The sequence below is a fragment of the Alexandromys fortis genome, unplaced genomic scaffold (genome assembly GCF_014885135.2).
Source record: "Alexandromys fortis isolate MF-2015 unplaced genomic scaffold, M_Fortis_MF-2015_v1.1 scaffold_9, whole genome shotgun sequence".
NCBI lineage: Eukaryota > Metazoa > Chordata > Mammalia > Rodentia > Cricetidae > Alexandromys > Alexandromys fortis.
This window is the reverse complement of record NW_026067892.1, coordinates 146,010-279,234: the sequence shown is the minus strand read 5'-3', so window position 1 is coordinate 279,234 and position 133,225 is coordinate 146,010. Positions and strand designations below refer to the sequence as shown.

Below are 133,225 nucleotides of genomic sequence, written 5' to 3'. Positions count from 1 at the left end.
CAGACAGCTAGAGGGGACGTAGAGAGTATAGTGCCAGAGGAGATGTACTGCACAACTAAAGAACTTAATACATTTGCTAATTCATTTAGAAGTCTGGAGAATATGTGTGGGAATGGAGTAAGGATGTGGAATAATGGTGGAAGGAACATTAAAATTGGGTCAGATTGGATTCTAGATTCAATATGGAAGCTCTCTCACAGTTTAAAAAGGTCAAAAGTTTGTTTGGATGGTTGTCTGAAGCATTTGTCAAAGATGGCTTACTGATAAGGACTTGGAGCTGCCTGGCATCCCTTGGCTCAGGGTTGATGAAGAGATTTTAAGGCTCATGGAAATTGCAGTGCTGGAGTGAGTGTGCTGTGTAAAACCTAACCCTCCACAATGGGAAGTCCAGAAGACACACCCTTCACAGATCCTGTAAGACACAGAGTGATGAGGGGCACCAGCAGGGTTCAAGAGTTTTGTTGTTGGGGCTGGAGAGATGGCTCAGTGGTTAAGAGCACTGTCTGCTCTTCCAGAGGTCCTGAGTTCAATTCCCAGCAACCACATGGTGACTCCAAACCATCTGTAAAGAGATCTGGTGCCCTCTGGCGTGTGGAGGCAGAAAGAAAGGCATTATAGATGGCTCACAACCATCTATAATGAGATAAGTAAATAAATAAATCTCATCTATAGATAAATAATAAAAAAAAGACAATGGGATTCATTGGGTCCCATGGTATCAGGGACACATGGCAGCATGAAATTGCTAAAGGCAATGTGATCACAGTTATAACGGTCAGCACAGGCAAAGGCAATTTAATTGTGGCATGAGTCACATGGACCTGGTGTTTCCAGGCAAGAAATAAAGCTGTTGTAGTCAGTGTTCTATTGCTGTGAAGAGACAGCATGAACATGGAAAATCTTATAAAAGAAAGCATTTAACTGGGATTTGCTTACAGCTGCAGAGGTTTAGTCCTAAAAAACAACGACTCATGAAATCTGCAGGCAAATGAAGGGAACTAGGAAAAACCATCCTGAGTGAGGCAACCCAGACTCAGAAAGACAAACATGGTGTGTACTCACTCATGAGTGGATATTAGATGTAAAGCAAAGGATAACCAGGCTACAATCCACAGCCCCACAGAATCTACGTAACATGGAGACTCTAAGATGGATGCATGGATCACTTGGGAAAGAGGAAACAGATGAGATCTCCTGGGGAAACTGCATGGGGCGGGGGGTTGAGGGGTGGGAATTGGAGGAGCAATGAAAGAGATATCTTGATAGAGGGAGACTTTATGGGGTTAGGGAGAAACCTGGTTCCAGGGAAACTCCCAGGAATCCACAAGGACCACCCCAGCTAAGACTCCTAGCAATAACAGAGAGGGTGCCTGAACTGGCCTGCCCTTGTAATCAGATTAGTGACTACCCTAATTGTCATCAAAGCACCTACATCCAGTAACTGAAGGAAGCAGATGCAGAGATCCACAGTTAGGCACTGGGCCTAGCTCCAGAAGGAGGGATTACATACACAAAGGGAGGTCAAAATCATGATGGGGAAACCACAGAGACAAATCACCCGAGCTCAGAGGAGTTCACGGACTCTAGACTAACAGCTAGGGAGCCTGCAAGGGACAACCTGTGCCCTCTGCATGTGAGTGACAGTTGTGTACCTTGGTCTGTTTGTGGGGCCCCTAGCAGTAGGACCAGTACCCGTCCCTGGTGCATGAGCTGGCTTTGGGAACCATTCCCTATGGTGCGATGCCTCGCTCAGCCTTGAAGCAGGGGGAGGAGCTTGGTCCTTCCTCAACTTGGTGTGCCCTGTTTTGCTTTGTCGACTCCCACAGAGGCCTTTCCCTTTCTGATGGAGATAGAGGAGGAGTGGATGGTGGGAGGAGAAGGAAGGTGGGGGTGGGGACAGGAGGAGAGGAGAGAGGGGAAATTGGAGTGTGTATTCTAATTGTTCTTAATAATAAAAACCTGGAGTCAGATATTAGGGGTAAAAACTGGGAGACCAGAGAAGCAGAGCAGCCAGCTGCAAGAGAGACCTTTTACCTCTGTCAAATCCTCAGACCAAAGGGGCAGTCCCGTCCCTATGATTCCTCAGATCGAAGGGGTGATACTGTCTACAAATCTTCAGATTGAATGCTTTCTGTCTCTATGAAACCTCAGACTGCACCGAGCTCCTTCCCGTCTCCTCCTGCCTTATATTCTTCTCGCTGCCCAGCCAGATCACTCCTGTCTCCACCTCCATAGTGCTGGGATTAAATGTCTGAGCTCTGTTTCTCTTTTAGACTGATTCAATCTCAAGGTGGCCTGGATTTCCTGATCTTTCTGCTTCCTCCTCCCAAGTGCTGGGATTAAGGGTGTGTGCCACCACTGCCTGACCTCTACGGCTAACTAGTATCTTAGCTCTGAACTCTGATCTTCAGGCAAGCTTTATTTGTTAGATCTCAAACAAAATATCACCACAGGAAAACTGTGGTTAGTATGTAAAATACATTTTAAACATTTAATTAAAAAAAAAAAACAAACCTTTTGACTCTATTAACTTAGTAGACCACTGGCACCCACTAACCCGAAAAATAGCATCTGAGGCCTATGGGAGGGGATCCCCCATCTTCTCCGTCTCTCTCATGTTTCTGCCAATGTATTCGTGATGTGGAGGTGATGCATGTTGTGAATATGTTTTAGTGCCGTTGGTTAATACAGAAGCTGCTTTTGGCCAATGGCTTTTGGCCAATGGCGCGCGCGAGAGAGAGAGAGAGAGAGAGAGAGAGAGAGAGAGAGAAGGCAGAGTCAGGGAGAAGCCATGTAGCCACCACCTGGGACAGACGCCTCCGCTGGAGCCCACTGAAACTTTGCCAGTAGGCCACAACCTCATAGTGACGTCCAGATTAATGGAGATGGGTTAGTTTAGGATGTAAGAGTTAGCCAATAAGAAGCTAGAGCTAATAGACAAAGCAGTGATTTAATTAATACAGTTCTTGAGTAGTAATTTCGAGTTTGGGAAGCCTCCCCCAACATGTTCGAAGTGTCTTTGGTCATAGCTTTCTTTGTTCTGCTCCTATGAAAACTTCATGAAATGGTTACCATATTGGAATATGGAATTGGGGTGACCTAAACCCATGGTCTGATGTTTTTCTGTTGGCTTAGTGACTGTACATGAACCTACTGATATTTTAGTACTGTCTGTGGCCCCAAGGCCTCCCAGTCAGCACCCCACTGGCCACTCAGGTCCTGGCCTGGAGGGACTTCTGATCCCACAGCTGTGGCAGAGATGTAGGCTTAAACCACATGTATATAGCATGCATACATACATGTAGCAATATGTGTATAGTATGTATACATATATATATACTATGTATATAGATCTGCAGCTTGAAACTGATTCTCTATCATTCTATTTACCAACAAAGACTTGGAAGTCAGATGTGGTGAGAAAACCTGCTACATCAAAGAGGCTAAGAAGTGACCAGCTGACCTGGCTTTTTGGCCAGAGACCCAGCAAGAGACATGTCTCTCCACTTGTGCCAAACCAAAAAGAAGTGCAAAATTCCAAGCCCATCCTACTTATTTCTGTGTGTCTGTCCATCCATTTTCCTCCTCCTCCAGACTCTCTATGGCTAGTTCCAATCAAATAGTTGTTGGCCCCGCCCCCTGAATCATGGTTGATTTTATTTAATTAATGCAAATGCAAACTTGGAGTTCACAATATGATTGACTATCCTGAAACAATGGTCACTGGAATCTGACTCTATGATAAACCATCTGCAATTCCCTTTGAAGAGAGAGCTGTGTGTTTTGAGTGACACAGGCCAGCCAGGGCTACCCTGTGAGACTCTGTGGAAAGACAACAGAATGGGTGACGCTGGGGTGGCCTCTCCAGCGCCCTTTCACCTCTGAAAGTGTTTAATTCCCTTTAGCTTCTGTCAGTTGTCACTGCTGATGCATCACAGGGAACAGTGTTGCCAACTTCGAAGAGTAAACTGTGTGTCAAGTTAACACAAGGACTGAGGTCCTACTTGGCCCGAGACAGGAACAAAGTGGCAGCTGTTGTTGAAGCCAGAGACTTTCCTACGGGAACCCCTACCAGACTGATCATGGCAGCTCCCTCTTTGGTGCCAGGCTGGGTGGAGGGCGCTGCTAACTGTTAAGACTTTGTTCAGGGGCTTCTGTGGGAGTGGCAGTCCCCGGATGGTGGGGACTTGAGCTCTGGCTTTGTTGGAATCCACGATATAGATAAGACTGGACTCAACTCCCATAGATCCGCCTGCATCTGTCTCCGGAGTGCTGGGATGAAAAGTGCCTGCCTCCATCTCCCGCAGTAACTGTTTCTTAGCATCAGGGAAGGTAGAACCGAAGAAAAAGTGGGCAAGCCCCATCCCACCATGTTTCTTCCAAAAATTTTTGTTGTTGTTTTTGTTTTGTTTTTTCGAGACAGGGTTTCTCTGCAGCATTGGAGCTTGTCCTGGAACTAGTTCTTGTAGACCAGACTGGTCTCGAACTCACAGAGATCCACCTGCCTCTGCCTCCTGAGTGCTGGGATTAAAGGCGTGCGCCACCACCGCCCGGCCCCCCAAATTTTCTAATCCTGATAATTTTCTTTGTGACACAGTGCTTCATGTACCTGGAAATCAGTATGTAGCCAGGATGACCCTGAGCCTCTGATCCTCCTGCATCCACCTCTGCAGTGGGAGGATCACAGGGCTGTACCTCCACGCCTGCGGCAGTGGGCCTTGCTCAGCCCTGCTTTCCCTTCTCCACTTTCTCCTCCATCCTCTCCTCTTCCATCGCTGCCTCTACTCCCCCTTTTTTCTGGGACACCTGCTCTGCTGTTCTTTCCCCTTAGAAGCCTCTAAAACAGCTGGAGGCGCCTCTTTCTGGGCTTCGTTTCTGGTCGCGTGTAATAGGATTTTGGGAAGTCCAGGAAAAGGCGAGGTAGGGTGGAGGGGCAAAGGTGATGGAGCGATTAGCGGAGGAGCTGGTGTGCACTTAGCTTCTGGGTGGATCGGTAGGGGACGGGGAGTCTGACCGCGGTTTGAGAATGGCCGGTAGGGGACGGTGTTTGACCACGGTCTGAGAATGTTTGGTAGGGGATGGGAGTCTGACCGCGGTCTGAGAATGGCCGGTAGGGGACGGTGTTTGACCACGGTCTGAGAATGTTTGGTAGGGGATGGGAGTCTGACCGCGGTCTGAGAATGGCCGGTAGGGGACGGTGTTTGACCACGGTCTGAGAATGGTTCACACTTCCCTCAGGTGATGCTTCTTAACCCTCACAGTATAAACTGAGTGAAGGTGGCTGCGGCCCCACCTATTGTCCCCATTTGGCAGGCCAGGACACCACAGAAAGATCCGGTGGCTTGTGCAGGTGAAGGTCCTGTCCATGGCTGCCTCTGCCTTCATCCTTCCTACCTCCATCCTCCACAAAGGTCCAACTGCTCTTGTGTATGTGTGTGTGTGTGTGTATGTATTTATATGTATATACATATTATGTCTCATCTTGCTGAGTCAGTAATGCTGCCTTGAGAATGTGGGGCGCAAACACCCCATCTGGGGTTGGTGCGTGAACTAGTGCCACACATGTAAGCTGCCTTCTCCCTGCACTGGGGAGAACTGTTGGCAGAGGTGGGGACACTTACCCCAGGTGACCTGTGACAGGCCCACACGTGGTGTCTCCAAAGTAGGGAGCCGCGTCTATGAAGGTCTTAGTCACACAGGCAGGGGACATGGGAAGAGGCTGAAAAGCTGAGAATTACTGAAAGGAAGCCAGGCAGCAACTCAGAAGCCGCTAGGGATGAGTGAGCACTGATTGCCTACTGGAAGGTGGGCTTCCTCCTCAGTGTCTCCCTGGCTCCTCCCTACGTCTCTACCTCGCTGGCCTGCTGCATGGCTGGGCATTGTTGGATTAAGGGGATGCAGCTGGGCATGGTGATGCAAGCCTTTGATACCAGCACTCAGGAGGCAGAGGCAGGCAGGTCTCTGAGTTCAAAGCTAGCCTGATCAGGCAGCCAGGGTGGCATAAGTGAGGCCCTATCTAAAAAACAAAACAAAGGGGTGGGACTCCCAGATGGACACTGAGGAATGGTGCTGCACTGGGGGGGGGGGGAAGTGAGCATCTTGAACCTCTGTGGGACAATGGTGGCACATTGACAGGTCAGCGGTACTCAAAGGTGCTAGAGAAAGGGTGGGCCGTAATTGGCGGTGCCAGGGATCACACAAGAAAATCCAAGGGATCCAAGGGAGCCCACCCAGTCCTGCCTGCAGCATCGTGAGGCCCTGAGGGAGACGGGGCAGAGGGTACATTCATTCTGCTGCAGAAAGCCTGTTCCTGAAACCCTAGACTCCTCTGGGACTCCAGACCCCAATGCCACAACTGGTTCTCACAGCCCTCTCTTTTCTTTTCAGACATCAGCAGTGACGGAATGTTCTCTTCAGTCTTCATGGCTGTCTTCTTGGTGGCCAGAGCGACTTTACCGTGGAGACCTGGCTTTGTACCTCCCGCTGGTTAACTGGATTTCACTGGGCTGATGGAGTTGTGCAGAATGTTTGGAAAGTCTGCCCCTTCATCTTCTCCTCCAGCTTCTCAGATTGTCCCTAGTTCCCTTGTCTTCAGGTGTTTGGAGCTCAGTGTAACTAGCCCAGGCTGGCCCAGAACTCATCATGTAGACCAGGCTGGTTTCAAGGTTGTGGCGATTCTTCTGGCTCTGCCAACCAGATCCTAGGACTGCAGGAATTCGAGACTATGGCTGGCTTCTCCCTCTTTTCATTTCTATTGTATGGGGGGAAGCTATAGGGGGCTAAGCTCTGCCATCACCTCCTATTTCCATCACTCATTTCCTGTGAGTTTTAAGCTTTCCCAAATAAAACACTAGGTAGCCTTGGCTGGCCTGGAACTCACTCTGTAGACCAGGCTGCCCTCAAACTCAGAGATCCACCTGCCTCTGTCACCTGAGTGCTGGAGTTAAAGGCGTGCCCCACTACGCCCTGTTAATTTTTACGTGTGGGTGTTTCGCCTGCACAAGTCAGTGCATCACATGTTCCTGGTGACTGCAGAGGCCAGAAAAGGGCTTCAGACCCCCTGAAACCAGAGTTACAGATGGTGGTGCACCACCATGTGGGTGCTGGGAATCAAACTCAGGTCCTCTGCGAGAGTAGCCTGAGCTCTTAACCGCTGAGCCACTTCTCCAGCTCCCCCCACCTGTTTATTATACACCCTTGATAGACACACACAGAGGACTGCAGCTTTCAAAGAAGTAAGCAAATTTGTTGTTGGTAGGAGGGTGGGGAGGGGGCCGCGTTCACCTCCCCGTCACCTGCAGGATGGGCAGTTAGGGTCAATAGAAAAGGCAGTAGTGGGCACAGGTCCGTGCTGTACAATATAGAAGAATCTGATATAGATACTTTGTATAAAAGCCATTTGTCCTTGCTTGTGTACTCTTGCTGTCTGGCTGGGAGGCATTGGGAGATGAAGCTGGCAGGGTGAGCCGGGACACAGGGACACCCTGTGGTCCCCATCTTCTGGCTGTGCCCTTGTGAAGTCATTTTGGGTCCTTAGTGGGGGCATAGCAGAGCTCTAAGGGCCTGGACACCTTCCAGAACTTTTCATTCACAAGCTCCAAGGTCAGCGAGCCATTCAGCGTCTAGAGAGGAGAGAGGCAGGGGGAGGAAAGTTGGAAAAGGAAATGGACGAGACAAGGGAAGAGGAAAGAAAGGGGGGGGGAAGGGGAGTGTGCAGAACCAGAGCCCACAGAGAGGGACAGGACATGCTCACCGTGAACGCTCCACCCCCAGGCGCTATGTAGATGGTGTACTGCTTCTCGCTGACACCTTCCAGGCTGGGCAGGGTGGGCTCCTCAGGACCTTCGCCTCCTCCGGCAACCCCACTCTCCCCACCACCCCCATCAGGTCCGCCTGTGTCCGAGGCACCCCCACCAGGCCCTCCAGGCTCTATGGTTTCCTGTTGCTGCCTCCGCTCCAGGGCAATACGCAGAGCCAAGTACTTGGAGAGATGATCCACAGTGGCGTTCCCAGTGGTCTTCACGTACCTGGGGGACAGAGCGGGATGTGAGGGCAGCAGAGTCCTCTAATGGACAACTTCCTCAAAAGGCCTGGCTAGAGACACAGGTACCCCAGGCTGGCTTCTAGCTTGCTATGTAGCTGAAGGTGACCTTAAGCTTCTCATCCCCCTGCCTCTGGGATTACGGGTGCACACCACTACCCTTGTTTATGTGGTGCTGCAGGAGAAAGTCGGGGTCTCATGGCTGTTTGAAAAGCACGCTACCAACTGAACTACACCCCAGGCCTGAAGCCCCCTTCTGATGCAGAATCCTTAACTCAGGTAGGGCTCCTCACCTAGTCTGGCAGTACTCTCCCTTCTCCACAAGCAGGGGGTGGGGCCGGAACACAAGCTCGATCTCGCCGCCTGGCTCTGGAGGACTGGGAGCCCCAGGAGGGCTGGGGGGGCCCAGAGTTCCCCCTCCCAGAGTGCCACCCCGATCACCAGAGTCTTCAGAACCAGCACCCCCGCAAACCCCCCCAGCAGCACCGCCTCCTGTCCCTACAGTGCTGCCCCCTGCACCCCCTCCACGGGGTCGCTTGGGAGCAGGGCCTGGAGTGGAGTCAGGAGCGGAGTCAGAGCTTACATCCTCTCCATCCCCTTCTCCCTCCCCAGGTTCTCCTTCCCCCCCACTCATGGTGGTGGTCTGATCCGATCCGGGCATCGGCCGCCTTACACGCTGGGCCCTGTAGAAATAAACAGTCCGGGTTAGAGAGAGCAGAACTCAGGCCTCTAAGTGTTAAACTTCAGACAACTGTGAGCCATGGAAATCCTAACGGTGATGTTGCTTGTTTACCAGTCGCTAACGATGTATCAAGCATAGTAAGTGTTTTTACTTCTATCTGTTGACTGAAGAAACAGGACTAGACCCGTCTGAGAACACAGGCACCTGCCTGGTCAACACCTGGCAGCTGGAAGAGGGTAGTCTACGAGACCCCTACTCCAGACCTCCTCACAGCTCACACCCGAGTCTCCAGACCTCCACACCTGTGCATGGCCTGCATCCGAAGCCCCTCCTCGATACTGGAGCTCAGCGCCTGCTGGTTGTGCAGGCGGCTGAGGCGGATGAGCACTCGGTCCTGATGGGCCTCGTATTCTTCCCGGCTAGGGTAGATTTTGGAGATCAGGGCATCAAAGTTGGGGTCTGGCCGTAGGGACCGCTTGGATACCAGCTTTTTCCGGCAGGTAGGGCACTCCTTGTTCCTAGGTTGGGAGAGAAGAAGCTCTGTGGGCTCAGTTGCCATCACTGATCCCCCCCCCCACACACACACTGCAAACGGTCCCTCCTGTTACCCGCTCCGCAGGGCAGTGACGATGCAGTCAGAGCAGAATCTGTGGAGGCACTCCTTGGTGGTCATTGTGTTCTTCAGCATGTCCAGGCAGATGGGACACATGAGCTCCGAATGCAGCGACCGAGGCGAGACCGCTATCTCTGTCCCGTCCATGATGGCTTCCTGGGCCATTAGCAGGTGGCAGAGGGTTGGGGAAAGGGATTTCAGAACCCGGACAGCCATGCTGGCCAACTGAGGAAGATGGGAATTCTGGGATGGAGGAGACCAATGACTTGGAAATTACCCAGAAGGGATGAGGACTCATTCACAAGGAATTTTGAAACAGAAGGAACAGACGCTTGGTGAGATGCTAGGGTTAGTTGGGGACAGCACAGGCTTGGCGAATATTTATTCAACAAACTTCTTTTTGTTTGCTTTTTGGGGGTCTCACTATGTGTGTGACCCTAGCTGGCCTGGATTCACTATGGAAAACCAGGCTGACCTCAAACTCAAGAGATCCACCTGCCCCTGCTTCTGCAGTGCGCCACCACACCCCGCCTCAACAGGCTTTCTTAGAACTCTAAGAGCGAGACTACTAGAATTTCAGTGGGCCTGTTAAAACAGATTTTCAGTCAGAACACTGGAGAGTTCGCTTAAACTCGTAGGACGAGTCTGTGTACACGGACATGTGGGACAAGTGCGAGCCAGGAGGAGAGAGAAAAGGTAACTTCTGGCGTCTGTTTACCGTGCTCCAATTAACGCAGCACTATCTGCCATACCTCTCTGACACGGCTGTTTGGAGAGGTTAAATCGGATTAAAAGAGGTAAGTGTAGAAGTGCTTTGAAAAGATGAAAGGTGATTCAAACGCAGAATCGGGCAAAGAATAGTGTGAAGGGGAAGGGGGAGAGCTGGCGGGAGGGGGTGAGTCGGGGCTGGAAGATCCCTGTCACCTGCGGGGTCCGGTGCAGCTCGTAGAGACTCAGTTCCCACGTTTTGCTGGCATTCTGGGCATTCGCCGGCGTCGTCATGGTGACGGGGCGCGGACCCCCTCCAAGCAGGGCTCCGCCGAGAGAAGTCTGCGGAGTGGGGGGGGAGGGGACGCTGTCGGGGCCGCCCCTCTGCAGACCCCGCCCCCGGAGCCCTGTGCGCGCACCCCGCGGCCCCTCACCCGGCTCCGGCCGTCGCGCTGCCCCGCAGCGGGCCTCTCCCCGGGGATGCCCGGGCTGCGCCGCCCTGGTCCGCTCGGTCCGCAGCTGCCACTCACGCCGCGGCTCTCGCTGCCACCGCCGCCGCCGCCGCCGCCATGGCCCGGGCGCTGAGGCCCGACGTCACTTCCGCCCTCCTTGCATCCCACCCCCGCGGCGGAGACGTCACCGCCCTCGAGGCGCGCGTGGAGGGTGCCGTGGAACCGGGTTCCCCCTCCCCCGCGGGGCGCGCACGGAGCCGGCCTGGGGGTGGGGGTGCTGGTGCGTGCACGTGGGGAACCCGAGGGCGGAGCTCCCCTCCGCGGCGCGGACGATGATCTCCAGCTTCCCCCAAGCCGGGGCCCGGGATCCCCGGAAAGCCGGCCGCAACTGCACCTCTGCTGCTGGGCGCGCGCCCTGCGCCCCTAGGGCTGCGGCGGGGTCCCGGGTGTCCGGGGGACCGGCCCGCGCTCCGCCCGGCCTCTCCCCCTCGAGGTTTGGGGGCGGCGGCTCGGGACGTCCAGACGTAACTCTCGGCCGGAGCCAGAGACTCGAGAATTGCGTTTGGACAATCAGGAGCCGCGGCCCGGGGCGGGGAGGGAGGCGCACCGGAGGCGTCGGGGATGGAGACGCCACGCGGAAGCGGGGAAACCAGATGGGACCCCCGTGGGGGAGTCGGGGAACACACGAGTGAAATGTGTGGCGGGAAAGTGGGCACAGCCTCTCTGGGACGGAGAGGAGCGCGAAGAGGAAGGAGCAGGGCCATCCCGGTTGAGTGCAGGGAATGAGGAGGAAGAGACCGTGACGGGCGTTCTGTCCCCCGCCAGCCTGCGCTGCGGCTGCCAGGGGGTGGCCTGTCTCTGGGACAAGTTAGCAGTGGGTCCCCTCGCCCCCAACCCCAGTTACCCCCTACTTCCCTGTTCTCTCCTTCAGTCCGTGGCCAGTCCTTATGTGGGCGCCAGAGTCGATTAGCGCGGACCCCCTCCCCTTCCTCCTCCTCCCAGCCCCCTCCCTTCTGCTCTCCTCCAGCCCCTTTCATCGGCTAGTCCATTCCCCTAATCCTGGCCCCCTCCCCTAATCCCCCCCCATCCGACCCCAGGCCGGCTGCGGCTATTGTAAGGTGGAGAGAAGGGAGGGGAGCAGAGAAAGGAGGGGTGGGGGTGGGCCACCTGTTCCAAGACCCCCTTCCAAGGCCAGACTGGACACCAGGATGGGGCCAAGAACAAATCACCCTTGGGGGCCATAAGGACCCGGGGATTGGTGGGGGGGCATGACTGGTGCTGCAGGACCAATGAAAGAGGGTGGGGACAGAATCCCCTCTCTCTGAAAGACCCCGAGTGTCACGCACACACAGTGACATACACTCTTTCCTCTCACACCCGGCGGCGGGGGTTGCCCTGGGAGACCAGGCAGTGAAAGGGAGCAATCCTTCGGAAAGGGGAGAGAGGGGGAGGTGGGGAAGGGTCTGAGGGCTTGGACACAAGAAAAACCGGAGGTGGCAGGGAAGAGGATTTGGAATTTATTAGGGTCACAAGCACCCCTGCCTTCCATATTCAGCATGCCTGAGCCACACACTGCCACCCCCTTTGTAGCCTGGGAAATTAGCGTCCTCGTCAGCAGGAGGCCAGGCAGTGGTGGGGGAGCGGCGAGCAGCGTCCAGCTTCCACGAGGCAGTTACAAGAAAAGACCTCCTGAGAGGGGCAGAAACATGGGAACAGGTGCATGGGTCACCGGTGAGGTACACGGATAGGCACCCACTCTGCCCTTCGGGCTGCACGGTCCCCTCACTTTCTCATTCGAGGTTGTGCTTTTCCGTCCCGTCCGCCCTCCCCCACGAAGGCCTCATACCAGAGACTTCCACTGAGGCCCCTGTGATATATCCACTGTCTTCAGATGCCAAGAAGGCAACCACATCTGCCACATCTATGGGGACGGTGGGGGAAGGGCAGGCTCACTGCCTTAGATCCGGAGTGGCTGTACTCCCACATAACCCCAAGCCACACCAATCATTAATCCCTCTGCGACCTTCTCAAAAATATTACAGATTTAAAGATCTCTTCAAGTCCCCTCCTCACAGCCTTCTCCCAACGCATGCTTACCCTCAGGGTCCCCCAAGTGTCCCAACGGGATCATTGCAGTCACCTGTAAGGAAACACTCTTGTCGCTGAAAGTTTCTTTTATGGACTTTTTTTCCCCTCTTTTTTTTCATCCCTCACTAAATACATGTCTGGAATACTCACCGTTTGCACTGTGCCCAGTAATCTCCCTCACCGGCCTCCTCTGACTGCCCTCCACCCACAGCCTACCTTGTCCTTCACTTTCTCTGGCATTTTCTGGGTCATGGGTGTTGTAATGAACCCTGGGAGGACTGAGTTACATCGGATCCCATGTCTGTGGGAGGAAGAATGGATGCTGACCCTGGGAAAGACACTGACCCCTCCCTCAGTAGGGTGCCCCGTTCTGACCCACCGTCCAAGTTCGCGGGCTGCAGTCTGGGTGAGCCCAATCACTCCCGCTTTGGAGGACGCATAGTTTGCTTGGCCAATATTCCCCACCTATGGTGAGTCAGAGACCCAGGGTGAGTCAGGAGTCTCCAAGGGAGTCTTCCCAGAGCCCACGCGGCTAGCTGCCCTGGTCCAGCTCAGCCTGACCTTTCCAATGATGCTACTGATGTTGATGATGGAGCCACGAGAGCCACTGGACACCAAAGCCTGGGCTGCAGCCTGAGTGACTAGGAAGGTGCCCTGGCACGAGAGGGTAATGAGCTGGCAAGATCAGCTGGGGTGGCAGCCCTCCTCCAAGTCCTTCCCCAGGCTGGGGGCGGGCACAAGTCACGGGTTCAGAGGTCACCACCTTGAGATTGACAGCTATAACTCTGTCCCAGTCTTCTTCCGACATGTGGAGCAGAAACTTATCGCGTGTGATGCCCGCACAGGACACAACGACAGATGGCGGGCGAGAAAAGCAGGCCTATGGGAGGGAGGGGGAGGCTGACACCAAAGACCACAAAGGGCCCGGCCGAGGGCTGTGGGAAGCGGTGACTGGTTCACCTGCACTTGCTCCAGCAGGCGCCTGGCAGCGGGGGCCTGCGACACGTCCGCCTGGAAGGCGGCGTGCTTCCCGCTCGGCGCCCCGGCCTCGCTCCCCGAGCCGCCCAGCAGCTGCACGGTGTCCTGTGCCGCTGCCCCGTCCAGGTCGCAGGCGGCCACGACGGCGCCCTCTTTCGCCAGGCGCACGCTGATCGCGCGGCCTATGCCGCTGCCCGCACCTGAGATGGGGGGGGGAGTCCGCGGTAGTGGGGAAGACGGGCGGAGGTCAAAGGTCACGGGGCGCCAAGTTACTGAAACTCGGACAAAAGCGCCAGGGACCCCAGGGATGGCGCTCGCTGGCATGGCCCCGGCACCTCAACCCACCCTGGGAGGGAACCCCTGAACCTGTGACCAGAGCCAGCGCGGAGCGGAGCCGGAGCTGAGACGCCATGGTGGCTGGGGCGGGCGAGCCTCGTAGCCCAAGCCAATCCAAGCACATGGGGGCGTGGCGAGGGCCGAACCGGGCCCAATGGAAACCCCGTCAGCCATAGGCCACTGTGGGGGCGTGGCCACCCACCACTCTTGGGGACTTGGGGAGTATGGGGAGACAAGGGGCCCCCACTACCTCCAAAAACAGACTGCATGCGGGGCAGAAGATCCAAGTACTTTATTTCTGATCATCGTGCCTCCTACCCATTCAAACAGTGATATAAAAGGAATAGAAACAAAAATAAATCAGGCCGTGAGATTTTACCAAGGAACATTCTCCCATCCTTCTACTTCCAAATCAGGACACACGATTGATGTCTACCCACTCCTGTCTTCCTGAAGCCACCACTAACCAGTTCAGAAGGGGTCGACCTTGGAGGTCCCCGTGTGGCATGTTGGTGCTGGGAAAACAAGCAGGGTAGGGACCACCAGGTAGGCTCCAGTCATCCTAGTCTTCTTTATGGTCCCTTTATTTCTCACCAACAACATTGTTGGGCAGTGTCCAACACTTTGGTCCCCCTGACCTGTCATTCTCCAAGGCTAAAACTCCTTCCTCTGGCGAGTTAACACTGGCCAGGGCTCCCGACTGTCTTTATTTGGGAGGCAGGGGTGGCAGATTCCCCCGCCCTCACTCGAGGTGGGCAATCAGTACCATCATGACGACTCCCCCCAGCAGGCCCAGCACCTCCAACAGAGACTGTAATGGGGACGCCTCTCTCAACAGCTCAGGCAACACAGACACTGTTGCTACATAGATAAAACCACCAGCAGTGAACGGCAGAACCCAGCCAGGCCCGGCACCACCTGCCATCTCGCTGCCTACTGCCCCTCCTTCGGTGAGAAGGGCACACGCTGTGCCTGCCAGCGCTCCTACTGCGGTCAGGAGTTGCAGACGCATCGCCTGGTGGGCAGAAAAGAGAAAGGTCATCGACAGCTGTACAGGTGTGCACGCTTTCAGAAAGGTGGAGACGGTAAGGGGCTGGGGCAATGGCTCCATCGAGAGTGTTTGCTGCACAGCGTGAGGACAGGAATCTGGACCCCAGGCACCTGCACGGAAAGGCAAGTGCGGTGGGGGTGTTTGCAATCCCAGCACCGAGAAGCAGAGGCTCCCTGGCCAGCAGACAGTCACCCAAGACCCCCAGCCCCAAAAGGCTGAAAAGCACTAGAAAAGCGGTGGTGGCGCATGCATTTAATCCCAACACTCGGGAGCTCGAGATCAGCCTGGTCTACAGAGCTAGTTCCAGCTCCAAGGCTACAGAGAAACCCTGACTTGAAAAACAAAAAATAATAAAATAAAAAATTTAAAAAAGGAAGAAAGGAAGTGAAGCACTAGAAAAGACATCTGAAAAATCGTCCACCCCTCCCCCGCGGCCCTTCCAGGCTGTGCACCAGGCAGCACACGAGGGTCACAGCGAAAGCACAGAGCAGAGGTAAAGGAAATAACTTGCCCCTTTCTAAAAGACTTGTCCATGGTAGGACAGCTTGTTAGGAACAAATGACAGGCAGTCGGCACCAACCTGTTTTTTGCTGCAGCCAGACTGTACCAAGATGGCAAAGTCCCCAACCTCATGAGGCACTTCATGTAGCAGGACTGTCATTGTGGTCAGGATCCCTAGCCCTCGGCCCCCACGAAAGGAAGCTCCAATGGCCAAACCATCTGTGAAGTTGTGGGCCAAGTCAGCAGCCAGGTTCAGGTATCCAGACACACGCAGGTCTTTTGTAAAGAAACAAGACAAAAAGACTGAAGGCCATACATACCCCTTGGAACTGTCTAGATGCTACATCACCTCCAGCACACATTCTGTCCACCCACCCGTCCCTCACCTGAACCTGGTTTTTCTTCCTCTTCAGGGTTCTGAGGTTTCACTGGCCCATCCTTCGGCCCGTTCCCTCCTCTCCTTTTCCGCAATGTCCCTGCTCCCTTTTCTTCCTCCTCTGAGCTGGGCTTCTCCTTGGAAGGACACTCTGAGGGAGAACAGGAGTCGATCAGATGGGGACAGTGCCTTCGACATGTCCTGCATAAGAAGCCTGCTCCACCGTAAGAGCCTACAGCTCTGTGGCAGGCTAGGTAGGCTCACCCTGTCTGCCATGGCCATGGCTACCATGTGTGTGGCTGTCTCCGTGTCCGTGACTGTGTCCGTGTCCTCCTTTCACATGTCTCACAAATTTCTCCACCACGAGGAAGGCGACAATCCCACTGAGAACCCACAGCCCCACAGACAGAATGGGGCCCTGTCCTGGGAGCAGAGGCATCGAAGCATGAGGAGATGCGGTTGCCGGATTCCTCCTCCAGGGCAAGAGGTGAAGAACTGGCAGAGGCAGACACTCCCCACATCCCGATCCCCATTCCCATCTCTTTCTCACCACTGTGGGAGTGTCCATGTCCAGGCTGCTCCACAGCGTGGTGAGAATGAGGTTCTGCAGGAAGTAGAAAAAAGGGGAATGCTTGGCACAACGCATGTGCAGTTGAGGGCGATTGGAAAATCCGGGGTCACAAAAGAGAAAGAACCCCATTTCCTTCTAGAGAATAAATCATCTTAAGTTTCTGAGGTAGCGCCGAGGTTACTTACCCAGAGCATGAGGGATGAGGTGCAGGAAGGCATCACCCAGGAGCCCCCCAGAGGCAAAACTGAGCAGGATCTGGAGCAGGGAGCGATGCCTGGGAGAGTTAGACTCCACCGGGATGAGGAAGAGCACAAAGAACGGAGCCGCAGAGATTAGCACTGTGGCCCCCAGGGCCTGGGGAAGGGGAGTCACAAGTCACATATGGAGTTTTCCAATGACTAAGAACCAGTCCCTCTTCCCCACGTCCCCAGCGGACTCACATAGGCCCAAAGAGAGACAGTGTCCAGGTGGTGTTTGGCGCCTGGAGCCCCCGTCTCCCGAGAGGCTCCGTGGCTATGTTCATGGGCAAGTCCATGTCCTCTGTGGATGCTATCATGGGAGTGACCATGGCTATGGCCATGGTGCAAATCCTCATGTAAATGTTCATGGTCGTGGCTGTGGGCATGCCCATGCCAGATGCTCTCATGAGTGTGGCCATGACCATGGGCATGGCTGTGTCCATGGTGGAAATCCTCAGGTGAGTGCCCGTGCCCGTGGCCATGGAAGTCCTCTTCCACGTCTTGGTGTGGGTCACTATGACCCCCGTGTCCGGCCACCAGCAGCCCCACAGCCGCCCAGGTCAGCAGTCCCACAGTCACCCAGCGGGGGACCCGGAGGCCCTCGGCCATCGCGCTGACCGGAGGGACAGACGACGACTCTACCTGACGCTGTCCCTAGGCGGGGTCCGCTTCCCTGCACTCGTGCCCTTCCGCCACCCCTGGATGGCTCGCTCCCCTCTCACATTGTCCCCAAGGCGGGTTCTCTCGCTCCCCGACACCCCACCCGGATGCAGACCCCTCCCCACACCTACACCGCTCTAGCCTGCTATCCGCAACTCCACGGTCTCTCTGGGCCCTCGTCTCTATGACCCACGGTTGGGGCGAGGGGGAAAAAGGCCCGCAAAGCGCCGCTTGGCAGCGGCGGGGAGTCCTCACCGGCTCCGGGATCCTCTCGGTTCTCCGTGTGCTGGGACGTGGCAGTCACGCCTCGAGCTCCCGCGAGATCAGGAAGTTCCTGTCGGCCCGCACCCCGCTACCTTTACCAACATGGCGGCGCCCCGCAGACGGCGCGGCCGCGCCCCCAGAGCGCATGCGCACGGCAGGGGTCATCCGAGGGGACGGCGGGCGCGGGAGCTGACGGGCGGGCGGAGACCGCCTCCTCCGTTCCCACCTCGGCGAGGGGGCGGGAGCTTGCGACGAGACTTCCCGTCCGCACCAAGATGGCGGCCGCCCCGGTGCCGTCACCCCGGTGCCGAGCCGAGCGCGGCGCCTGAGCCCGCTGTCCCCGGCGGCGCTCCCCGAGTCCCCCCGCTCAGCCCCCCGTGCGTCCCGGGCACCCGTCGGGCTCCCCCCACCCTCGGGCCCGGCGTCATGTCTTGGGCGGCTCGTCCGCCCTTCCTCCCGCCGCGACATGCCGCGGGGCAGTGTGGGCCGGTGGGGGTGAGGAAAGAGATGCATTGTGGGGTCGCGTCCCGGTGGCGGCGGCGGCGGCCCTGGCTGGATCCCGCGGCGGCGGCCGGAGAGCAGCAGACCCCGGAGCCGGAGCCGGGGGAGGCTGGCCGGGACGGGATGGGCGACAGCGGGCGGGGTGAGTGTCCCGTGGGTCCCGGCCGGCGCCCCCCGCGCCCCCTCCCCGCGTGCCCGCCCCCTTGTTTGTAAACACGCGCCCTCGCCCTCCCGAGGCCCAGCGCCCTTCCCCGGGGCGGGGCGCGGCGGGGGAGCTTCCGCCCTGCAGGTGCGGTCGGGCCGGGCCTGCGGCAGGTATCGGGCGTGGGAAGGACACCGTTCCCCTTGGGCTGGAGGACTCCGGGCGTCCGAAGGCTGAGCTTGCGCCCCGGGACCGGGGATCTCGTCCATGCTCTCCGTCCCGAATGTTCTGAGTTGGGAACGAGGGGGTCACTGGTCCACCGGCACGTGCTTTCCCACCCCACCCCCGAGGTCAGCCTGAGATGACCCGGGAGTCTCCGGCTGAACTGGCTCCCTCTGGTCAACCGCCTCCCCTCGCGATCGTGAGGAGTGAAATTGTTGTTTGACAGCTTGGTATTTCTGAACTCCGGGGTCGTGGGATGTGGTGGGTCAGGGAGAATTAAAGTGTCCATTTGGATGATGAAAAGACTCAACTTTCTCTTCTTGTCTCTCCTGTGTGTCTGCCTGTGTGTACCTCCCTCTCAGATTCCCGAAGCCCAGACAGCTCCTCTCCAAATCCCCTTTCCCAGGGGATCCCCCCCTCTTCTCCTCCTGGCCCACCTCTTACCCCTTCGGCACCCCCACCTCCAATGCCGCCCCCTCCACTGGGCTCTCCTTTCCCAGTCATCAGCTCTTCCATGGGGTCCCCTGGTCTGCCCCCTCCAGCTCCCCCAGGATTCTCCGGGCCGGTCAGCAGTCCTCAGGTGAGAGGTCGTGACCTACTTATTGCCTCTCTGCTTTCATTTCCCTGTTTCCACCTTCTAAGCCCCTCCCTGCCATCTTTCTGTGGACTTCCCCATGACCCCGTGACCTTTCTGGTTCTCCAATCCTAGCAGCCCTGTGGTCTCAGACCCCTTGCTCTTCCTGAAGTGAACAGTGTTTCTGTGCATGCTTCTTCCTAGCTCTATTTTGAAAACAAACAAAAACCCTGAGCCCAAAGGGAATATTTGTGATATCTTTTTCAGCTCACAGTGACTTTCTGCCCTTTTGGTTCTGTGCCCTTCCGGGCCTCTGGGCCGCACACTTACAGAAGGGTGCATATTTATTCTTGGGGTTATGCTTCAGGGAAGGCCCTTTACATTAAACCACAATGTTGCCAGTACCCTCTCAAGAGCCCTCTGTGACTTCCCTGTTCCCCCATCCCAGATTAACTCCACAGTGTCGCTCCCTGGGGGCGGTTCTGGCCCCCCTGAAGATGTGAAGCCACCGGTCTTAGGGGTCCGGGGCCTGCACTGTCCACCCCCTCCAGGTGGCCCTGGGGCTGGCAAACGGCTGTGTGCAATCTGCGGGGACCGAAGCTCAGGTATGAGGCTCAGCCCAGGTGCAGTGGAGGAAAGAACATGGAGACTTTACCACTGCCTGTGGGCGCCCATGGCTTCCTGAGGGTGGTCAGAGCAAGGACACCTGTGGGGCCTTTAGATTCCTATCAGATGCAGGTAGGGGCAGTCAGGGAAGGGGCTGAGGCTTATCTCGCCTTGTGAGCTGCTCTGTGTTTGGGAAGGATTCAGCCTTGGATCCCCTGTGGGCAGGTGTCTTCATAGTCTTCCCTGCCTGCCACACTTCTCCCCCGTAGGCAAGCACTATGGTGTGTACAGCTGCGAGGGCTGCAAGGGTTTCTTCAAACGCACCATCCGGAAGGACCTGACCTACTCCTGCCGTGATAACAAAGATTGCACGGTGGACAAGCGCCAGCGGAACCGCTGTCAGTACTGCCGCTATCAGAAGTGCCTGGCCACTGGCATGAAGAGGGAGGGTAAGGAGCTGCCCCAGCCAGCAGGAGAGCCTCCACGTCTCTCTCCTCCAGGGGGCGAAGTTTCCTTCCTCTTTCCTGTCCTCCATTGCTCCTCCAGGTTAAGCCTGCGATGCTGTGGGCTCTCCCAGCTTGCCTTGGACTACCCAGGCCTCTGCTCTTTCTTCTCCACTTCATACAGCCCCTGTCTCTCTTTGATCCTACGTTCTTTCTTTGGTCTCCCGGTCTTTCCTTGAATCCTCAAGACTTCTACTCTGTTAAGCTACAGAATCACTGAAGAGGTCAGGACTTGGCATCTCTCTTCTCTGAAACTAAGTAAACCTGATGCCTGAATTTTAAGAGACACTTTAGGGCTTATTTTGGTCTGGTCCTTGCTTTAAAGAAGATGAATCTTGGCTTTTCCAAGGTCACACGATGGCAGAGTGGCAGGACCAGAGTCAGAACACACCCTCCAAAGACCTGGACCCAGGTCACCAAGATGATGACATCGTCTGTAGTCAGAGGAGCATAGGGTTTGCCGTCAGCCGTGTCTGGAGTCAAGCGTGTAACTGGTCGTGTATTGCGTGAATTTAGGAGGCTATGTCTTTAGCCTCGGGTTCCTCATCCTTAAACCTTGGGGCAGGAACCCACGAGGCCATTAAGACGCTCCAGTACATGTTAAAGCACATTGGCACATTTTTAGCATATCACTAACCCTATTAAATGCAGATTCTTCTCTGATTCTTTCACCTGTCTATTGCCAGGTGGACCTCTTTATCTGCCTGTTTATGTACTTATTTATTTGTGGTGATGGGGAGAGCCTTGGGTCTCGTGTGTACTTGGCAGGTGCTCTCACCGAGAGCGCTTTGCTTCTGGATTCCCCGTCTTCCGTTTCTATTCTTCACCTCTGGCTGCCATACCCCCAGGGACATTGGACCCTCCTAGCTAGCTTCCAATTCTGCATTTTTCCCTCCCCACCCCACAGCGGTCCAGGAGGAGCGGCAACGGGGGAAAGACAAGGATGGGGATGGGGACGGGGCTGGAGGAGCCCCTGAGGAGATGCCTGTGGACAGGATCCTGGAGGCAGAGCTTGCCGTGGAGCAGAAGAGTGACCAAGGCGTTGAGGGTCCCGGGGGGACCGGGGGTAGCGGCAGCAGCGTTAGTGATGGGGTTGATCCCTTCTCCCTCAGGTTGGGGTTGGGCAAGGAGTTGAGGTGCGTGTGCTCCACCTCTCCTCTTCCTCCCTTCCTCCCCTCTGCACCTTGCCCTGGACTGGAAGTGAGCCAGGCATAGTGGCCCTTGCCTATAATCCCAGCACTTGGGAGACAGAGACAAGTGGCTCTCGGTGCGTTCAAGGCCAGCCGGGTGTACATAGCAAGTTCCAGGCCAGTCAGGAGCACATAGCGAGACCCTGTCTCAAGAAGTCGTCTGTCTCTGATGTGGGGTGAGAGCTCTCTCCCCTCTGCGTCCACTGGAACGTCCAGAGCAGCCGGGGCTTGCAGGGTTGAAGAGGAGTGCCACAGCCTCCAGCAGGGATGGTGACTCTGCTCTCCCATGCATCTTCCGGTCTCTGCAGCCCAATGACCCAGTGACTAACATCTGCCAGGCAGCTGACAAGCAGCTGTTCACACTTGTCGAGTGGGCAAAGAGGATCCCACACTTCTCCTCTCTACCTCTGGATGACCAGGTCATATTGCTACGGGCAGGTCAGTGACCTTGACTTTCTTTGACCTCTTGACATTTGACCCCTCTTTGTCCTCCTGACCTTCAGTGACCCTAGTAGCCTTCTCTTGCATATTCAGGGAGCTTGACTTGCTGACTTGCCCCCTATTTTCTTTGTGCTTTGGATCCTATGACCTGGTGTCTGCCTGCTGACCCTTGGTGCCCTCTGGCCCCTAGGCTGGAATGAGCTTCTCATTGCCTCCTTCTCCCATCGGTCCATTGATGTCCGAGATGGCATCCTTCTGGCCACGGGTCTTCATGTGCACAGAAACTCAGCCCATTCCGCAGGCGTGGGAGCCATCTTTGATCGGTCAGTGGCCCTTGGCCAGGCTGTCCTGTAGCTAGAAGGGGTGGGGCAATAGACTGGTCCGTGTCCAAGGCTGGCTGAGCTGTGACCTTTGAGTGACCTGCAGGTCCCTCTCCAGGGTGCTGACAGAGCTAGTGTCCAAAATGCGTGACATGAGGATGGACAAGACGGAGCTTGGCTGCCTGCGGGCAATCATTCTGTTTAATCCAGGTAAGAAGAGGCTACCTTGGAGCCTCCTCTTCTCCACACACCCAGCTGGTCTCAGTTCCCTGAGGGGCATCTTGAGGGCCCCTTCTGCACGTCTGTCCTGAGGACCCCCTTCTGCACGTGTCCATCCTGACTTGACTCACCTGCCTTCTTCCTCTTGCTCTTCCTCCTTTACCATCCCAGATGCCAAGGGCCTCTCCAACCCTGGCGAGGTCGAGGTCCTGCGGGAGAAGGTCTATGCATCACTGGAGACCTACTGCAAGCAGAAGTACCCTGAGCAGCAAGGCCGGTGAGAGGGGCTCCCGGGCTGCGGCCCCCCAGAGGGTGAGGCTGGAGTATGTCCAGGGCCTGGCTGGTGCTGGCGCTCACTCCCTTCTGTCCACCTCAGGTTCGCCAAGCTGCTGCTACGTCTTCCTGCCCTCCGCTCCATCGGCCTCAAGTGTCTGGAGCACCTGTTCTTCTTCAAGCTCATTGGCGACACCCCCATTGACACCTTCCTCATGGAGATGCTCGAGGCTCCCCACCAGCTAGCCTGAACCCAGGCGCACACGTGTGCTCCTCAGCTGGGAGCACTGTGGAAGAGGACTGCGCCTGGGCGGGTGGGAGGGCCCAGGGCCCCGCCAGAGCCATGGGCAAGTGGTGCAGAGCAGGAGGGCACTTCTGCAGCCTGCAAGGGGTCTGGCCCCTTAGCAGGGTGTGCCCGGTCCCAGAGTCAGACGGGACCCCAGATCCCTGTGACCACTACACGTCTACCTTCAGTGGCCTTGAGTCTCCCGTGATGTAGGTGATTGCTCACCCGGCTCCCCGAGCACAAAGCACTGGCCCTGGTCCTGGGACCCTGCTCCCTTCTCGAGAGCGGGATGGAGCTCCTCTAGAAAGGGTGTTGTGGGGCAAGCCCCCGAGCTGATGGTCTTCGGAGCAGGGCTCTGACAGCCCTTCATACCCCCAGCCTGACAGAGGGGGGCAGAGGAGGGCGCCTGCCTCCTGTAGCTCCCTTTGCGGCACACTGCAGTCAGACTGGAGAATAAAGGGTGGCGGTGAAGGGGCCGGCGGAGCTGGAGAACTGACTGCTATTTTAATCTCCTGTGAGGAGAGACTGGGAGTTAGACTCACAGAAGTACTGTACATCCCCAGGCTGGCCTAGATGCCAGGGCTGGAGGTGGCATGTAGGCAAGGAGGCCCTTCAGGTGGTCCGCCCCTGTGGCTTTCCGGGCACTGCCTTCTTCATCTCACTGGCTCGTTGAAGGGGTCTGGGCTGTGAGGGGGGCGCTGATTTGGGTGGCCTTTCCTTTTACAGCTGTCCCTACCTACTCCTCAGCCCACAGACTGGGGACAGAGAACTGATGGGGATGGCCAGCCTTCAGAGATGGGTGCTGGGCTGCATGGGTTTTACCCCGGGTCTCTTTTCGGGGGAGGCTTCCTCCTCCGCTTTCTCTTGCACATAAAATCGCTTTCCAGTTAAAATAGCTGTTTTCTGGACTGAGGTAACTGGGCGGTGGGCACCGTGGCATCGTCTAGGTGAAGGGATTTTTTGGTGAGAAACCCTGACTTGCTCCTTGGGTGCTGCAGTGGCCGACCCGAGGTTCCCTGGGGCTGCAGAGGCGGTGCAGGGTGGGAGACACAAGGCACGCTTTGTCGGGAGGGGGAGAGGGTGTGCCAGGTTGGGGGCGGGGCTGTCCACGGAGAAGGGAGACCGGCTGTTTCTCAAAGGCGCCTTGTTCGCCGGTGCCCTCCCAGCGCCAGCGGGCGGCGGCGTCTCGCTCGCTCCAGCTTTCTCCCCGGCTGCGCCGCAGGCTCCGGGCAGACCCGGCGCTGTGCCCACACGAAGGGGTGCGCTGGTCTCAGCGCTGCCCTCCTGGAGCGGACACGTCCCTGAGTGACCCTTTTGCCAGACCCTTCTGGCAGCATCGCCTGTCCCCTCGTCACGGTCCTGTGCCTCTTTTCACTGTTTTACCTAGTCCAATATTTCTATCTTCTCGGGCGATTAGCCCATTTGCCTATCTCTGACATCTGCTCCGCAAGGCGACCCCACACCCCCCCACGTTTGGGTCGCTATCTATAGCTGGGTCTATAAACACCCCGCCCAGGGCTGCTCTGTAATTACATGGGGCAGGACGAAGGAGATAATTATGGAGACCTGATTACGAGTGGACGTGGGGCGGTCACTGTAGGCCCGCCCCTTATGTCCCACTGTGCCCTGAGTCCCTCCCCGGACTCCGCAGAGGGGCCCTGGGCCCCCAAGGGCAGGGACCGTTGTGTGTGTGACTGGACCATTGGGTCCTAAAAAGAAAGGAGCTAGAGAAGGTATATTGTGTTCCCCTAAAGACATTGAGGGTGCACACAGACCACCTAATCCCTCCAGGAATAGGAGTGTACCCTTCCAGGGCCAGCGAGTGAGGAGCGGTTCTCGCCCCTACACTCCCCTGCCCAGGTGGAGATCGGGGGGTGGGGTTTCCCTTTGGTGGCTGTGGGCGGGCGGCTAGAGGCGGGGGCCGGACCTAGGGGCGGGGGCGTGCTGGGGTCTCTGAGCTGCCAGGGTGGCCAGGGGCACACAGTAGCAGCCACCGCGGAGCAAGCAGCAGTGACAAGCAAGCAGACGTCCCCTCAACAGCACCTTGCTGCATGGAGTTGACTGCTGAAAGCTGCTGACATCCCTGGGTCCTGGTTCCGAGGCTCAGCACGCTCTGCCTACTGTCCACACCAGAGCTGTCTGGGTCTGGGACCCGGCATTCTGAGCCATGGAGCGGGGCAGCGGCTGCCCCTGCCTCCTTCTGCTCCTACCTCTGGTGCTGGGGCTGAGTGCTGCCCCAGGATGGGCAGGTAAGAGGAGTCTTGTCTGGGTGTCAGTCAGCTGGAGGTCAGAGCATCTACCTACAGATGCCTTCGAGTAGGAGTGTCTGCGTCTTAAGAAAGGGATTTGGGGTTTAGGATGAAGGATGAACACTCGAGTTCCTTGTAGCCAGTATGGGACTGTCACCCTCCTTGAAATGACTGGTGGAAGGCAGGTGACCACAGACCAGAGCCTGAGCAGGCTGGGTTCGTGGTTTGGGTCCTTACATCCGAGGATGGCCAAAGCCAGTCTTGTCCAGGCTTTGCTGATGTCGGGGCGGTGAATGCCAGGGCTGATGGGTAAAGGAAGCAGGGTCAGAGCCAGGGAAGAAGGCTACCTCCACTGTCCCGTTCTCTTTGGGCCCCCCAACCCCTCCCTGTGCCCTGGATGCTGCCACGCGGCTGGCTCTAGGGAGCACCAGGGCTGGCTGCCAACAGGACGGCCGCTGGACAGGCCAGGATCAGGTGTCTGAGGCCAGAGCCAGCTCTTTGCATTCCTGCCCCTCCCCTCCCCCTCTGGCCAGCCGGACTCCTCTGGGACCCTGGTGTCCACAGGCCCAATCTTTCCCCCCTTTTTCCTCCAGAAGGGAAAGGCTCCTAGAAAAGAGGATTTGCTAGCAGAATAGAGTCTGGGAGTGCTGGGTCTAAGCAGGATGGAACCAGCTCCTCTCTCCCAGAACAGGGACAGGACTGATTTTGTATATATCTCCATTATTCATGTTTTCTCTTCTCTGGAGAGAAACCAGGCAGAATGGCAGTGTAGAGGATATAGGCTAGACCAAAGGTGTTTGCAGAGGCAGGGGACTGACTGAGATCACTGTCCCTTGTTTGGGAGCTGAGCCGGTGGAGGGGGGAGTCCAGGGAGATGGGTGACTAAGAATTCCCGAGAGTAAAGGACAGGGCGTTTGGGGGCTCAGGGCAATTGATGGGGTGCCAGTGTGTCTCAGACAGTGGGCTTAGTATGTGGCTTGAGGGGGGGGGCCGCCTGTGGGCAGTGAGCTTGGTGTGGAACTGTCCTCCACTGGGCTTTGGTGGAGGGTGGGGACCTCCGAGGTCTCCCTGGCCAGGGGTCTCTGTGAGTCTCTTGTCTCTCTGTCTCCCTCACCTTGGTCTCTCAAAGCTGCCTTGTGTGTCAGTGTTTGCAGAGCCGCCACACTTGGGGGCCAGGCTCCTCAGGGGCGGGGGAAGGTCGCGGTTTCCTCAGCTCCTGGACTCAAAAGGCCTTTTCTCTCCTGCCGGCTCCACCTCATCCACCCCACCCAACTCTGCTCTGCTGACTGCCCTGGCCTCTGCCCGCCCCCACTTCCACCAGCCTTTGCGAGCATCCTCTGTGGGAGCTCTCCACTGTGGGGCAGATGCTGTGCTTTGAGGGGCGAGCCTTCGCTTTCCAGGGAGTTTGGGCCCAGGAAGCTGAAATTTAAGGAGTCCTGGCTGATGGCCTGTGACTTGAATCTTTAGATTCAGATGGTGGGGGTGGCAGGGCAGGACTGAGGTTCCAGGTGTGAGGAGCTGGCCTGAGATTTGGGCAAGAACTCTGATGGCATCTACAGATGTGTGGCTTGCGGCCCTGGACCTGCTCCTGCCCTGCGTGGCAGCTTCAGTTTCCCCTTCCCCCTCTCCAAACCTGGGGGCATAGACATCTGGACCACCCGGTCCTGGTCCTGCTATCTCCTTCCTTAGCCCAGTCAGAGCTGCCCCGCCCCCACCTCAACCCAGTCTTAAGCAGCTGGAAGACCTCTCTTAGGCAGCCGCCTCTCTGCCTCCCTGTGCCCAGGATGATCGATCGCCCAGATGTTGTTTGTGCTAGAGACCAAGCAGATGCCAGGAAGCCAGAAACTGGGAGATACAGAAAGGGAGGGAGAGCAAGGGAGAGAGAAAAGGATGGATAGGGTGTGGGGGAGATGGGGGGGGAGAACAGAGGAGGGATGGGAGGGAGTGTCTGACAGGTGCACAGGCAGGAGGAGGGCAGAGAAGGAGGGAGGGAGGCAGGGAGGCAGGGAGAATCTTAGCAAAGATTCACAGCTTAGACAGATGTGTGGGGTGGGTGCGAAGGCCAGCCACAGCTAGCTGCACTTCCCCTCTGGGCCACTTTGCTTCCCATCCATATAGGTTCTTTCAGGGTAATGTAAAGGATCATGAGTTGGAAATCTGGGTGTTCCCTCTTTAGACCCTCCCTGGGACCTGTCCTGTCCCCTGACTCGAACCCTGACTCTCCCAGGTGCACCCTCTGTGGATGTACTGCGTGCCTTGAGGTTCCCCTCCCTTCCTGATGGTGTCCGGAAATCAAAAGGGGTCTGTCCGACTGATGGGGCCTACCGCGTGTCACGACCTGCCCAGCTCAGTGCACCCACCCGCCAGCTCTTCCCAGGTTTGGGCAGTGAGATGGGGACATGGGGAGGTGAGGTTGGGGATCGCCTCACCTCTCACTGCATCTGTGTGTCTCTTCCTCTGGGGTACCAGGAGGCTTTCCCAAAGACTTCTCCCTGCTGACTGTTGTGCGGACCCGCCCTGGCCTCCAGGCTCCCCTCTTGACTCTATACAGTGCCCAGGGAGTCCAGCAGCTGGGCCTTGAGCTTGGTCGCCCGGTGCGCTTTCTGTATGAGGACCAGAGGGGGCGGCCACAAGCCCCCTCTCAGCCTGTCTTCCGAGGCCTCAACCTAGCCGATGGCAAGTAAGTCAGTTTGTCCCTTTGGCCTGCCTGACCCAGATTGTCACGGAAAGTCACTCAGAAGCCCCAGTTTCTAAACTGAGGGCCTCTGCTGGTCTTTTGAGCACACTAGCCCGCTGCTCAATCTTCCTGATCAGGGTTTGGGTCTCAGAGTCTGGGGTGGGGAATGGGAACACAAAGGCTCAGAGTCTGGGGTGGGGAATGGGAACACAAAGGTGCCTGCTGGCTCTCTGGTAAAGTATTTAGTGTTTTGAGCCTTAGTTTCTAGCAGATAAATATGACACCCCAACTGGAAAATGACTGCAGGGTGCCCATGCTGTAAACACCGATTACATGGTAGCCCTTGCTTGGAATTCTTTTTAAAAAAATTTAATTAAAAAAATTTAATTAATTTATATATGTGGGTGTTTTGCCTGCACCTATATCTATACACCACGTGCACACCTGGTACCTGCAGATCCCAGAAGATGATGTCCAATCCCTGGGGCCTAGAGTTGCAGGTGGTTGTGAGCCACCGTATGCATGCTGGGAATTAACCCAGACCCTCTGGAAGAACAGCCACTGCTCTTGACCCTTGAGCCACCTCCCCAACGCTATTGTTGTAATTCTTAATCCCGTCATCACCGCTGTCTGTTCCACCCGTCAGTCACATGGACTTCTTACCCCACGGTTAGGTGGCACCGTGTGGCTGTGGCTGTGAAGGGCCAGTCTGTCACCCTCATTGTGGACTGTAAGAAGCGGGTCACCCGACCCCTTCCCCGAAGTGCGAATCCAGTGCTGGACACCCTTGGGGTGGTGATCTTCGGTGCCCACGTCCTAGATGACGAAGTCTTTGAGGTAAGCGCAGCGGCTATCTGCGGAGGGTCACACTTGTGGCTCCAGCCCTCTGTCTTCCTAGCCTGAAGCCTTTGGTTTTCTTCCCAGGATTTCCTATTGCCGTTTCCGGTCGTCAGGGCTGATCTTTTTCAGTGGGCAGCGAGAGGCCTGCTTATGTAAATACAGCTTATTGTCACCACTGTCACTTGTCACCCGTCCACCAGTGATCTATTCCTTCACCCAATTTACCTGTTAATTCACCTGCCCAGTCACCCACAGACAACCCCTCTTCCTGCGTCCACCCATGTGTCCATCGGGCCCATTGACACCACTGACCTGTCTCTTCCTGTGTCCACCCGGCCCGCTGACACCTCTGACCTGTCTCTTCCTGTGTCCACCCGGCCCACTGACACCAGTGACCTGTCTCTTTCTGTGTCCACGTGGCCCACTGACACCAGGGACCTGCCTCCAGACGCGTGCATGCCTTACCTCTTGGTCCACTTATTCACCTGACCATCTACCCAGGCCCCTCTCCGCTCATGCAGCTAGGCTCATATTGAGCCTAGGCTCATATTGAGCCGCTCACCTCTCCTCCCCTGCACTGCTACTCCCTCCTCAACCCCCCACCGTTCATCTACCCATCCCCTTTAACCTGTCCCCACATCTGTTCTCTCCTCCACTCACCCGCTCACTCCGTCCACCTGCACATACATGGACACATGCCTCGGTTCACTAGCCGCATAGCTGCTACAAACTCAGCCGCTGCTCCGCTCCACTGCGCCCCCTTGCCATCCAGCCGCTCAGGTACCATGCATTTGCCCCGTCCACACAGTTAGACCGCAGTGCATACCCTTCACCTGCCCCCTCATTTTCCTGCGAGTCCGTCCACCCACCCATCCATCCACTGTCATTCTTATTGCGCTCGAACCCCTGTTGACCCGTCTGCTCTTCCACTCCACCTACCCATCCTCCCATCGACCCGCCCGCCCACACCCACTTTTTCTGAACACAACATGAAAGTTCATGGTCTCTGTCACCCCAGGAGGGTCTTTGTTTTGCTTTGGGATGAGCCAGTGTGTGAGACTCAAGTCATTGCCACTGAGATTCAGAAGGAAATAAGTCCCTTGTTTCTAGAGGTCCATCCGGGAACTCCCATCATCACTGATGATGGAAGGTCAAGGTCCCAAGGCCGTCCCTGTCTCCAGAAGCCCTGTGGGAAGGCCTATGTGTGACCCTAGGAGCAGGGAGGAGCTGGCCTGTGTTGAATCTGCAGTTGGAAGGCCTGAGTTCACTCCTTCTACCTACACATACATGGACATCCTGACCGGTCGTTGAGATATGAAATAAGGGACGGCAGTCCTTGTCCCCCTGCCTGTTCCTGTCGTCCCTGTAGGAAGCTGCTCACCACCTTCCTCCGTGCTATAGCTTAGTCTGGGACTGTTGTGTGGATACAGCTCATAGCTGTTTATTCGGTCATTCGTCACCTGTCCAAATTTGCTTGTTTATCACCTGCCCAGTCTCCCAGTCACCCAGAGACAACCCCTCTTCATGTGTCCACCACCCATCCATCTCCCCAGCCAGCCGACCCTCTGACCTCCCTCCGGATGCATGCATGACGGCCTTACTTGTTCATCCGTTTCCTCGCCGGGACATCTACCCAGTCGCTTTGTCCCGGACCGTTCCTTTCGCCTCTCCGAGTCCCTCTGTCTATCTCTCCATCGCTTCTCCCTCCTCATATCTTTGCAGGGTGATGTTCAGGAGCTCCTCATCGTCCCAGGCGTCCAAGCTGCCTATCAGTCTTGTGGACAGAAGGATCTGGAATGTGAGCGGGAACAGAAGGATGCCCCTCAGATCCCGAAGCCTCACAGAGCCCAGAGATCGCCAAAAAAGCAGCCATCAAGACTTCATAAACCACAGAACCAGGAGCCCCAGCGACAGGTAAGGGAGTCGGGCAAACAGAAGCTGCGGCCTTGTGTTGCAGGGAGGACACTGGGGTTCTCCAGGGCAGCCCCCTCCCCCGCAGTGTTCCATGCTGCTCCTCCATCCTCTCCCTAGCTCCCAGCAGTATTTCTCTATTCCCATCATGCCCTCCTCCCAGTCCTCGGTCATCAACCTTTTTATTTTCACTTAAAAATAAAAAGAGTCATTATGAAGAATCCCCAGCGGGAGCTATGTGCCCTGCTTGTGTGGCATCTTCTTCCCGTCTGCCTTGGGTTTCCCATCCCTTTCTTGAATTAAGAGATTGGGGGACATTAGGGGACAGGTGAGCCCCGAGGAGGTGGGACAGGGAAATGAAGCTGAGATGTGATACCAAGGGGGTGTGGTGATGGGGAGGGACTAGGCGGAGAGGGAATCTCAGTGGGGGGCAGGGGTGGTGGTCTGTGGATGTGTGGAGACAGGAGCAGAGTTTCTGCTCACCAAGTACCTTGGGGTGTGATGGGAAGAGAAATGAATGTCTAGGTTGGGGGGATGACTGGGTGGTTGGGGTGACAGCTGTGTTCTGGGCACAGTGACTTGAAGACTGACCAATCTCTTAATCATGTCTGCTTCTGTCCACATGGGAAACCCATTTCCTCCTTCTCCCCTCTCCCATTATCTCCTCCACTGTCACCCTCACCTCTCACCCTCCAACTCCATATCATCTCCTCACCGCCCCTCTGGAATCTCTGCCCTGTCGATCCCCCTCCCTGCTCCTAGCCCACTGAGTCTCTCTACTATGACTACGAGCCCCCCTATTACGATGTGATGACTACAGGGACAGCCCCTGATTACCAGGTAAACTCGAGGGCCCCCTTCATCTCTCCCCTTTCTCCCAGCACCTCCTTACGCTAAGTCCCCATCAGCCCCAGCTTCTGAGAGAGACACTAGACTATGGAGGTTCACTTGCTCACTGCCCGCTCCCCATCTCTCCACTGCAGCGTCCTCAGAGCTCCAACCGCAGGGCTCCCCCTTCCCCTAGGGGGCGTCGGACCCCTTCCCGAAAGCCTAGCCTACCTGCTAAGAGGTCACCAGCCAGGCAGGCGCCCCCCTCCCGACGCCCAGCTCAGCTGGCAGCTTCCCCCGCTGCCCGAGCCCTCCCCAGGACCAGAGGCAGCGGTTATCGGCAGGTAGAACGGGCATCCAGATCTTTGCCCCCAACTTACAGACACTGGAGACTGACTCTCTTTAAATTGTCTTTCTCAAAGGGGCTGCAAGATCTGAGATTTCCCCCATCCCCCACCCCAGAGCCTGCCTGTGGTTGGGACAGGTGGCAGCTTCGCTTTCTTTCCTGCTAACCTCTCCCCCCCTCCCCTCCTTCCCTCCTCTCCTTGGGGCTAGTACCCCACCCCAGGTGAAGAGGAAGGAGTCCTGGAGTCCAGCCCCTTGCCATTCCTTGAAGAGGTAACTTTGTCCCCAACATCACCCAGCTGGACCCCCCCTCCCAGCATCCTCCCTGGCCGGAGGGCTCTTCATGTACCCACTTAAGACTTCTCTGGTCACTCCAGATCTGCCACCTGCTTGTCTGTGTGTGGCCATTTCTTTTGGGGTCACAGCCTTCTCCTCATATTTTTTGACTCTAAAGTAGACTCTCTATGTTGGTGTTAGGTGAACCCCTTCCTGTGTCATGGTGCCATTCCTGGGTCCATTTTTTGTCCAACATTCTCACTGTTTTTCTTCTCTCTGTCTTTCTGTCTTTCTATCTGTGGTCTTAGAGTCCTCATTTGTCATTATGTCCTGTGTCCAGCCCTCCGGCCACCCTTCTTGTTCTCCGCCATTTCCCCAATCACGTCCATTTCCAGACGTCCATTTGTGGTCAATAACTATTCCTCTTCTGTCTGGTCCCTCCCCTTGCTCACTGTGGGGGAGAAAACTCCAGTCCCAATGACCCTCAGGTTCTTTGAGGACAAGAGCCTCCTCTCAGGCCTAAAGCCTCCATCTATCTATCCCTTCTTACCCCGCCCCGCCCCGTCCTTGGGAAGGAGCAGACAGATCTCCAGGTCCCCCCAACAGCTGACAGTTTCCAGGCAGAGGAGTATGGGGAGGGTGGCACAGACGCCCCGGCAGGGCTCTACGATTACACCTATGGCTATGGGGACTATCATGAGGAGACGGAGCTTGGCCCTGCCCTCTCCGCCGAGACAGCCCACTCTGGAGCCGTAAGTGAAATCAGCTCCTAGCCCATCCTTGGCCATTGGGGGCGCTCCGTGGATGGCTTCCTGTTTGATCCTGGATGGCTGTGTGCTACTTCCTGTTGGCTTGTCATGTTGTCTTCACAGAGAAGTCTGTGCCGCTGGAGAAGATCACTTCCTGCTTTTTCTTGCCAAACGTCTTACCCCGTGCCTCCCTGTAGGTCCTCTGTCTTGCATGGGCACTTCCTTTCTCCTACGGCCACTCTTGTCTAAATTGAGACAGGTGTTAGAAAGCTTTCGTCAATGAGCAGCTGCCTTGTGTCCAGTTTCTGCCTGTCTCGTCCCTCTCCTCCTGCTCAAATCAACTTCTCGCCCATGTTGATGCTCAAGGTCCCCTATGACATTTTCTAACCTTGGGGGCCACTTCTGGTCTCTTTCCCTGTCTACTGTAGCCTTGATGTCCCTCCTGTGTGAAGCTGGGGTAAAAGGGATTGTTTGTTTGTGTTCTGATTTTTCATGCTGTCTTGTGGCAATTTTCTTTGACAATAAACTACTTCCTGGATACCTCAGATTATGGAAAATATTAGGCTAATTCATTGTGGACCTATATGTGTATTGTGGCTGCTTCCTGTGTGTCCTTCCCTGGTGTTGGTGTGTTTTCCTTGCCTTTCACTTTCTTAATTCTCTTGGCAAGAGTCGCTTTCTGTTTGTTTGTGATTTTCTTTTCTCTCTTGGTCATGGTAGCCATGTTGTTTTTGAAGGTCCACTTCCTGGATTCTTTTTTCTCGGAGGCTTCCTGTCTCTCGCCACTTCCTGTTTGTTCAGTGTGTTTTCCAGCCATCTTGGCTGTGTTTAATTTTCCTTGGCTCTGGTGTTGGTGTTGCTTCCAAGTGTGTGTCCCTTTGTTTTATCTCCTTAGTGGCGTCCCAGGTCTTCAGAGGGCCCTCTCTGTTGGACTGCTTCCCATTGGCTCCACCTTGTCCTTTGCTCGCTTGGCATCATGGCTGTCCCCTTGCTGCTGCTGCTGCTGCTGCTGCTTAACTCTGCACCCGCTTACCTGATTCTGCCACCCTTGCTGCTTGAGCTGTATGCTGCCTTCTGAGTATTTGGGGTTGGGCTGGGATTTGGGAACCGATCATGCCTAATTGGCCAAGATGGGGGTGGAGGGAGGAGTTCAGAAGGACTTTGATGGGAGAATGGGGGTAGTAGTAAATGATCTTTGTCCTCTCTGCCACTATCTTTGCTCTGGCCTAGAGCTTGGAGTGGGAATTGGGGCAGAAGAGTGGGAGGAACTGGTGGACTTGGAGTGTAAGTGGGGGTGGGGAGGGAACTAGGGGACTGTGAGGGTTGCTAACCTAAGAGCTGTATTTTCCCTAATCCACCTGAAAGGCCAGAATGTGGACTACCAGTGGCAACAGCTTTCTAAATCTCCTTCATGTGTATGTTTGCCTGTACACAGACACGCGCGCACCCAGACATGCATACACACACAGAGACACGCACAGGCATGCACACACGCACACACACGCATGCACGTGCACACACATGGGCGCGCGCACACATACACACACACACATACTTGTGTGTCTGTGTACCACAGGCGTGCCTGGTGCCTGCAGAGGTCAGATCAGGGCATCAGACCCTCCAGAACTGGAGTCACAGGTGTTGTAGGCCACCAGATGGGTGCTGGGGACCAAACCCAGATCCTCTGCAAGAGCAACAAGTGCTCTTAACTGTTGAGCCATTTGCCGAGCCCCTCCGGGGCATTTTTGACTTGTGAACCCCTTGAAGCTAGAAATTACAACTAGATATGGGCATGGTGGTAATGCCTATAATCCCAACACGAGTGAGGCTGAGGCAGGGGGACTGAGTTTGAGGGCAGCCTGCAGTGCTCTGAGTTCTTTTAAGAGTGTCTTGAAACAAGCAACACGAAAGCTATAGATAAACTTCTATACCTTAGGACACACGCTTTTCATTTTCTGGAGGAAAACACGTAGCTTTTAAAATCAAATTCTCATCTGGTTCTGCCAGAAATAAACCTACCTACTTACTCGGGAGGTGAGGTCGGGGTGAGGTAGCAGGCACCTCTTCAGGTCCTAAGGATTCCCGGGGTCAACTTTGGTGACAGGGTGGAGTCCCCCAGGAGAATTCTGGGGTTTGGAATCCCGGGAGGGAAGCTGCTTTCAGAGACACAGCATGCACTGGCTTTGGTGGGCTGGGGGACTGGCTTAGAGCTTGGAGGTGGTGTCCAGGAGGTCCTGCAAGGGAGGCTGGAGTTAGGATGGGGCAGATGTGGTGTCCTGGCAATTCACGGGCCCCACTGGGGGTTACATGTGTGTCTCCCTCAGGTTGCCCACGGACCCCGGGGGCTAAAGGGAGAGAAGGGAGAGCCTGCGGTGCTGGAGCCTGTGAGTCCTACTGGGCGCAGAACTGGGGGAGGTAATGGGGTAGGTGCTAGCCCCGTAGCCTTTAACTTTGGGTGTCTGACCCCACAGGGTATGTTCGTAGAGGGACCCCCTGGCCCAGAAGGCCCTGCGGTGAGTATATTATAGAGGCCGCCTTTCTTTTATTAGAGATGTTTCCTGCAGGTACTCCTGTGGCTTGCCTAAGTATGTCCAGGTCTCCACTCTGAAGAGTGCTTCCAAACCAGGCTCCAGATTCCCACACCTCTGCTATAGAGACCACCTCCCAGTCCATGCCCCTCGTCTGTCTGATGTACCCCCTAGTCTGTGCCCTCGTCTGTCTGATGTGCACCCCTCGGCCACATGCCTCTCTTGTGTCTGATGTGCACCCCCAAGTTCATGCCCCTCGTCTGTCTGATGTGCCCCCTAGTCTGTGCCCTCGTCTGTCTGATGTACCCCTTAGTCTGTGCCCTCGTCTGTCTGATGTGCACCCCTCGGCCACATGCCTCTCTTGTGTCTGATGTGCACCCCCAAGTTCATGCCCCTCTTCTGTTTGATGCGTACCCTTCGGCCACATGCTCCTCTTCTGTCTCGGCCGCGTACCCCTCTTGTGTCTTACGTCCACATCTGACTTTTCCTTCTTGTCTCTCAGGGATTGACTGGACCCCCTGGCATCCAGGGGAACCCAGGGCCAGTTGGAGACCCTGGCGAGAGGGTAAGTGATTGCTCTGGGTGTGGGGAGAGCTGCAGAGGAACCGCTCACACCCCGTGGGTGCTGCGTCTGGTATCCTCTATCAGCTGAAGACCAGACTGTGCTCCCCATAGCCTAGAGTGGGCTCACACTAGTGGGAGAGGGCAGTAAGCTGGTGCCTCCCTGCAGTTTTCTTCACAGGGTAGAGCATTCGGGGGGATCAAGAGATGTCTATGTTAGTCCTGTAGGGAAGGATTTCAAAATGATGTCACACCTCTGACCTCTGACCTGTGTCTGTCTCCCTTCCTTCTCATTCTTTCCCACTCAGGGTCCCCCTGGCCGGGCTGGGCTCCCCGGGTCAGATGGAGCCCCTGGTCCTCCTGGCACATCTCTGATGCTTCCAGTGAGTTGTCTCCTAGGCTTCAAAACAGGTTGGGGGCGGAGCTTGTATCACTAAGAACTAACCAAGAAGGCTGTGGAGGAGAAGCTGGGCATGACCGGGCTTGACGGGGCTTGCCAGAGCTCTCAGCCATGGACCATGACCTGGAGTTCATAGCATCAATGGAAGCCATTGATCTTTGGGGGTGGGAAGATTGTACCCTCCTTAGACCTCGACCAACGTGGGTCTTGAAGAACCAAACATGGATCATCTAAAAGAGGGCAGAGGCCGGGTGGTGGTGGCGCATGCCTTTAATTCCAGCACTCGGGAGGCAGAGGCAGGTGGATCTCTGTGAGTTCGAGGCACCTGGTCTACAAGAGTTAGTTCCAGGACAGGCACCAAAAACTTCAGAGAAACCCTGTCTCAAAAATCTAAATAAATAAATAAATAAAGAGGGCAGAGAATCTCATATGTTAGGAGGTGAAGAAGCAGAGGAGAGTGTTGTAACCACAGTGGAAGGCGGGTGGAAGGGTGGTACCTAGCCGGAGCCAGGGCACAGCTGAGACATCGGAGGAGGGCGCTTGGATTTCCTGAGGGGGAACTTGTGTCTTCTGTCTCCCCTCAGTTCCGGTTTGGCAGCAGTGGGGGTGACAAGGGCCCCGTGGTGGCAGCCCAGGAGGCTCAGGCCCAGGCCATTCTGCAGCAGGCACGGGTGAGCAGGGCCAGAGGAGGTCCTGGTAGAGGGAGGTCTGTGGTGGAAAGAGAAGGCGCTTGTGGGGGGCTGGTGTGAAAGGTTGGGGGGACAGCCTGGGTTTGCTCAGGAGAGATGGAGCCAACTAAGGGTGAGGCTCGGCTAGAGGAAGGACGAATGTGGGGTGTGCTGGGCTCTCAAGTTGCCTCCCTCTCACCTCTGCCATCTCTCTTGCTCCTCTAGCTGGCGCTCCGTGGGCCGCCTGGCCCCATGGGATACACAGGCCGCCCTGGACCCTTGGTGAGTGAGTTGGGAGTTAAAGTAGCGTTTCTTTATTTGTGTGTGTAGTTAGAGACAGTTCTGTCAAGGAACGAGGTCAAAAGTTGTTTTGCTTCTTTGGTGGGGGGGGGGGGATGCGGCTGGGTCAGAGGACCCTTTGAGATCACTGTTGGGTGTATCCTTCAGTATGGCCATTTTCTCTCACAGGGTCAGCCTGGGAGCCCGGGCTTGAAAGGAGAATCTGGAGACCTGGGCCCTCAGGTGACAACCCCCACATGTGATTTGTAGCTCAGTGTCACTCCTCCAGGCCTGTGCCCATTAACCATCCCTGTCTCTCCCTCACTAGGGCCCCAGAGGACCACAGGGCCTCACAGGCCCTCCTGGCAAGGCTGGGCGAAGGGTGAGTCCTCGAGGGATGGAAATGGAGCTTGGGGGATAGGGAACCATATCCCCACTTGTTCTCACATGTGCTTTGTGCCCCCAGGGCCGAGCCGGTGCCGATGGAGCCCGTGGGATGCCTGGAGAACCCGGTGTGAAGGTAACCTGTTTACCCTCCTCTGACACCTGTAGCCGCCTGCCCTGCCCCAGGGCTCACCAGCTCACCAGTGGGATATAGCCCCTCACTCGGGACAGAGTAGGAAGGGGGGATGGGAGGTGACTGGACCTCACTTGGCTTCTCTCTCTTCCTCCTAGGGTGACCGAGGCTTTGACGGACTTCCAGGACTGCCCGGCGAGAAGGGACACAGGGTGGGTGTGATGTGGGCGGGCTGCAGTCATGGGGACTGTTCTCTAGAGGGGAGGTAGGGACCTCAGAGTAAGTCAGAGAGGCCTGGGGCTCAGCAGTTCAGGGAAGGGGCCAGTGTCTGCCTGTGTGATGAATCTGAGGCCTCTCTTCACTGCTCCTTTCTTCTCCAGGGTGATACGGGCGCTCAGGGCCTTCCTGGGCCTCCTGGGGAGGATGGAGAGCGGGTAAGTGCCATGGTCAGGGTGGGAACTGGACTCAGACGTCTGGAAGGCAAGACTGATCCGATCAATACGCCCTCCTTCTCCAGGGTGACGATGGAGATATTGGGCCCCGAGGGCTGCCTGGAGAGTCGGTGAGTGTTCTGGGGTGCTCTGCGGGAGCCACAGGAAGTGATGGGAACAAAAGGGACACCTTTCCTATCACCCTCTCATGCTGTCTCCATCAACTCTGATGCAGGGACCCAGAGGACTTCTCGGCCCTAAAGGTCCACCTGGTATTCCTGGGCCTCCGGTAGGTGACACCCTGACTTCCAGCCTTGACCTTACCCCTGACCTCTCCTAACTACTTCCTTCCTCCCTTCCTCCCCTACCCATTTTTCCCTTATTTCTGCTCCTGCTTCCCCACAAGCAGCACTTGGTAGATCATACAGTACAGTGCACCAGGGCTCTGGCTGTAGCCCCAAACAACAAAAATCCTCAAGAAAAACAAACAGAAACCCTCCCAGCCCCAGGCCCACGCCCTGCAGGTCAGGCCACGCCAGCCTGGCTGTAGACGAATGTGCGGTCTGATGGGGCGTTTGCTGTCCACCCTCTGGGATGAGCAGGCCATGATTCTCAGAAACCACAGTGTTTCTGGCCTGGCCCCAGCTTCCATCCTGCTTACCCCATCTTGTGTTTCAGGGCATTCGAGGCATGGATGGTCCCCACGGCCCCAAAGGGAGCTTGGTGAGTGATGGGCATAGAGACCCCGCCCCTCATCCCTACAAGTCCCTTACCCAGTCTTGTCGGCTGCCATTTTGAACCCCTTCCTGTTTCCTGACCCTGTCCTCTTGGCTGCCCTTGAGATTTCTATCCTTTCTGTTCTGTCACTATCTTCTGACCCCTGCCTGACCCTGCCTGACCCCTGCCTGACCCCTGCCTGACCTTGGACTGGCCTTCTCTGACTGCTTGCTTCTAGGGACCTCAAGGAGAGCCAGGGCCTCCTGGACAACAGGGCACTCCTGGGACCCAGGTGAGTGGTCCTGCTCTCTTCCCAACCTTAGTGACTGCCACCTAGGCCTCACCATGGGGCACACTCTGGGTGGGGACAGGTCACTGGGCCCTTCTTGCTCTGGCACTTAGTGGGGATGTAGAGAATGACGCAGCCCCGTGGCTCACGTGACTTCTCCTTCTCCATATGCAGGGCCTCCCCGGACCTCAGGGTGCCATCGGTCCCCATGGAGAGAAGGTGGGTGACTGATTCCCAGGGCATCGCGTTCTAGCAATGGGCGAGGAGCGCGTCCCTCTCTCCTGAAATCCCAATTCCTCCTGCAGGGTCCTCGTGGGAAACCAGGGCTCCCTGGCATGCCGGGATCGGATGGACTCCCGGTTAGTGCCCCTCGTCTCTGCTCTCCCCAGGGTGTCCCCCGCAAGCCCCTCAGCGGCTACCTTTTCAGTGTGTGCCTTTACTGTAAGGTCACTCATGGGTTGCCTGTGGTATTGGCTTTGTCAGCGCACAGGGCAATCTGGGGACTCCTGGGAAGGTGATAGGGCTCGGCAGTGACGTTCTCTGTAACTCCTTCTCGCAGGGTCACCCAGGGAAGGAAGGTCCTCCTGGAACCAAAGGGAACCAGGTGAGACCCTTTACCCTCTGAGGTGTCTTCAGACTGTGGGGAGGGGGTCCTGTCATCCTTCACTTGGCTCTGATGATGTTCTGTGTCTAAGTCCCATGACCCCCTCCCCTGAACCTAATGTACCCCCAACCACAGTATACTTGCTGTGTCCTCCCGCCCCCTGAGTCCCTCACAGTGACATCCTGAGGGACTTCATAAATCCCTCTCTTTCTTTATCCAGGGTCCCTCTGGACCACAGGGTCCTTTAGGATACCCAGGCCCCTGAGGTGTCAAGGTAACTGAACACCAGGGAATGGGTTGGGGGCTCAGTACTCTAATTTAGCTGATCACTTGATCTCTGCCCTCTCTCTAATTCTAGGGTGTGGATGGAATTCGGGGTCTGAAGGGCCACAAGGGTGAAAAGGTAAACCTTGTGCATTTGCTTCTAAGTACTGGTGCACCTTCTCCTGCCCTCCTCTCCCCCAGTGCCCACCTGCCCTCCCCTCCCCCCTGCCCTCCTGTCCTCCCATATCTAAAATCCACCCCTTTTTGCCTGTGTTCCCTGAGCCCATGCCCGGCTCCCCCAACCTTTACCCTCTGTCTTTCCCAGGGCGAGGATGGCTTTCCCGGGTTCAAAGGTGACATCGGTGTGAAAGGAGACAGGGTGAGTTCCTGCCCGCCCAGTTCCCCACCCCATCCTGCTGTGCTTCCATTTGGAGCTGCCCTGTGCTTCCTTGAAAGGGAGACTTTTTCTCTCCACTGCTGTGTCCCCTTTAGAGCTGTGTCCCAGTGAGGTGGCCACCACATTGTTAGCTACACCGGCCCCTCTGCTCTCTCTCTGTCCCCAATACTCACCTCCCCACTCTCCTCTCAGGGTGAGGTTGGAGTCCCTGGTTCCAGGGGAGAAGATGGCCCTGAGGGGCCGAAAGGACGTACTGGGCCTACTGGAGACCCTGGACCCATTGGGCTCATGGGCGAGAAGGTGATGGGGATAAAGCAGATGGGGGATAGTAGCTCGGCCACGGGGCCAGGCTGGACATGGGGTACCAGCTGACTTGATCACTGCTGGTCTCAGTGGCTTGAGTGGGGGGCATGGAAGTCAAGGGAGAATCCTTGGTGTGGCAGGCACAGGGCGTACGAGCTGGGGTGAGAATGTGGAGAGGGGAGTCGGGGGGGGTGTCTGTGGCCTTGTCCTGCCACTCCTGCAGGTAGCCCCACGACAACCCTGCTTCACAGATGAAACTGTTGGCATAAGCAGGGGCATTAGGATGGTTGTGAGCCCAGCAGTGAAGGGCGGAGCCAGGCTGTGAGCTGCAGGGTCCTTTTTTTCCTACCCCAGCCCTGCAGCCCTCTGGTCAGGGTGATGTGAGGAACATTGGGAGGGAAGGACCAGAGGGAGGAGCTGGGCTGGTGCCTCCCAGGGAGGGGGGAGGCTGGGCAGCACAGCAGTGGGTGCTGGGGTGGGTGGCAATGGCTGTACCACAGACTCTGCAGGACTCCATCAGGACAGAGATGGGACTTCTGCAGCCAGTGTTGCTACTAGGTGTCTGTGGCTCCTGTCCTTCCTAATTGGGTTCTGTCCTTCCACAGGGCAAGCTAGGCGTTCCTGGTCTGCCTGGCTACCCTGGACGCCAGGGTCCCAAGGTGATGTGATGCCCCCTTTCTGTCCTCCTCATTGTCCTCTCCTTGACTTCTGACCCCAGGAGGCATAGCCTAGCAGAGTGTGGGGTTCCCTAGAGTGGAGTTAGCTGACTCCCATTTTATAGATGACAAATAGGGGCTCAAAGATCAGCAGGGGTCTTTCCAAGGCCACCTACTTGCTGGGAAGACCCAGTTGGCACCATGGCTGCCTTCATTGCTTTTCTTCACTCTCTTTGGCTCTTCCCAAGCCCCCTCCTCTCATCTTCCTTCTCCATCCTCACCAGGGGTCCCTGGGCTTTCCTGGTTTTCCTGGAGCCAGTGGAGAGAAGGGAGCTCGGGTAAGCAATGGGTAGGGAGGTGCAGAGGGAGGAACTGGGGGTGGGGGAGGCTGCTGTGGGACTCTTGCCTTGGCTAATGTTTGCTTGGCTTTATCCCCACCAGGGCTTGTCTGGAAAATTAGGACCTCGGGGAGAACGGGGCCCCACGGTGAGTGCTGTGGGCAGACACCCATTACCAAATGGCTCCAGATCCCAGAGGTGGGCTGGGCAGGTTGCTCAGTGGGTAGCTACTGCACTTGCACATAAAGCCATGGGTTCGAACCCCAGCACTGCCTCAGCTGAGCGTGGCTGTAGAATCAGGTAGAAGCGAGAAGATCAGATGCTTTCGGTCACCCTCAGTGACAAGGTGGGCTCCTCAAGACTAAAGGATTCCCCCTTCTGTCTCCCTAGGGCCCGAGGGGTCAGCGGGGACCTCGAGGTGCCACTGGGAAGTCTGGCGCTAAGGTGAGTGGACTCAGTACGGCTGTATCCATCCCCTGAAGCTGGGCCTTGAGCTTCCCACCCCGTCCACTGTCTTCCCTTGGGCAATGACGGATAAATGTCCACCTCACTCCCTGCCTGTTCACCCCCACAGGGAACATCAGGTGGTGATGGTCCCCACGGGCCACCCGGAGAGAGGGTGAGTGTGGCTTAGATGCTCTATCTCCCTTGTTCAGTTGTCCAGAGCCTGTGCTTCCTTCACTCATCCCGTCCCTGTCTCTAGGGTCTTCCTGGTCCCCAAGGCCCCAATGGATTTCCTGGCCCCAAAGGCCCTCCAGTAAGTTGACAGCTGACTTGTGACCCACCTCCCTTCCTTCTCCCCCGTTCCTCTTTCCCATCAAGAGTTCACCTGACCCCAAACTCTTTCCAGGGCCCAGCAGGGAAGGATGGGCTGCCGGGCCACCCAGGCCAGAGGGGAGAAGTGGTAAGTGGTTGCAGCGGTGCAGGGTGGGAAGGGGCTTGGATCCTGCTGCCCCAGCTGCCCCTGGAGCCAGGTACTTCCTGCCCCATGGCCACCCACCCTTGTCCATCCCTGCTCTGACTCCGCTATATCTTTTTCCTCTCAGGGATTCCAAGGGAAGACCGGCCCCCCAGGACCCCCTGGAGTGGTGGGACCTCAGGTAGGTTTCCCCCAGGAGAGGATGCACCCCAGACCTGGGGCTGAGGCCCTGAATTTCTGCTCCTTCCTGGGTGGGTCTCTCTTAGAGAACTTTCCCAGTTGTGACACAAGGTGGCGTGGTCACGCCACACTGGGGATGCTGAGCCCCCACAGCCAGGAGAGCATCAGCGTCCCAAAGGCTTTTGGGGAAGACTAAGGAAGTGGCGCTGGACTGGCACTTTCCGGGGTGCAGAGTGGAGTCGCAGGGTCACAGAGCTAAGCTTAGACTGTGCCTTCCCCAGGGAGCAGCTGGGGAAAGCGGTCCCATGGGGGAGAGAGGTCATCCTGGCCCCCCAGGACCTCCTGGAGAGCAAGGACTGCCTGGAACAGCTGGAAAGGAAGGCACCAAGGTCAGTGAGGGGCCGGCCACCAGGGAGGTGTTGGGGGTGGTGGGGAGGCTGCAAGAAGTGGACCAGTGTTGATCTGAGGGCTCAAAGACCTCTGCTTAAATTATGGTTGATTATGCCTCTTTTTGTTTCAGGGTGATCCTGGTCCCCCTGGGGCTCCAGGAAAGGATGGTCCTGCTGGTCTGAGAGGCTTCCCAGGAGAGCGAGGCCTCCCAGGCACTGCTGTGAGTGTACCCCCAAAGCCAAAGTCTATAGTTTCACTCTTGTCCTCCCTGCTTTCACCTCACTGAGCCTACACTTTCCGGCACATCTTTTTGGGGTCCCCTGCCTGTGAAGCCTCCCCTTCCCATCTCACCTGTTGCCCTAAATCTGGTTCATAGGGCGGACCTGGCTTGAAGGGAAATGAAGGTCCAGCTGGCCCTCCTGGCCCTGCAGTGAGTCTGGGGCCCCGGGAGACTGTGGGCACGAACCAGGAAAGATGGTTGGAGGAGGATGCTGGGCAGGATGTGGCATGAGCCACGGGCTGGGCAGAGGGGATTAGGGGTCGGCCAAGATGCATCTGATTTACTGTTTTTCTGAGATCCATGGTCGGGGGTCCTGGGGTCTCCTTCCTGGAGGGTCTGACACCATTTCTCTCTCAGGGCTCCCCTGGGGAGCGAGGTGCAGCAGGATCAGGGGGCCCCATTGGTCCCCCTGGGCGTCCAGGCCCACAAGGTCCCCCTGGAGCAGCGGGAGAGAAAGGCGTCCCGGTGAGCATGGGGCAGGGGGCTGTGAGCTGTGAACTGAGGGGTGATGGGTACCCAGGTGTTTTGTGGGGGTGCTTGAGGGTGAGGCTGCATCCTTCCCTTGTTCCTTGCAGGGTGAGAAGGGCCCTATTGGTCCCACTGGCCGTGATGGGGTGCAGGGTCCTGTGGGGCTTCCTGGTCCAGCGGGACCCCCAGGTGTGGCTGGAGAGGATGGAGACAAGGTGAGACCCTACAGTCTTCTCTCCACTGAGACTGCTGACCTCTGACCTCTATCTAATTTGCATATTCTCCTTTCCCTTGTATCTCATTACCTTCTCCTGCAGGGTGAGGTGGGAGACCCAGGACAGAAGGGGACCAAAGGGAATAAAGGCGAACACGTAAGCATCCGTGACCTTGACTTTTGACCTCCTGACTTTTGACCTCATCTCACCCTTGATATGGCCTATCCTGGCATCTCTGACTTCCTTTCTTCCCTAGGGCCCACCTGGACCGCCTGGTCCCATCGGTCCTGTGGGACAGCCCGGAGCTGCGGTGAGTGCTTCTGGGTCTCCACGGGCCCCCAGCAGACTCTAGCCTGCCTCAGTTTCCCCTTCGTCCTTGTGTCTGATGCTCAGGTCTGTGTGAGTTTATGGATGGTGGACACGTGACCCATGACCTATCGTTCTGTCCTTGTCCCTGCTCCAGGGAGCTGATGGGGAGCCTGGAGCTCGGGGGCCCCAGGGACACTTTGGAGCCAAAGGCGATGAGGGAACAAGAGGATTCAATGGGCCCCCAGGACCCATTGGCCTCCAGGTGAGCGGGGATGGGAACAGGGCCTGAGAGGTAGGCTCTGGGAGGGTCTGTGAGCCACCCTGCCAATCACCGGCTGATGCAGACAGGGGAGGTGGGGACAGAGAACTGGGGCCTCTTAGGGGCTGAGTGACAAGGGTTGGGTGTTGGATGGGCTGATCACTGGGTCTGTGCACAGGGCCTGCCAGGACCTTCTGGAGAGAAGGGAGAAACAGGAGACGTGGGACCTATGGTGAGTGTGACCCTCGCTGACTCGAATCCACCTGCCACCCAGCCTGTCCCCAGCCTGACACTCCACTGCCGACCGCATGGCTTGCATGTAGCCCCGCCATCTGCCCTGCCTGGACCTTTGCTCACACAGCCCTACCTCCTGCTCAGCCATAAGACTTCCTTCTCTCCCTTCCTTCCCCGTCCTGATGTATTCATACCCCACCCACCCAGGGACCACCTGGCCCTCCAGGACCTCGCGGCCCCGCTGGACCCAATGGTGCGGATGTAAGTCATCTCGTCCCGTCCCTTGTCCCTTGCCCCTTCAGACCCATGTAGCAGAATCCTTTGTCTCCTTTTCCCTACACCATAAACCCTAGTCCCATCTCAGGTACCAAGAGAAGCGTCACGGCCCTGCAATGCTGCCACCACCTCCCGCTGTGCTCAGCCAGGCCTCTGTTTCTCCTCATAACGGCTTCTCTTCCTCTTCCAGGGCCCACAAGGTCCCCCTGGAGGCGTTGGGAACCTGGGTCCCCCTGGAGAGAAGGTAGCTGAAGAGGGGTGAATGGACCAGTCTTGGCAGGGGGAATAGGGGTTAGATTTCTGCTTATTTCTGACAGAGATGTGGGGTTGTCAGGATGTGTGGGGGACTTTGATGCTCCTCTCTTTGTAGGGGGAGCCCGGAGAGTCTGGGTCTCCGGGCGTCCAGGGCGAGCCGGGTGTCAAGGTGAGTGGCAGTTCTGAGACCTTGTCCCTGATACCTTTTGCCCTTCACTACTCTCGCCTTTCTCTCTCTTGGCCTGGGACCTCCACCTGCTTGGTCTTTGGGCCTGAAGGAACCCAGCCACCATTTCCTTGAAGGGAGGAAGGGCCAGGACACTCCCCATAGGCCTGACCCTGACTGTCCGGTTGTCACCAAGTGGCTGAGGGGAGGCTGAGGCTGTCTTAAGAGTAGACTATTTCCCTGACTTTCACGACTCCCTTGAGACCCTCTGTTCCCTCCACTCGCGCTGCAGGGTCCGCGTGGTGAGCGTGGTGAAAAAGGAGAGGCTGGGCAGGCGGGAGAGGCTGGACCACCAGGGCCTAAAGGCCCTACAGGCGATGATGGCCCCAAGGGGAACCCTGTGAGTTTGGGGAGTGAAAGGAAGGTCTGGGAATGGGAGACCCCGGGATATCGGTGTGTGTGGGCATAGGCACCTTGGAGTGCAGGGAGCCCAAGGGTGGGCCTGTACCTGGGAGGGAGGCTGTGGGGATGGGTGCTTCTGTGGAATAGTGCAGAGGGGAGTGAGAGCTCTCCCATAGTTAGCTTGGGAGCATTGATGAGGCTAAAGTGATTGGTGCACAGGGAAGGGTACAGGGGACCCTCCTCCAAGGGTGACAGGTGTCCGTGGGGCTCTGTGTTGGCTCTGAATGGCCTTAGGGAGCTGTGATGTTAACCTTGCTCTTCCTTTGGATTAGGGTCCCGTTGGCTTTCCTGGGGACCCTGGGCCTCCTGGAGAAGCTGGCCCACGGGTGAGTCTTGTTGAGGGAGGAGGGAGGGGAAAAGGCCAAGATGGTGGGGCTTTACGGTTGGCCTCTCTGCAGCAGGTGGGCCTGGGTCTCGGGGTTTGTCAGGAGTGAGTCTGGACTGAGATGCCGGTCAGGTTGGGGACCCTCCTCTGACTCTTTTCACCCCTTCAGGGCCAGGATGGTGCTAAGGGTGACCGTGGAGAGGATGGCGAGCCAGGACAGCCTGTGAGTGACGGGTGCCGCTCTCTTCTCACTGACCCTTTGGGCCATACCTGTTCCCAGAGGTCTCCTGACCGGATCCTACTCACATTCCTCATATCCTTCCTCCGTAGGGATCCCCTGGTCCCACTGGGGAGAATGGGCCCCCTGGACCCCTTGGGAAGCGGGTAAGTGATGTTGATTCTGCTGCCTGTCCTTGGATAGGGTGGATGGAGGTGAGGCAATGGCAGGTGATGGGCAGGGAGAGGCTGTTAGCTGGTTATCTGTGGTACATGCAGCTGGCCATCTTTGGTGTGCTGGGTGCCTTGCTTGTTTTAGGTGGGTGTGGTTGCTCTTGTCCTCAGTATTTGTGCGTGGTCCTTTCTAAGAGTCCATGCGTGTGTGCATATGTATGTATGTTTTTGCGTGTGTGTGCGTGTGCGTGCGTGCAGTGGGAGGGGCTGAGTTGAGTCTGGCTATCGACTGTCATTTCTTCCCTGCTCTCGTCCTCAGGGACCCGCTGGCACTCCTGGTCCAGAGGGACGACAAGGAGAGAAGGGAGCCAAGGTGAGGGAGCGGCCACCCTGGGTGCTGGGGCTTGCCCTTCCTTCTTCCTCTGAGTTCTATACCCCCTCTTCTCTGCTGAGTCCCCCTGTTCCTCTGCCAGGGATCCTGAGGCGTCATCCTCTCCTCTCTGCCTCACCCTTTCCGCCTCAGACCCCCCTCTGCCCCCCTCTGCCCCCCTCTGCCCCCTTCTGCCTTGAGAACAGGTCCTTTCTGTGTGTTTCAGGGGGATCCTGGTGCTGTCGGGGCCCCAGGAAAGACAGGCTCCGTGGGTCCTGCAGGCCCGGCAGGAAAGCCTGGCCCTGATGGTCTACGGGGGCTCCCAGGCTCAGTGGTAGGTTGCAGTGTGAAGGAGTTGGGAGGGTGAAGGCCGTGGGCTGTGTATAATGTGGGGATAGCCTTCCTGACCCCGCGGTGTTCTCTAACCTTTAGGGTCAGCAAGGCCGCCCTGGAGCCACAGGTCAGGCTGGGCCCCCAGGTCCTGTGGTAAGTAACTGGGATATATGGTGGCTCGGGAGTGGCTAGAGCCAGGGAGGAAGTCGAAGGTTCTGGGGAGAGTGACTTCTTGTCTCCCCCAGGGACCTCCAGGGCTTCCTGGCCTCCGTGGTGATGCTGGAGCCAAGGGGGAGAAGGTGAGTGACAGACAGATCCAGGATCATGGTCTCAATCCCAGCTCCCATGGGAATGGTCAGTGTCCACTGCTCTGCTTCAGACCTCCAGCACCCAGTCCTCAGGGTTCTTCTTCATGTCTGCTGAAGCTTTCCCCAGATCCTGTCCATCTCCCTATCTTCCTGCCCTTCTCCGTCTGTGTAGGGTCTTTAAGAGTCCCTGTGACCTGTGACCACCTCCCCCTTATCCAGGGTCACCCGGGTCTCATCGGACTGATCGGGCCGACGGGAGAGCAAGGAGAGAAGGGTGACCGGGGCCTTCCTGGCCCTCAGGGCGCCCCCGGACAGAAGGGAGAGACGGTGGGTCCAGGAATGGCTCAGAGAGGTCTGGGGGGTAGGGTGGAATTCATGACGAAGGTGGGGGTGGGAACTGGGCTGTGGGGTGGAGGGAGTGAGGGACCCAGCCTCTCCCCATGCTGTTGTTCTAGGGCATCCCCGGAGCATCTGGCCCCATTGGTCCTGGAGGGCCTCCTGGCCTGCCCGTAAGTGCGCCATCTACCTCTCCTCCTAACCCCTTCACCCCACTGCACACGTCCCAGTACGGCTCTCAGCGCCCCACGGCTTTCTCTTTTGGTGTATCCATGTCCCTCGTGTGGAAACCCAGAGTCCATGGACTTGTGACTTTGTCTGCCTGTGTCCTTTCCTGTGCTGACCCCTTCTGTTTATTTACAGGGACCCGCTGGCCCCAAAGGAGCCAAAGGAGCCACAGTGAGTGACCTCTTAGCTTTGACTTTGCCCTCCCTGAGCTGGGCTTAACCCTGTCTCTGCAGGGCAAAGGCGCACATTCACCCCCTTCGCAGCGGGGAACCCCTCATTTCTGACAAGAGACCAGTTTGACCCTTTTGTGACCTTGAGCCCATGATTCACCTCTTGACCCCTCCTTGACCTCATTAATTCCTTTGTTAGGGCCCAGCCGGACCTAAGGGAGAGAAGGGCGTGCAGGGCCCCCCAGGACACCCGGTGAGTGAGGAGAGCAGGCAGTGCCTGGCAGCCTGACGCACCCGTCCTGCTCTACATTCCCCGCGACCTCACTGCACCTCTGTCCCCATCCAGGGGCCCCCGGGTGAGGTGATCCAGCCACTGCCCATCCAGATGCCCAAGAAGACCCGCCGCTCTGTGGACGGAAGCCAACTGATGCAGGACGACGAGGCTGAGCCCACGGGTGGTGCCCCGGGCACCCCTGCAGGGCTGGAGGAGATCTTTGGCTCACTGGACTCTCTGCGGGAGGAGATCGAGCAGATGAGGAAGCCCACAGGGACCCAGGACAGCCCTGCTCGCACTTGCCAGGACCTCAAGCTGTGTCACCCCGAGCTTCCTGATGGTCAGCACCGGCCTCAGGCTGGGGATGGCTGAGTGGCTGCTGGAGTGGGGGTCTTAGGGACGGCGCTGGAGTGGGGTTCTTAGGAACGGTGCTGGAGTGGGGGTCTTAGGGACGGCGCCGGAGTGGGGGTCTTAGGGACGGCGCTGGAGTGGGGTTCTTAGGAACGGTGCTGGAGTGGGGGGGAGTCTTAGGGACCACGCTGGAGTGGGGGGTCTTAGGGACCGTGCTGGAGTGGGGGGGGGGGTCTTAGGGATGGCGCTGGAGTGGGGCTAATATGGAGTGGTATCTAACAGGGACTGGTTACAGGTGTGTGACAGTCACAGGTGTTTGACAGTCACAGGTGTGTAATAGTCACAGGTGTGTAATAGTCACAGGTGTGTGACAGTCACAGGTGTGTAATAGTCACAGTTGTGTAATAGACAGTCACAGGTGACTGGGTGAGAAGTGCTTTGTGGTCTTAGCAGCTGACGTGGCTCCATCTGTAGGCAGTAGTGCCCACGAGAGTCGACACATACATGTGTGCACACACATTTGCATTCACACAGATCACATCTACCCATCACACTCCTCCCACAGGGGAGCCCAGAACCAATACTGGAGCTGCAGGCACCAACCAGAGACTGGGGTGGGATGCGGGGTGATAGGTAAACTGAGGCAGGGCTGGGGAGGTCACAGGGCTGTGAGTGGGAGCCTGGGCCGTGGCTCTGGCTGGGAGCCTTGGGCAGAGGAGGGAAGGGAACACAGAGATGGAGGAGCATCTGGGACCTGTGACCTGACCTCCCTGTGTTTCACCCGATAGGAGAGTACTGGGTTGACCCCAACCAGGGCTGCTCTCGGGATGCCTTCCGGGTGTTCTGCAACTTTACAGCAGGAGGGGAGACTTGTGTTACACCTAGGGATGACATCACACAGGTGCGAGCTGATTGGCCCTCAGTCTGCCAGCCCTTGCCCATCCTGACCCTTCGTTCCTTTTTGTGTGACCTTTGATGCTTTCTTTGTCTTCTTTCCTGGAATCCCAAGACTGAAGTTTGTTGTTCCTTACTCAGTCTGTGGCGGCTTCCCGGAACCCCTCAGTGTCTAGTGTCTCCCCTGACTCTTAACTCTGCCTATGGCTGCTCCCTGGAGCCCACAGAGTCTCCCCTGACCCTTACCCTATCTGTGGTTGCTCCCTGGAGCCCAGAGTCTCCCCTGACTCTTCTTTCTCCCCAGTTCTCCTATGTGGACTCTGAGGGCTCCCCAGTGGGCGTGGTCCAGCTCACCTTCCTGCGGCTGCTCAGCGTCTCTGCCCACCAGGATGTCTCCTACCCTTGCTCTGTAGTATCCCAGGATGGCCCCCTGAGACTCCGGGGGGCCAATGAGGATGAACTGAGCCCCGAGACCAGCCCCTATGTTAAGGAGTTCAGAGATGGCTGTCAGGTGGGAACCTGAGATGCTGGATCGGTGGCAGGTCCCCGATTTGGGCTACAGGAAGGAGATGGGGAGAACATTCGGTGGGGTGCCTAGGGACAGTAGAGAGGAGCCCAGCTTCGGGGTGTCAGCTGTGCCTGAGGGGTGGGAGCTTAAAGGGCTAAGGGGGGGAGTGGGAGTTGAACTTGTGTGAGCCATCTAGGTGGCCTCATGTGTGTACACACACCAGCGTTGATGCAGTTACACAAGCGCATGCATTTGTGGACCTTCAGATGCCCAGCAGAGGCACATGGAGGGCAACACATTGATGTACCTAGTCCATACATCCGGAACCATCCGGGTGTGGTCAGGATTCTCAGGAGAGGCGAGGCGAGCCTGGGGCTGGGTTGGGGTCCATTGCGGCTTCTCCCCCATGCTCATAGCTCTCCTTCCCTGTCTTTCTGTCTAGACCCAGCAAGGCCGGACAGTGTTGGAGGTGCGCACGCCGGTGCTGGAGCAGCTGCCCGTGCGGGATGCCTCCTTCTCAGACCTGGGGTCCCCCACAAGGCGGGGAGGCGTGCTTCTGGGGCCTGTCTGCTTCATGGGCTAGGCCCTCGCTGACCCTGTCAACCAAAAGCAGACCCGCCTGGAGTCACACAGCATGAACTTCATGCCACCTCCCATGAAACCCCTCGTCATCTAGGGGACCTTGGGCCAGGGCACCTCAAGCCTCAAGTCAGGGCCAGCAGCCAGGGGTGGGGTGAACCAGGGGGTGCTGGGACAGCCCAGTGGAAGGGTGACACCTGGGCCTCCGGCTCCCCCACTTGTGACCCATTAGAGAGCTGAGACCTTTATTTAAAGCAGTTCCCTGTCCCTCCAAACAAGTGGAAGAGAAAGGACACTGTGTATTTTGTATTTAAAAAAAGGAATTATATTAATTATTTAAAGAGAGAGAAAAAAGTAACAAAGATAAAGAGAGAAATGCCTGAAACTCCAGCAGATACTGGGGACAGGTGCTGCAAGGGTGGGCCAGCACCCCACTCTCCCCTCAGGGTTTTCCTTAGTGCCCGTGGGTGTGGCTTTCTGGGATGAACCCCCTTTCTCACATCCACCTGGGGCGCTAAGAATGCTGGAACACACACATGCCCCTGCCTCAGGGCTCCAGCTCTCGCTCCCCAGGGAGGAAGTTCTGTCACACAACTGTCCCTGTCAGGAATGGCCTGCCACTTAAGACCGGCCCTTTCTCCGGGGACACCAGACCAGAGGCCTGTGCAGGGCCTGCCTTGGGCAGGTTATTGAGATACTGATTCTCCCAGGGGCTGAAGTCACCAAGGTTCTGGGCACTGTCCTGGCCGCACAGTTTCTTCCCTGGCACCTCCTCACCTCTCTGATGCTGAGGAGAGCTAATGTCTAGCCTATGGCCAGAGGGACTCCCAGGAGCCCACTAGCCCTGTGCCCAAGCCCCTCTGACTGATGGTTAAATAATGTGATTGTCTCCTGGGTGTGTGTTGGTGCTCGCGTTGTTATTTCAGCCTCCCCAGGTTCCTACCGCACTCCTGTCCCCCAAAAAGTCTGCCTTCATCCTACACACAGGAGTTCCCCAGTGGGTCCCGGGGCTTACACAGTGACATCATACACAGGCCCTGATCCAGCACAGGGCTGCCACTGCTTATGTGAGCTTTGCCTCCCCATCTGCCCACAAATACAGTTGCCCTCAGGTCTTCAGAGTTAGAAGAAACTCTGGGTGGTTCAGTCTAAATTCTGTGCAAGGGGTAACTTTGCCCACTTCCAAGTCATCAATTTCTGCACATTTTCCAAGACATGCTGTATTCCCCAGGCTTGCCATGTTCTGTTGTCCAAAGCCAAAATTGAAGTCAGGCTCCCCAAATGTACATGTTTTCACACACACACACACACACACACACACACACACACACACAAACAAGCATTTTTATTCCATGGGGCTTCATGTATGTATACAGTTTCTCTGCCTAGGGACTGCTGACCTCCTTCCTTCCCAAGATGCCCTTCTCTGGGCTTGTTCAGTAGCTCAGGTCTGCTCTGGTTAGGAGATCCTAGGGTGCTGGGTACCCCTAGGGGCCTCCTGCTCTCCTGGGGCTTTCCCACCCTCACACAGCATTGCTTGCTCTTGTCTGTCGATTGGAGGTTGAGAGTTACCCCAGGGCCTTACACAATTGGGATGCCCTCCTTACTGAGTGAGGGAGACCGCATGTGTTTGTCCAGTCCATCTGTGACCTGTGGATGGGGTGGCTGAATGTTGCCCATTTGCACCCAACACTCACCTCATCCCCACCCCCATCGCCAACACTTCCCTGTGGTGAGTCCCAGTCTGCACCACCAGGACAGTTTCTGCTGGAGGGCAAAACCATGGAATTTTGGACCCCAACCATTTTTAATGCTAGGAGCCCCCCCCCACCCCTGTACAGGTGCAAACTCAGTGGAGGTAGAGTTCACCGCAGGTGTAGACTCAGCGTAGGGGGAAAATTTAGTGCAGGTAGATACCCCAGTGCAGGTGGAGACCCTAGTGAGGAGCAGACTCAGGGTAGGTGCAGACTCAACACAGATGGAGACAGTTGCAGGTGGAGGCCCCAGTGCAGGAGACAGTGCAGGCAGCGACAGTGTAGATGGAGACAGTGCAGGTACAGATAGTGCAGGTGGAGACAGTGCAGGTGCAGACAGCACAGGTGCAGACAGTGCAGGCACAGACAATGCAGGCACAGACAGTGCAGGTGCAGACAATGCAGGTGGAGACCCCAGTGCAGGCACAGACAGTGCAGGTGCAGACAGCACAGGTGCAGACAGTGCAGGTGCAGACAATGCAGGCACAGACAGCACAGGTGGAGACCCCAGTGCAGGCACAGACAGTGCAGGTGCAGAGAGCGCAGGTGGAGATGACAGTGCAGGTGGAGATCCCTCCTGCATCTGAATGCCCCAGTTCTGCCTTTCTGTCTCTCCTGTCAACTACTTAAGTTGTCTTTCCCCACTGCAAAGTAATCAGAATGATCCAGTTGGGGGCATGATGGCACATGCCTTTAAAAGCATTGGGAGGCAGAGACAAGTAGATCACTGAGTTCAAAGCCAACTTGGTCTACACAAATTCCATGCCCCAGAGCTACATATAGACACCCTGTCTCAAAAACAAACAACCCAGAGCAATGCAGGCCTATGATACCATGAAATCTTTTCTCCTTCTTTGCCCATCGATTTATTTCTTATTCCTCAGCCCCTAAGAGGACTGAAGTGTGTGTGTGTGTGTGCGCGCGCGCACATGCGTGTGTGTGTGTCTGTGCGCGCAATGCGTGTGTGTGCGCACATGCGTGTGTGTGTGCGCGCGCGCAATGCGTGTGTGCGCGTGTGTGTGTGTGTGTTGTCATCATCTCGTCCACCCAGTGTCACCGTGGATGGAATTTTGGGGATCCCGTGTGCCTTTCCATGTCTATAGTTAAGTCTGGAGAGAGACCTCTCCCTCCCTGGCTCTCTCCCTGGCCCCAGAGACGCTCACCCTCCCCACCCACACTCATTCCCAGCAGGGCTGGGCCAGAGCTGAGGTTTGGCCAGGGCTCTCCCTGCAGCTGGTACTAAACCGCAGAGGTCACCCATAGAGCACAGAGGGGAGTGTCCCCAAAGATCACTTTTGCTTTGAACTCCGACAGCTTTTCTCCATGGAAACAATGCCACACCATTACTCAAATAACTTTTACATTTGGAGTTAGGTCCCCAGGCCAACCCACAACACACTATAAAATTACTCTGCCAACCAACCCGATTGGAGAGTTCAGAGCAGCTCCGCCAATTGGCAGCTGCATGGCAGGTTCACAGCCTCTCCCTGCAGGGGCCTCTCCTTTCTCTCTAGGAACCTTGGGCCTGGCCCTCAGCAGGGTGGGAGGAGCCGAAGGGCAGAGAGTCTGAGCTGGTATTCTGGGGTGGCGCTGGGGTTGGGGTGTCCTGACATGTAGGCATGTGGGTGCTGGCAGTGGCTCTGATGGCTTGGGGCAGAGGACATTTCCGTGTGTGTGTGTGTGTGTGTGTGTGTGTGTGTGGGAGAGAGAGAGAGAGAGAGAGAGAGAGAGAGAGAGAGAGAGAGAGAGAGAGAGAGAGGATGAAGGAGAATCAGGAAGACAGTGGCAAGTGCTCCAAGGTTTTGAGGCTCCACAGTGGTTCTGTCTGGGACAGACCATACCAGCTGCTGTAGGAGGTAATGGATCTAGAAAGATTTCTGTCTCCGAGTTTAACTGAAACCTCAAATTAGAGGGAGACATTGGTGTCACCAGAACAGGCCAGAATAGGACAGAATTGTGGGGAGGATGGTGACACAGCCCCACAGCCCACTGTCCTGTTGGTGGCTTAGAAGAGGAGGAGGAAGAAAGAGTGGGAGGGAGTCCCAAGTGGCGGTCCCCTAGCCTGTCACACCCTGGCAGCTGCTACTTGGCTTTGGGCATTCCTGATTTATGAGTTAAAAATAATCTTATAAGCCAGGGGTGGCGGTATATGTCTGCAAACCCAGAACCTGGGGAGCCTGAGTGTTGTAGAAGGCCGCTTATTCCCGGCTGCCCAGACTCGAAATAATCACACAGAAACCACATTATTTACAATACTGTTTGGCCAATAGCTTAAGCATATTTCTAGCTAGCTCTTATATCCCAAACTAACCCATCTCCATTAATCTGTGTATTGCCACGTGGCTGTGGCTTACCAGCAAAGTTTCAGCATGTCTGTTTCTGGCAGCGGCTTCATGGCTTCTCCTTGACTCTGCCTTCTTTCTCCCAGCATTCAGTTTAGTTATCCCAGCTACCCAAGTTCTGCCTTGCGCAGGCCTAAGACAGTTTCTTTATTAACCAATGGTAATCACGGTACACAGAGGGGAATCCCACATCAGCTGAGGCAGGAGGATTGCTTAGTCTGAGGTTAGCCTTAGCTATGTTGTAAGTTAGAGGGCAGTCTGGCTACAGTATGAACCCTACCACAAACAGTGAAACAACAGAACAAAACCATGAAGAACACACTTGGGCCGCTGTTGCCTGGAACACTGTATATCCTAGAAGGCCGGGGGCCTTCCCTGCTCTCTGCATTAGGCTAGGTGGGAAAGGAGAGAAGGAAGGGAGGGAGGAGCAAGGCTCCAGCTGCCTCCCAAAGACGTTTCTATGTGGTAGGGTAGAGACTCAGGTTTGAGGTGTGTGGCCGCTGTTCCTGTGAGCTTGATAGAGCAGAACTGTGAAAATCACTGCCACCTTCTTCCTGGAGAGCTTCTGAAAGCCTCCAGTTTGCTGAGGGGAGGTGCCATCACAGAGCCTTGGATGCTCATAACCGTCCTATCCATATTTAATGGCCCTTTCATGGGAAGTAGCCTTGTGGGCTGTCTCTCTGGTCCTTTGTTGTGTAACATTCTATTTGTAAGGAAGTGTTAAAACTCAAACTGGTCTAAAGTGGGGCTGTCAATCCTGCAGGGAGTCCTCTTAAAACCCAGGAAGTGGCCAGGCAGTGGTGGTGCATGCCTTTATTCCCAGCACTCAGGAGGCAGAGGCAGGCGGATCTCCACGAGTTCAAAGTCAACCTGTACAGAGAGAGTTCCAGGACAACCAGAGCTACACAGAGAGACCCTGTCTCTAAAAATAAAACAAAAAACCAAAACCAAAACAGAAAAACAACCAAACAACAACAACAAAAAAGCTCAGAACATGAACAACTCAAAAGCTCCAGGAAGTCCCTGAAGCTGACCAGATTTCCCAGGTCCTTCCCTTCAAGTGCATCTGAGCAGAAAGAACAGCTGGGGGCACTCGGACCCGCTGAGCTGCCTGAAGAGACTCCAGCACATCAGGCTGCTGCCAAGCTGTGCCCTGTACCCCAGGTTTCCAGTTTCACGAGCCATCACCAACGCTGGAGTGGGTTCTTGACAGTGTAGCTGTCATTGACTGTAAGAAATCCAGCATCCACGCTCCACAGAAACCCCAAAAGACTTAAGCCATTGGTGCCCCACCTTGGAATTTCTTTGTTGGTTCGCTATCTGGGGTGAGGAGGTGTTTATTCACGTCTCATGGAGAATGGCATCAGACAACACCCTAAATGAAGAACGGGTAGCAGCCCAGATGCAGGAACAAATCAGGTCTTTGCGTCAGTGAAAACCAAATGGGCCCCTTCCCTCTGTGGAGGTAATCCTGTCAGCCCCTGCTGGTCTGCACTGTTAACCTGTGCCTGAGCTGTCTGAGGCTGTCCCAGGCATAGGAGGTGAGAGAGTGCCTGTCATGTTCCTCAATCCCGCAGCTCCTGTGAAGGTCGTGACCCCAGCCTCTTCCGTCTCTGAAGGGCTCAGAAGCCATGACCACTCCAGTAAGTGTGGGGCTCATGGTGACACACTGTCCTGCTGTGTCCACATCTCCTCTTGGAAACCAGGCAGAGGCTGGCTCTTCTTATTGAAGGTTTACCACAGTCTCAGTGGGGTTGCTTCTCTTTTCTTTGAAGATAGAATCTCACTTTGTAGCCCAGGCTGGCATCAAACCTGTAAATGATGCTCCTGCCCCTGCCTCCCAAGGGTTGGGGATTACAGGTAGGCATCAGTATGCCTGGCTTAGGAGTCTTAAATATTATCTTTGTGTAAAATGTTTTGACTACAGCAGCAAGTGTCCCCAGACACTGGTACTACAGCAGACTTAGGAGGAAGGGTCTTGGGATTCGTCTCACCTTGTGAGAGGACCTTGGTTTCAGGCAAAGCTCCTCAGCCTCAGAGGATATGTCAAAGGAGGAGTGTTCCTGTGTGTGTGTGTGTGTGTGTACACGCACACACGTGCACGCTCCTGTGAGTTTATGTGCACCAAGGGCATGCAGCTGATGGTGGAGGTCAGAGGGTGGGACTCCCAGAGCTGGAGTTACAGGTGGTTGTCATCCTCCTGATGTGGCACTGGGATTCAAACTGAGCCCTCTGCAGGATCAGGAAGTACTTTTAGCCACCGCGCCATCTCTCCAGCCCCAGGAAGTGAGTTCTTAAATCTTATGCATTCTTTGTCTTAGAGTCTCTATTAATTCCTCTTCTCACACTGTGACCAGAACCCTGAGGAGAAGCTCCTGAGGGAGGAGGGGTTTACAGCACCTCACAGTTCTGAGGGAGTCAGGTCATCACTGTGGAAGGGGCGTGGCCATAGCACAAGACAGCTGGTCACACTGGTCAGCAGTCAAGAACTAGACAGCAAACAGGAAGTGGGCTGGGCTGCAAAACCTTGAGACCAGTCCTCCAGTGCTCCACTTCCTCGAGCAAGGCTCCATTGCCTAAAGATTCTGTGAGTCTCAAATAGCACCTCCAGTTGGAAACTAAGTGTGCAAATACATGAGCCCATGTGGGACATTTTACACGCACAACCCCATGTGGATATCTCACAATCAAACCACAACAGTGATTCGGTGACATTCGGTGGCTTCTGTGTCTACAGAACTGGGCAGTGTTTGGTAATCTGACCACTTGGGGCTGGCTTCCTCTGTAACTTTATCAGCTTGCTAATGGGTCTGTTATGCTCTGGGGATTGAGATCCTGGGGGCTGATGAGCCATGAAGAGTTGCTTTACCTCCATCTGCCCTGCACTCTGCAGTGATTTCATTTCTCCAATTCTCTGGCATCATCTTTACACCCATTCCCATAAAGCCCACTCAGACAGCCTTAGACAAAGATTATAAACCAATCTGCCCACTGTGGCTACAATGGAAAAACAAAATGCTGTGGATCCCGAGTGGCTGCAGTGGGCAGTGGGCCATGAGACCACGCTGCAGGTCTCTGAGTGGGGGCAGGCAGTGGGCAGGGGTCTCTAGAGCAGCCAGTCCCAGGCAGGGATGGTGCAGTTCCCCAAGTGGCTGCAGTGGGCCACAATGGGCAGCAAGTCCCATGAGAAGAGACAGACAGATGGGCATGCCACGAGACCACGTCTCAGGTCTCTGAAGGTGCCTGGTCCAGGGCAGGGAGCCACGTGGGCAAGAGACAGAGACATGGATAGGCACACCATGCAGAGTGAGGTTGGATATTTATTTAGTGGGTTATGGAAGGGAAGGGAGAAGAGCAGAGAGAGAGAGACAGGAAGGGGGAAGGGGAGAAGTGGGGAGAAGGGAGAGACAGAAGCTGCCTCTTCGAGAGGGAGACAAAAGAGGAAGGGACTCAGGCTGGAAGCTGAAGATCAGCTTGCCTCGCAGAGGGGGCTGTGGCTTGTCTCTTAAATGGACAGGACAGATCATTACAGTGGCAGCTACTGGGTCATTCTGAGGCCATGTTTGAAGTTAGGCTTTGGATCTGAAATCCTTCCCCAAAGGCTCACGGATCCATGGCTTGGAGCTTGTCAGTGGATTCGCCCTTTGGTGGGTTTATTTCTGTTCATATTTATGTGTGCATGTATGTATTCACGGATGGCAGAAGAACAGGTCCTTTGGGGTTGGAGTTACAGACAGCTGAAAGCTGTTGCGCGTGGATGCTGGGGACTGAACCGGGGGCCTCTAGAATTCAAGTGCTTGACTGCTGAGCCGTCTCTCCAGCCTCTGCTCAGTTTGTGGATTGTCGGGAGCTGGTGGACACCATGGAAGGTGGAACCTGGTCGGAGGAAGAGATCAGTGAGCACATACCCTTGAAAAATATCACTAGTTTCCAGACCCCATTGTGTGTGTGCATGCATGCATGTGTGTGTGTTGTGTCTGTGCATGTGTGCTTCTGTGCGCCTGTGCATCTGTGTGTGTGTGCGCGTGCATCTGTTTATGACTCAGAAATAGCTTTTTTCTAAGCACTATGGAGGAAAACATGTCACTGTGATTCTGTCTTCTCCTCCTCTAAGTCCCAGGACAGAGAAATTAAGACCTTGTAAGACAGTGTTGGGGCCTGGAGAGACAGCTCAGGGGTTAAGAGCACTTGTTGCTCTTGCCAAGGACCCAGGTTCAGTTCCCAGCACCCACATGGTGGCTCACAACCATCTGTAACTTTAGTTCTAAGGGATCTGATGCCCTCTGCTGGCCTCAGCAGGCACCAGCATGCAGGTGGTGCACAGACACACGTGGATACAAGCTTTCACCCTCAAAATAAAACTAAGTAGTCTTTAAAAAGGCTGAGTGTAATCTTGTAAGAACAACTTACCTCAGCTTCTTTCCTCAGTGGTGGGAGCCCCACTCTTCCCCACACTCCCTCAGGGGCTGAGCCTGAGAGGGGAATTCAGGCCTGAGATGCTCTGACCACAAGGAGACAGACACAGCATCTTACCTGCTCACGGAGATCCTGGAGATCTCAGCTGAGCTGAATGAGGGGATGAACGGGAAAGGCATTCAGCTGTGAAGTCCCCTCCGATGGTGAGAGAGCCTCCCATCCCTCCACACCTCCTTCACTGCAAGTTCCCCGAAGAAGCCTGGCGGTCAGACCCCAGGCTGGGGTTTCCTCTCTCCCTACAGGACAACTTTGCTCTGATACCAGTTCCAGTGGCTTCTAGAACTCTCCAGTATCACTTTTCTGCCTTTGGCTCTTCTGTAGACAGGAAGGTGTATCAGGGAAAGGCTAGCCCAGTCACCTGCCAGGATTCTAGGCTAGCTCCAACTACCTGCCAGAATTCTAGGCTAGCCCCAGTCATCTGCCTGGATTCTAGGCTAGCCTCAGCCACTTGCTAGGATTCTAGCCACCTGCCTGGATTCTTCATTTCACATTTCTGGTGTCTGGGCTGAGACCGAGTCTCATTGTGTAGCTCAGGCAGGCCTTGAACCTGCGACCCTCCTGCCTGTGTTGGCATTAGAGGCAGCGGCTCCACACACTTCTCACCCTTCTTGTGCTTCAACTGCATGACGATGCCCACTGCCAGGAAGAGGAGTCCCAGCACCAGGCCACACATTCCCGTCAGCATCTTGTTTCGGGCAGAGTCAGACCCGACTTCTGGAAAGGAGAATTCAGGGTTTGTGTCTTCTCAGCAGGCACACCACTCCTGACTGCCCTCTGGTAGGGAGCAGGATACCAATTCAAAGGTCACCAAGAGGGACACACTGTGGGGGAGAATATGTAGAAGGGCCCCGAGATCTAGTCTAGGCTGGTGTCTTCTAATGGGCACGAGTGTGGATTCTGGCAGCTGCTTCTCAGACAAGGACAGACTCCAGACAGAATGAGGAAGTCAGGCCCAGTGTGAGGGCGGGGCAGGGGACGTCCGCCTCCCTAGACTTCTGACAAGGGCAGATCAGCAGGCCAGGGACAGGCTCTCCTCTCAGGCCTCCAGCTCAGAACCAACTTTAGGGGCTTCTAGGAAGTACGGGGATGGTCAAGACCCCACATGCAAACACTTAGGGCAGTATTGGGGACCATGAGCCAGGGTGCTGCCAGCTCTACAGAATGGGGATCGAGGAGGATCCTCAGGGTGACTCACTCCACTCTACAGTGACGGGGCTCTGCAAGCTGGGGTGCTCCACATGGCAGGTGTAGACGTCTCCCCGCTGAGGGGTCATCTCCAGCATGACCAGAATCTGGAAGGTCCAGTCCCCATTTCGGATCAAGTTGGTGGACACGACCCCGGCAGTTTCCTCTTGGCCATTCCGGAACCAGCGGACTCGAATGCTGCCTGGGTAGAAGTCTGTGGTGTGGCAGACCAGCAGGTCTTGGTGCTTCGGGCTGACCTTCTTGGAGGGTGCCACGTGCACCTTAGGCTGAACTAGGAGTGGGAAAGGAGTGACATGTGAGAGTGTGACTCTGTGGGACACACCTTTGATCCCAGCACTCGGGAGGCAGAGGCAGTGGGTCTCTGTGAGTTCGAGGCCAGCCTGGACTACAGAGTGAGTTCCAGGGTTGTTGTTGTTGTTGTTGTTGTTTTTTTACAGTGAGACTCCCACTTTTTCAACTTTTGTCATGGTGAGAAGGATGTAGGATTCATTCAAATAATTTTTTAAGATTTATTTATGTTATCGTATGTGTATGAACATTTTGCCTGCATGTATGTCTGTGCATGCCTGGTGCCCTGGGAGGTGAGAGGAGTGACGGACCCCTCGGAACTGGAGTTACAGACGTCTGAGCCACCATGTGGTTGCTGGGAATTGAACCTGGGTCCTCTGGAGGAGCAGTCAGTGCTCTTAACCACTGAGCCATCTCACCAGCCCCTTGAATAATTTCTTGAAGTTAATGTAAGGACAAAAGCATTCGTTGGCTTTCCACTTTAAATGTTTTCAAACATTTCAAAAATTGAATTATGTTTATAGGTGTGCTTGTGTGTGGGTTTGTGCACGAGGCTGCAGTGCCCGAGGAGGCCAGAAATTACAGGTGGTTGTGGCATTAACATGGGTGCTGGGAACCAAACTGGGGCCTTCTGCTAGTGCAGAGCTCACTCTTAACTGTGGAGCCACCTTCCCAGCCCACCCCTAATCTAACATACAAGACAAGTCTCATGGGACTCACAAAACAATCTATGTATTTTACTACCTTGGGTCGGTATAACCTCCAAGACCTCACTCTTCACAGCAACGCCTTTGAAACAACACTCTGAGCTCCTGTGTGAGAATTCTCCACCACTCCCAACTTCCTCTTCTGTTTTGTGGGTGCTCAGGAAGTCAGGCATAGAGGGAGGTCTCTGCATGTCTCTCCCCTCGTCCACTCCCCTGATGCTCAAACTCAGCATCCACTGTGCTGTCCACTCCGTGTGACCTCACAGCCCTCCAGAGAGCTGCTGCTTTTGGACGCCTGCCACCAGGTTGCTCCCCCCTTAGAGGCTAGAAAACAGCAGCCTGCCATGCAGAAAGGCTGGTGCAGGGGGATTTCCACAGGCAGAGTCCTGGCCCCTAGGCCTATCGGTTTCTAGTACCTATACCTAGTATCTACACCAACACCCTGACAATGGGCGCACGCTCCTGACAATGGGGGCATGCTTCTCACAGTGTCCGTTGTCCATTGGTTCTTGGCCTCAGGCCAGGCTGCCCACACTGCTAGAAACTCAAGGAGATGCCCTTTTAGAGCCACTTGGATCACTTTCATAACTCCACAGTTCTTCATTCAACTCCTTCCCTCCATTTGAATTCCTGGACTTCAAGCTTGTCTGTTTTGTGCCTGTAGTAATACAACTGGCCTCTAGGGGGCGCTAGAGCTAAATCTACAGGCCTAAGGGACTTTCTACTTTAAAAAATATATTCACAAAGACAAGAGATTTCCCATGTCTTATGGCTGCACGCTGAATGGTCACTGAGCATCTATATGATTGTTTCTAGAATTTTCTCAGTTACCCACACTAGACACCTAGTCCAGACGGGTGCAGCGATGCACTCCTGTGAATCCAAGCATTCCCGAGGCAAAAAGGAGGAAAAACCCATAACTTCGGGGTTGTCTGAGTTACAGAGATCCTTTATCAAGGGGGACTGGGATGGAGATGGCTCAGCAGTTAAGAGCACCTGCTACTCTCCCAGAGGACCCAGGTTCAATCCCCAGCATCCATATGGCAGCTCACAACTGGGATCTGATAGCCTCTTCTGGCCTTCTCAGGCACTAACAGATACAGATACGGTGTGCACAAACAGACAGACAGACATACCAGCAAAACACCTGCACACATAAAAAATTTTTTTAAAAGAAAAGAAATTTCATAACTCTTGCTCATTTTGTTTTGTTTTTATTGATTATTTGGTTATTTATTTTGAGTAATTTTAAGATTAAACTGCAAAGGTCTTTCCTCTCATAATTAACGCCGTCGTTACTATTGCTAGGATGTTAATCCCTTATGCACTGCTCCAGCCTTTTCTCTTCCCTGCTCACTTAGCACTCTGAGAACACAGCTGCAGCCCTGACACTGCCTGCTTCTCCAACGGTTCCCTGTGGGGCATGCCCGGCTACAATCCTAGGACTTTCTTGAGTCTGGCGGGTGGTGAGTTCTAGTCCAGTCTGGGTTACACAGTGAGCCTGTCTCAACAGCTGCACTCAGGGTCTGCCAGCACTTAGCACCGTCCCTCCTGGAACTCTAACACAATTGTTCAGACCTCAGCGCCGCCAAGTGTGGATCTGGGCGGTGCTGAGCAGAGCGAGTCAGGACATTCTGGGGTGATTCACCCAGGGCTCTCTGCATCCTGGCAACCGAGCACACTGAAGGAAAGGGTGCCAGCCTGCAGTTGAGGGCAACCCCATAGCTCAGGTCACTGTTCCGATTCCTTCCCAGTCTGTCCGGGTGCTCACTCATTCCTGGGAGTCAGGGCTTAGCCAATGACTGGAGTCCCGATTTCTAAAGAGAGTATTAAAGGCATGTCCCCACACACTCTCCCCTGTGCCTGCGGAAGGCTCCCCACGTCTCCTCAGGTTTCCTCGGGATGGTTACCAGGCTCCTTCACTCCAAACGCTGAGGGGCTCGGAGCCAGGGCTCTTTTCTCCCAGCCTTGCGGAATCCCGCACAGCTCATCTTCCCCCGGACTCTCTGACTGCTGTGTCTACCCCCTCTGTCAGCTCTCTCTGATTTTCTGACCCCTCAGCTTCTGCCGACTTCTGACTGTTGGCCCCCTGTTGTCTGTTACCTGTCTACCTGTGACACTTCTCTGGCCCCGGTTTGCTTCACTTCCCGGTCTCCTCACAGGGACTACTGCCCTTAGTCAGTACCGGTCCGCTGTCCCCAGGACTCAGCTTTATTCTCTTTACTGATTGGTCTCCCTAGATGACCTCACCCGGCAGACCCTCCTACATCTGTCCTTGAGGCCTGAGTCGTCCCCCCCCCCTCCCCCGCATCCCTACCGTGTGGCTGCACACGGCCTGTGCTGCCGGGAGGTGGCACTTGATGCCCATCTCCCCACAGTCCCCTGCGACTGTCCATGGCCCGGCTCCCTTCACCCCACAGCCTGCTGGTTACAGACGCGACAACGCTCTTGATATTGCCTATTCTCACCTCTGTTTATAATCTTGCTCTGCACCATTGGCCCTGGCCCCTTTCCCCCAAGGCTCCCCCTGCTCCCACCCGGTCGGTCCCCCGGGGCTGCTGCTGCTGCTCCCGCCTGGATTTGTTCTCCAACCGGACCTCACCTTGGCGCTTCACGGTGAAGGCCTGGTTCAGCTCGTAGTTGTGTCTGCACACCGTGTCCACCTCGGCCCTCCGTCGCTCCATGTAGTCCTTCTGGCTGTTCCAGGACTCGGCCCACGGCCGCCCCATGGCGGTGAGCGCGCGGAACTCGCCCACGGTGCTGTCGAAGCGCATGAACTCCTCGCGGTCAAAGATGCACCTCATGATGTAGCGCTGCGTCCCGTTGTTCTCCGCGTAGCACTCGTGCAGCGCGCGCAGCAGGTGGTTCTCTGCGGGCATCAGAAGCCGATCCTGGGGCGCTGGGACCCCGCCCTTTCCCACTCTCCACCTCTTCTTCTTTCTCTTCCTCTCTCCTTCTTCTCGCTTCTCCGCTTCTCTCTCCCACTTTCTCCTCCCCTTTCTGTCTCTCTCTCTCCCTCTAAGTTTAGTTAGTGCTGCCCTTGCGTGCACGGCTGTGGGGCCATCCACTGGAGCATGGGACACTCTCAATGACCACACATTCAAAAAGAAATGATTCTGGGGCTTGGACGGAGGCTGGGTGGTTAAAAGCACTGCTGCCCCTGCAGAGGACCTGCACCCATATGATGGCTCACAGCCATCTGGACCGCCAGTTCCAGGAGATCAAAGGCTGCCTGGCGTCCAGTTGCACCAGGCACACTACTAGTGATGCACAAACATACATGCAGGTAAAAACTCTCTGCCGCGTGGGCACACACACACAGCCTTCCTCTTCCTGCAGCTCCCTAGGCGTTGGCTGCCTCATGGTGAGGTTCACAGGGCATAAAAGGACTCCCTGTTGAGGGGACACCAGGGAAGGGTTGAGGCACCGAGTTTACAGTTCTGTGAGCTGCTGGGTGGGGTGACACTTCACATGGGGCCACCTGGAGTCCCTAAGAAGTGAGGCTGCAGGGGAGGGCTTGGGGTCCTGGGAAAGGTGCTGATCCTTCTATCTGTGGGGACTCCTGCCTGACCCGGCCACCTTGGACACAGTCAAATGTCACCTCCGCCAGGAGCCTCCCCTTTCCCCTTCTCTTCCCATAGCAAGGTGCTTTCCTGTCTGTGCCAATGTCTTGATTACTCCTGCATGCTGGGAATGCAGAAATAAATCCATAAATATAAGATATAGCATGAAACTTCTTAGTCTAAAAGCTAAGGAGCTATTTATTTATTTCACCTTCTGTGACTGCACGTGGGAAGGCTTGGTCTTAAAAGGTGTGGACTGCATGTGTAGAAACACGGTGATGAAATTCACCTCTGTGCATGATAACTTAAAAACTTGATGTGCTGGGCGGTGGTGGCACACGCCCTTAGTCCCAGCACTTGGGAGGCAGAAGCAGACAGATCTTTGTGAGTTCAAGGCCAGCCTGGTCTACAGAGCGAGTTTCAGGACAGGCTCCAAAGCTACAGAGAAACCCTGTCTCGAAACCCCCTCCCCCAAACAAACTAACATACTTGACGCTCTCACAGAGGACTTGGGGTCAGATCCCAGCACCTCTCACAGGGCTGCTCACAACCACCTGTAACTCCAGTTCTAGGGAGTCCAATGCCCTCTTCTGACCTTTGTTGGTACCAGGCACACATATGGTGCACAACAGCATGCAGGCAAAACACACACACACACACACATAAGTAAATAAAAAATATGAAATTAGTTTTTAAAAGATTTGGAATAGCAGCATGGTAGCTCTCACGTGGAACCCCAGAGCTAAGGATGCAGAGACGGGAAGATTGCCGTGAAACTTGGGGCAACCAGGTCTGGGGGGAGGGGTGGACATTGCCCTGGATCTTACTCACTGAAAATCACCAGAGCAGAGCCCTATGGGTCCCCTCATTCCTAGAGGCCGGGTAACTGTTATGAAAGGGGCATGGGAACCCTCCCTCTCTTCCTAGGAGCCGCGAGCAGTGTGGGTCCATTCTGTCTGCCCTGTGCGAGCCTCTGTGGGTCTGTCTGTTCTTTCTCAAACGGGGGAAGCAGAGATGGTGTGGTTGTTCATGTTCCACCCCCTGCAAATTACCATCTCAAAGCAATTCCGGCCTTCTTTCTGCGCCCAACAATGGGCTCCAACACTATCCATCCAGATCAGAAGATTAAACAGACGGTCGCGTTTGTACCACAAGAGGGAGCTCTAAACCGTTCATTACCGTGTTTTCTACCCAGCAGCCTGGGGCCAGGAGCAGCTTGGCGATGTAGGAATGCCTTGATTCCAATTCCAGCACTGCAACTAATAAACACGTTAAACTAAACTAAATAAGGTATCGCTTCATTTAAAAGCATATTGTGTGTTGGTTTGGTGGAGTATGCTTGCAATTCCAGCACTGGAGAAACTGAGGCAGGGGCATTGTGGAAAGCTGGAGACCAGCCTGGACTCTCAAAAAACCGTAACAACAGAAGATACCAGAAGTTAAGGCCAAGTCTGCTCCACCCCACAGTTTCTGAGCTGCATAATTAACACACTGGTGGGATGGCCAATGCATTTGACATGAGATGCTTGTTAATTAGTTAACTTTTTCTATCCTTGTCAGGGGTGACAGAGATGAAGGGGGCTAAAGCCAAAGACAGGAGCCCAGAGCCCAGACAAATCAGCACTGTTTGCTGTAGCTACAGACACTGGGAAACACCATGAGTTCAAGAGCAAACAAACCCGCAGTGCAGGTGCAGGGATAGACAACTATGGGATGGATGCTCTGGTGTTCCCCGTCACCATAGCAACGCCAGAACAACTGGCTCTTCCTGGTGGGCTCAGAAAGACCTGCCCAGCTGGGCCAGAGGATAGGGGAAGGGTGGGAAAATCTAAGGGCACCTTAAGAGCTAGACCCACACTCTGTTCAGAAGTCCTGACCTGCCCCAAGGCAGGCGGCTCTCACTCAGCCCAGAGCCTGGGGCCATCATTCCCCCTCCCCAGCCACCTGCCGCTCATTCTCTGCCTGCCCCACCCTGAATGCGGGTCTTCTCATTTTAATTAATTAGTTTTTATTCCTCCTATATAACATGTTTACAAGCAAGGAAAACAGCTTTCAAACTTTTCTTTGGCAGTACTTAACCTTTGTAAATGGAAGGTAGGGCTGGAGAGATGGCTCAGAGGTTAAGAGCACTGGCTGCTCTTCCAGAGGTCCTGAGTTCAATTCCCAGCAACCACATGGTGGCTCACGACCATCTGTAATGAGATCTGGCGCCCTCCTCTGGTGTGTGGGCATATATCGAGGCAGAATGTTGTAAATGGAAGGTAGCCATGAAGCAGATAGAACCAGACCGTGCAGGGTCTCCCTCCCCAGCTGCTAAGCCCTTTCCCTTGGTGACTTCACTCTCTGACTGCCAGGATCTTAAAGGCACAGCTTCCACAGCCGAGCGGGTCCCTTAGTTGGGTCTCACAGCCTCTGTGACCAGCAAGGACAGGTCCTCTTGTTCCCCTCAGCAAGTGCACCTGATATCTCAGGAGAAGCCCTGGGGCTCAAGGGCTGGACTCAGGGGTTCAATGCAGTTGTTCCAGAAAAACAGGCAAAACGAAGGCACTGCATTTTAGGTCCATCCCAGGATGTGGTAGCTTAGTGCTTACAGCTCTTCCTACGGTGCTCAGAGTAAATCTGGAAAAGGAAGAGGCTTCCTGGGAAACGCTGGATCCCATCAGCCACAGCACTGCACAAGCGGGGGGTGGGGGGGTCCTTCAGCGAGCAGGCTGGCCGGTCACCTACGCTCAGTTCTCTTGTGTCTGCACACCCTCATCTTGTCCTCCCACAGTTCTCAGCCCACTCCAAGACTAGTGAGGGTCTCAGGAAGTCAGCCTGCACAAGAACACTATTGGGGCAGAGCCTCAGCCGGCCTCGCCTTCTCTCAATTAGTGGTCTAAGGGCACAGGCTCCAGCCCCACCCTGGAGGAGCAGGAGCCATTCACTCTCTCTTAACACTGAGTCAGTCGGGTGACTGAGTTCCTTCGAGGCTGTGATGGAGGTGTGGGGGAAACCCAGCAGGCGGAGACTTCTGACCTCTCCATAAACCTTGTCCTGTGAACGCATTCTAGAGCTCTGGGCCCTTTGTCCATAAGACATGTATGCCAACCCCCAGCACCTCTGCCTGGTTCACTGTGTCTATGCGCCTGGGCGTGGGACACGCTGACTGAACAGCAGTGGGGAGGTGAGCCTGCTTTTCTAGCTGGGAAGGAAGGCTGTAGGAGAAGCCAGGAGAAGCCCCACTTCTATGAGGGGACTGTCCTGAGCTAGGCCCTCCGTCTTACCTGGAGGAGCCCCACCCTGGATCCCTCTGCTCAGCAACACCGTCAAAACTGCTATCCAGGGGGCCACAGGGAGCCACGGGAGCATCGTGGAGCTGGAAGGGTGGGTGAGGGGAGGAAATGGTAGCAGGGGATGGAGGACTCCCTAAGCCTGGCTGCCGGGTGAACAGCAGAGACTGTGGCTAAAGTTGTCTGCTATGACCCCAGAATCAGACAGAGTCTGAGGAAAGAACCAATCAGGCTTGAGCTTCCTATGAGTCACCAGTCACTGGGTAGATGGCGGCAGAGGCCTGACCACCTAGTGGGTGATGCAGGTGAGATGGCATCTGAGGAGAGAGGACAGTGACGCTTGCTTTGATAACCTGGGTGCATCGTGAGATTTGGGGGGAATTGTGCTCTGTTCTGAGTGCGGTGAGACGGTCTGCTGAGCCGTCGTCGTCTCGGGGACTCTCGTTCCTCCAATCCCACTGCCTCGCATGCCCTCACGGGACAGGGGATGGGGCTAGGGTGTGAAAGGCGATGCATCGGCAGGACTTCCATAGCGTGTTCTGTCAGCATCCAGCATTCAGACCGAGTCCGGGACCTGTCTGCTTTGCCGCTGCCCAGGGGCATGTTCAGGAGAACCACCTACCCGCATCGTCTTTCTCTCAGAGGTCTGTTGGTCCTGGAGGGAACAGGAGTCCCAGGGCACCTCCCCAGGATACCTTACAGGGTCCCCCAACCTAGGAGTAAGGCACACCCACAACTGTGTAAATATCTGATTTTAAGGAGTTTGATTGGGGACTTGGACGTCTGCAGATGTTATAAACCACCTGACAACGACATTGTGAAGGTCATGTGACAGGAATAGAGCTCAAACTCCTTCAAGACAGTCAGTCAGCCCTGAGGGGATAGAACAGACCGGTAAACAAGGTGAGAGACATAACTACCAAAGCCCAACCTCCTGAAAATATCTGATTATGTCGTGTTTATCATGAATATTTTCATCAACTTCCAAAGGGGATCATTCCCTACTTTATAATTTATAGCTGAATCCTGTGAGGCCACAAATTCTGGTAAAGAAAACATTATCCAACACTCAGGAGGCAGAGGCAGGAGGATCTCTGTGAGTTCAAGGCCAGCCTGGTCTATAGTGCAAGTTCCAGGACAGGCTCCAAAGCTACACTGAGAAACTCTATCTTGAAAAACAAACAAACAGGACTAGAGAGGTGGCTCAGAGGTTAAGAGCACTGGCTGCTCTTCCAGAGGTCCTGAGTTCAATTCCCAGCAACCACATGGTGGTTCATAACCATCTGTAATGAGATCTGGTGTCCTCTTCTGGAGTGCAGGCAGAACACTGTATACATAATAAATAAATCTAAAAAAAGAAAAAGAAAGAAAAACTAAAAAGAAAGAGGAGAAATATTATGTTGGAATCATTTCCTTATATAGATATTAAAATATAAAGAAAATGTTACCATATAGACCTCCATCAAGAGAAGAAAATAATGACATAATATAAAACCTCCATTAGGCATGTGGAGTCTGTGAAACCAAACCTCAATTCTCTAGGGCCCCCGGGCTCCTGATTGGAGTCTCCTTGCCACTCCTGTGCTATAGACAGACAGACACTTAACACCCAGGAGCTCAGAATAGGGGAAGCTGGGTAGAAAGGGGGAGGAGTTCCACGGAGCCAGGACCACAGGGCATCACCCAGTTGGGAACAGCCGACCCACTCCCATCGACTGCCAGCAGAGGGAGCACTGACTGGATGTCCCGCACCGCTTCCATGACTTTGATCTCACACTTGAGCTTCTTTGTCACCCAATCGAGGGCAGCCACATGACCCCGACGACCTCCTAATGCCAGGTGTCTGTGGAGGTGAAGCAGAGTTGACTCAGGGGGCGCCCTGACCTGACGGGAGGAATCATTCGGTCAGCCCCGCCCCAGCCCCTCGACAGACGGAGGAAGCGATGCAGCAACCAGACATGCACGGCATAACCGAGGCGGAGACACGCACGGCATAGCCGAGGTGGGCACAGCTCCTGCAGCTGAGGAAACGCAGCCACATGAGGTCACAAGTCACACAAGGGGAGATGGCTCAGTCAGAGAAGAGCTTGCCACGAAAGCACACAACCTGAGCCTAGATCCCAACCACACGTGTAATCCCAGTGCCGGAGAGGCCAAGGAAGACAGATCCTGCTGGACACAGTCCAGGCGGCCAACAAGCTCCAGGTTCAGTGAGGAACCCGCTCAGCAGTAAGGTGGAGGACTAAAGAGACGGCTGAGCGGTGAGCACCTGCCGCTCCTGTGGAGAACACTGGCTTCGGTTCCCAGCACCCACACAGCGGCTCACAGCTGTCAGTAACTCCAGTTCCAGGGGATCAGGCACCGTCTTCTGGCCTCTATGGGCACCAGGCAGGCATGCAGTGCCCAGACATACACACGGGCCAAACACTCATACACATAAAATAAAATGAAAAATATTGAAAAACAGTGGAGGAAACATCAGAGATGATCTGGTGGCCAGGGTGACAGCGGTGTGGGGGATGTGGGAGACTTTCTATCTAATGGCAGACTCCCCCAGCACCAGGAGGGTGTGTGCCTCACCGTCAAGTCCCCACCCTGACAGCCCCCACCCCAACCCCTGTCAACTTCAGAAAACTCCCTCCTCTTCAGCCCCCTTTACCCAGCAACAGCCGGGTCGGCTCTCTGGCTTCTCTGATTGGCTGACCCAGCCTCGCTGGTTTCCCCGGTCTTTTCATCTGTGTAGTCAGGCTACAGGAAGCCGCCGGGTGTCAGGGTTTCACCTGTCCCCAATCTGTCTCAGTTCTCTTCACTGTCCTGTGATCACAGTCATCAGCGTAGATCCCCAACCCGTGCTCTGAGGGGAGAATGTTCCAGAGTAAAGCTGAGGTCCTGAGAGCCTCCTTCCTGGCTTTCCTACTGAGTCTCCCAGGATTTGCAGCCATCAAAGGTCAGGAGGATGAGGGGACTGGGGTCATCAAAGGTCAGGAGGATGGGGGACTGGGGTCATCAAAGGTCAGGAGGATAGGGGGACTGAGGTCATCAAAGGTCAGGGGGATGGGGGACTGGGGTAATCAAAGGTCAGGAGGATGGGGGGACTGAGGTCATCAAAGGTCAGGAGGATGGGGGGACTGAGGTCATCAAAGGTCAGGAGGATGGTGAGGGGCACAAGGTATGAAGGGAAGGTTCTCCAGGTGTGGCCGTGCACCAGGTGTGGAGGGGAGGTGCATCAGATATCGGGGTGTGCCAGGTGTGGAGTTGGACCGAAAGTGGTAGTGTACCAGGTGGGGGGGGTGCATCAGGTGTGGGCGTGTACCAGGTGTAGAGGAGAACCAGGTGTGGCGGTGCACCAGGTGTGGAGGGGAGGTGCACAAGGTGTGGAAGTACACCAAATGTGGAGTAGCACCAGGTGTGAGGGTGAACCAGGTATGGAGGTGAATCAGGTGTGGTGGTGCACCAGGTATGTATGACAGTGTACCAGATGTGGGGGTGCGCTGGGTGTTGAGATGCATCAGGTATGGAGGTGTACCAAAGATCTAAGAGCTAGCTTAAGTGATTGGCCAAGCAATGATTCAAATAATATAGTTTCCGTGTGATTATTTCAGGTCTGAGCTGCCAGGAATGAATGAACAGTTTCTCCCAACAATAGATAGATATATGATTGATAGATAGATGACAGACAATAGATAGAGAAAGGTAGGTAGATAGAAACAGATGATAGGATGGGTGTATAGATAGATAATAGATAGATGAAAGACAGATATAGATGATAGATAGATAACAGACACATAGGTAGACGATAGACAGAAAGATCATTTTGGCCAGCCTAGAATAAGAAAATTACTTCTCTCTCCCTCACTTTTTGTAGCGCCGGCCTCTCCAGCATCAACCAAATGGACTTTTCCTTTCTTCCCTATCACAGCTCACTTCCTCTCTTCTCATCGCTAGGTCTTGCCTCTTTAGCCATCTCCCTTTCAGGCTGCACACTGTAGCCACCGAGACCTTCCTAAACCCCGGTCTGATGTCACACCCCTGGCCAAACCTTGTGAGAGTTTCCTGGCTTTCAAGTTGGCATTAAATTCCTAAGGTCAAGAAGTCCGTCTTGACCTCTCTGGCCCTTTCTTCCTGTCTCCTGTTCCATACCTGGAGTTCACTGCGGAAGCCTCTGTGGTTCTCCGAATGCCTGGACCATTCTTCCTGAAGTGGGAAATGGCGTTGCCCACAGCTTCAGTTCAACAGTTCACTCATGGGGAACAGCGCCTTCCCGGGCGCCCGGACGGCAGACAGTATTCAGTGCCTGCTGCAAGTTCTGCGCTCCGTCCTCTCCACCCTTTCCTGTCTGCTCCTGCAGTCAGTGTAAGCGTGGGGGCTAGGAACCAGGCCACATTGCTGTCTCTCTCTCTCTCTCTCTCTCTCTCTCTCTCTCTCTCTCTCTCTCTCTCTCTCTCTCTCTCTCTCTCTCTCTCTGTGGTGTGTTGAGATAGGGTCTCACTCTGTGGCTCAGGAAGAGTTTGAACTTGTGGGCTATCCTCTTGCCTCAGCCTCCCAGATGCTGGGCTTGCAAGCCTGAGCTACCACGCCTTGGCTTGTAATAAGTAGGTTTTTAGCATATTTGTTTCTAGATGATGTTGATTTCTTAGTGTGAGAAGTTCTGAGGACTGAGCCCCATGAACGTTGATTAAGTACCCCACCTCTGAATTGTCTGAGGTTCCTCCAGCTTTTTGTACTTTTTATTTTGAGATAATTTGGAACTAAATTGTCCAGACTGGCCTTGAAACTGAAATTCTCCTGCCTCAGCTGTAGCTGGGATTACAGGCCTGCGACACCAGATGGTATGAAAATGACTGTTGAAGGAAAACACTTTGTTTCATATCTGACTGATCTTTAGAACTCAGAATTTGTGAAAATAATTAAAAAGTGTAAGCCAGTTTTTAAGAATAATTTATTTGTATTTTGTGTACATTGGTGTTTTGCCCTCATGCATGTGTGTGTGAAGGTGTCAGATCCCCTGGAACAGGAGTTACAGACAGTTGTGAGCTGCCATGTGGGTGCTGGGAATTGAACCCAGGTTCTCTGGAAGAGCTCTTAATTGCTGAGCCATATCTCCAGCCACAACTCCCAATTATCTTTTTTTTTTTTGCTTTGTTTTGTTTTTGGAAACAAAGTTTCTCTGTGTAACAGTCCTGGATCTCACTCTGTAGACCAAACTAGCCCCAGATTTACAGAGATTCACCTGCCTCTGCCTCCTGAGTTCTGGGATTAAAGGGGTGCACCACCACCACTGCCCAGCATGAGCCAGTTTTAAATGGTGCTTTAAGGGTTTTTTAATCTCCCTTTTCACCTGTTTTATGAAGAAGATTCCTCTGGCTCCTGAGGAACCTGAAATCCTTCTGAGGGAACATTCTGCTGCTGCTGAACAGTCCAGGCATAGACGCTCCCACCTGCCGGGGCCGGAGATCCACAGGGAAGAGGCAGGGACGCCCAGCCCTCCCCACTCTTTCCCCGCCATTCCAAGTCCACAACGCTCACATGTTTATCACATTGTTGCTAACGATAGCTTGTCTTGTGTTTGCTGTTTCTAACAAACTAATCAAGACTAAGAAACAAAAGATCAAACCACACAGGGATTTCAAATTTAACAACTTCTATAATTCCATTTAAAACAAAATAAAAATGTTTAAAACTGTATTGAAAAATAAAGTTTGAAACCATTGTCAAATCCGTCCTCAAGATTAAAAAAAATGGTCATAATATCAGCACACACTGCAGGTGTGGGCTTATGAACTGAAACGAAAACCCAGAGACCATAAAGAGCCCTACAGCTCAGTGAGCTTTCCCCTCAACTTTCAATTTTCTGCCCGCCTGTCCCTCCATCCCCGTCAGTTCAAACCTAATTTCACATCTGCAGTGGTAGAACTGAGAGCCGTGGGGAGAAGACCGTCTTTCTCCTAATTTCTCATCTCTGTGTGACCTGGTACAAGTTACCTACTCTCTCTGAGTTTCCCTGGTTATTTCTAGGGAAGTTGTAACGTCCACATGAGTCAAAGACATAGCCTACTAGCAAATGCCTGGCGCTCAGTGCTCAGTGAGTTCCCGGGACCCCTGCAGAATCACGGGGTTCTGCCTGGGAGTAAGCAGGGAAGTCTCTCCAGCCCCCTCTCCCCTGTAGCCCCCCTCCCCTGCCTGCTGTTTTCTGTTGCTCCTTCTCCCCACATTTCCCTCTGTCGGCCTTGTCTGACTTTATGAATAACTCCAGCCATCCCCCTGCCTCAGCACCACACAATAGTTCTTACATTTGTCCATCCTTCTGCATCTTGTTTGAACAGCGGACCATGTAGCAATGTATGACATATTCGCACAGACGCAAACGCCGTCGGGTGACTGCATGTATGAGTTTGATGGTGATGAGCAGTTCTACGTGGATCTTGACCGGGAGGAGACAGTCTGGGGCCTGCCAGAGTTCAGCACGGTCTATGGCTTTGACGCCCAGGGGGCTCTGCCCTACATCGCCCGCCTGAAGAGCAACCTGAGAGCCTTGATCCAGAGACACAACATCACCCAGGTCCCCAGTGGTGCGGGTTCTCTCGCTTTTTCCTCTGCCCACCCGGTGGGAGAGGTGGGAGGGCCCTGGCCCACACTCAGAATGGGAGCCCCTAACTCCTTTTGCTGATCTTCTGCTGTAAGTGGGGGACTGGTGTTGGCTCAGTGGAAGGAGTCTCCCAGCTCTCGCTCTGGACCCCAAAGGTGCTGTGAATTTAGCCTGCAGCAGAAGACACTGGGTGGGAACTCATTGACTATCCAGAACTTACCAGGTCCTGTCTCTTCCTAGAGCCTCCCGAGGTGACCGTGTTCCCCAAGAACCCAGTGGAGCTGGGTCAGCCCAACGTCCTCATCTGCCACATCGATAGGTTCTTTCCCCCAGTGCTCAATGTCACATGGCTTCGTAATGGGAAGCTGGTCACTGAAGGGACTTCTGAGACCGTCTTTCTGCCCAGCACGGAACTCAGATTTCACAAGTTCCACTACTTGACCTTCGTGCCCACGGCCGAGGACGTGTATGACTGCAGGGTGGAGCACTGGGGCCTGGACCAGCCAAGCCTCACTCACTGGGGTGAGCAGAACTCCCTCCTCCCCCCAGCACCCCAACATACCTCTCCCGGGACCTCGCGGCCAGCAACCCACTGTGCTAACTGCATCTCATTTCCCACAGAAATGCAGGAGCCGCTCCAGGCTGCGGAGACCATGGAGACTGTGGTCTGTGTGCTGGGCCTGGTGGTGGGCCTGGTGGGCATCGTCATTGGCAGTGTGTTCATCGTAAGAGCTCTGCACTCGGGCCACGACCCCCGGATCCAAGGACCCCTGTGAGCAACGTTAGGGTGGAGTCAGGGAGTCTACTCCTCTGTGCAGAAAGGAGGGAACATTCACACTGATGAAGCAGACACAGATCTCTCGACGGCGAGCAGGACAGAGCTATGAGAGGCGTCACTGACAACCCTGGGAACCCAAGGCTCGGGCCCTGCCCTGAGCATCTGCGCTTGCAGCCACTGTTATCCGTCCTCCATGTGAGGTGCTAACGCCACTGCGGTTTGATGCTTGAGAGATGCTTACGGAGTCTTTGTGCCCACAAGCGCTTTAAGGCCAAGGCCACACAGGCTGTCTGTAACTTCCTCACTACCCTGCCTTTCGTGGAGAAAGAGACCAAGTTCCACCAAGGTCTAGTCTGTCCTGCGCATGCGCGTGCCTAGTTACGTGGTGATGGCTGACGCACAGTTTCCTGTCTCTACTTGGACCCACTGATGGCAAAACTCACATAAAAATTCCCTTCTGGTCTTCTATTTATCAAAACCTATTTATCAAAATCTATTTTATTTCAAATTCTTAGTTTTTTAATTCTCCTGCTGGGTAACGATCTCTCCACGATGACGGCGCCTCTCCCCTTCATCTTCTCGTTCTTCACTCTGGACCTCGGGGCCAAGGTTAAGGCCCCCCCCCCTCCACAGAGGTCCCACGGACTTCAGGGCACCCCTGTTCTGACTCCACGTTCATTCGCTCCTCTGTTCCCTTACTCTCAGGTCTAGCCTCTTCCCCCACACCATATGTAAACACGCTAATGTATTTAGTGAGTTTCCCGTTACATATAGTTACTGCGCGCAATGTGTGGCAGTATTCACCGTTCCTGCGACTTTAGTGAGCTCAGATAGCATCGCCCAGCACGTTTAAAATTTGAACCTCTGGTCTGTTCTGCTCTCACCACCCTCCTGTCTCTACACCTCTGGGATACCTGCGCTGTGTCCCATTATCTCTTAATATTCTCACACAGATCTGCATCTCTGGGATTCATGGACCCTAGAAAGCAGTTTCAGGGAGCTGGGCATGCGGCCCCTTCCCTTGGCTGTGTGCCGCATGTCCACTGCCACTGCTATGTCTATGTCGGTTCCCAGTCTCCTGCAGTGTCTGCAGCCACGTCCACCCCTGCCCTGTACGGTCTCCTGCAGTGTCCACAGCCACGTCCACCCCACCCTGTCCAGTCTCCTGCAGTGTCTACAGCCACATCCACCCCTGCCCTGTACGGTCTCCTGCAGTGTCCACAGCCACGTCCACCCCATCCTGTCCAGTCTCCTGCAGTGTCTACAGCCATGTCCCCGTCGTGTCTCCTTGCTTTTATGTGAACTGCAGCAGCTCTGTCCACGTTCCTTTAATTACTTCTAGTTGTGACCATCCTCACTTGTGGCTTCTTTGGGCTCCATTGTTCTTGTTCTGGTAGTCTCTGGCTTGCATCCTTTGCCCATTTTTTGGAATCAGTGCTTCTGGAAGCCGAGGACTGGGGTTTCCCCTGCCATCTTGCCGGTGTCATCACCCAGTAGGGCTTCTTTTCTCTCTGATGGCTCCCTGCAAGTCACAAGGTTTCCTGTGCTGCCGACTCTGGGCCACAGAGGCTCTGGGGAAGACAGGTTCCCCATAGGGCAACCTGGGGGGAGACATGAGCAAGGCTAAGGCTGCCCTGTCATCAGCCCCCCCCCATCCTTCTGCCTCCTGCACGAACTTCCTATGGGCATCGAGCCCCTCTGTACACCCTGAGTCTCTGTGTAGTCCCTCAGACTCGAGTTCTCTTTGGACTTTTATAATTTTCCATGGAATATAAAGGGAGGAGGCTGGGACCTTTCCTAGGGTATAGCCTTATGATGAGAAGCCTGTCTGTCCCTTCCTTCCTTTTTTCCTCCCTCCCTCCCTTCCTTCCTCCCTTCTCAAAGCCCTGCACCTCCATGCCAGGCTAGGAGCCCCTTCCTCACGATTTTTATCTGTAGAGGTTAGCACACATCTTGACATTTAGTAATTCCTCCATAAACATCTGTTGATCTGCTGGAAATAGTGTTTAATCCACCACTGATTTGCCCAGAGCCTCACTTGTCAAAGGCTAGGAGCGGGCTACAGGCTGTAGGAGGATAAAGATGTCCTGTGGTACCACCATTAGGAGACAGCCTCATAACTGCCACCGTGGTAGAAAAGGACATCACACAAACATGAGCAAGGCTCCAGGGAAGCCTTGTGGAAAGCAGGGCTGAGGAACTGGGCCAGGGAGCCATAGGGAAAGAGAAGGGAAGGGAGGTGGGATCCCAGACTCCCTCCTGAACCTGAGGTTGACGGTGACTGTGTCTCGCTGCAGGTGCTGACTTTCTGAAAAGAACACGGCCTTGGGAAGGTGCTCTGACCTTGTCTCTGCCTCTGTCCTCGGTTATGATGTAGCCTCAGCTGTCCTGGAACTCTCTATGTCCCCAGCTGGTTTGGAACTCTCAGAGGGCTTTGCCTCTCTGAATGACTTGCTGACCTTAAAGTGCTATGTATGTCCTTAGTATCGCTGTCAGCAAAGCAAAGGTAGCAGGCAGGAGTTGCTGTGATTCTCATCAGATTGGACACCCCTCCCTGGGATCCCCAGCTCTGGCCTGGACTCCCCTCCCTGGGCTTCCCAGCTCCAGCCTGGACACCCCTCCCTGGGCTCCGCAGCTCTGGGTTCCTGCATGATCACTTTGCTGTCTCCTTCCAGAGAATTCCTAAGGACAACTTTTTCTGTTTCTGAGCTGGGAGGCTCAGCCTTTCTGGATGGAAGAGGACACTTATGACGAATGTCTCTTGACAGTGTGGCTTCAAGTGACGCCATGGGAGCAGTTACCGAGGGTTCTGACCTAGCTTTTGGGGAGAGTCTGAGAGTTCGGATTGGCCCTGGAGAGGGGACAACAGTGAACGCAGATGAATATTCGTTTGGGTGTAGTTTGAGAAGAGATTGGCCCTGCCTCTGGTTTGACTGTAATAAAATGCCTTTTGGTAAACTTTCACTTCTTCTAATACATAAGTTAAAATTAAGATGGCATCTCATGGGTACTTACAAATTCTAGCATTTTTACCTATAACGGACATGGAAATAAGAAGAATCCACACTCACTTTGTGGGTGCTGGGAACTAAACTGGAGTCCCCAAGAACAGCCGGTGCTCTTGAACTCTGGGCCATCTCTCCAGACTCTGATGTGGGATCTTTGATAAAAACTAATTTCAGTAACACATGGCTGTACATCTCTATGTGTGTGATGAGATATTTTGTTGTGTGTGTACAATGTGTCGTGCTGAATCAGTAAATTGTCACCCATCATCATGATCAACTGTCATTTCTCTCTGTCGGGAACATTCAAAACCTTCTCCACCAGCTGTTCTGAGACAGTCGGTGTGGTCAGCCGGCTAGCCATCCTCTCCACAGACCCTCTCTCTCCCCAGCCCCTGACGCCATCACTGATTGGCCATCCTCTCTCTCTCTCTCTCTCTCTCTCTCTCTCTCTCTCTCTCTCTCTCTCTCTCCCCAGCCCCTGACGCCATCACTGATTGGCCATCCTCTCTTCCCAGCCCCTGACGCCATCACTGATTGGCCATCCTCTCTTCCCAGCCCCTGACACCGTCACTGATTGGCCATCCTCTCTCCTCAGTCCCTGTCACCCTCACTTGGTGTAGGAGGTCCTTCTGTCTATGTGCTGCTTTTATTGGTTAATTAATAAAGAAGCTGCTTTTGGCCAGTGGCTTAGCAGAGTATAGTCAGGCTGAAAGAGATATATAGAAAGAATAGGCAGAGTCAAGGAGACACCCTGGAGCTGCCAGAGGGGGAAGATACAAGCCTCCAGCCATAACCTTGCTGGTAGGTCACAGTTATATGGTAATATATAAAATATTAGAAATGGGTTAATCAAAGATATAGGAGCTAGCTAGCAATATGCTTAAGTGATTGGCCAAGCAGTGATTTAAATAATACAGTTTCTGAGTGGTTATTTCGAGTCTGGGCAGCCGGGAACGAACACAATCACTGGTCAGCCATCTCTCTCCAGACGCCATCATGGTTCTGCTCTCCCCGTCCACAGCATCAGTCAATTCAGTGTCCACGTGTGAGGACTGTGTCTTCCCATATCCCACTTGCTCATCCCCGTGCCTCATGTGGATTTCAGTTGTTACTTGTGGCTGTGTGATAGTCCACTGTACACACATTACATTGCACCTGGTGGACACTTACGTTGCACTCTTTGTCTACATGTGGTGTGTGTATATATGTGTGTGCTTGTGGTGTGTGTATATATGTGTGTGCTTGTGGTGTGTGTATATATGTGTGTGCTTGTGGTGTGTTTCATATGTGTGTGTGTTTGTGGTGTGTGTATATATGTGTGTGTGCTTGTGGTGTGTTTCATATGTGTGTGTGTTTGTGGTATGTTTCATGTGTATATGTGTTTATGGGTGGGCGTGTGTGTGATGTGTGTGCACGAGTGTGCTCATGCGTGTGGCCACTGAGCCTGATTTATTTTATTTTTAATTATGCACACGTGTGTGTGAGTGTGTGTGAGTGTGTATGTGTGTGTGTGAGTGTGTGTGAGTGTCAATGTGTGCACGAGAGCACAGGTGCCCACCGAGACTAGAGGCGTCGGGTCCCCCCGGAGCTGTAGTTGTGGGTGTGGTGAGCCGTCTCATGTGGATGCTGGTGTCCAAACTCTGGTTCTCTGGTAGAGCAAGGCGTTCCCTCACCTGCTGAGCCATTTCCCAGCCTACCTCTGTGTCCTGGCTGGCCTTCTGTGTCAACTTGACACAAGCTAGAGTCATCAGAGGAAGGAGCCTCAGCTGAGGAAATGTCTCCCTGAGATCCAGCTGGTAGGCATTTTCTCAGTTAGTGATCAGTGCGTGAGGGCCCAGTGCATGATGGGAGGTGTCATCCCTGGGCTGCTGGTCCAGGGTTCTATAGTAAAGCAGGCTGAGCAAGTCATGGGGAGCAAGCCAGTAAGCAACATTCTCCATTGCCTCTACCTCAGCTCCTGCCTCCAGGATCCTTCCCTGTTTGAGCTCCTGTCCTGACTTCCTTCAGTGATGAACAGCAATGCTGAAGTGTGAGCCTAATAAACCCTTTCCTCCCCTGCTTGCTTTCTGGTCAAGGTGTTTCATCGCAGCAATAGAAGCCCTGCCTAAGACACTCCACCTTACTTTTTGAGATGGGGTCTCACTGAACCTGGAGCTGACCCATGTGACTAGACTGGATGGCCAACAGATTTCATGGATCTGCCAGGCTCTGCCTTCCCAGGGACATGCTACAGACATGCTCCACCATGTCTGGGTGTCTATGTGTCCTGGATTCCAGACTCAGGTCTTCATGCCCATGTGGCAAACTCTGCCCACAGAGGCACCTGCCCAGACCTGGAAATCTGTGTTTGTTACAAACCCCGCGGGTGACTCTTTGGAACTGAAGACCCACGAGACTTCTCAGATGCGGCCAAGCTTGACAACCGTTTATTTCAGCATCTTTGACAAAGACTTTCAGAAGTTTGATGAGAGTTCTCTTTATCTGGGTAGATGGTTATCCGTTTTTACTTCCTTTCTCTTTCTGAGACAGGTCTACGTAGCCCTGGCTGGCCTGGAACTCACTCTGTAGAGTAGGCTGGCTTCAGACTCACAGAGATCCACCTGCCTCTGTCTCCAGAGTTCTAGGCTTAGCATCTCTTTATTTTCTGTATTGATTGAGTCCCTTCCAGCGCCAGCCATTGGTACAACCCATCAAAGGGAAAAGCCAGGGGCACGAGCACACCAGCCAGTCTCTGGCCCACTGTGGAATATGCTGCATTTGGTTAACTATGTAAAGATGTGTTGTTGTTTCACCTTGCCTGCCTAAAGCATTTGATTGGTCAGCCAATAACTGGGCATAGGAGGGATTGGTGGGGCTGGCAGGCGGAAGGAAAGGTAAGCCAGTCAGCCAGCTGGGGGCCAGCCAGACACAGAGGAGGCGGGAGAGTGGGATGGACGGTGTGTGGGTGAGGTAAATGAGCCCTAGGCAGCACCAATGAATAGAAATGGGAAGCCTACGCTAGGACCAAGCATTCACACTTAGTAATAAATCTCTTTGTCATGATTTGGGGGCTGGCCAGCATAAAAGAGGGTGCTTGGGGACCAGAAGGGATAAAAAGAGACCACCTGTGCCCTCTGCCTGCCTCCCATCGGTTGTGGGAACTGCCTGTAGCTTTTCTTCAGGAAAGCAGCTCCAACGGTTGCACATCCTTTCTTACAGGATAAAATAATATTTTTGAAAATGTTTTACTGATTTAAAGAGCTTTTATTGTAGAGATTTCCCTTTAAAGTTTCTTTGTGCATTTTATTTCTTATTTTTACCCCAAATTTGTCCCAAGGGATCTACATGGAAAATCAGGTTCCTTCTATCAGAGACCACACGGAGGCTTTGTCCCCAGCACAGCTGTTTGGTGCTCTGAGACCTCCTGCTCCTTCCTGAAGCCCCTTCTTGAACAATGAAGTGACAGGTGACCCATGGCCTCCACCCTCCACCTTCTCACCCAGACTCTTTGCTTCTCTACCCAGCAACAGACCTGTTAACTCAGAGAGCTGCTCTGATTGGTTGCTTACAGCAAGGGTCTTCCCCTAACCTAGATCTGTTTCTCTTTACCTCCGTCTTGCTCCCTCGCTTCCCAAACAGATGTTGTTACAGTGCCCCACCCCCTCAGCAATGGTCCTCCGTGTGGAGCTGGTCCTGGCGTTTCACACCCTGATGCTCTTCCTGAGTCCCCAGGGAGTATGGGCCATCAAGGGTAAGTGCTGGGGACCCCTGGGGGTGGGAGGAGACTAGGGAGACAGCAGAGGGAAGAGTCTCTCCGTCTCTGGTCTATGGGCAACTCCCTCCAGCTGTGGGCAAACCCCAGCCCCTTTGGAACATCCACTCTGGAACCAGCTCCAGCTGTGACAGGGTCTTCTCTGGGCTCCCTTTACCTTCAGAGTCCTCCCTGTCCCTTCCTCTTTTCTGAGACCCATGTCCTCAGCCGCCTCACCGCTCAGCACCCTGGCACCTCTGCCACTTCCTGGCTCACACACGTCTCGCCCAGCTTCAGAGCGGCATTCTCCGCTGTGTATGTGTGAGCCCCTGGCTCACACACAGCTTCAGTGCGGCGTTCTCCGCTGTGTGTGTGTGAGCCCCTGGCTCTTCCACTTGACACCATGCAGACACAGGACAGCCCTCACACTCACCTCACCCCTGTAGAGCTCTGAAGGCACGGACGTGTAGCCCTGGATATCCAGGAAGTGTTCTGTCGTGAGGTGAGACCCATTCTGTCATCTCTGGGACGTGAACTTTGAACTCCTGATTTTTTAACTTTTTTTTTATTGATTTTTATTGAGCTCTACATTTTTCTCTGATGCCCTCCCTTTCTCCCCCCTCCCCTTCAACTCTCTCCCAAGGCCCTCATGCTCCCAATTTACTCAAGAGATCTTGTCTTTTTCTACTTCCCTTGTAGATTAGATCCATGTTTTTTTTTTTTTTTAAGAAGAGACAGGTTTTCTCTGTGAACCTCCAGCTATCCTGGAACTCGTTCTATAGACCAGTCTGCCCTCAAACTCAGAGATCCTCCTGCCTCTGCCTCCTGAGTACGGAATTAAAGGTGTGTGCTACCACTGCCAGGCTTGAACTCCTGACTTTGTATCCAGTGTATCCTACGATGCTTTGGGCTCTTCTCTCTCCCTCTCCACCTCCAAGTGTTTCCTAGACGGTTCCATCGGGCTATGTAGCCCAGGCTGGTCTTTTCACTTTCTGAGTGCTGGGGTTGCAGGACCGCGCCACCATGCCTGGCTTGTGGGGAGCTGTCACCCCAGTCTCTGGGCCACAGATCTTAGTTCATGCCCCTGTGCGTCACTGCACCTCCTCCACGCCTATACTGACTGTCTTTGCCAAAAGCTCCCCTTCAGTGCTTCCCCTTAGCCACTCCCCCCTCACCCCTGTTTCACCACCTTACACACAAGACCTGACAGCGCGGCTGCGGCTACAGCTACAACAAATGATGGGGGCCTGGGAACCGCAGACACCATATCCGGGGGCACCCCTCCTTCCCAGCCTGCTTTGCGGGCTCTGTCCTCACACGTTCTGGTCACACACCCTCTGTCTTCTCCTTGCCGTGTCTCTGCAGCCTCTCAAGGGTCCGCTATGGCATAAACAGGACTGTCCCCCCACAAAGCCCAAGACGAGGCCAGGCTGAGAGTGAGCAGGTCCCACACCTGAGTCAGACCTGCTTCTCTCCCCCCTCCCTGCCCTCACCCGATACAGCTGACCACATGGGCTCCTATGGACCCGCCTTCTACCAGTCCTACGATGCTTCTGGACAGTTCACACATGAATTTGATGGGGAACAAATTTTTTCTGTGGACCTGAAGAACAGGGAGGTCGTGTGGCGTCTGCCTGAATTTGGGGCCTCCCTATACTCGAACTTCCAAAGTGGGCTGGCCAGCATCGCCATGATCAGAGCTCACCTGGACGTCTTGGTGGAACGCTCCAACCGAACCAGAGCCATCAGTGGTACCTGGCCTTCTCTCTGCCCCACCCAACTAGGCAGAGTCCTCCTGTGCCCTCCAGCCCCAGTAGGCACCACCCCAGAGCTCCCCTGCGGGTGACCACATGGGAGGAAATGTCCCTCACTCTTGGCCCTAGTAAGGCCCAGCTGTAAGGGGTGGAGCTCCGGGATTCAGGATCTCATTCCTCCTAGAGCCTCCCAGGGTGACGGTACTCCCCAAGTCTCGCGTGGAGCTGGGAAAGCCCAATGTCCTCATCTGCGTGGTGGATGATATCTTCCCGCCTGTGATCGATGTCACCTGGCTGCGCAACGGCCAGCCCGTCACTGAGGGAGTGGCCCAGACCAGCTTCTACTCCCAGCCTAACCACAGGTTCCGGAAGTTTCACTACCTGACCTTCGTGCCCTCCGCCGAGGATGTGTATGACTGCAGGGTGGAGCACTGGGGCCTGGACCAGCCACTCCTCCAGCACTGGGGTACGGGGTCCCACGTCATCGCCTGTCCACGTCCGTGTCTCCTCTACTCCGGATCCCTTCTTGTGTCCTCTGACCCTCGCTTTCTCTCCCAGAGCCCCAGGTGCTTACCCCACCACCAGAAACCACCGAGACCCTGGTCTGCTACATGGGCCTGGCCGTCGGCTTTGTGGGCTTCCTTCTGGGCACAGTTCTCATCGTCACAGGCATGTGCCTGCCCAGTGTCCGCAGGTGCAGAAGCCCAGGGAGTCTGGGGGTGAAGGGAGGAGGGGAAATCAGAGATCTGTGAGAAGCAGAGGGGAAAGAAGGGGAGGGGGACGGGAAAGGAAGGGGAGAGGAAATAGAGAATCAGGGGTTTGGCCGAGTGGATGAATGAATGTGGCTGGCCTTGGTCATCTGGTTTTTACTACTTTAGGTAACTATTCCTCTGAGAGGAACCCGTGAGAAATGCCCCGTGGCTTCCTGGCAAGCTTCTGGAAGCTTCTGTGTCCTCAGCTCCAGCCTGCTACAGTGTGGACCCCCAGTGGCATCAACAACCTCTGTTCTACAGGTCCCTCATTTACTGGCTCCCAACTCCCATTAGAACTTGTGGGGCCCCATCTGCCGCCCTCCTGCCCAAGTGCACTCACGGTTCCGATTCATCCAAACCTCTGGCAGCCACACTAAATTCTCTTAACGGTTTTGCTGTTTGTCCTTTGTAAGGGATCTGGGGCAATACTTACAGCTGAGGGATGCTGAGCACAGAGAGGAGCCTGGGTGGTGACTGCCCAGCATGGCGGTTCACACGGGTGAACGGGGCTCATCTGTGCCTGGTTTGGCCCATATTTTGTCAGTGGGTTATTTCACCCAGGGGGCTTCATGAAACTCATCTCCTGAGTTCAGACTTGAAGGAAAAGTTACGGAGTATCTGATTACTGCAACAATGACAGCTCTGTAAGATGCTGGGAGCCAAGCTCACAGGGATTCTGCTCCTACAGGAACGCCCCTCCCTTTCGGACATTCCCCTATGACTGGCAAACAGCTGCCCAAGACTTGGCGTGCTACTAACACATCAGGCAGGAGGGCAGCACCGTGGGTCTACAATATACCCTGGGCTGGTCAATGGTTAGAGCATTAGCTGTTCCTACAGAGAACCTGGGTTTGATTCCCAGTACGCAGACGGTGGCTCGCAACGACCTGTGACTCCAGTTCCAGGGGATCCTGTGCCCTCCTCTGCCACCAGCACCCTTTTCCCCGGCTCCAGGCACACATATGGTGCACAGACATACATGCAGGTAAAAAATTCATGCATATCAAATTGAAATGATAAGTAAATCTTAAAAGAAAAAAGCTGGATTTCCAAGTGACCCACCTGCTCTCTCTAGTCGTGTGGGCTGGAAGATCTTAACCATGAGTAAAAGTGAAACTCACAGAGATCAGTGAACGCACAAGGCTGTGCCTGTCAGTCGCCGAATGAGTGACACAGATGGGTTTCCAAGCAGGAATGCCTTAGGGGTCTCTTGGGGTCTTCTGGATTAGGGTTTCAGGGGCAGGGAAGTAGCAACAGGAACTCTGTGATAAATGTGACATCACTGTCCCGATCCCAGCCTGAGTCTGGTAACAGGGTCTCTGACATAGGTGCTACTGGGAGCCTTTGGCTGGGAACCCTGCGGTCTGAGTTGGACCAAAAGGCTTCTGGAGAAACTGGGTTTGTGGTTTGCTAAAGCATCAAAGTTGATCAAGATGTAAATAGAACAAAAACTGTGAATTTGGCCCCGGGAAGGAAAGGGCTGATGAAGAAGTCATGGACTTCCCAGGAAGACTACCAAAAAATTCTAAGAAAGTGGGGGAGGTTGTCTTCGCCAGCAATAACAAGATCTACACCCGAGGAGAAACTATTTACCATAAAGGAACAGGGATGGGAGCACACAGAACTCGGGGTGGGTTTTGTCCTGTCCCCTGGGAACAGAGCTGGGACTTGACAAGCCAGCAGAATGTAGCCTGTCTTCTTGTGGGGCCACATGGCCTGCATGTTAGCCACAGCCCCTCCATGCTCACCCACACATTAGCCACTGCCCTCCGTGCTCGGTCACATGTGAGCCACAGCCCCTCCGTGTTCACCTACATGTTAGCCACAGCCCCTCCGTGCTCACCTACATGTTAGCCACTGCCCTCTGTGCTTGGTCACCCGCAGGACTAACTCCCAGTCACACTTTCAAATACTTGGAAAATGAACAACTGGCCACACCTGGGCAATCACCCATCCCAGGCCGATGTACTTAGAGCAGGGACAAGATCTCACAGCCCAAACGTACCCCTTGAGCTGAGGTGAGGGGTTGGGTTGCAGCAAGAGAGGATAGCCTAGCTCTCGGAAGACATCACCGTTTGTCATTACTTTTGTTCCCTTGGCTCCCTTTGGGCTCAGCAGGGTCCACCTCTTCCTGTGGGTTCACCTCCCCCATCACAGGTCACAATCCCCCCCACGATGACAGTGCCAGTTCCCCCTTCTGTTCTCCAGCCCACTGCCACTCCCCCCACGTTTCACTGAGACTCCTGCGATGGCTTCCTCAGATCCCCTCTGTGTGTAGCCTAAAAGTCAAAAAGCTCCACAGGATTTGTGACCAAACCCCTCCAAGCCTCCTTTCTTACCGTGGCCTCCTCCTTAGAGACAATAACTGTCAACTGGCCTAGCAGCCTCTGTCCTGAGATTTGCATGTGGTTTGCCTGCACCCATCCACGGTGTGGCAGCTTGGTCCCCAGTGTTGCTGATGTTGAGGTTGAGTCAACCTTTAAGGGAGGCTCTTAGGTCCCTGGGGACCTTGCCCCAGGGAGGGATTGAGGTAGCTCTGGTCGGTGAGTTGTAAGAGCCAGCCTGATCCTGACTTCTCTCTGGCTTCCTCTCTGGCAATGCGGTCTCTCCTCCCATGCACTTCCTCTGTGGGGAATCCTTAGTCTCCGGGTCCTCACCGGAGACTGGCATCGTGTCCTGATGCTCCAGAGCTATGAACTAAATACATCTTTTTTTTTAAAGATTTATTTATTTACTGTGTATACATTGTTCTGCCTGCATACCAGGAGAGGGCAACAGATCTCATTATAGATGGTTGTGAGCCACCATGTGGTTGCTGGGAACTGAACTCAGGACCTTTGGAAGAACAGCCAGTGCTCTTAACCTCTGAGCCACCTCTCCAGCCCCTAAATACATCTTTTAAAGGATAATAGCATTTTGTTGATGGACGATAGCAGTTGGTAGTGATCACCTGTTCATGTCACATGGGATGGATTACTACATCTTGATGGATCTTGTTTCTGTTTTGAGACAGGGTTCCATTACATAGCCCGGCTGTCCTGGAACTGGCTATGTAGACCAGGCTGGCCTAGAACTCACTGTGACCTGTCAGCCTCCATTGGGATGAGAGGTACATCAGCATGTATCTCAGGTCTTTAGCTTTAGGCTTTATTTCTTCTCTTTCTGTTGTGGAATGTTACTTCAGCTATAGAAAGGTGCGCTGAATTTGCTGATGTTGTGGAATGTTACTTAACCATGTAAAGATGTGTTACATTTGTTTATGCTGCATTTGTTCAACGAAGTAAAGATGTGTTGCCTGCCTAAGGCACCTGATTGGTCTAATAAAGAGCTGAATGTCCAGTAGTTAAGCAGAGAAGGGATAGGCAGGGCTGGTGGGCAGAGAGAATAAATAGGAGGAGGAATCTAGGCTTGAGAGGAGAAAGAGGGAGAAAAAAGGAGAAAAATGAGGAAGATGCTAGACAGACAGACAGACACGGAAGAAGCAGGAAAGTAATACATACAGAAGGAAAGAAAGGTAAAAAGCCTCTCAGAAGTGTTTGCTCTTGCTAGTTAGTCCTCGGTGACGCAGCTGCTCTGCTGGCATCTCGTCAGGGTCTCTCGTTCCCTTTTTCCAGCCACTACCCTTCTATGTTCTGTCGGGTCCCGTGCTCCTTGGCTTCAGAGAGAGCGTGGGAAGGAGGCCAGCTGTATGCAATGTGGGCGGAGGAACATGACCTTCTTCCCCGCTGACCCTTAGACTGTGTCCTGAGCAGTAGGTTGGTCAAGGTGGAAGCAGTCCCTATGAGAACGTCTAAGCGATGTCTCTAGTTGTTCAGCTTCCAGCTGAAAAGCCACGGACATTCAGAGTTCTGAGACTTGGTGTGAGTCTGGGCAGCATTTCCCCTTCCTCCTGCCCCTTCCGGACAGGGTGAAGATCCTTCTCAAACTGCAACAACTTTAACCTCTAGAAACTCACCCCAAATCGCCGCTGCCCACGTCACAACTTTCACAAGCCTGTCTGAATTTGCACAAGTTACTCTGTGTGCCAGACTTACCTTCCTCTGCCAAGACCCTGCCTGGTGGCCCCCAAGCCCAGATTAAATGTCAGTTCTGTGAAACTTTCTCCCCCTCCCCCACCTCCCATTCTGACTTTCTATGAAACACAACACCCTCTGGAGTGTCTGCCTTTCATATCTTGCTCCAGTAGAACAAGGAAGCTCTGTGCCTGGGACTTCCGGCCTTGGCAAAGTCTGCTTAACTCTGTTTGATGAGTTCCCACCCCAGCCTGCTTCCACTAGCCTGCACTGGTTTTTATCCCGCTGATTGACACACGCCTAGGTCACGTAATGGGTGAATCGCTGTCTCACTGAGACTGGAGCCACGCTAGGCAGTACTCTCCGTCTTCGTTTCTATTTTGAGGCAGGATCTTCCTAAGGTGCTCAGGCTGGCTTTGGCTCATTGTAGCCCAGGCTGGCCCTGAGCTTCATCTCCTGCTTCAGCCTCCAGTAGCTGGCGTTTCAGGCCCAGCTTGCTGAGTGCTCTTCATTTGTTATTCATATGTATTTCATGTCTTATTCATAAAGTCTAGAGTTTGGAACCATCTTTAAACCTTAACGCTGGCTCAAAACCACCCGACCTGCTGTGAGGCCATCAATTTGGATCGTCTCTTGCTCGTGGTTATTTAAAGAGTCTGTACCACAATTTTCACGCAGTATCGAGGGCCCAGAGAAGTCCCTTTCTTCCTGCCTCTGTCTGGAGAGCAGGTCTCTCTCCTCTCCTTGGGATATTTTCCTCTAGCTTCCAAGATACAAGCCAGTAATCTGAGTACACAGGAGGCAGAGGCAGAGGGATCACAAGTTGGAAGGGACCCTGCACAATTTAGTGAAATTGTACCTCAGATAGGCAAGCCTGTCACCTCACCTAGGCTTAGGACACTGCCTGGGACGGTTTGGGATTTGGCTCCATCTTGTGGTTCAAGATCACCTTATACCCTGACTGTCTCCAAATGTGCCTACACCTGTCTAGGAGGGACCTCTTGGTATTTCTGTCATCGGAAACTACCTGCTGTCTCCCCCTCCCAGGGTACCACACCACTCAGACCCTACTGACTTCCCAGGTGTATTTATTCCTCCCTTAGGCTGTCAGCATATGGATCTGCTCCGGGTCCCTCTCGTAGGTAATGCCCTGAAAACGGTCATCACAGCGCTGTGTGTTCAAGACTGCTTCCGCCACATCTACCCACTGGGCGGTGTTTCTGAGCCCTCCCTCCACCCCAGCCTCAGGCTTTTACAGACTTTCTGCCCCTGTTCCGTGATGTCCCCTAGGCCATGTACAGGTTAAAATCTCTGTGTTGCTCAGGGCGGAGCCATCAGCAGTCACTCGTTCCAGAACTTGGACCAGTTATGAGCCTGTCTCCGTCATTGCCTGATAGATACAAACAGCATCTTCTCTGGCGGCCGGGTGGGCAGTGCTAGTCTGGGAACACAGATGGGGTTAGAAGGCAGCTTGTCTGACCTCAGCAATACGTCGCCCCCATGAGCAGGGCTCGTGACCTCCTCGGACATCAGATCTCACCCAGACATACTGTACCAGGTATGTGTACCTTCCCATTGCGCAGGCCTGAGTCTATCAGAAAGCTCTTGGCGACCCCCCTATGCTATTATTGCGCCAGTGGGTGCATCTTGTCCAGAAAGTGTGCTCTATGCCACACAGGAACCAAGCTGGGCAAATGTTTTCTCTTCCCCAGCAGCTCACACAGCACCTTCGGGCGCTATGAATGCCAGCCTCCGGGGAGGACGCGTTCAGCTCAGCTCCAGCTTGATCTGCTTGCAGGCTGCATTCAGAGTGCACACTGTGTCTTCAGCAATGGGGTCTTGGATCTGGTTCTGGTGGTGACTGTGCCAGTTAGCTTAAACTGTGAACATGGCACAGCCCAGGGACAACCCTCGAGGAAAGCCTCCGCCGGCAATGCCTAGATCAGAGTGGCTTGTAGGCGTGTCTGGGGGTGGGTGATGTTGGCTGTTACCTGGTGGAGGTTGGTCCAGTCCATCCCAAGGCAGGTGGTCCTGGCCGTACATGAGATCTGTTGAAACATGAGCCAGTGAGCAAGCAAGCAGCGTTCCTCCATGGCTTCTGCGCTGAAGTTCCTGTCCTTGCTTCCCTCGATGACACACTTGGCAATGGGATTTTGGCTTAGCTATGGTTTCTGAGAGCACCATTATTCATGGTATATCCAGACTTTCAAAAATTAATCAGACCTTCTAGCTAGCTCATAAAGTGTTTGTTTTTTTGGTGGGGGGTTGTTTTGTTTTTCAAGACAGGGCTTCTCTGTGTAGCTATGACTAGTGATCTGCCTGCCTCCTAAATGCTGGGATTAAATGCGTGTGCCACCTCCCTACCCCACTCATAAGGTGGTTTTTGCATAAGGCCTTTTCTTTCCTTTTTATATATTTATTTGGTTGGTTGGTTTTTCTTTTTCTTTTTGGTTTTTTGACACAGGGTTTCTCTGTGTATCTTGGGCTGTCTTGGAACTCACTCTATAAATCAGGCTGGCCTCAAACTCACAGAGATCCGCCTGCCTCTGCCTCCCAAGTGCTGGGACTAAAGGTGTGAGCCACCACCGCCTGGGTAGTTGGTTGGTTTTTCAAGACAGGGTTTCTCTGTAGCTTTGGAGCCTGTCCTGGAACTAGCTTTTGTAGACCAGGCTGGCCTCGATCTCACAGAGATCTGCCTGTCTCTTCCTCTTGAGTGCCCTACTTACTCCACTCTTCTCCTGTCTTTGAACTCTGTTCATTCTTGCTTTTCCATTGTTTGAGGCTCATCGCGTTTGAGGGCGCTGACGCTGTAATGTAGGCAGAGTGGACACCTTCCACTCCGGACGGCGTCCATCTACTCCCCAGGCTCTGCTGGTTTTGTTTCTATTCTAGTGTACTCGCAGTTTCTCCTTGGTTTCCTCAGTGTCCTGCTCGTCCAGGCCCTGAGTTCTGTGTCTTGCAGGTTTTTCTCACAGCCGATTTCTCGCTTCCTTCCACAATGGCCAGAGAGAATACAGGGAGTGATTTGCTTCCCTGATGTGTTTAGACTTATTTTAGGGCGAGTCCCAGGACCGCTGAAAAGACTGAGTTCTGTAGCATTTGGGAGAGTGATCTGCAGAGGTCCTTTATCTCCAGGGGTCATTTTTTGCCTGAACAAGTTGTCCCTTGGTGCCAGGAGGGAGTTGAAGTTACCCACTATGTCTTGGGGTTAATCTGTAACTTTGTATCTAGCAGTGTGTGTTTTATGAAATTGAGTCTGCTCCTGTTTTTCCCATGGAGAATCCTATTGCTAGCTTGATGGATTGTTCCCTTAGTCAGTATGAAGTGACGTCATCCCCTCTGATGAGTTTAGTTTGAATGCTGTCTTGTCAAGATATTAGATAGCAACTCAAGCCCATTTCCTGGCTCTTTGGTCGGGGTGCCTATGCCCATCCGTCATCCTTGATGCTGGGGTGTGCTCCTTGGATGCAGCAAAGGGGGGCTCCTGCGTTGATACCCTCTGCGTCTTTGGATGGGGAACTGAGACCACTGATGTCCAGTTGAAGTTGTGAACTAGTTGTCATTTTGCTGACTTTGTAGTGTGCAGTGTTTTCGTAACCCTCACTTAACTACTGTTAGGGCTGCTTCTCTTTCTTCTCTTTCATTCAAGGCTGAATGAGGCACCCAGGAGGAGGAAAAGGGTCCCAAGCACAGGGAAAAATCTCAGATACCATCACTCCTGCTGATAGGGGTCCCACAAGAGTGCCAAGCTATTGAACTCTAACGTACACACCGAGGACCTAGCTCAGACCCACACAGGGTCTGTGATTGTCGCTGCGGTTTCTGGGAGCCTGCTCAGTCGGCTCTGTGGGCTGTGTTCTTAGCATCAGGCCTCTTAGATGCCCTGCGTTTCTCTCGACGGTAGCTGGCTGTGTGTTCATACGTTCATTTCGTCTGTGTTTATCGGGGCAGTTTCACTCCTCCCTCAACTGTGATGTGCTTTGTAGAATCTTCTAGGTTGGCAGCTGCGGTTCTTGGGACATCCTGAGACATTCTGGCTTTCAGTTTCTGTTGGAAAAGAAATGAGCTGTTCTGACAGTCTGCGATGTGACCGTGTCTTCTTCCAGCTTTCAATGTGCTCTTCGGTCTGTTCAGTGGTTTGACCGCACGGACAGGGGGTTTCTCATTTATCTGGTGTTCTGTCAACCCTTGTATCTGGATGGGGATCTTTTCCCTCTAGAGCTGGGGATTTTTTCTTTTAGACTTTATTGAAGGTATTTGCTATGCTTTGGGAATGGAATGCTCCCCCATGTCCACACTTCATAGGTCTGGTCTTTTCATGGTGTCTCAAAGACCTCACGTGTTCCACTCAGGTGTTTCTCAAAACGTACCATTTCCTTAATGGAAAAACCCCTCTGCCAAGAGTTCAAATGCTGGTGTCCTGTCCTCCATGTGACCCTTCCCCTTGAGTTTCTGGCTTGCCGAAATGTCGATTTCAGGTCACTGTGTTTTTCCTTCACTGTTTCTCTATTGGACTGCTTTGCGGAGTGTTCTTTTCAGGTGTGTGGCTTTTGTTTACGCTGTGCTTGTTTAACCCTGTGAAGCTGTCTAACACACCTGATGGTCCTAATAAGAGCTGAGCGGCCAATAGCGAGGCAAGAGCAAGGGTAGGCGGGGCTGGCAGGCAGAGAGGATAAATAGGAGGAGAACGCCAGGGGAGAGGTGCAAGAGAACAAGAAGAGGACATCAGGGGTCAGCCTCCCAGCAAGCAGCAGAGGAAGAAGAAAAGAAAGGTATCCAGAAATAAAGATAAGAGTTCAGAGGCAAAAGGTAGTCTGGTTAATTTAGGTTAAGAAAAGCTGGCAACATTGTTTGCCATATTCGAAACTTGGAAACAACCTAAATGTCCCTGACTGAAGAATGGATAAGGAAAATCTCTCTCTCTTTCATGCTCTCCTCCCCTTCTCCCCAATTTACTCAGATTTTTTTTTTTTTTAAATCTATTTCCCCTTCCCAGGGTAATCCATGCATGTCTCTTAGGTCCTCCTTGTTACCTAGTTTTTCTGGGGTTGTGGACTGTGGCTAGGTTTCCTTTGCTTTATGTCTAATAACTGTACTGTGAGTATATACCGTGTTCTTCAAGACAGGGTTTCTTTGTACCCCTGGCTGTCCTGAAATTAGCTCTGTAGACCGGGTTGACCTTGAAGTCATAGGTATCTGCCTCTCAAGCGCAGGGATTAAAGACAATGTGCCATCACTGCCTGGTCCAATTCCTTTCTTATGCTTGAGATTTATATTGTCAACTCCAATTAGAAAACCAGCAGGATTAACAAAAATTAGTAATAGCAAAGGCAAAATGTTCCCCAAATCTTACTAGGACTTCCTAAGTCAGTCCAAAACATCCTGTCCTGAGCTGAAGCAAAGGGGGCTCCCTCAGCTCTGCTCGTAGAACGAGCTCGTTCCGTTTGCGCTTTCCCACTTCTTAATTTGAGAGCTAAATTCAGTTAATTGGGCTTGCTGAAAACTCCTGACCACACACAGCGCTCGTTGGCAGACCATGTATTTACAGAGGGCTGGCGGGATGGCGCACGCAGAGAAAGCTGCCAAGCCTGGTGCCCTTATCTCTGGGACCCACACATGGAAAAACCGATTCCTGCAAGCCTTAAATGCCCATACACACATGAATGTAATTTTACATTAAAAAAGATGGACTGTGTGTCTCTAGCCATACCACTCCCCCAACCTGCCCCACCCTGAATCTCGGTGTTTGCTGGCTTCTATCTAGGGCATCTACAGCAAGTTCTGATAGGAATAACTTGGGAATCAGTTTCAACCCTTCTCACCTGCGTCAGTAGGCGGTCCCTCGTCTCTAAACGATAGGTCGTGCTCATCACCCGCCTGGCAGGCAGGTCAACCCGGCTAAGGTAGTGGACTCAAGAAGTTCAAGGCCAGCCTGGGAATATTTACTGAGACCCTGCTTCAGAGTGAACTGGGGCTGTAGTCCCGTGAGTTTTTATAGAATCCACGAGGCTATACTTCAACCCCCGGCAGTCCCCTGCCCCACACCACCACCGTTAGAGCACGCTCTGTTTTTTCACTCGGCTTCCTGGACACATCTACAGCGCCCTTTGTTTAGATTTCACCGCACGCAGATGTTCATAGTTCCTGCTGCTGTATTAGCCCCGCGCCCCTCCACTTACACAGCTGCTCCCTGTGTCTCTTCCTTTCTGCCCTGAGTGCTCTCGGACACTCAGCTGGGAAGTCGTGGCGACAATCACAGTAGAGCTCCGCTGTGCTGAGATCCAGTACTGAGGTTAGCCCGAGGGGCAGGTGATGGTGACCTTGACGGATTTGTGACTAAGGTCACTTAGTGAAAAAGACGCGGAGAAGCTTTATGCTTCCTCAAATCAGGAAGAGTGGAACACGTGGGAAGACTGAGGCCACAGGAAAGACTTCTCGTAGGTAGCCATAGACCTGGACAGATTAACCATCATTCTCTTCCGGTAAAGATGCTGTGTCTGCTCTCGTTCCTGTGTGGCTGTATCTCAACTGAAAGCAAATAAGCAAACTTAAAAACCTTAAGTCCACTGAATTAAAAATGTTTTTTTCAGTGGTGCATGCTTTTAATCCCAGCACTTGGGAGGCAGAGGCAGGCGATCTCTGTGAGTTCATGGCCAACCTGAACTAGAACAACCTGTTCTAGAACAGCCAGAGCTGTTACAAGAGAAATCCCATCTAAAAACAAACAAACAAAAAAACCCAAAACAAAACCAAATTCAAACCATGCAGAGGGTGTCTCCTGTTGAGTATCAATTGTGAATGAGACTAGACAGAAACTAGAGGGCAAGGAGACGGCCATTCTCGCAGGAACCCTCTCCACAATCCACCCTTTTAAGAACAGCCTGGCAGCCCCAGGACTAGCAGCTGATTCACTTTCTGTTCCAGCTCACGAGCAGGAAGATCAGCAAAGGCGGGGTAGCCTTCTGTCCACAGCACAGCCCCTATAAAGGACAGGACCTCCCCTCCCTCCCAGCTATGGCCCAAAGCATCACTGTTGGAGGACTAGGCATCCTCGCTTGGCAAACAGGACTTCCTGTGTTTACAGGGCACATGGACACAAAACCACTTGGAGCTTGTAGTCTGGTTTCTAACTGGGGAAGGTGGGGAACTGTGGGACAGATTTAATTGTGGCAGGGATAAGGGGGGTAATGGGCCCCAAGACACAGTTTATAGCCAGATGACTTGGATGAGGAAACAGGCAATATCACTAGGCTCCAGTTCACTCACACGAGGAGTAACTGACAATAAAGGTGTTTCTGCGTGCAAACACGTGGGCAATCTGTTTATTACAGACTTGCTGGGTTAGGGATGTACCTCAGGGACACCTGGCCCACCCACGAGGACCAGGGCTGGGGGAACAACAGATCAAGGGGACATGTTTGGAAAGCAGGTCCTCAGGAACATGTCAAAAAGACCTGCTTTCCAAATGGACATGACTATCAGTCAGTTGGAACTCTACCGTAAGGTCTAGAGACAGACTGGATAGTTGCTAAAAACCCTGAGAATTATGCAAGCTTCACAAGGGACATCTTAGCAAAGGCTGGGGCGTCTGCCTGGAAGGCTTGTGCACAGGTAAGGGAGATAAGATCTACCACCTGTGAGAGCACGGAAGGCGCCTGCTTTAAAAAAAAAAACAAAACCTGACCCAAGTGTAAGTCACAAACATGGCCAACAGATGGCACCAAAACTCCCAATCTCAGGTTAAGTACTGCAGGCTGGCTTTCTTCCCTGTACCACTCAACCTCCCAGCCTGGTGGCCCTGTTCTGTCATGAAATCAGCTCACTTTCAGTGCACAGCAGAAAGCCCAATGTAGTGAGTATCCCTGTACATTCTGAAGCCAGGCTGCCTTGTCAATCCCTACCACCAGTGAGTTGATTTGGGGAAGCTGCCTAGCTCCTGTGCCTCACATCCAATCTATGGTTACCGTGACAACCAAGTTGTTTTGGGCACACTGCTTGCTTGTCATACTCTGAACCACCTGTCTCACCCACTTATGTCTTGCCATCTAATGTTACCCCTTCCTGTGTGGAGAACAGGCTCGTGGTGCAGGTGAGCAGGCGTTTATCCCCGCCCACTTCCCCTTCAGGCACTAAGCACTGGCAATGCAGACTGAGGGCAGGCCTGGAATCTCAGGGACAGCAGGTACCCACCCAGTGCCAGGCTGAACCCAGAAGAGCAGTGGCAGTGGAAGACAGGAAGCACCCCTCAGCCCCAGCACTCCACTGCCAACCCGACTGCTCATCTAAGCCAAGTGCACTAGAAACCAAGATGAAGTCACAAGTCCAGGTTCTCACAAAACATCTGAGGGACAGCAGGGCAGGCCTTTGGCCAGTCAGGGTGGGCATGTTCTCAGAGTGACCAAAACCTCCCAGCACTGCAGCACAGATCTGGAGCACTTTAAGGAGGCTGGGGTTCAATTTTTCAAGTGTTGTACATTATACCAGGCTACGAGCAGACATTATCAACAAGACATTTCTAGCCTCCCCCCAAACTATTTCTAAACCTTAAATTCTCCCTTCAGATTAAATTCAACCAAAGCCCTCTGTCCATTCTAAGGAAAATCCCCGTCTCCTTCAGAACTGAGCATCACTCCCAGCAGCAGAGCCAAGAGCATCTCACTCCACTACCTTACAACTTGCTCAGGACTCTGTTCTCATTATCCTCTCCAGAAGGGTACCCTGCTCCTGGTATCATGGTGGCAGTTGTCACTGTATTTTGGCCCCAACTTTGTAAGCCTTTACTGCTCAGTTTCCTTTGGTGCACTATGCCAAGCCTAGAGGCCCATTTCCAGAAGCCACAATCAGTTGCCCAACTTGGGACTATGGACTTGAAACATCAAAGGGGCAGCATAATTGCCTTGTAACCTGAGACCTGGCCTGCTAAGCCACACCCCCATTGTTTGCCTACCTATCTAGTTTTAAACTCTCCACCAAGGCCATGAATGAGGCAGAGGGTTTGCTGCTCTTCTGCACTAGACTAAGAATGGAGCATTTCAAATGCATGACCTATTTACTGGCATTTTCTACAACTCAGAAACAGACAGGAATGCTCAGTGAGGGGTGGTCCTTGTCCAGCAAGATCAATTCCTAGCACCCCAGACAGGGCCAGCTGGGTGATGATAGATAGCTAAGGGTGATTCAAAGCACTGTATCTGATGGAATCATCTTCCCCGCACCAGACAGTAAACCCCATGAAACAATCTCACTCCTTTTCAAACACTCTGAATACAGAAACAAATCTCACTAAGGTAACTAACTCAAAACTTCAATAATATTTTCTTTATTTACAAGTTAGAATCAAGAGAAAGAAAAGATAGTCCAGGGGGCCAAATGGAGAGGTGACTCAAATCCCCAGGCCCCAAATGGAGTAGAAGGAAAAGGGAAGAGTAGAAAAAAAAAGTCAACGTAAAAAAAGGAGCTCCCTCTTCTTCCCTCCCCATGGAGGCTGGAGGGAGGGCCATGGTGCTCCTTCCTCACAGCCTCACCTAGCTTAAATAAATTAAAACCTCAAAACAGGGCCCTTAGAAGTGAACAGGACAGCTATGGCCTTAGGTGGCCTTGTGCCAGGCCTATGCCCACTCCCACCCATACCCTTGCCCACCCCCATCATCCTGAACAGGGACACTACACCCAAGAGGTCATTCCCCAAAGGGCTAGCAGTCAGTCTGGTTCTGTCCGTGTCCCTGCATCCTCCCACTGCAGAGCCAGCTCTCCTATGGAGGGAGATGAAGAAGTGTCACAGCAAGGGGACAGTGGTGGGGAAGGGTGGTACAGGGGTCCGGTCCTGCGGAGCCTTCCTGCCCCATTTGGCCTGACCCCTTAGCCCGTGTCTGAATCGCTGGTGTCTGAAGAAGAGGACGACGACGAAGAGGAGCTGGAGTCTGAGCTGGAGCTGGAAGCACTGAGCCGGGACACTGCGACTTGCTGTGCAGATGAAGACTCCGTTTTCTCACTCGCTGCACAAGAGTAACATGTATTTGTCAACAACAGAACACACGCCTAGCGACAGAAGAAGTGGAAAGAAGGCGGAGTCCCAGCACTCACCTTTCTTGGGAGGTTTTTTGGTGGAGTTAAGCTGTCCACTGACATCCTGCAACCGCTTCTCTAGTTCCCGCTTTTTCTCCAAAGCTAGCTCCTCCTTTGTCTTTCCCACAGGTTTCTTAATAGCTAGGAGGAAAGGGCAAAGGACTCACTATAGTATCATATTGCCTTTAGTCACCAAGAACTGCCAAGTCTCTTTCCATTCCTAAATATGAAGCAGCCCACAATCCAGTGTGGCCTGTCACACACACCACTCAGATACTCACTATAGGGTTTCCGGGGTTTCTTCCGAAGGCAGGATAAAACGTATCGCTCAAGCTCTCTGAGTGTGGATGGCTTGAGTGTTTCAAAATCAATCTCGATTTCTTCTGGATTTGAATCACGTAAAGAGGGTTCCCTGGCTTGGATGATATGTACAACTCGACCCAACTTCTCCCCAGGTAGTTTGTTGATATCCAGGCTTAACTGCCTCTTTTCATCATAGCTCATAGGCCTGCTTTCTTCTTCCTCCTCCGAATCATAACCAGTGGGCAGGACAGGTGGGGCTGTCTTTTGGGCCTTTTTAGGCAACCTATGGGCAACAGGAAACTTCTAATGAGTTCACCAAATGCAGAGGCCGACCTATACAGCACCCCAAGACTGACTGCCTCAAACACTCACTTGTTGCTACTTCCTCCAGAAGTCCCAAAGCCAGAGTGGCCTAGCATAGCAGAACTGCCACCCCCAGCTTTCTTAGATTTCTTGGGCTGAAGCGGTCGAGGTGCCCGAGACCCCTTGTCGTCTTCATCAATCCCAACTCGGCCCCGATGTTTCTCTGCCTTCCGTTTCTTCTTTTTCTCCTTTTTCTCTCTCTTCCGCTTGGGCTTAGATATTGGGCCTTGGGATAGGGCAGCCAGTTGTTCATGTACTGCTCGAAGCTACACAGGACAAAAGACAATAAATTAGGATCAAGAAACACCAGTTGTTCAAAGAACACACATAGGTCAAAGTTCTTACCCAGTCAAAGCCCAAGCCTAATGAAATACCTGCTCCTGCAGCTCTGCCAGGCGATGAGCCCTTTCTTCCTCAGAGTCTGAGCTCTCACTCTCCTCTTCCTCATCTTCATCATCCTCTTCCTCCTCTTCCTCAGAGGAGCTCTCACTGCTACTTTCCTCACTTGAAGACTCTGAAGATGATTTGGCCAACCCAAGAGGCAAGGCAGTAGAGACCGGTAAAGGCCCTGGTTCCAGTGGCTCATCGGGCATCTTGGCATAGCGGAACTCAAACACATCCTAAAAATGCAGGTGGGAGACAAAACTGTGTTTAATGCCCAGTCCCTCAACTCACTAGCTCCAACTTAAAGAATGGCAAAGTTTTACACATTTTAAACGTACAGCAAACTAAACCTCTCCTCATAACCAGGTATGTGTAAACGACAAGTCACACTCACCTGTAACTTTCGTGCCATGGCCACAACATCGTGGTCAGGAGGATTGTACTTATAGCAGTTGGAGAACATGAGTCGAACATCAGCAGCTAACTCCTGTGCATCTCGGTAATCACGATTCTCCATCTTCCGCTGCAGAAGGAGGCAGCATGAGAAGCTGCACAGGCAGAGACTCATCTTTCCCTGCCAACCCGACTCAAGAGCAGCCCTCTCTTGGAACAACAGTGGGGATGACCTTAACATCTGTGCCCTGGGGCTCAAGTTTGAAGTCCAAGGATTTGGGGTAGGTTTGAAGAGAGATCTACGTCTAGAAAGAAACATTTCTAAGTGACCAAGGCCATCTCCCACATCACATCTCCCTAACCCGACTCTTAGGAACTGCTGAAATTTTATCCTTACCGTAAGAAACAAGGACTTGAAAGTATGTGACCTTCTTTCTGCCTTGTACAGTTTTATAGTAGCAAGACACCCAGAGTGAAAATCTACTAAGTGCCCGTAAGGAGACATGGATATTGCTTTAGGTCCCAATCACTGCCTGAGCATCCCATCTGCCCCATGCAGTGAGTACCTTGACAGTGCTGAGGTCCATGGGATGCTTAATGATGTCATGGTAATCGTGAAGGCCAAGAGCAGAAGCGTCCACTGGTTTATAGAAAGGCCAGGCATAGGCAGCATGCTTCTTCGAGAGCAACTCCTTCAAAATGCCATTGCAGTGCTTTAGCTGTTCTGACAGCTTTCCTTTCTTAGAGCTCTGGTGTTGCTGCTGCGAGTCAGGCAAGTCTTTTCGTGGGGGTTTGATTGGGCGGCCACTCTCTCTACGCATAGGAGGGAGCCGTGCTGCCTTTGGCTCAAGACCCCCAGGAGGACTAGCTGGGGAGCCAGGAGCCAGGATGGCTGTAGGTGTAGGGGTGGTCGTATCTGCTTTCCGTTTAACGCCTTTTTTCTGTAGAAAGATGAGGGACGGGGTCACTCCGGGTCCATTTCTTTAACACCTTCTCCTCCCAGGCGCCCAAACAATCTGATGTATTTATTACCTTGGCAAGGGGCTGAGCTGGAGGAGCTGCTGATACAGCGAGGAGTGGGGGTCCAGCAGAATGCAGGGACTTCAGAAGGGGAGCAGAGATGACTGACGGGTGGGGAATGTTGAGGACAGTGGTGGGTATTTCAGGCGGTGGCGTATATAGGGCTGTATGCGACACAGAAGAAACCGCAGGCACCTGATGGGCACCGGTAATATTGCCCTGCAGTGCTAGGAAGGGAAAAACAAGTTTCACTCGTTCTCATCTTTAGTCAGGTCACCTGTATCTTTCCAGTCACTAGGCCACACATACGGCCCCATCTCTTCCTACCTGCTAACTTGGCCCCCTTCTTATGGCTGTTCTTAGGGATGGTCACCACAAGCTCTTGTTCCTCTTGTGGCATAGCTGCCACTTTCTGTAGGAAGATTTTCTCTAGTGTCTGTGCCATCAGGACGATGTCGTCGGTGGGCTGTAGGAACAAGCACACACAAGTTACCATCTCTGCAGAACTCCCAGCCCCAGGGCCCCACACCTTTCGGATTCCGTCACCACTGCAAGCACGAGGCAGAGCTGATGAGTTACATATCCTGCTCTTCTCAGGCCTCCAGAGCTTTCTGAGAAACATGGCTACCACCCCCCTAAATGAACCGCGTTCGACTTAAATCCTGTCACTCCAGGGGCCCTGCTCTCTAAGGGTGGCATGTGGAGGTCAGGCTTTTCTAGGACCTTCAAGACCTGGACACTATTTCCAGCAGCTAGAACCACAAACAAATGTACTGCCTCTCATGGCTATAGTAAACAAACATAAACACTTCAAAAAGCCCAGCCTACCTTGTTATAAATGTAACAGTTGGTAAACATTGTATTGAAGTCCTGCATACACTCTGAGGCAGCCCAGTAGTAATTGTTTTCAAGCCTCCTCTTGATAGTACCCATGTCCATAGGCTGTTTTATAATCTTGTGGTAATCCTAAAGAAAGATAGGCCAGGTCAGAGCCATGGAAAAATGCCTATTCTAGGGCAACTACTGACAGGAATGACAGACACACACCTGCACACACACCCTAGCCACTAAGGGAGTATGCCCCACACTGCGGCCCCAATGAAACTATGGGTCAGAAAATATTAGAGTAAGATCTTTTAATTCCCACTACTAGGAAGTCCCTAAATGCCTTTCTCTAGCCACCCACCTCCCACCCACTCTGGAAGCTTCCCATCCTGTGACATTACCTCTGGGGATGGCTATCCATGGGCTGCATGAGGGAAAGGAAGAAGCTAAGAATTTTGGCCACCGTGGTCCTCTCCCAACCAGGGGTGGGAATCTGTAAAATGGAGCCAGGGCACAAAAGTTAAGGAAGGGACACATGGAGGGCAAAATGAGAGATGCCAAGATAGAGATAACAAGCACAAAGGACCAAGAATCCAGAACTCTGGTGGCTATTTGTCCTCAAGAGAATGGGAGCTCCCTAGGGGCCGCAGCACCTACACTAGGTAGCCCACACCCCCACTCACGCGCTCCTGCTCACCCCCACACCTGCCCCAGCCCACCCTCTCACTCACCGGCAGACCCAGCTTCACAGCGTCCACAGGCTGCCGGAAGGGCCAAGCAAACTGGTGCTTCCACAGGGCCTTCATCACCACCTTGTGCAGGTACTGCAGTTGGTTTGTTACCCGCCCTGGCTTTTTGGGATTGGAAACCTCGGGGGGCGGTGGATTGGCAGGGGTCAGTTGTAAAGCTGGTACAGAAGCCATCGTGGGGCTCTCAAATCCCTCATACAGCAGAGAAGGCTTTCGAATCCTTTTCCCTGGTGCTGCCGCCTCTGGGCCCAGCCCCAGTAACCCTGCATTCCCTTCCCCAGGGAGCCTGCAAAAAGGGGAAGCAGAATTAGACGTGAAGGCATGAAAGATGAAAAAGTTGCTAACTCGCAGTATGCACCCCTATAAACTCGGGCTCTGGCTGTCTGAGGTTCACATGAAAATAAATCACAGGGAGAAATCATCTCCATCTAGCTCTTACATCCTCTAGTTGCAGGAGCTACTTGGTTAAAATAAACACAATAACCAAGATGTCACATGACAACTCGAGCCTTATAGGGAGGAATCTGAAGCAAAAATAGGTGGAGCTATGAAAGCGAAGCTTCATCCTCGCTAGGGACCTAATGGTTGCCATGGTGGTTGAGACAGAGAAGGCCGTGAACAGAGGAAAGAAAAGGGGTGGGAATAAACTTCATAAACACGACACCTAATAATTCATCTTGGCATGTTTTGCAATCTTCGAGTTAAAGCCACAGTAGAAAACCAGACAAAACACTAACCCAAAGACACAAGGAAATATCGGTCAGACCTAAAGGTTTCCCTAAAACAACTCTCCTTCAAATCACACCCCGCAGTCAAGGTCAGGAAGCCCTAATTTTGATTGCACGTCCCGCTACAAAGTATCTAACGCTAGCAGCTCCCGCGGTAGGAGACCGAAGGCCAACGGGGGCGCGGTGGTACTCTAACCAGGTGTTCCCCAGTGCCCGCGACACTACACCCAGAGCTCATTGTTTACATCCGCAGAGGAGCGCTGGGCCAACTCTTCGCTCCATCCATCCATCTCCTAACCCCTGAACGAAGCTCGGCGGTACCCAAACACACCCACCGCCACCGAAAGGAAGCACCGGTCAGAGAAGGGCTATCTATGCAGCAAGAACCCAGCCTCGGAGGGACCGTCTCCGTGGGAATCCCGCTATCAAACCCTCAAGCTGTCACCATGGCAACTCTACGGACACTGAAGTGGGCGAGACCCCCCCACAAACACGACGACAAAGTCAAGGCTGAGCCGCGCACAACCCCCACCCAGCGGTCCGGCTCGGTCTGGCCGAACGGGCCTGCGGCCGCAGCAGCGCAGACGCCGCCAGGCCGCTCCGACGCAGTACCTGGGCCGCGGACACCGCTCCAAAACCGTCGCAGTCCCCTCCGCGAGCTCGCGTCAACAGCTGCGGCGCGGCAGCGCGCCCGCCCGCCCCGAACGCCGCCCCCCTCCCACCCCGGCCGGCGCAGACGTACTTGTGGGGAGTCACGTTCTGCAGCATCTTGACCTCGGGGAACCGCCGCTCAGCCGCGTCAAGTCCGGGTGGCCTCGGCGCCGCTCACCGCCGGGGCCAGCATAACCCGGGGAGCGGGGGAGAGGCCGCGCTCCCCGGCTCTCCCGACGGCAGCCTCGCCGCGATCGCGGTCTCCTGCGCCGCCCTCCGCGCAATTCCGGCAGCTTGGCGCGCTCCGCAGGCGGCGGCGGCAGGAAAATGGCGGCGGCCTCTGCCGGCCGGCGAGCAGAGTCTGCAAACCCCGACAGTCTCCGATCCGCGTCACCGCCGTCAATTCCGCCCGCTGCCGGTCTACCGGGGCCCCGTCTTCCTGCCGCGGCTGCCGGGGGCAACGAGCGCTGCGTCAGATCTCCGATGGAGGCGGATGAACACCGAGAGGGGCTTCAGAGAGCCGCCGCCTCCATCTTTGAAATCCTCCCGAGGGCGTAGTGGAGGGGTGGACAGACTCCGCGGGCTGGGCGGGGCCCGAGAAAGGGGAGTTGCGGGGGCTTCTACGGGGTCTGCACTGCCCGCCGGGGCCGGCCGCGGACGGGGGCGGAGGCCATTTGCAGGCGGATGGACGCGGATTGGCTCGGCGGCCCGCGAAGCTCTGGGTCGGCAGGCAGGATCCTCCAGCCCGTCCTAGACGCTGCTCCACTCCAGCGCGAAATGGCGCCGCCGAGCCCCGCGCCAGCGCTTTATATATAGTCGGAGGGGCGGAGCTTCGCCGCTCATGCGCGCCACCCGACTGGCGGCGGCCCCCGCCCCCTCCGCGCGTGCTCGCTCGCTCACGCGCGTGAGGAAGCAGAGGCTGGGAGGCCGGGCCGCCTCTTCGCGGGAGCTGCTCCTATTGGTCCGCTCCGGGGTGACGTCACAGACTCCATTTCCAAGGCGTCCATCACCCGGCAGTGGAGTACCGCAGCGAGCCAAGGCAAAGGGGCAGCCCGCCATGTCTCCCAGCCAGTTGGCTGCGCTGTGGCTCGGCGACTCCCGGGAGCGAGGGAGGCCGAAGGGCGTGCGGGCGCCTGTCTCCCCACCTCCAGGTCCCGCCGGGTCCAGGGCTCGCAGGCTCGGGGCGGCCGCCGATCGCCCGGGGCGGGCTGGTCGCGCCATCGCCGTCGGCGGCGCAGGGAGGGAGGGGTCGCGCGGGCGGGGCCGGCGGGAGGCTGCTGGGCCGCAGAGAACCTGAAAAGAGGAAGACAGACGCCATCTTAGGAGCAGCGGCCTGCTTTCCCGCAGCGACACCTCGGCGTCCCCCGTAGCCCCGCGACGCAGTCTAACGTTGCTCGGCTCGCAACACCCTCGCCTCCCCCATCGGGACAAAGGCCAGGCGCTGCTTAAACACCAGCCCAAAAGAGCGCGGCCACCCCAGGTGCCCCGCGGCGAGCGTTCCCCGGCCTCTGCCCACTCACTCTCACCCGCCTGCCACACAAGCCCACGGCGTCCGCCTGCCCCGAAAACCCTACCTCTCTCACTTTCCCCGCCGCTGCCAGGGCGAGCGAGGGCAGCGCGTGGCTCCTCTGTGCCCCCCTCGCCCCCGCGTGGGTGCACGGAGCCCCCCGCCCCCATCGGCCGGCGTCCTCCCCACGGAGCGCCCCTCGCACCGGTCAGCGCCAGGGAGGAGGGCGAGCCAAGGAGGCGGCGGCGCCGCTCTGCAGCCCTCCCCCTCTCTTCCCCCTCGCTGGCCGCCTCCGAGGAGGGGCAGGAGCCATTTTGGGAGCCGTCTCGCCCCCTCCCCCTCCTCCAGGCTGGACGGGGGCTCTGGGAACCAGAGGGACTCGGGTAGCAATAAACAGAGCCCAAGGTCAGCTGGCTGGTCCCCTCGCGGGAAAGTCAAGGGCTGCCCGCCAGAGGCCACCTGAGCTTCCCCAACCCCTCCTCGTCCCCAGGGAGACTCGTGTGCTCGTCTGGGCAAGGAAGTGAGAGTGGGTGAGGGGCTGCAAGGCAGGCGGGCTCCCCCTCCCCGAGTCACCCTCCCTCCACTGGAGCCCTCGACCTCGAACCTCGGTTACTGCATTTAACATGGCGGCCAAGCTGCTGTCTTCTGGGCCGCCAGGTTAGCGCAGCCCCTGGCAGGGGAAGCGCGCCTGGGAAGCGGGGCCCCTCCACTCCCCGTCAGGGCCCAGGCCCGGGTCGCCCGAGTGCGCGCGGCCCCGCCCGGGCGGCTGCGGCGAGCAGGACAATGACACAGCAACTTTGCAGGCGGCTCCCCTCCCCCTAGCGGCCCGGCCTCCAGAGTGGCGTTCCCGCGCCAGGGCCGCGCGCGGGTCGGGACCCGAGCCGGCAGGGGTGGGGTGGGGGTGGGGACAAGCTGGGGAACGGCGGGGCTTTAGGCAAAGGGCGGCCAGACGAGGCTCCCGCCGCCCCGCATTCCGGAAAGTCACCGGGCCCCAGTCGCTCGCAGGCCTCCCTGCCCCCACATGAGTCACAGGGGAGGCTGCAGCAGCTTAGTAATTTGGAAAAGTAACTCTCTCTTTCCGTTCCCTCCCCCGCAGCGCACAAGGAGGCGACTGTTGCGGGGAGGGGGAGGGGAGGGAGGTGGCGACACAGCACGCCACCCCAGAAACCCTAGACCTCGCACCGGAGGGCCGTTCCGGGTCCCGAGCGAGCTCCCTACTCCTTCCGCGTCCCCCCCCCGCCCAGCACCCACCCCAGGGCCAGCATGTCGCTCCCCACCCCGGGGCAGACCCGGCAGGGCCCACGAAGGCAGGCGGCTGCCATAGTAGGCCGCGCAGGCCGTGTCCGCGTGGAAAAGCACACACACTGGCTAAGGGTCGAAGCAGCGCCTGCAGCACGCCATGTGACGGCGGCCTGCTCCCCTCGACACAAACGGGTCCCCGGGGAGCCGGCGCCAGGGACGACATCGGTGCACCAGTCGAGCTGCCAGCTCGCGCTCCCACGGCCAACACCCCCCACTCGGCCTCACCCGCCGAAGGGACCCCCTCTCACCTGGCTGCAGGTTTCCCGGACCCCCAGGGGACCAGCGAAAGGGGGCACACGCCACCCTCGCCCCCTTGCCCTCCAGTGGGTACGTAGGCACGAGGTTGGCCATTCCCCTCCCCCCCCAGTGGCCCTCTCGGGCTGGCCCCGGTCCACACTCCCATTGGCTGTCAGGTGTTTGAAAGACAAGTCCCCCCATCCTCTCCCGAACCCCAAGAATGCGCCCCACTCCCCACCTTTAGTTATGCATTGACACGACGGCCGGCGTCCCCGCCCCGGGGGCCCCTGCTCACCTGGGTCCAGGAGCCACGTGGGGGGGCTTCAAAGTCGCCCTCGGCCCGGCCGGGGGGGAGCACGGAATCCGGGGTGTCAACCCCCCCGGAAGCCGAAGCGGCGTTGGGGGAGGGGGCGTCGCCCCCGGCCCCTCCCTTCTCTAGCCGCTGGGGGTGGGGGAAAGCATCGGGGCCGCGCAGCCACGTCAGCAGCACTCGGACTGGCTGGGCCGGGTCACGTGTCCGCTCCCCTCACCCCCACGGCCACGAGGGCGAGTTTTCCGAACGTCCCCGAGGGTCGTGTACGGGGTCCCGGGGGCTGCGCGTGCCCAGGCCTGTGTCCCGAGACCCCAGGCCTCGCTGTCCCCGGCCTCCCGCGCGCCTGCGGTCGACCCCGTCCCCCCCCCCCCTCGCCTCTCGGTACGGGTTCAGCAGGGCTGCCACAGCCCCGAAACACGCACAGCGCAGGCGCAAGGGTGTGACCGGACCGGGCGAGGGGGGGGGGGAAGAGCCGGAGTGCGCAGGCTCAGGCCGCCGCCGCGAGCCTCCGGGGCGGGCTGGGAGCGCGCGATGGGTGGGGCGGGAGCGCCCGGGCTTGTGGCTCGGCGGCCTTTCCCCCACCGCGGTGGGAGTCGGTTCTTCCGGCCGCGGCTTGGGGCGGTGCCTGGCGCCTTCTGGCCGGAGTGCGCGGGCCCCGGGCCGTAGGCCTGGCTGCAGGGCGGGCCTCCCTGGAACGGTGGGGGTCGCCCGGATGAGCTCTGTCTGCCGTTTAAATCGGGAGTGGTGGGGTTTCTCGAGTCCCTTAAACTGCTTTTCTCTATGAGACTTGCAAATACCTGAACTCTGACTTCTGCGAAGCTTGCCACCAGTTTGTTCCTCCGATCTTATGCAGGTAGACCTTTGAACAACGCGCCCACTGCGAAATTTTTGCGCGTTTTGATCATGGTTCTTTCCTGACTTTGTGCTCTCTACATTTCTGTCGCTAGTCTTACCAGTTCCTTTAATTTCTCTCAGTTTTTATCCTGTTAAAATGTAGGGTGGTCGCTAAATGTAGTGCAGCTAAGGTGTGAAGCTCTAGCTTGCTGTCGTATTTTGCTTTTCAAGAGTATGGTCTGGATTTCCACTCCCCACCGACAGACCACCTGCATTCTCCTTGTGTAGACTGGGCCATGTTTCTTTCTCGTTGTACCTGGGGGTTCTCAGTTTAAGGAAACTGCCTTTGACCTGATCAGCCTTTTCTGTAACCTAGAGTTATTTCTCCTGTCCCTTTTGGTCTCTTAGCCAGAAAGAAAACCCATTCGATATTGTGCCCTGCCAGTAAACACTCAGTCTTTCTCAACTCTGAACAGCCAGGATCTGGACTTGGCTCCCCGGCTCCCTCCTCATGGCCCCGTTCATTCAGCTGCTGTGTGTGAGGTTCTGACCGCCTCACCAGGACCTCCCACCTGGCGGCCTCAGAAATGAGACCACTTCTCTGATTCCTCCCTGGCATTGCCTGTGCCCAGGCCCTCTCCAGGCTCCGCCAGGCCCTTCAGGCAGATGTTTGACAGGCTTGCATCCTTGCCGGCATCTTTAATGACAAGCCTTTCAACTCCACGTTAGTTCAGAACTCCTTACTAAGAATTCCTGCTCGGATAACCTCAGCCTGCTCAGAGTGACGTGGGCTGCGCACCTCCGGTGTTTGGACAGCAGCTTCCAGGTCTCCAGGTCTGGAATGGGGAGTGTCAGTCTTATCTTTCCTCACAACTTCAGATCCGTTGCATAGTGGCACTAGCCATATTTTGAGTTCTCAGTAGCCACACACGGTTAGTGGCTGTCCCACAAGGCGGCACAGTTTGTAAATGACAGAAATGATCTCGTAGAAGGCCTTGCTGTGTTAGCTAAGTGCCCGGTCACTGAGCTTCTTCCCCAGCGGTGGGATTGGTGGAATTGTGTTTTGGATATCTCCACTCTGGGCTTTCCCTCCTGGCCTGTGCCGAATGCGCTTCCTTCCCTAGAACTCTGTCCCTTGTAATTTGTTAGTCCCCATGGCTTCTCATTACACAATAAAATTTAAAATGCTGTGTGTCTGTCAGAAAGGTCCGCTTCCTGTTGCTAGCCTCACCCTGTACCCCACAAGGTTCCAGATGTGTGCCCTCCAACCTGATGTCAGCCAGTTCCTCTCTGACCCTGTACCCCACCCATGCTGGAGCAGGTTCCCAGATGTGTGCACTCAGGGATGTTCTTTTGTGCCTCAGTGTTTGCCCTGTGCATTCCTTCTACTTGGGATATGCTTTCTCTTCATTTAAACCAAAAGGGCAACATCTCCAAATACTGCCTACTCTTGACCCCTAAACTAAGCTGATTCCTTTATGATTGTACTTTCTATAGTGAGTCATGTGATCCCCCGCATCTTCATTAGATTTCATCCTGAGTCATGTAACCCCTGCATCTTCATTAGATTTCATCCTGGGGTGGAGGCTGTGTTGCTGGTGATGGTGTATGGGTGTGTTTCTTAGACAGGGTCTCACTATGTAACCGTGGCCGGCTTGGAACTCTGTGTAGACCAGGCTGGCCTCGAACTCACAGAGATCCCCCTGCCTCTGCCTCTCGAGTGCTGGGATTAATGTGTGCACCACCACACCTTGCATCACCTCCGTTTTTCAGGTGAAATCACAGGAAGGAGTATTGAATCATTTGCCCAGGGTCAGACTTGCTAAGTAGCAGAATTGGATTTGAATCCATAACATCTGCTTCTGAATAGTGTTATCCAGGATCCACAGAGTTTTGGGTCTAGGATTGGAATGGGAGAAGTGACGGCTAGGAGAGGAATGGTCTGAGAATTATCTTTAAGGTGACATTTAAATTAGCCAGGGAGGGAGATTAGCCTTTTTTTTTTTTTTTTTTGCTTTGTTTTGTTTTTGGAGAAGGGTTTCTCTGTGTAGTCCTAGCTGTCCTGGAACTCACTCTGTAGACCAGGCTGGCCCTGGCCTCTGCCTCCGGGAGTGGCAGAATTAAAGGCATGCACCACCACCACCACCCACCTAAGCTTCTAAGAAGGAAAAGTTAAGCAGGTCAGCTTCTACATCCTAAGGAAACACTCTGCCACTGAGTCATACCCCAGCCCTCTTATTTATTTTAGGACAGAATCTCACTAACTTGCATTGGTTGTCCCGGAGCTCAAAGACGTAAACCAGAGATTAAAGATGGGCACCATCACCACCAGCTAAATATCTATTTTCATTGGATGATTAGTTTGATAGTAATTGTCCGATTACAACACGTAGTATTTGCTGAGTAAACAGACCTAGGGAGGTGGAGGCAGGAAATCAGGAGTTCAAGGCCAGCCTGGGCTACTTAGTTTGAGGCTTAGAGACCCCGTCTTTAAGATAGGCATTTTGAGTCCGTTCTCTTATTTACGTAGGACAATGAATTCACCCAGTAAGGTAGTGGGTCACCCCATTGTCATAATGTAGGTGGAGGTGGGTGAGCATGGATGGTGGCTGTGGCTGGGTTAGCCTGTGAAGTAGGAGTTAGCAGAGGGAAAGGAAGAGGCAGTTGGGCCTCGCATTTGGTGCACATGTTTAATCCCAGCACTCAGGTAGCAGAAGCAGGCAGATCTATGTGAGTTCAAGGCCAGTTTGATCTACGTAGAGTTTCATCAGTTAGGGACACAGAATGAGACCCTGTCCCAGACAAAATAAGGAAATGGTAGCTGACAGTCTTGGGAAGGGTTTAGGATGGGATGGGAAGGATGGCGACAGGCGGTGGATGCAGTGGGGTGAACCAGAGACACGCCCCCGCTGACTGGAGAGAACCACAGAGTAGATCCACCGCCACCCTGTGCCTAAGAGCACTCCCGGCCCCAGGGTCACCGCCTTTATTAAATGAGTCCCTCTGTTACGGGTCGCTTGGTGGACACTGCGCTTTGAATGTCATTCTCTTGGCTCACACAAGAGCTCACTCTCCAAAGCGATAACAGAACAGAAACGTAATCTAATCTAACGGCGAAACGAAGCATCGTTTAGGACGCAACTGGACTTGGCTTTGGTCTTTGCCATGCAGCCCATCACTGAATCCTGGTGGCTTTCCCAGGAGAGGAGGGGCTGGAGAGAGACACTCAGCGCTGAGGACTGCTTACTGCACTTGCAGAAGACCTGAGTTTGACTCCCAGCACCTATGTGGGGTGACTCACAATGCCTGTAACTACAGCTCCAGGGGATCCGATGTGTCTGGCCACACACACAACTCACATGCATGATTTAAAATAATAAATCTTAAACAACAAAGAAAGTGAGGGTGGAGACGCAGCTCACTGGGGACGTGCTCCCTAGCATTCTCAAGGCCCTGGGTCTGGTGCAGCAGCCTCACTTAGGACCATGGGAAGCGAATTCAAGAGCCGTCAGAGGTCGGTTGCTCGGACTTGTGGGGATGACTCTGGTGGCACTGTTGACTGTGCAGCCAGCTGTGCCATTGCCTGACACTGGAGGAGAGCACACAGAGGGTAAACTTCTAAACCCGTCTGCCCCTGGAATGCTTGGCCAATGCTTGTTAGTGAGCTGTCGCCTGGGGACAGCGTAGAACTTAAGACAGACCGCTGGTGATCCTCCTCCCCTGGAGGGCATTTAAAAAAACGTGCAGGCTTTTGAACGGTCCTTCTCTGGCCCCTTTGAGGTAACCGTGGGATATGAGTACAGATGGTTAGACAGCGTTAAACAGCTGCTCTTTATTTTATTGGTTGGTGATGTGCTGACATCAAAAGGAAGGTGATTGGTGTAACGGCCACAGACCTTAGCACAACTGACTCCATGATCGGAGTACCATTCAGGCTGTAAAACTCAGCACGCAGACAGAAGCACCTGCCAAAAAATGAAAACAAAGACCCAATCCATCAACGTCCACAGTTCTGGGAAAGCCTCTTCATGCACCAACCTTGCTTTTTGGCTTCTGCAGTTCTATTCCTGGCTAATTGTTCTTGTTAACTGAAGTATGTCAACCCAGAACATTTTTTTTTTTGCGCTTAAAAGCTCATGCTAGAAAAGTTTAGGGGTACACTGGGATCCCAAACACCCAGTGTAGTCCCCCGTTGCTAACAAAGACTCTATTGACCTAAACTCATGTCTGAACAGTCTCCTCTAGTGAACACCCCATTGCAGAATTAGCCATTACAGAAGCGCTGTAAGCACTTGAATAAAACTAATGAGTAAATTCTAACTAAGAGGAGTCACTTACTCCTGTGAGTGACAGACACTTGCTCTGTACACCAGGCTGGCCTTGAACTCCCAGAGATCCTACTGCCTCTGCCTCCTTAGTGCTGGGACTAGGTGTGCACCATCACCCCCAGTTACAGGTAATAATTCTTGAGGCCGAGGCTCAGCCTGCAGGCCAGGTTGCCCCTGTACTTCCTATGTAGACTAGACTATGCCGCCCCTAACCAGTGCTGGTCCTTGTGCCTCTGCCTCCCAAGTGCTGGGGTTGGCGGTGTGACCCAGCGCGCCTGGCTCACAGAGATTCAGCCTCGCCTGTGTGCCTGGAGTGAGCGCCTGCAGTTAGCTGTGTTGGAGATAGCTGCTGGCCGAGGATGACTCTAGAAATACCAGGAGGTGATCACACTTGACCACAGCTGACGGGCCTAGTGGGCACCCTAGGCTGAACCAGCTGGATCTTCTCTCTGCAAGATGAGGAAGTTAAGGAAGGCCGAAGGCTGCTGTGGCCCAGGAGTGACAGATAACTTAGGCGTGCTGCTGAGGCTCACGTGGCCATTCTCTGGTAGTAACTTCCTCAACTGTTCAGGCCCCACAAGCTGAGCAAGTGTTTATCCTGTAACTACTTCTAAATTACATTAGCCAGGGTTAGCTTCCTCCCTTCCTTTCTTCCTCCCTCTCCTCTTTCCCATTCTCTCTCCTATCCTTAAAGGTGTGTCTCACTGTTAGCCCAGGCTGGCCTTGAACTCATGGTCTTCCTGTTTCGGCTTCCCCAGTGCTGGGCTTTCTGGCACACACCACCATACCTGGCCTCCAGAATTGGTTTCTCTTGTTCGTAGGTAACAGCCCTAACAGGTGGCTCCATGCTAGCAATGTCCTTTGTTTATGTGTCTGCTGATGTCAACAGGTAGCATTTTCACAGTCTGAGAACTGGAACTGTTCAGCTTTCGAGTGCGGCGTCTACAAGCAGTGGACTGGCCGCGTGGATTCCAGAGCAGAACGGGAGCTGAGGGGGTGAGTTTGGAAGCTGCCAGCAAATGGGTGGAGGGAGTAAATGAGACCATAAATTCCGTTCTGGGCGATTGCCCTGCAAGAAGGGCAAAGGTTGAAGAGGAGGCACCAGAGGACTTGAGTTCCTAAAGCCAGGTGTGGTGGCTCACGCCTATAATCCCAGCACTTGAGAGGCTGAGGCAGGAGGATTGATGCTAGTTCAAAGCCTGTGCTACTGAGTGAGCTTCCAGCCAGCATGAGCTGCCGTGAGACCCTACCTCAGAACAAAAACAAAGACGCAGCTGGGCTGGAGGAAAAACCTGAAATCCCTGAGGCTGACTGAAGAGGATCACCGGAGGATGGGGAGGGACACTGGGAGAGAATGCCTCCAGGGCGGTCAGAAGTCGGGAGAGGGCAGGGCCAACTGTGTCAAACCTCCACTCACAGTCCCCCTGATTAGCGGAACAGAGATACTGGGAACTTCTCATGTTGAGAGTGAGGGATTTTAGCAAGTATAAAAGTGGGGTCGCAGTGGTCCCCAGCTTTTCAGGCACGTTGGCTTGTGGGGGGGGGGAGCTGACTCTGAGATAACCCCCTGGAGATTGTGGGTCACAGGGTAGAGGCTACAATGGCTGCACTTGTTTCTTTTTATAGTAAGTGGAGGAAGGTTACCAAGCCCTGCTGGCTCATGGTGAGTCCCTTTCTCTTCGCTCTCGTCCGGTTCCCACTCTTCTGGTTGTGGAGAACTTGAACCCTCCTGCCTGGTTCCCTGTACCCCAAATAACTATCCAGTTGGCCACACCTGCCCCTAAGCCCTCTACACCACAGAGTCCCCTTTCTTCTGCTGTCTAGAAGATCTCGGGATTCTCTGCTGTCTCCTGGACACACACTGCTTATGCCCGACCACAGTTCTAGGCGCCAGGGGTTTTAGGGCTTTGCTGAAAGATGACTTTATTCGGGGTCTCCACACACAGAATGGCATTCACCAAAGCTTGTTCCTGTGAGGGAGAGCCAGCCCACTGCCTGTGTTCATACGCCTTGGGTGCTAAGAACGGTTTCACATTTTTTAAAATGACTTTTTAAAAATCAAGAATGTTTCACGACACATGGAAATGATGTTAAATTCACATTTTCGTACCCATAAAATAAGAAGAGAGTTAAGGACTGAACTTGAGGGACGATCAGCAGAGATCAGCTGAAAGAGAGGTCCAGCAGGGACAGCAGCATCAGCCTGGGAAGTGTGGAGGGCGGGGGCAGGGCAGAGCCGAGCCATGTTCGCTCTCTGGTCTCATTGCCTGTGCTGTTCCTGGCAGCCAGAGAGGCTTTCTATGTGTTCTTCACAGAAAGTTTGCAGACTCCGGTTTAGAACGCCAGGTGGGTGGCTGGGTTGTAGTTCCCAGATAGAGCGCTCGTCTTGGGTGTGTGCACCCTATGTTCCACCTCCAGAGCTGGAAGGAGAAGGAAGTCCTGTGGAGCGGCAGGTGGCCGTGTCCCCTGTGTCTCTCCAGGCTGTACCCCTGCCCTGAAGCTGTGTCCCCATCCAGACACCACAGACACCAGCCCGTGGCTGTTCCACACAGCAGGAGCGCTTAGCTGTTCTGCCTTTGCGATTGGCTACAGTAGCTACAGTTGCTACTTTGATGCACTGAACGGGGGCAGGTTTGTCATTGTCTCAGTAACACGGGCTGGCCACCACTGTGAACCAAGATGAATTGCTTGGTTACTTAATTGCCGGGTTAATGCTTTCTTAGAGCTCCCCCGACCCCACCCTTCTCTTCTCTCTCTCAGACTTGAAAGCACAGGCAGCGACAGTTTCTTCCTCACCTCCCACTCCTCAGCCCACGGCAATCTGGAGTTGACTCCTACTACAACTCCGAGAGTGCTCTCTCTCAGTAGCGCATCCCCCATCTGACCCTCCTCAGCCCTTCCTGCAGGCGTTCAGAGTGGCGCTGGGTACCTCAGGCCTCACCCCCCACACCCCTGCCCCACCCTCAGCCCACTCACCTACTGCTGCCCTGTTCCAGATTCTTGGGGATTAGCATTCGCAGTGGGTCTCTCTCTCTCTCTCTCTCTCTCTCTCTCTCTCTCTCTCTCTCTCTCTCTCTCCCTCCCTCCCTCCCTCCCTCCCTCCCTCCCTCTGCTGTACCCATCCTCCAGAACTGGGTCTCCCTCCTGACTCTCCTGGCTGTCTTCCTTGCAGATTTTGCCAGCAGGAGGCACTGGCAAAAGATGGAAGGAAAACAGAAACTTCCAGCTTGTCTCCAATCAGGTGATTGACAGTTACGGCCCTAGTTGGTGGAGGTAGCCATGCAGGCAGTCTGCACCACAGTCTCCTGGGAGAAACACCTTCTCCAGGATTTTGTGCTTGGTGGCAGCTTCTCAGCAGAGGCTCCATGATGCCAGTGTCTGCACAGGGTGGCTGCAGGTGCGGACAGGGATTCTGGCCCTGGGGGCTGGGACAGTGTCTGGTCCCTCAAACCCATCTCTGCTAACATCTGTGTCTGTCTCTAACATCTTTGAAACTGACTTTATAGATCTGTTGGCCTATCATGTTTGCAATCCCAGCACTAGGAATCCCAGGCCGCTGTGCTGTTAGTTTGAGGCCAGTTTTAACTATAGATGACACCGTGTGTGTGTGTGTGTGTGTGTGTGTGTTTGTAGTTGTGGTTGTTTTTTGTTTGTTTGGTTTGGTTTGTTTTGGTTTGGTTTTTCAAGACAGGGTTTCTCTGTAGCTTGGAGCCTGTCCTGGAACTAGCTCTGGCCTTGAACTCACAGAGATCCGCCTGCCTATGCCACCCTGGGCTGACTCCCTCAGGTCTGTCTGTCTTACCTCCCTCCTTCAGCACAGTCCGCTGCTTTGAGCTTCTGGTTTGTCCGTGTGCTCAAGCTCCCCAGATCAGCCTCTCCTACCACTTCAGCACCCACCACCTCTGTGGACTGTCCCACAGTATCCCGAATTTAACACATTTAAGATTGCATTTATTCTCTTTGTCGTCATCACCCCCCTTCCTATCTGTCTTCCTCCTCCTTCCCTCCCTCTTGCCTCCCGCAACCCTGCAACCCCGGGCTTCACACATCCTAGACAAGTGCTTTACCACTGAACTACAGCCCCCCTACCCACTGAACAACACCTCCCTACCCTCTAAACTACACCTCCCTACCCACTGAACTACAGCCTCCTCGCCCCACTGAACTACAGCCTTGCTACCCCACTTACATTTTTTTATCTGAGACAAGTTCTCTGTGAGTTTCTCGGGCTGGCCTCAAGCTCACTCTGCAGCCCCACCTTGGTAGCTGGATTCCAGGTCCGCCCCACCAGGCCTGCTCAGCAGCCAACCCCCCCAGCTCCCACTTCCTCAGTATCTCAGGGTCCGAGCCCTTTGATTCAACCTTGCCTGGGAGCTTCTCGTCCCTAGCTACGATAGGAAGGCCACACCTTCGCTCTGGACTAATGGTGATGTAGACATTTGGCCGGTGGTTTAGTTTTTCCCAAGCTCCAGTTGTTTGAGATATCAGAGCAGCCACTCAAAAATGCTGAATCTGGCTGGCTGTGGCGGTGCATGTCTTTAATCCCAGTGCTCTGAGAGGCAGAGGCAGGCGGGTCTCTATGGGTTCGAAGCCAGCCTGGTCTTCATAGTGAATTCTAAGGACTGTCAGGGCTACACAGTGATACTTTCTCTCAAAATAATAATTAATAATAATTAATAATAATTATAATGTTATTTTGTGTCATGCCCTGTTTTTTTTTTTTTTTTTTTTTTTTGCCTGCCTATCTATCTAGCCAGCCACACTGGGCATTGAGCTCAGTGCCCGCACATACAAAACAGGTACTTTGCCAGCAAATTACATCCATCCCCAGCACGGTCCCCAGCGTTGACGTCAGTGTTGCCGGCTGAGTAGGTCAGCTCCTCTTTGTGCTGTGTCAAGGCCTACGTAGCCAGCTCTTGCCTGGACCTCTAGTGTTCACAATGCTCCTTATCACCACGGGGACTTGTGGGCACCCTACAGCCGTTCATAGCTGTGCCCCGGAGCTGCGGATGCTGTAGACTCCCGCACCTGCCCCCCTGCCCTGGAATGCTTTTCTCCTCTCTCACATTCTGCTCAAATTGGTTTTCCTTGAGTCTCTTACATCAGGTCCTTATTACTGTGATAAACTCTTACAAAAACAACGTAAGGAAGGCAGGGTTTGCTTTGGCTCAGTCTGAGGGGACAGCCCGGTATGTGACAAAGTTACTCAGGAGTAAGGGTGGCCGGCTGTGTGTGGGCACAGAGTCAAGAAGCAGACAGACGGGAACACTGATGTTCAGCTCTTTCCTCCTTTTTATTCAGGGCAGCACCCCAGCCTCATGGACCATGCCAACCATACTTAGGGTGTCTTAGGGTGTCTCAGTTAGTTCAGCCTGGATATTCCCTCATAGACGCACCTACAGGTCTGTTTCCATGGTGATTCTAAGTGACAAGTTGACAGTCCTTTGCCCCTTTTATTCCCCCAACCTCCTCAAACCTCCTAAAGTCTTGACACATTCTTGTCCTCAGGCGTGCCAGGCAGTGTCCTCCCGCTGCGTGTCACCCTCAGCCCTTGGCACATTCTCATGTAAACACACTGCATCTGCCCTTACTCCTTGGCCCTTTAGTGCCTAAAGACAGCACTGTGTCGTGCAGGTGTCTCCCTGCGTGCCAGCCTTCTATTGTTGTGACAAAATGAGGTCACATAAAAGGAAGATTTACCTTGGCCCCGGTTTCAGTTCATGGTCACTCGGTCCGATCATCTGAGTCTGTGCTAGGCAGGACGTGGCGGGAGCAGGTGGTGCCACAGAGTGGCCGCGCGGGAGAGGGAAGGGCGGTGATAAGTCTGTCAGGTCATCATGTCTTCCAACGAGCCCTACCTTCTAATGTCCCAGCTGCCGCCCGAGAGTACATTCAGCTTGGGGCCAAGCCTCCCCACACGAGCCTTCAGATGGTGGCACCCCTTATTCATGAAGGATCCGGTTCAAAAACTGCAAATGCCTAAAGCAACAGACAGTGCACACACACACACAGACACACACACATGCGCACACATTTATATATGTTTATTGTGGTGGTAATTCCCCTGGGAACTTTAAAATCCCACAGTGTCTGTCACACAGGTAGACCTGGTGCTCAGGACAGGGTTGTCAGTAGGATTCCTGTTGCCGAGCATGGGCACCAGGACCTCCACCCTCTTTAACTTTGCAGTGACAGTTTGGCTACTAACAGGGTCCTGCCATTCTCGTGAGGATGTCTTTTTTTTTAAATATTTTTTTTCCTTTATGTGTGGCTGTTTTTCCTACATGTATGTTTGTGCACCATGTGTGTTCTTGGTGCCTCTGGAGGCCAGAAGAGGGTGTCAGATCCCCTGGAACTGGCATTACAGATGACTGTGAGCCACTATGTGGGTGCTGGGAATTGAACCCAGGTCCTTTAGAAGAGCAGCCAGTGCTATTACTGCCTGAGCCTTCTCTCCACCCCACGGATGCCTTTGATCTTTGAGGCCTCATCTGCATACTTCTGGCACTAGACCACTGGGCACTGGACATGGACTGTTGGAGAGCATGAAACTGGACCACGTGACCACCCCTGTCACCTGGCCCTGGATGCCCACAGCACAAACCCTTCTTTGTCTGGGGACAGACTCCAGTGGCTTGTATTTCAGTATCTGTGGCTCCATCACCACCAGGGGACGCCTGTGCATCCTAATGAAACTTTCCCCATTTGCATCCTGCCATGGTTGTGCCATCTTATGTCTGAAGACCTGCATGGATTGGAGCAGACCCTTGGATGGCCGGGCTCCAAGTGCAACCTGAGCTCCCTGGTCCATGCTGCTGCCGTTGGTGGTTTAATCTTAATCGTCAACATGGCTGGATTTAGAAATACCATGGAAACACTGCTGTGTGTATCTATGAGGGTGTTTCCAGAAAGGTCACCAAGGAAACACACCGCTGGGTATACCTATGAGGGTGTTCCAGAAAGGTCACCATGGAAACACACTGCGGGTGTATCTATGAGGGTGTTCCAGAGAGGTCACCATGGAAACACACTGCTGGGTGTATCTATGAGGGTGTTCCAGAAAGGGTTTAAGTCAAGGGATAACTTGCTCTAATTTGAGCTGCACTAGCCTGTGGGCTGGGGTCCCAGACTGAATAAAATAGAGAATGGGATCTTGGAGGAAGAGTTGGGGTCTGAGAGCCAGTAGAAAATTCAGCCCATCACAGTGTTCTGCCAGTAGGTAGCACCACTCTGCCCATTAGGCAGCTCTCTGTTTCCTGACCAGATGCGATGTGACCAGTGTCCTTATGCTTCTGCCGCCATGAGAGACCGTCTCCCCACAAACCCTCTCTCCTTAGGCTGCTGCGTGCCAGCTGTGTAACCACAGCAACAAGAGAAGGAACTAGCACACTCGTGTGTGCACATGCGCAGTGCAAGGAACTAACACTAGTATATGTGTGTACATACACAGTGCAAGGAATTCATACCCACTTGTATATGTGTGCACATGCGCAGTGCAAAGAACTAGTACACACTCATATCTGTGTGCACACATGCAGTGATTTTCATATATATAATAAAGCTTACTCATCAACAGCAATATGATAGAACACCAATAACAGCGTGTTATACAAGTGAAGAGGGGCCAGCAAGATGGCTCAGGAGGTCAAAATGGGTGCTGGGTAAAGAGTCCTGGAGCCCAAGGTGAAAGGAGAGAACAAACTCGTGAAAGTTGTTTTTTGATCATGTGTCGTAGCATGTGTTCAAACACACACATGGGTGCACGCATGTTCTCTACACACACACACACACACACACACACAACATCTTACGTGAGAGTCAGCCACTTTCCCCTTTCTTTCCTAAGCTACAGATCTCAGCTCTCACTTACAGGAAGCCTTATAAATCTTGACCTTCTGTGTCTCCAAGTCTCCTCCTCTCCTCTTGCCCTTTGGGGCCATTCTTAGTTAAAACAAGGGTCACCAGCAGACAGGCACTCACTGCAGTGACCTCAGGGAGTACTTTGGCAGGTGGTGAGAATGCCAGGAGACACTGGGCTAAAGTGACACAGACCTGGGGCAGGATGGAGGGAGGTGAACTCTCACAGAGGCTCAGGAGGGTACGAAACTGAGAACTTGTTATGCTGGGGGTGGTGGTCCACACCGGCAGCCCCAGCACTTAGGAGGGTGAGGCAGGAGGGCCACAGAATCCGAGGCCAGCCTGGGCTACATAGTGAGACATGTCTGCCCTCCCCAAGCCTGGGGTTCAATTCCCAGCACCAAATGAATTAGACACTTTGGTTGTTAGCTGTAATCCCAGTGCCATGGTTGCCGAGCCTTGAGGATCACAGTGAATTCCAGGCCAGCCTGAGCTACAGAGGGAGACCCTGTATCAACCCCTTTTGCAAAGCCTTGGGTTCAGTCCCCAGCACAGAATAAACCAGGTATGATGGTTGCTTGCCTGTTGTCCCAGCACTGGGGAGGTGGAGGCTGACTGATTAGAAGGTCAAGGTCATCCTCAGCTACCTAGTGATTTCTAGGCCAGCCTGGAACACAGGAGCCCCTCTCTCCTCCACCCCAAACAACGCAACAAAATGTGCCCTGCCCCATAATTATTATTTTTTTCCTGTAACTTTCTACTAGATATTTGCAGGATGAAGTTGATTCTAAGTACCGACCTATGGAAGATGCAACCTAAGATGAGGGGCCCGCTGGAATTTGTGGTCCGGTATTCAGTGCGGTTTAACCCGGTATGGCGTTCTGCCGCCAGGCGGCGCTGCTCTGACGCCCCAGACAGCCACCTGCTGGAGCCAGACCTTCCATCAGGAGGCGCAGGTCTCCAGGGCCGCCCTTCCTGGCCCAGGCGCTTCCACCCTGCGGGCCAAGTCTTCAGGAGGCGCCTGGCCCCAAGGCTCTCCTCGGCGACTGATGATGTTGAACTCTGCACTTCTGTGATTGGTGTAGCCGAAGCGAGACAGGCAACTATTGGAGATGCTCTGTGGAAACGCGATATGAGTCTGGAAGGGAGCCGGGAGCCCAGGACTGCGTAGTAGCTCCCATTTACCCAGGGTGTGAAGGTATGGACCACGAGCAGAAGTCAGGAGCCGGGCTCCTGCAGATGCTGCAGCTTCTGTGGCTGCTGCCCCACTCCTGGGCGTTGCCCGCAGGTAAGCCCCTGGCTCCCCTTTGCGTCCGTCCCGAGGGCAGTGAAGACGATAACAGACTCAGGGGAGAGGGGTTGCTGTTCACGGATGGCAAGCCGCCCACGTATTGCACACGCCCCGTCTGTGTGCTAGCCACTTTTCAGACGAAGAAAAGAGACCCGGCTGACTTAAGAGACCTGTGCGAATTCCCAACGTGGGAAAAGGACAGAGCGGGGGTTGGAACAAAGTAAGAGTTATTGCCTTGCCAAGTGTGGTGGCACAGGACAGTAACCCCAGCGCTTAGAAAAGTGAGGGCAGGATGATCTCAGGCCAACCTCCGCTGCATAGCAAGACCTGGTCTCAGCTGTCCGCACAGTGATTAACACTCCTCCAGTCAGGGTCCTAGCCTAGTCTGTCGTCAATTCACGTTCTTGACAGGTCTCTTACGTTTCTTATCAGTTACAGTCGGGGTGGCATGTAAGCGCAACCCAGAAGGTCCCGCCACGGTGTGTTTGTTATTCTGGGTGCTGGTTGAAAGATTCCTTCTGCCTGGGGGATTCCTGTCAGGAGTTTCAAAGCAGATGGTTATTGCCTGCAGCCAGGGGTTGAGGTCCCCCTTCTGTCAGTGCACGGTTGGGAGGGTTTAGTCAGGGAAGAGGCTGTCAGTGAGAGAACCCGAAGTGGCCTGAGAAGGTCCAGAGACTGCCTTACTTTATACTTGTGACAGGGGTAGCCTAGGCCCATGTCATTAGGGTGCAGGGAGGCCACGGCCCTTCCCCACACCTCTCAAGGCAGGAGTCACACCCATGGCTTCCGAATTAGATGAAGGTGTCCACTGTGCTGGGGTCCTGGGCTTGGTGAGGAGGTCAGGTTTGTTCATGGTGCCTTACAGAGTGGCCACCTCTGTTGCTTCCTTCTGCAAACATTTGCTTTCTGTCTGTGTAATTTCCTGAGATAGTCTCACGTGCCACCGGCTGGCTATATGTCACTGAGGCTGCTTCTGGACCCCTGATGCCCCTCCCAAGTCCTGGCAGCACAGATGTGTGCCACTGTGCCCAGCTCTGTTCTTTCCAGGCAGAGACGGTTGCTTTCCTGTGTGTGGGGAGGTTGGGAAAGAGTCCTTCATTTCCTCTCCCTCTGCCTCATGGGGAGAAGGAACCCTTACTGTTTTCTACCTTAAAGAGAAAGTGCCTGAGCTCGCGTGTCATTGCAGCCCCTCCTCCGGTGTTGTGGGATGGCCTGCAAAACCACACGTTCCGGCACACCGTGTTCTGCCAGGATGGGAACCCCAGCATGGGGCTCTCCGAGTCCTATGACGAGGACCAGCTCTTCTCCTACGACTTCTCCCAGAACACCCGAGTGCCCCGGCTGCCCAACTTTGCGGCCTGGGCTCAGGACAAGGGAGATGCCTCTGCCATTTCATTTGATAAAGACTTTTGCCAGACCTTGGTCCAGCAAGTGGGCCCCCAGCTTGAAGGAGTGATCCCAGTGTCCAGAGGTCAGGAACGAGGAGTGGAGTTGGGGGGCGGGAGGTGCTGTGGTCTTACTCCCCCAAACGTCTCCTTTCCTTCATCCCCCATCTTTCACACCTCCTGGTTCTGCTCGGGGCTTTTCTTTGCTGCTTCGCCGCTTCTCCCCATCGGCGACGTTGTACAGCTGGACGCTGTCTGCTGGGGGAAGCAGACGGTCGAAGGCACTGAAAATTCAGCGAACTGATGAAGCTACAGAGGCCAGTTGGCCCCACTGAACGAAAGTCAGCACCCTTGTCCCTGTGCCAGCAAGATGGCTGGGAGAATGGAGAGGGATCCGGGGGTGAACTTCACCAGAAGGCAGTGTCAGACGCCAACCTGGTGACAGACAGACAGGAAGTCAACCTGGATACAGACAGGAAGTCAGGCAGAGGGCTCCACAGGGTCCTAGCTGCAATTGCTGCTGGGAACTCCCTTCCCAGAGCCCCAGATGTCTCCATCTGTCTCGGCTCCACCTCTATCCTTCCCTCTGCGTGTCTCAACTCTCCCAACAGTGGCGCTGTCTGAATGCTTCCCTTCTTTCCCTGGCACCTGTCCCCTGCCACCAGGTTTGCCTGTGCCTGAGGTGTACACACTGAAGCCGCTGGAGTTCGGCAAGCCCAACACACTGGTCTGCTTCATCAGCAACCTCTTTCCGCCGACCTTGACTGTGACCTGGCAACACCACTTGGTCCCCGTGGAGGGGGCCAGCCCCACGTACATCTCAGCCATCGACGGGCTCACCTTCCAGGCTTTCTCTTATTTAAACTTTACACCGGAGCCCTTTGACCTTTACTCCTGTGTCGTGACACACGAGATTGATAGCTACACACCAATTGCCCACTGGGGTGAGGCCCTTTCCCCTGGAAGTCTGGTCCCTTGGGTGGGAAGGCTCGAGCCCATGGGAGGGGCTTCTTTTGCTGGGACATCTTCGGTTTAGTCTCACTGAAGCTTCCCTGCCTCAGTTCTCCCTTGTTGATCCCTAAGTCCCTCTGGGCAGAGTGCCCCCCAGCCGGGCCTCCAGGCTGACCTGACTCCCTCTGCTCTAGTACCCCAGAACCCCCTGCCTTCAGAGCTCCTAGAGAATGTGCTGTGTGGTGTGGCCTTCGGCCTGGGTGTGCTGGGCATCATCATGGGCATTGCCTTCTTCATCTGGTCCTGGAAGCCCTGCTCAGTGGGTAAGTCATTTGGGAAAGCGATGCCAGTGTGGGTGTGCCCGTGTGGGTGTGCCAGTGTCGGTGTGCCCGTGTGGGTGTGTCCGTGTGGGTGTGCCAGCGTGGGCGTGCCCGTGTGGGTGTGCCAGCGTGGGTGTGCCAGCGTGGGTGTGCCCTGTGGGTGTGCCTGTGTGGGTGTGTCGGGATTCCCCTCTGCTTTGGGGGGCATACACAGGCCCTTGGTGTAGGGGCCTGTGTGCAGCATGATGGGGACCCTGTTACACACAGTTATTGGGGACCACAGAGATAGCTTCGAGTAGGGGGTGAGGGGACATGAGGACCTGAGGAAAGATGCTTGGAAGGGCAGAGGTGGATACGAAGGGATGGGGAAATGACCAGAATGGGGATGTATGGCGTGAAAGACACAGATAATAAATACAAAGGAGAAGAAAAGATGTTTGGGGATGGCCTGAGATCGAGGACTCAGCTGAGTGTCTGTGAGGTGACGGGGTTCAGGGGAAGAGGGTCCTGGTGACGTTCCTGCACCCTGCTCTCCCCGCAGACTGATTCTTCCTGACCAGAGCTTGGAACAGCACAGGCCTTGCCGGCAGGGATGCCCAGGGTTCTCGTGCCTAAGCAGGGTCTCTCATGGGAGCAGAAGTCCCTGGGATTCTTCAGTGCCAGTGTGCAGGTGTCTCGGCTGAGGGTTCTGTTGACCCTGGACTTGCATCCAGAAGCGACGGAGCCCGGAGCCCAGGGCACCACCCACCACCATCTCATACCTTCCCACTTTGAAGAAATAAACCTTATTTCTTATCGTTAGCTTGACCTCTCCCTCCCGTACTAGGAAAGCATTCTACTGCCAAGCCGCACTCCAGCCCACTGAACTCGGTTAACTTGTGCGATTTGCTTCTGGACCCCCTGACTTGGGTGGCTTGTCATTCAGGTTCAGCCCTGGACACAGCACATCAGGGAGGGAAGTGGGAAAGTCCCTCTCCCAGCTGTCCCGGCTTCTGTCCCCCGATCTCAGCATAGCTGATGATGGCTTTATCCCACCAACTTATGTAAACACATAAGACAGGGAGGTAGAGAGAATCTTCATTAACCAATAAAGAGGTTGAGGAGTTGCGTGTGCCTTTGGTTCTCTCTGTGCTATGTCTCCAGTGAAGCTGTTTGACTTTCAGCCCCCTGGGAAATCAGCTCAGGGCTAGCAGGGCCTGCCTCTAGCTGCTCTCTGATTGGTCTGATCACTTCAGTACAGCCGTCCTCTTTGATCCTGAGGTGAAGCAGAGCAGCTGGCAAGGGCAAGGACAGAGACGCACATGTCTTCCAAGTATGTGTTCAGTACCCTCAGGAATTCTCTCAGGGCAGCTGTGGGGCACTGTCCCAGGCGGATGGTGGGGGCTGGCGGCACACGACCACGGCTGTGTGGGGGTGGCTCTGGTGGCAGCTGAGCCTAACTCATGAAGTTAGCTTGGTTCTGGCAAGGCCATCTCTGATTTTCATACTGTATCAGAGTCTAAGGGAAACCATCCAGTTCGTCCCAGGCCTTGGCTCTTCGCCGAGACCATGTCGTTTCTAAGAGCCTGTACTGACTGACAAAGACTGTGGGAACGCACGGCTGTCCGAGTTTCACTGTGTGCTCTTGGATGAGTGACTTGCTGTCTCTGTTCTTCACGTCAGTGAAGGATAGCAATGGTGTCCCCTGAAGAGCTATTGTAACCCCAACGTGTGTGTGTGTGTATGTGTGTGTGTGTGTGTGCTCTGTCTTCTCTTTTCATTTTCCACATGTACACACGCTTTTGCACGTGTGTGTGGTTACACAGCCATGTGGGAGGTAGATAAAGGAATCCTCTCTCCTCCTTCCATCTCCCACCTTCCACACTGAGACAGAGGCTCTCATTCAAACCTAGAGCTCACCCACGTGGCTGGTCTTGCGAGCCAGCCTGCTCCGAGCATTGCCCCTCTCTGACCTCTGAGGCTGGAGTTACCAGTGGGCCACCGCGTCTCCCTGGACTTTCCATGGGCTTTGGGGATCAGAACTCTGGCCCTCATACTGTGCGGCCAGAGCTTTAGCTGCCAGCCCCTCATGCATGCTGGGTAAGTGCTCTAACCACTGGCCAGCACTGCCAGTCCTGTGAATCTTAGTACCTGACGAATGCTGAGAAGACCTTCACGGGGAGAATGGGCAGGAGACAGCGTTGTTGCCATCTGTCCGCAGCGCCACAGAACCTAAGGACGCCAGAAAATTCCTTCTGCCTCTCAATTTCCTTAATTTTTAAAAACTTGTGTATGTATGGGTGTCTGACCTGCCTATACGTCTGTGTACCACATGTGTGTCCGGTGCCCTCAGAAGCAGAAGGAGGCATCAGACGCCCTGGTTCTGGAGCTACACACGGACGTAAGCCGTCGCGTGGGTGTTGGAATCTATCCTGGTTCCTCCTGAAGAGCAGCCAGTGCTCTTAACCGCTGAGCCGTCTCTCCAGTCCGGTTCAGCTCTGTCTTCAGTATTTGATTTTCTCCCTTGGAGATGGTTTTGTTTTTGTTCTTCTTTTACCTTTGTAGATCTGGTCCGTACTGCTTTCTGGTTTCTGTTCTACTTCAAATGTATCCAGCAATTTCCTGCCAATCAAAGCTTAAAACTGATTTTATTATTACTATTACTTACTATTATTGTTATTATTACTATTATTAATTTTTTTGTGGCAGGGTCTCACTGTATGGTTCTGGTGAACCTGAAACTTATCATGTAGACCAGGCTGGCCTTGAACTCACAGAGATCCACCATCCTGAGTAGATTAAACATGTGGCACCTCCCGGATTCTTACCTGCTGTATCTAACTCTAGCTAACTCCTCTCCGAGCCTCAAGTTCCTGCTCCACCAGATGACAGGCTTGGAGGAAATGGTCATTGATCAAGTGAGTGGGTGATAAGGTCCGCAGCTGGCCTTAAGCTTGCTGTGCAGGGGTAGTAACCCTCATCCATCCTGCATCCTGCACCCCCAGCTGCTGGGATTACAGGCGGGCACCACCCCGTTTGCCTCTCTCATCAGCCAGGCTTAGCTTCTGGATCACATGAGGGTGAGTGCATCAATTGGAGGGATGTGCACCCCTGTAGAGCACTCAAGGATACCCTGCTTAAGCTAGACGCATCCTAAACTGTCCGGTTCTCTCTCCCTTGAGTTGAAATCCCTTGTAGACCTCGAACTCCCAGTGTAGCTGAGGACAGCTTTGAATTCTTGCTCCTCCTGCTCCTCCCCCAAGTGCTGGGATTGCCTAGATGTGGTGGCACCTTCTCCTAGTGCAGAAAAGCTACCCAGCAGGAATCCCATTTTTGGGCAAATTCCTCATTCTTCCCTGGTGGAGCCATGCCTGTCTTCACTGTAGCTTGTTCCTGTCTCAACCAACGCCAGTCCAGCCCACACTCCGCCCTGAGGAAGCTGCCCCCAAGCCTCCCGTGTCTACTGTATCTTTATTCCAACTCTCAAGGGCAGACTTTTCAGGGTAATGATACTGTTTCCTGATCATGACTTTTTACCAACAAGTTTGCAATTCTCAGTTCAGAGTTCAGAGGTCAGAGGTCAGAGAGCGGTTATTAGAGCAAGACGGCTGCTATTGTCCCGCTAACACCAGGAGTCACTGGTAGTGAGGTGGGTGCTGGTAGAATCTCTTAGAGTTGGGGTTTTTTATATTGGTTATGAGGCTGAACACCTCTCCACGGTTCCTTTCTCTTTCAGTTACAGATCTAGACATTTTTGTCAGCTTTTGTCATTTTTGAGACAGAGTCTCACGTAGCTTGGATGATCCTGGATTCCTGATCCCAGTTCCCAGCTCCCAAGTGCTGAGGTTTCTGGATTCCGTCACCACACCACTCTATTCTGCCAATTTTAAAACTGTATTTTCAGGTTTCTTTTCTTTTTTACCTTCTGGGAACGAGCTATTCTATGCAGTGACTTGGGACAGGATGGGTACAGAAAATGCTTCTCCCGGGCATTGTGGCACACACCTGTAATCCCAGCACCAGGGAGGCTGTCTCAAAAACAAAACAAAACAAAAGTTTTCCAGTTGGCCATTCACCAGTGAAGTCTGCGTGCCATTGACTCCTGACTCCCTGAGCAGAGCTGTTTAATTCTAGCTCTCAGAGCCCTGTGATCTGGTCCACGCTGCTGGTTTTATATGGTAAGGGATTGACTGGTCCAGCATTTTTTTCTGTCATAAAATGGGATCTTGAGTTAAAACCATGTGTCCAGAAGAGGAAGCTGAGAGCTTACAGAGAATGAATTTAGGAAATGCCTAGAAGAGACTCATATGGTTAAGATCACACTCAAGCCACATCTGTAACTTCCCTCAATGTCCAACTCCAGTGACAGTATCAATACCGGCACAGCCCTGCCAGGCTGGGGAGCTCCCCCTTCCTGCTGAACCCAGCCTGCTAGCCAGGGTCTGCCTCCACCCCCTCCACGGAGACGCCCTGCCCACCTTGCCTGCCATGACCTCTCTTCCGGCCTTCCTGCTAACTAGCTTTGACGGCAGGTGTTCCTCCGCTTCCTACTGGCCTCAAATGGGATGATGTGGGGCTGAGAGCCCATATTTCCCAGCTATGGCAGATGATTCCCTATATTAATAAGTTGCACATAAACCCCAGGGTTACCCACTGCAGGCATGTGGGAACGAGGCTGCGCGCGGTGTGTGTCTCGGGAGGGGGGGATTGAAGACTCAGCGTGTGGGTCTTCACATAGAGGTGCTGAAAGCACACGGGACCCTGGCTGGGGGTCCTGTTCCTGTGTAATGATAAAGTGACGGAGGACAGGGCAGCCGAGGTGCCCGAACCAATTGGGAGATCACAGTTGCATCTGTAACAGAAGAGGGGCCAGGGGAGCGAGGAAGCGCTTTGCTGAGCACAGGTCTCTGGGTTTTCCGACTCTAAAAACCTCCCTCGCATTTTCACATGAATATGGAAGTGAAATCTCCTACTGCATCCTGTGGTGTCTCAGGAGGTTTCACATCTACTTTGACTGCTGGGGTAGAGAGCTGGACACCGGAGGGGACTCCACGCAGTCTCCGCCATGGCCACGCCCACGAGGGTGCAGGCACAGTAGGGCTTCTCTCAGGGCTGGAAGTGGGGACGCAGAAAAGGGTGCCAAGCGCTGATTCCTGCAAGGGGAGGAAGGCATTCTGGGAAAGGTGGTGGCTGGGAACCACACTGATCTGAAGTTGTCCTAACAGCAAGTAGAAGAACCTGAGACTCCCAGAGCAGAAAGAGCTCTGAGCCGGGCGGTTGGGGTGGACGGTGGCAGGAGGGGTTGGGTGGACGGTGGCTCCTCTCTTCCTCCTTTTCTTAGCAGCTGTATCACGAACTTCCGTTATTTTGGTTCATCCCAGCCCAGGATGAAGTGAGTGCGTGGGCATAGTTTGTGGTGTGTGTGTCTGTGTGTGTGCAAGTGCATGTGAGAGTGTATATATATGTGTGTGTGTATAGTGTCCATGTGTGTGTATGTGTATGTACATGTGTATATGTGTGTCAGTGTATACATTTGTGTGTTTTTCTGTAGTGTGTGCTTGCATGTGTGTGCATGTATGGTCTGTGCATATGTGTATATATGTATGCATATGTGCATATGTATGTATGTGTGTGTATATGTGTGTGAGTGTGTGTATGGTCTGTGTGTATGTATGTGTGTGAGCATGTGTATATGGTCTATGTGTATAAATATACATGTGTGTATATGGTCTGTGTGTATGTGTATGTATGTGTGTGTGTGCATGCGTGCATAGGAGTTGTATAAGGAAAGGTGTTGAATCCTCTAAACTTGAGCTGTGAACCTCCAGACTGGTTTTCATTCTGAAGAGGCAGACAACTAACACATCTCAATATTAAATGAGAAAGAAGACAGAGACCTACTTAGAGCCGAGTCTAGACTTCCGCATCTGCGCTCTCAGCCCCTGGCAGGGAGCTATGCAGTGAATTCAAAGGCTGTCCCGGATCACAGAAAACTCTGTCTGAAACCAACAAACAAAACCCCCAAACCAACCCTGGGACCGTGTCTGGGACAGTGTTGGAGCGCCTCACATCCATTCTGGCTCCCCAGCAGCTTCGCCCACTGGCTGACTCTAGGAGTTAAGTCTATAGCCAAGGAGGGAGAGGGCAGGAGACTGGGGAAGACTGGGAAATGGGGCTGATCTGGCTAATGCCAGCTGGTCACCCCAGCTAGCCCTCGCTCCTGACACGGTCACCCCAGCTAGCCCTCGCTCCTGACATGGTCACCCCAGCTAGCCCTGTCACCCCAGCTAGCCCTCGCTCCTGACACTCACTGGCTCTGACTATATGTGGTCCATGCTTTTCTTTTTCTTCCTAAGTCACCTAGAGTCGAGGACTTTGGGCGACCCCAGGTAAGCGTGGTGTCCAGAGACTCCCTCACGGTCCCTCTTCCCCTTTTTAGCTCATTAGTAAATCCAAGAGTTTCAGAAACCCAGCTGTCTCAGTTGTGGTGGCCACACCTTTAATCTCAGCACTCAGGAAGCAGAGAGAGGAAGATCTCTATGAATTTTAGGCCAGCCTGGTCTACATAGTGAATTCCAGGCCAGGCAGGGCTACACAGTGAGACCCTGCTTAAAAACAAAACAAAACCAGGAAAAGAAAGAGAAAGTGAGAAGAGAGGGTGAAGCCTCAAAGCCCTTTGATGGCAGGGGAGTCAATTTAAGGCTTTAGATGCCCAAGGAGAGACTATCAGCGGTGTAACTCATAGCTGGATGGAAGAGGCAATGCCCTTTTAAAATCCATCCTTGCATGTGTGAGGATCTGGAAGAAGACTTGGCTTGTAGAGTACTGCACGGGGTGAGGGTCTGAGTTCAGCCCCACGACCCGTGTTTAAACAGATAAAAGAGCCAGGTGTGCTCATTCATGGCTGTGGGCACAGTGCTAGAGGCACGGGGCTGGGGGACAGGTAGATCCCTGGGCTTTCGGGCTAGCCCAGCCTACCTGGCGAGCTCCAGGCCAGTGACAGACGCTGTCTTAAACAACAACAACCTACCAGGCTGGAGATCTCCCAGTGACCTTCATATATATTCACACACATGTGCATGCATGCCTGTAGGCACACAAACACCCTCATACAGGAACATGTGTGCACATGTGTATATATACACAAAGCGTGTTCAATAGACGCTGTCTTTTCCAGGAGAATAGGAGCGCCACATCTCACTATTCCAGTACCTTTGTAATCCGGAGATCAGCTGCAGATAGAGCGGAGTGGAGCGTGGGGACACATTCAGGGAAGTGGAGAGGTTGGGGGTGGGGGTGGGGCGGACAGTTGAGCTTTGGGTCCATGGTCAGCTTTCCACCAAGAGAGTTTCCTGGCTCCCAAAGCAGCTTTTATAGCCTAGGAAGAGGGGGGGGGGGGGGTGGGGCGGACAGTTGAGCTTTGGGTCCATGGTCAGCTTTCCACCAAGAGAGTTTCCTGGCTCCCAAAGCAGCTTTTATAGCCTAGGAAGAAAGGGAGCTTGATAAACCGCTCGGGAGGGAGTGGGTTCCCAGATCCGCGCCGGCTCTCTACGGTTAAATGCTTCTGTCTTTCACAGTCTTGCTTTGACACTCTGTGCCTCCTTCCTTCCCCACAGCCCCGCCTCTGCCACCTGTGTCCTTCTGATTGACAGGGGGGTTTACGCACTACCTCCTAGGTGACCTCCCTTTCAGAGACAAGAAGATTGTCTAGAAGCGGTCTTTTGGAAGGGCATAAGGGGAAAAAGTTAATCCCCTGCGCAGGTCAGGCCTGCGTATCCTGGGAATGCTTCAGCGACCGCCCCCACGGACCTCAGGAAACCCCCCACAGTTCGGTCCTCAAAGCCTAGGGCGCGAGGAGGTTTACCTAGTAACTGATGATGCTAGGCTGAAGCACTCCCTGATTGGTCTGACCCGCCTACCCAGTTAATCTGACAACTCTCCCTTTGGGTTCCAGGTTGGTTGAGTTAGTAGATGTAAATTTAGGATCTAAAGGGGGCTGACTGACCCCGGGACACTTCTGCAGCAAGGAACAGGGGACCAGAGCAACAGGCACCGTATTTTCCTCAGT

At 54.3% G+C, this 133,225-nt stretch overlaps 11 protein-coding genes and 1 long non-coding RNA gene across 19 annotated transcripts in view; 7 read left to right on the top strand and 5 right to left on the bottom strand.

Annotated features, from left to right (window-relative positions):
- The window catches only part of LOC126499864 (uncharacterized), a 9,623-nt gene extending 2,547 nt beyond the window's left edge, over positions 1 to 7,076 (top strand). For both annotated transcript variants that reach the window (XR_007591200.1, XR_007591198.1), the window contains one exon: positions 6,388 to 7,076. This is a non-coding gene — a long non-coding RNA (uncharacterized lncRNA). The remainder of the gene's footprint in view (positions 1 to 6,387) is intronic.
- Positions 7,077 to 7,225: 149 nt separating this feature from the next.
- Positions 7,226 to 10,640, bottom strand: Ring1 (ring finger protein 1). Its single transcript, XM_050139046.1, has 7 exons — positions 10,479 to 10,640; positions 10,261 to 10,386; positions 9,332 to 9,492; positions 9,026 to 9,241; positions 8,335 to 8,724; positions 7,754 to 8,027; positions 7,226 to 7,622 (listed from the first exon to the last, which is right to left on the bottom strand). Exons 2-7 carry the CDS (start codon positions 10,336 to 10,338, stop codon positions 7,521 to 7,523), a joined length of 1,221 nt encoding a protein of 406 aa, XP_049995003.1. The 5' UTR covers positions 10,339 to 10,386; positions 10,479 to 10,640; the 3' UTR covers positions 7,226 to 7,520.
- A 1,350-nt stretch (positions 10,641 to 11,990) lies between these two features.
- Hsd17b8 (hydroxysteroid 17-beta dehydrogenase 8) lies at positions 11,991 to 14,028 on the bottom strand. 3 transcript variants are annotated; one of them, XM_050139109.1, is made up of 9 exons: positions 13,908 to 13,989; positions 13,545 to 13,762; positions 13,348 to 13,464; positions 13,146 to 13,238; positions 12,964 to 13,049; positions 12,801 to 12,885; positions 12,594 to 12,636; positions 12,343 to 12,417; positions 11,991 to 12,185 (listed from the first exon to the last, which is right to left on the bottom strand). In XM_050139109.1, the coding sequence occupies exons 1-9, from the start codon at positions 13,972 to 13,974 to the stop codon at positions 12,169 to 12,171; spliced, it is 801 nt and encodes a 266-aa protein (XP_049995066.1). In that variant the 5' UTR covers positions 13,975 to 13,989; the 3' UTR covers positions 11,991 to 12,168. The 3 variants fall into 3 exon arrangements, with proteins under 3 accessions (XP_049995066.1, XP_049995058.1, XP_049995053.1); XM_050139101.1 differs by having other exon boundaries at positions 13,545 to 13,995; XM_050139096.1 differs by lacking the exon at positions 11,991 to 12,185 and having other exon boundaries at positions 12,272 to 12,417; positions 13,929 to 14,028.
- A 147-nt stretch (positions 14,029 to 14,175) lies between these two features.
- On the bottom strand, positions 14,176 to 17,260 carry Slc39a7 (solute carrier family 39 member 7). Its single transcript, XM_050139006.1, has 7 exons — positions 16,838 to 17,260; positions 16,583 to 16,751; positions 16,377 to 16,430; positions 16,091 to 16,249; positions 15,837 to 15,977; positions 15,530 to 15,726; positions 14,176 to 14,913 (listed from the first exon to the last, which is right to left on the bottom strand). Exons 1-7 carry the CDS (start codon positions 17,243 to 17,245, stop codon positions 14,641 to 14,643), a joined length of 1,401 nt encoding a protein of 466 aa, XP_049994963.1. The 5' UTR covers positions 17,246 to 17,260; the 3' UTR covers positions 14,176 to 14,640.
- Positions 17,261 to 17,593: 333 nt separating this feature from the next.
- Rxrb (retinoid X receptor beta) lies at positions 17,594 to 23,740 on the top strand. 3 transcript variants are annotated; one of them, XM_050138928.1, is made up of 10 exons: positions 17,594 to 18,203; positions 18,788 to 19,005; positions 19,448 to 19,604; positions 19,875 to 20,054; positions 21,016 to 21,188; positions 21,607 to 21,736; positions 21,930 to 22,062; positions 22,166 to 22,269; positions 22,450 to 22,555; positions 22,655 to 23,740. In XM_050138928.1, exons 1-10 carry the CDS (start codon positions 17,663 to 17,665, stop codon positions 22,800 to 22,802), a joined length of 1,890 nt encoding a protein of 629 aa, XP_049994885.1. In that variant the 5' UTR covers positions 17,594 to 17,662; the 3' UTR covers positions 22,803 to 23,740. The 3 variants fall into 3 exon arrangements, with proteins under 3 accessions (XP_049994885.1, XP_049994895.1, XP_049994903.1); XM_050138938.1 differs by having other exon boundaries at positions 22,178 to 22,269; positions 22,655 to 23,739; XM_050138946.1 differs by lacking the exon at positions 17,594 to 18,203 and adding an exon at positions 18,476 to 18,655 and having other exon boundaries at positions 22,655 to 23,739.
- A 999-nt stretch (positions 23,741 to 24,739) lies between these two features.
- On the top strand, positions 24,740 to 52,055 carry Col11a2 (collagen type XI alpha 2 chain). The gene is given in 66 exon segments (XM_050138743.1): positions 24,740 to 25,086; positions 27,314 to 27,463; positions 27,556 to 27,766; positions 28,438 to 28,600; positions 30,326 to 30,517; positions 31,277 to 31,354; positions 31,898 to 31,960; positions 32,539 to 32,715; positions 35,037 to 35,096; positions 35,184 to 35,225; positions 35,743 to 35,805; positions 36,110 to 36,184; positions 36,786 to 36,872; positions 37,095 to 37,151; positions 37,338 to 37,391; positions 37,477 to 37,530; positions 37,615 to 37,668; positions 37,824 to 37,877; positions 38,046 to 38,099; positions 38,183 to 38,227; positions 38,332 to 38,385; positions 38,775 to 38,819; positions 39,052 to 39,105; positions 39,277 to 39,321; positions 39,408 to 39,461; positions 39,662 to 39,706; positions 39,927 to 39,980; positions 40,065 to 40,109; positions 40,296 to 40,349; positions 40,560 to 40,667; positions 41,276 to 41,329; positions 41,611 to 41,664; positions 41,768 to 41,812; positions 42,055 to 42,108; positions 42,239 to 42,283; positions 42,368 to 42,421; positions 42,515 to 42,568; positions 42,711 to 42,764; positions 43,045 to 43,152; positions 43,284 to 43,373; positions 43,530 to 43,583; positions 43,791 to 43,898; positions 44,009 to 44,116; positions 44,219 to 44,272; positions 44,373 to 44,426; positions 44,580 to 44,687; positions 44,863 to 44,916; positions 45,126 to 45,179; positions 45,385 to 45,438; positions 45,565 to 45,618; positions 45,908 to 46,015; positions 46,350 to 46,403; positions 46,572 to 46,625; positions 46,733 to 46,786; positions 47,112 to 47,165; positions 47,389 to 47,496; positions 47,595 to 47,648; positions 47,741 to 47,794; positions 48,023 to 48,130; positions 48,259 to 48,312; positions 48,503 to 48,538; positions 48,737 to 48,790; positions 48,884 to 49,151; positions 49,951 to 50,063; positions 50,361 to 50,567; positions 51,007 to 52,055. Coding segments are annotated over 66 exon segments (5,208 nt in total). The 5' UTR covers positions 24,740 to 25,004; the 3' UTR covers positions 51,148 to 52,055.
- A 6,501-nt stretch (positions 52,056 to 58,556) lies between these two features.
- Positions 58,557 to 68,888, bottom strand: LOC126499788 (HLA class II histocompatibility antigen, DP beta 1 chain-like). The gene is made up of 6 exons (XM_050139151.1): positions 68,746 to 68,888; positions 64,519 to 64,785; positions 60,911 to 61,192; positions 60,319 to 60,429; positions 59,773 to 59,805; positions 58,557 to 59,115 (listed from the first exon to the last, which is right to left on the bottom strand). The coding sequence occupies exons 1-5, from the start codon at positions 68,828 to 68,830 to the stop codon at positions 59,777 to 59,779; spliced, it is 774 nt and encodes a 257-aa protein (XP_049995108.1). The 5' UTR covers positions 68,831 to 68,888; the 3' UTR covers positions 58,557 to 59,115; positions 59,773 to 59,776.
- A 2,668-nt stretch (positions 68,889 to 71,556) lies between these two features.
- Positions 71,557 to 77,029, top strand: LOC126499795 (RLA class II histocompatibility antigen, DP alpha-1 chain). Its single transcript, XM_050139163.1, has 4 exons — positions 71,557 to 71,698; positions 75,075 to 75,320; positions 75,578 to 75,859; positions 75,959 to 77,029. Exons 1-4 carry the CDS (start codon positions 71,617 to 71,619, stop codon positions 76,111 to 76,113), a joined length of 765 nt encoding a protein of 254 aa, XP_049995120.1. The 5' UTR covers positions 71,557 to 71,616; the 3' UTR covers positions 76,114 to 77,029.
- Positions 77,030 to 82,729: 5,700 nt separating this feature from the next.
- Positions 82,730 to 85,744, top strand: LOC126499785 (HLA class II histocompatibility antigen, DO alpha chain). Its single transcript, XM_050139136.1, has 5 exons — positions 82,730 to 82,853; positions 84,356 to 84,604; positions 84,792 to 85,073; positions 85,166 to 85,301; positions 85,486 to 85,744. The coding sequence occupies exons 1-5, from the start codon at positions 82,742 to 82,744 to the stop codon at positions 85,487 to 85,489; spliced, it is 783 nt and encodes a 260-aa protein (XP_049995093.1). The 5' UTR covers positions 82,730 to 82,741; the 3' UTR covers positions 85,490 to 85,744.
- Positions 85,745 to 98,675: 12,931 nt separating this feature from the next.
- On the bottom strand, positions 98,676 to 105,417 carry Brd2 (bromodomain containing 2). 3 transcript variants are annotated; one of them, XM_050138851.1, is made up of 12 exons: positions 104,945 to 105,417; positions 103,457 to 103,760; positions 102,729 to 102,866; positions 102,228 to 102,366; positions 101,913 to 102,127; positions 101,447 to 101,821; positions 100,882 to 101,010; positions 100,478 to 100,723; positions 100,113 to 100,369; positions 99,719 to 100,023; positions 99,456 to 99,578; positions 98,676 to 99,367 (listed from the first exon to the last, which is right to left on the bottom strand). In XM_050138851.1, exons 1-12 carry the CDS (start codon positions 104,968 to 104,970, stop codon positions 99,231 to 99,233), a joined length of 2,394 nt encoding a protein of 797 aa, XP_049994808.1. In that variant the 5' UTR covers positions 104,971 to 105,417; the 3' UTR covers positions 98,676 to 99,230. The 3 variants fall into 3 exon arrangements, with proteins under 3 accessions (XP_049994808.1, XP_049994827.1, XP_049994819.1); XM_050138870.1 differs by lacking the exon at positions 104,945 to 105,417 and adding an exon at positions 103,127 to 103,218 and having other exon boundaries at positions 103,457 to 103,605; XM_050138862.1 differs by having other exon boundaries at positions 99,219 to 99,367; positions 99,456 to 99,570.
- A 16,959-nt stretch (positions 105,418 to 122,376) lies between these two features.
- LOC126499777 (class II histocompatibility antigen, M alpha chain) lies at positions 122,377 to 125,979 on the top strand. Its single transcript, XM_050139122.1, has 5 exons — positions 122,377 to 122,519; positions 123,709 to 123,993; positions 124,573 to 124,851; positions 125,053 to 125,181; positions 125,720 to 125,979. The coding sequence occupies exons 1-5, from the start codon at positions 122,432 to 122,434 to the stop codon at positions 125,722 to 125,724; spliced, it is 786 nt and encodes a 261-aa protein (XP_049995079.1). The 5' UTR covers positions 122,377 to 122,431; the 3' UTR covers positions 125,725 to 125,979.
- A 7,134-nt stretch (positions 125,980 to 133,113) lies between these two features.
- The window catches only part of LOC126502685 (class II histocompatibility antigen, M beta 1 chain), a 7,692-nt gene continuing 7,580 nt past the window's right edge, over positions 133,114 to 133,225 (top strand). Inside the window, exon 1 of the mRNA XM_050143881.1 lies at positions 133,114 to 133,225. This exon is cut by the window's right edge and continues 155 nt beyond it. The gene's annotated coding sequence lies outside the window, so the exon portion shown is untranslated.

What these genes read in the sequence shown, in the direction of transcription:
- Ring1 (XM_050139046.1), bottom strand. Translation starts at nt 10,338, where the DNA reads ATGACGACGCCGGCGAATGCCCAGAATGCCAGCAAAACGTGGGAACTG. An exon ending in GTCACTGCCCTGCGGAGCGG is followed by an intron (nt 9,242 to 9,331) that starts GTAACAGGAGGG and finishes CTCCCAACCTAG; the next exon opens with GAACAAGGAGTGCCCTACCT. An exon ending in CTGGGGGTGGAGCGTTCACG is followed by an intron (nt 7,623 to 7,753) that starts GTGAGCATGTCC and finishes TCTCCTCTCTAG; the next exon opens with ACGCTGAATGGCTCGCTGAC.
- Hsd17b8 (XM_050139096.1), bottom strand. Translation starts at nt 14,022, where the DNA reads ATGTGCTTGGATTGGCTTGGGCTACGAGGCTCGCCCGCCCCAGCCACC. An exon ending in GCCTGCTGGAGCAAGTGCAG is followed by an intron (nt 13,465 to 13,544) that starts GTGAACCAGTCA and finishes TCCCTCCCATAG; the next exon opens with GCCTGCTTTTCTCGCCCGCC. An exon ending in CAGAGAAAGTGAAGGACAAG is followed by an intron (nt 12,637 to 12,800) that starts GTAGGCTGTGGG and finishes GTTTCCTTACAG; the next exon opens with GTGACTGCAATGATCCCGTT.
- Slc39a7 (XM_050139006.1), bottom strand. Translation starts at nt 17,245, where the DNA reads ATGGCCGAGGGCCTCCGGGTCCCCCGCTGGGTGACTGTGGGACTGCTG. An exon ending in CCTCATCCCTCATGCTCTGG is followed by an intron (nt 16,431 to 16,582) that starts GTAAGTAACCTC and finishes TACTTCCTGCAG; the next exon opens with AACCTCATTCTCACCACGCT. An exon ending in CTGGCTGCAGCAAAAAACAG is followed by an intron (nt 14,914 to 15,529) that starts GTTGGTGCCGAC and finishes TCTGCCCACCAG; the next exon opens with GCGATGCGTCTGCAACTCCT.
- Rxrb (XM_050138928.1), top strand. Translation starts at nt 17,663, where the DNA reads ATGGCGGCGCCCCGCAGACGGCGCGGCCGCGCCCCCAGAGCGCATGCG. An exon ending in CTGCGGGGACCGAAGCTCAG is followed by an intron (nt 19,605 to 19,874) that starts GTATGAGGCTCA and finishes TCTCCCCCGTAG; the next exon opens with GCAAGCACTATGGTGTGTAC. An exon ending in GTGGGAGCCATCTTTGATCG is followed by an intron (nt 22,063 to 22,165) that starts GTCAGTGGCCCT and finishes AGTGACCTGCAG; the next exon opens with GTCCCTCTCCAGGGTGCTGA.
- LOC126499788 (XM_050139151.1), bottom strand. Translation starts at nt 68,830, where the DNA reads ATGCTCCCGTGGCTCCCTGTGGCCCCCTGGATAGCAGTTTTGACGGTG. An exon ending in CCAGGGTGGGGCTCCTCCAG is followed by an intron (nt 64,786 to 68,745) that starts GTAAGACGGAGG and finishes TGATGCCCGCAG; the next exon opens with AGAACCACCTGCTGCGCGCG. An exon ending in GCAGTTGAAGCACAAGAAGG is followed by an intron (nt 59,806 to 60,318) that starts GTGAGAAGTGTG and finishes CCCCTCATTCAG; the next exon opens with CTCAGCTGAGATCTCCAGGA.
- LOC126499795 (XM_050139163.1), top strand. Translation starts at nt 71,617, where the DNA reads ATGTTCCAGAGTAAAGCTGAGGTCCTGAGAGCCTCCTTCCTGGCTTTC. An exon ending in CATCACCCAGGTCCCCAGTG is followed by an intron (nt 75,321 to 75,577) that starts GTGCGGGTTCTC and finishes GTCTCTTCCTAG; the next exon opens with AGCCTCCCGAGGTGACCGTG. An exon ending in GCCAAGCCTCACTCACTGGG is followed by an intron (nt 75,860 to 75,958) that starts GTGAGCAGAACT and finishes CATTTCCCACAG; the next exon opens with AAATGCAGGAGCCGCTCCAG.
- LOC126499785 (XM_050139136.1), top strand. Translation starts at nt 82,742, where the DNA reads ATGTTGTTACAGTGCCCCACCCCCTCAGCAATGGTCCTCCGTGTGGAG. An exon ending in CCGAACCAGAGCCATCAGTG is followed by an intron (nt 84,605 to 84,791) that starts GTACCTGGCCTT and finishes CATTCCTCCTAG; the next exon opens with AGCCTCCCAGGGTGACGGTA. An exon ending in GCCACTCCTCCAGCACTGGG is followed by an intron (nt 85,074 to 85,165) that starts GTACGGGGTCCC and finishes TTTCTCTCCCAG; the next exon opens with AGCCCCAGGTGCTTACCCCA.
- Brd2 (XM_050138851.1), bottom strand. Translation starts at nt 104,970, where the DNA reads ATGCTGCAGAACGTGACTCCCCACAA. An exon ending in TCTGGAGGAAGTAGCAACAA is followed by an intron (nt 100,024 to 100,112) that starts GTGAGTGTTTGA and finishes TGTTGCCCATAG; the next exon opens with GTTGCCTAAAAAGGCCCAAA. An exon ending in CAAAAAACCTCCCAAGAAAG is followed by an intron (nt 99,368 to 99,455) that starts GTGAGTGCTGGG and finishes ACTCTTGTGCAG; the next exon opens with CGAGTGAGAAAACGGAGTCT.
- LOC126499777 (XM_050139122.1), top strand. Translation starts at nt 122,432, where the DNA reads ATGGACCACGAGCAGAAGTCAGGAGCCGGGCTCCTGCAGATGCTGCAG. An exon ending in AGTGATCCCAGTGTCCAGAG is followed by an intron (nt 123,994 to 124,572) that starts GTCAGGAACGAG and finishes CCCTGCCACCAG; the next exon opens with GTTTGCCTGTGCCTGAGGTG. An exon ending in CACACCAATTGCCCACTGGG is followed by an intron (nt 124,852 to 125,052) that starts GTGAGGCCCTTT and finishes CCTCTGCTCTAG; the next exon opens with TACCCCAGAACCCCCTGCCT.